A 144,179-nucleotide genomic window follows, 5' to 3' on the forward strand; every position below is an offset into this window, starting at 1 on the left:
ATGTTTAGTTTGCCCTTTAAAGAATTTTTTGTATGGGATCTTTTTTTTTTAAATACTTGCAAAGAAAGTAGTTTTTTCTTCACATTTGTAATCTCATATAGATATAATCATAAAATGTTGTAGATGTGCGATATGTCATACTTTTCAAATAAATTATTATGCATTTTTGTATTTGCATGTGATATATGTAATTAGTTGAAATTACAATATTCCAGCATGCTGTAGCTCATCTAATCGCCCCTCTGCGTCTAATTAGGCAGTTTATTGGCTCCACGACCCGGACGTTTACCAGCGTCCGAATCTTGGCGTTAAATAATGTAAGTCGCACTAAGCGTTTACACCACACCCAAACATCAATCAAGTTTGTACATTTTACACTCCCCCCTGTCCTCTCCGTACCCGATCTTTAGCGTAAAATCCGCTGACCGTGTCTTTAGCAAAATCTGCTTTAAGTGCTTCAGTCCTAGCGATAACAATTGTCCCTAGAGAAGAATCTCTAATATATTTCTGATGGATGGGAAAGATTTCTGTCATTCAGAAAATAAATTTTCATCCACTAGTGGTCGCCATAATGATTGTTTCCAACTATTTCCACTAAAGAAATCCGTATAAATTAATGTATTCGATTAAATTTAGGGAATTGCAAATTTTGATCAGGGTTAGACTGTGTTCAAACGTTGCGGTCAATTTGAGCTTTTTGCCGCAGAATCCTGGCAAAATTGAGCAGTTCTGTTGCATTTTTTTTTTTTTTAAATTGGAGCACAATGCATATTTTGACTGTGACGTGTGAACGCAGCCTTAGAGTTTGTATAGGGTCATGGAGAATGATATGCTTATATCACCCCCAATTTAGGCTTCATTCACATCTGCGTCGGGCTTCCATTCATGGGTTTTCGTCAGACCTTTCAGCCATTGGATTCCATGAACGGAAACCATAGCTTTCTGTTTGCATTAACATTGATTCCAATGGTAATGCTTCCATTGCAAATGGTTTCCGTTTGACTCTGTTCCATAAGGTTTCCATTTTTCTGGTGGAATCAAGTCGACTGCGCTATTGATTCCGTCAAAACAACTGTACCCTGTCACAACGTTGACAAACTGCAACCTTTAGCAACATTTCCGTCACCATTGAGATCAATGGTGATGCAAACGGAAGCTAAGGTTTCCGTTTGCCTTTCCGTTGAGGGGTTAATCCGACGGAAACCTCAGACAGAACCCCTCAACGTAAAGGCAGACCCTTAGTGGTATGTAAGAACTCTGTACATATTGAACTTTTATTTTTAGGATGTGTGGTGCATCTAATTTTCTGCTTGGGTCACAATTTTAAAATAAAATTAATTTGTATGCATTTTTTATGACACAAAATTGCATGACGGTGCAAGGTATCTACCGTATTTTTCGGACTATAAGGCGCAGGTTTTAACAAGAATAAATCTTGCTAAAAAGTCCCTGTGTCTTCGGCATCGCCGGGGCCCCTGACCGCTTCATTACTTAACCCCTTCCAACCCATGACGTGCCAGCACATCATGGAGCGGGGGTGGGGGAGTAATGCTGTATGGAGCGGGCTCACGCGTCCGCTCCATTCACTGCAGGTGTGTTTTACAATTTAGCAATTTCGCTGTTTCTGGCCGTTTTAAAGGGGCTGTGCCATAAAACATAACAGGATAGGGGATACATGTGTGATCGATAAGGAGAACCGGTACCGAAAGTTACCAAGAGCGCAGCATGAACAAGCTTTGACCTCCGCGTTCTGTGTCGGGCAGCTCCATAGAGATGAATGAGATTCTTCTGCGCATGCGTGAGCGGCACTCCATTGATCTCTATGGAGCTGCGGAACAGATAAGCCGGACACAGAACCCGGAAGTCCAAGCTTCTCATGTAGCGCTCTGGGTGTCCTTTGGTCCCCTGCTCTCCTTATCGCTGGGGGTCCCAGCGGTCGGACCCCCAGCGATCTCACATGTAGCCCCTATCCTGTGGATACGCGATACATGTGTTTTATGGCAAACCCCTTTAACTAGTTAAATGCCGCATCAATAGCGACCGCGGCATTTATAGGGGTTTTTCTATGAAGGACATTTATGACATGTCCACAGTATATGTCTTAAATGTTAGATAGATGCAGGTCCCACCTCTGGGACCTGCACCTATCTCCAGAACGGGGCCCCTAAACCCTATTCCAGCTTTCTGTGCTCTCCCGGACCCTTGATTACACGTGGAGTTACTGATTGATGGAAGCACTCTGGGGAAAACATATACACTGTTATTGTTAGTGCAGGGCCTGATTGGGTGGTGCATTGGTTTGGATGTATGATCTGCTGTATCATTGTAGTAGTAATGATAATATTGGTCGTATGATACAGATTTTCCATTAACATTATTATCGCAATCGGCTCATCCTCTTTCTAAACTATTTCACGTTTATGAAATGTTCTTATATATGTAAAGTCTTGTAGAAAAATATAAACTGCAAACATGAATTCTGTGAAAAATATAACTGTGCCCCTGTTTCGGAAAATGGACCAGTGAAAGACAGATGTGCATTCTATTAAATGCTATTAAAGCTGTTGTCCAGGATTAGAAAACACCAAACTTGTCCATGGGCAGGCTCTGGTATTGCAGCTTAGTCCCATTCACTTGAATAGGGATGAGCTGCAATACCAAACACAGCCTATGGAAAAAAAAGTGGCGCTGTTTTTGAAAAAAAACTAGTCCCTATTTTCTAATCCTGGACTAACTCATTAATTCTATTCCTACCATTGCAAAGCCGAAAATTAGTAGAAATAATAAATATGTTAAGAAAATACAAATTTATATATTGTTTGAGTGAAGTAGTTAGAGATTTGTTTCTTTTGCTAGTATTGCATTGTCTACAAGTAGCCCATTCTGTTAACCTTACCTTACATTATAAAAATATCAGGACATACTTTGCATGCATATAGCCAACTAGAGCGTGTTCATCTACATATATTTACATGTAATTAAATCCAACCAATATGCTATCTGACAGTTTCCCGTGCCAAGACTTAACAGGTATAAAAAAGGTGCTAAGTCAGTCTCACATCACTATAAAATAGAAAAGGATGGCATTGGAAGCTACCCAAAAACATTCTTATTGTGACATCCAATATCATTGTTTTAGACCAGACATAAATAAGATGTCACCTTAAGTCCATGTCCTCTGTTTAACACCATGTCACTCTTAAAGGCTATGTACACCTTTTGAAAGGGATTTTTTTTTTTTTATGAAAATGTCAATCAGTGTTTTGTGCAACTTTATAATTCGTTTTTATTAAAAATTATTTTTACTTTTTGAGATACAGCTGCTTTGTAGCCTGCATATAGAGCAGCTGTATCTTAAACAGAGACATGAATCCATCAGGTCAGCGGAACTGACGGGTTCAGTGTCATCGGGTCCTGCGTGTCTCTGACACACAGGATCCACCTGTAATCAATCACATCTATGAACTTAGATTTGTGATGGATAACAGGTGGATCCTGCGTGTCAGAGACCTGCAGGACCTGCTGACACTGACGGGTACAGGATTTAGCGAACTATACAGCTGCTCTGTATAGAGAATACAAAGCAGCTGTATCTCAAAAAGTAAAAAGAGTTTTTAATAAAAAGTCATCAGAAAGTTGCACAAAACACACTGACCTTTTTATTGAAAAAATAAATAAATACCTTTCAAAGGTTTACATAGCCTTTAAGTTTGGCATTCTGTGCTGGTTATTAGATCTTAATATCTTTTGGATATTTTTTTTAAAGCTCTAAATTCCCTGCAGAGTTATGTCGTTTAAGGAAACTTGTCAGCAGTTTTCCAGCCTCAAAACTGCTGACCGGGCAATATAGGGGAGGGGGAGGGCATTTTAAACGTACCTTTTTTTCTCGGTCATGCAACTTGCATGACTGAGAAACAGACGTTTGATTCCTCCTGCGTGGCCGTCGTAAGTGCCACACTCTGCTTTGAGTGACAGCTCTAATGGCCAATCAAGAAACCGCTAGATCCGTCACTCAGAGCAGAGGGACGGGGCTTGCAGCATGCAGTGCAGGAGCACTTTCACATCAAGTCCTACCTCGGTGGTACTTGCGATCGGAGCGTGACGCGAGACCTCAAAACTGATGACAGGTTAACTTTAAAGGGTAACTGAACTTTCAAAAAAACTTCTGACATGTCATAGTCAGAAGTTTTGATTGGTAGGGGTCTGAGCACTGAGACCCCCACCGATCGCTAAAACAAAGCGGCTGGAGCGCTGGGATGAGCCACTTCGTTTCTGATTGGCTTTTGCCGGAAAGCCGATCAATTGGTGTACTTGCTCAATAGGAAGTTTATTAGAGCATACATCAACTGTTCGGCTTTCCGAGAAAAGCCGATCAGAAACAAAGCGGCTCAGCACTCACCAGAGCTCTTCTGCCGCATCGTTTTAGCAAATGGTGGGGGTCTCAGTGCTCAGACCCCCACCGATCAAAACTTATGACTTGTCACTATGACATATCAGAAGTTTTTTAAAAGTTTGGTTACCCTTTAAATAGTAAAATGTTGTCTGTCTCCTTTTTTATTGAATTCAATGAGGCAGATTTACTAATACTGTGTAAGTTTTAGACTGTAAACGTAGACAAGGCAGTCAGAAAATGCGCCAAATTGGTCAAAGGTGCGCATGCTGTATGAAAAATTTGGCGCATGTTGCTAGACACTTTTCTCTTCCATATACCACCTATAACTTGGCTTAGTTCTTATTCATTTTTTGCACCAAAATTATGGCTTCTTTTTTGGTGCATCTTCAACCATGCCCACTTTCCATTAGACCATGCCCCTTCCGGCTAAGCCACACCTCCTTGTCGAGCATGTTGAAAAGAGTGTCTACAACAGTAAATGGATGTGGCACAGCATATACAATTTCAGCAGAAATTCTGTCATATTTTCAATAGTAAAACTTCCCAAGTGTATACATTTTCTGCAGTAACCTACTAAGTGCCTCCTAGTGATGGGTGCATACAATAGCGCAGTCGACTCTACTGTTGTTAACGCTAAAAAAAAGGAATTCATGTGAACGAGGCCTAATACTGAGCTCCAAGTCCCCTGCATAGGCATAGAGTTATACAATAAAATTCTGTCTGTCTGCAGCTGCTGCTAGGGAGAACTTACTTCACACATAAAACCGTATGCAGTCGTCTCCTAAGCTTCCCCTGGTGGCACCTCAAGGCAGCCAGACTTTCAGGATTTAAAGAGGACCTGTCACTTCTCCTGACATGCCTATTTTTATAAATACTTGTATTCCTTATGAAATAACAATTCTGGAACATATTTTTTTTAGAACTCTACGTTCCATTCCTCTGTTATTCTTCCTAGAAATGTATGAATAAATTGACAACTGGGTGTTACCATTACTGTGGTCAAATGGGTGTGTCCCTACACAGTCTCACTCTGTCAGCACTGATTGGACAATGTCAGTCTGTGTAGGGACACACCCCTAACTGGCAACACCCAGTTGTCAATTTACTCATAAATTTCTAGGAGGAATAACAGAGAAATGGCACAACGTAGAGATCTAAGGAAAGATGCTCCAGAATTGTTATTTTATGGGGAATATAGTTATATACTAAAACAGACACGTCAAGAGGGATGACTGGTCCTCTTTAACTGTTCATTCAGGGAATTTTAAACTTTGTACCTAAAAAAGCTTTGCACACTATACGGTGTTCATGGGTAGACTCATGTCATGTATTTATTACATCTTTATGGCGTATGAGAAAGCATTAGGAATTCCACTCTAAATATATGAAACCCACAATACCAACCCTCCAGATTAAACATGTAAGAGTTATAAAATGTATTTGCTCAGTGCCAACATCGGGTGGTGAGTTTGGTCACTGGAGGACTACACTAATTAACTTCCATGTGGGCGGTATTAAAAACTATAAGAGAATTTAACTTAACATGGATTTCAAGAATGCATTTCTTCAAATGTCTATATATCATAGTAATAGTAAGTACTTAATTAAGGTCATTACATGTGTTTATGGCTTCAGTCAAGGGTATTTACTATCCCATTGGTGGTAAGCTCACCCTTAAGTGTTGTAGTTACTGTAATATTATAACTCTCCGTCCATAAGATATCTGCATTTAATAACTATCATTATTATAACTTGTGCAGCAAAGCGTACCACGGTAGGCAATAATGCTTAAAAGCAATAATATTTTTTTTTTGCTATACACACTTTGTCTTGGAAAAAAATAGACAAAACAAATCGTGAAGGCAGCAGTTGGCATTTAACATACTGCTTAAAATAGTAAGAGAGACCTAGGAATTTGGAGGTCCCATGCACGATATCTACACAAAAGGTTCTGTATATTGATATGTTTACCAGTGTACATCTTGAGCGAACGCTCTCCAGTCTTGTGTTCATTTGCACTTAGTGACAAATCAGGGTGCCCAAGCTTCTCAATTTCTCCGTAGCTGATGCCACATAGACACAGGTTTTCTAAGTGTAGCTAACATTTGATTCCAGTGAGTCATGCCCATCCCACTAACTGATGGACCAATGATCACATGTCCAACATTCTCCGCTTTTCCATCATCACCACATTCTGCCACTGTAATCCTCAAAGATAGGTCCTAAAATAAAAACAAAGCATCAGGTCTTATCTTGAGCATGCGTATAGCAAGCTTAAAGGGTATGTACGCCTTTGCAGCCAATTATTAATTGCTTCAATGCATCTCCTATATACAACTCCTATGCAGACCTATGTGTCTCTATGGTTACAGACTACAAGCAAATATTGTGTTGTCTGATCCTGCAGCCATGTGTTACTCCCCTCCCTCTGTTCCATCTTCAGACCTACAGACAGTAGAAGTGGGATGGAGTAGCACAAGGCTACTAGACTACATGGGATTTGTTTGTAGTGTCTGTAACCGTGGAGAGACACAGATCTGAATAGGAGCTGTATAGACCAAACGGAAAGAATAGTTACAAATGTAATTAAAAATAACTACTGTGGTTCATGAATTTAGAATCTGATCATTATTGAAAAAAAAAGGCATTTAGCTGATGGAAAGAGAAAATTCACTATCAGTTTGTATCTATGCAATGACGCTTCTCAGAGCTGCTCATTGGCTGAGAGGGATCATATGATACTCAGAACCAGGAAGTGCTTCCTTTTCAGCCCCCACCGCTCTGGCTAATAGAGGCGGGGCCTGAACAAAGGACTTATAGAGGGGGAGTTCCAAGTTAGGTAGTGATAGAGGTAGTTGCGAGCAGTATACTCATAGAGAATTCAGAGCAGAGGACTCATAAGATGGGGGTTTCTGAATGGAAAGCCCCCTGGATTACATACAAATTCCAGAATTGGGTGTATTGTTCATCTGGGACAACCCTTTTAAGATTATTTTTGGCCACACACTCGTTCAGCTGATATGTGTACACATTTATTTCAGTAGGAAAGGGGAGGAAAGTGGCTGCCAGACACCTCTTGTACTTATCTGCTTATATATCGTGGGAAAAAATTAATCGGATGAGTTACAATCGAACCTATCTGATCCTGCAAACATTGGGGGTTCATCTAACAGGCACAAGGTATGTGAATATTTGCATGACGCATCAACTAATATCTAAAGTTTATGGATGGCCAGATTCAGGCTATGTAATGCCCTCTATAGTTGACAGGTCTGCTGGGCTATTTTACCAGACAACACAAAAATATGTTGTGTTTTTCGTAAAATAACCGCTAAGAAAGAATACAGTGGACTCCTAGTTATGAGCCACTGTTTTCAGCCTGGCACTCACCCCACCTCCTTTACTAATGATTGGCCGCTGCATCTGCCTGTACATGCCGTGACCCTCAACCATCAATGAGGGGGCCGGGACGGCATCCGGCTTAAAGACAGCAGGCTCATAACTGTATTCTTTCTTAGTGGCCATTAACAAAATGGTACAATATTGTGTCGTTTGGTATAATAACTCATCAAACCTTTCCCTATAATAGGCTGTATTCTCATAACAGATCAACGCTAAATTTAGAATTTATCTCAGGCTGTATCATCTTCATAGTTAGATGTCATAACTAAGGTGCGAAGAACAGATTTGAGGCAAAAAGAGAAAACATTCTGGAAAATAAAAGCTGTTTAGAAACTATCGGGAGAACTACCATAATTCTCAGACTTTTATGGAAAGAGCAGCGTGCATGCATAACCTATTTTATTTTTCTACTCGTTCCTTTCCCGGCGGCTGTTGGCCATTTTGCTTGACACAAAGGGGCCATGTTGACCTTGTACTCCCAATGAATGGGGTTCAAGGGGCGAGACCCCTTAACCAATCATAAATGTCCATGGATATATTCCAATATCCTCAATATTCAGGCATTAATGCAAAATCTGCATGCAATCACCCTCAGTCATAGGACTCATGCACACAGCCGAATACGGCGCCCATAGACTGAGGAACAATTGTGTTTTTTTGTTTTTTTATAACCGATTCTGTGAGGAAAAATTGGGTCAAGATGAAATGTATGCTGTATTACATTGCCTCTAAGATAGAATTTGGTGCCTAAGAGATTTAGAATACAGCGGCACATTAGAGTGCTTAGCTTGCCATGCGGGTCTATGGTAGCAGATAGGGATTCTGAATTACCAGTTTTCTTGGGCTCTAAACCATCATATACTAGAGAGTGCTGCATTAATTTGTCTTTTTTTGACTGGACTGTACCACTAAAATCTAAAGGGGAACTGCAGCTGACACTTATGGGGTCACTAACTCGCAGTTATGGGGATATTTATTGCCATTTGTGGGAAAGGTATCGGAAATTTATGGGAATCCAACTATCACATTTCATTCATCGTACTGGTCTCCTTATATAGGGCAGAAAGACCTTATGGGCCACCTCAGGCTCCATGGCCTGGGTGCGACCATAACGTCTGCATGCCTTATAGTTACACCCCTGCAAGCATGGTCGAACTATGTACATAATTAAATGGAGTCCAGGATTAGAAAAACATGGCTGCTTTCTTCCAAAAACGGTGCCACACGTGTCCATAGGTTGTGTGTGGTATTGCAGCTTAGCTCCATTCACTTCAATAGAGCTAAGCTGCAATACCAGACATAACCCATAGACAGGAGTGGCGCTGCTTCTGGAAGAAAGCAGCCATGTTTTTATAATTCTGCAAAACCCCTTTAACAAAGTTCTGTGTGATATTTGTATAGAAGAGAATGGGTTATCAGATAGAATTCTGCAGCCTTGTGCACAAGGTCATTTTTCAATGCTCTATAAATGTCTTTCTTCTACTAGTAACACTTAATCAGAAAACAATCTGTAGTCTGGCACCAGATGAAAGAAGGAATAAGAGAAATTTCTACCTAAAAATTTCAGCAGTTTCTTAGATATATCTGTCTCAGGGTAATCTGGATGACAATGGATATTGCCGCAATGAAAACTCCACAGGGTTTATCGCTCACCTTTCCAAGACTGTTGAATGGCAAATCTGCTCAGTTGTGCAATGATACATCCCCAATTGCCGAATAATTTCATAACTTGGCAGATTTGCCATTCAGGGGTTTGGAGCAGCGTGGTAGCCCATGGAGTACGTCATTGTGGCCGATTTCAAGTGTCACTTTTTGAAGACAGCCGGAGAAAATACATAAATAACTAAGAAACAGATCATAGAATCTTCAGCAACATGACAAAAGAAGAGCACTCGAGGGACTTACATACTTATTAAGCCTCACCCTATTTCTGCCCAAGAAAGCCCCAAAACATCCAAAAACATTCTTCTTAGCATAAAACCTGCCCCTTTTGCAGTCAATTTTGCCTCATATTTCCTAGTGAGTTTTTACATTTTATTAGCAGATGCCCTTTTACAAAATAAACTAGCGTTACCAACCTTTGTCCCTCTGCGAGACATAGTAAAATCGCAGTCAACCTTTTGTGATGGTTGCAAGGTTGACTAATACTGACGGATGTTTTGCATGAAGAAGTTATTTTAGACATAAAGTCATAAACCGAGGGGCAGATGGCAGTAGATCACACACCGGTCAGGATCACACACGCAGTTTTGATGCAGTTTTGATGCAGTTTTTAAAATAATTTTGGCTCCGTTTTTTGAGCCAGGCACGGGAGTCGAGACAAAAGAAAGGGAATGCATCAGTCTATTCTTTACAGCTTTCCTTCCTTTTGGATTCACTTCTGGCTTTGGTTTAAAAAAACTGCATCAAAACTGCGAGTGTAATCCTGGCCTAAACGATTATAGACAATTATATTTGTGGACAAAGTTTAATATCTGTTTGATTAAAAATTTAGATAGGAGCAGAATTTCCATCTGAAAATTCAGGAAATGTATTCGTAGCCACGTCTGTTATTACATGTCCCTGGCTTTTCACAGATTACATTCGACCTGAATCCATTTAGGCACAAATGCCATGACTCACCTGCAGGACTATGGCGGGTACGGAGAATATCATGGCTTCATTAAATACCGGATTTCTATCGTCTCGTTTGACGGCCGTCTTTTTCTTGCTGATTTTTCTGCCATCTTGTAGCAGGTAGACCTTTACAAATGGGTCTATGAAATCAATGACACAGGATAAGTGTAAACAATGGGCTTTCCTAATGTACCATTAGTAGTGTATAGTTAAATATGTGAAGCTACAAGAAACCGATACAATCATGACATGAATCAACAGTTACTGATTGAATTTTTGCATATGGACAAGTAAGACATTTGCTAGAATCTGTTTGTGGAAATATATCCTTCTTTAGAATTGTTGGTTATGTAAATCTATCATTTCAGTTTACCTTTTGCAAAGAACAAATGGTACTGAAAATGTGGTGACAGAAAAGACTTAAAGGGGTTGTCTCACAAAAACTGCTAGAAAAATAAAACTACAACCTTCTCTACCCCTCGGCTGTTATCGCCTGGGGAAGCCGCGTCTGTCTATACATTTTTTTCTACAGGAGCTGTTGCAGGGAAAATGTAGCAATACAGAGCGCTCATTGAAATGAATGGCCATCCATGTAATTGATTAAGGGCCTCTTTTACAGAGCGTCTTTCCATTCTGGTACATAAAGGGGGGGGGGGGTCCCGAGTGAGGGATTACCCTCTATGATGACCATATGTTCTATTAAGGCAGAATGACAGGAGTTGTTCTTCATTCATAACTAGTACACTAGAGTTTGGAAATTAGTACCCTAGCAAAAAGGGGAGCAGGAGGAGTGGTCTGACACAAAGAAGAATGAGGAGGCGGGGTCTGGTAGGAAGCAGAGGAAGGAGTAGTTTAGTACATAAAAGAGCTGGATAAAAGTGACCTTGCTCATTGAGGAACTGAGGAAGGAATCATCTGGGACATGAAAAAATGGGGAAGACATTGGATGGTGTAGTAAAACTGAGGAAGGCATTGAATGGAACATAAGATTGGGGAGTAAGGAGTGGTCTGACACATATGATTGTAGTAGAAGGAATGGACTGGCACATATGACTGTAGTAGAAGGAATGGACTGGCACATATGATTGTAGTAGAAGGAGTGGTCTGGCACATATAATTGTAGTAGAAGGAATGGACTGGCACATATGACTGTAGTAGAATAAATGGACTGTCACATATGACTGTAGTAGACGAGGTGGTCTGGCACATATGACTAGTAGAAGGAATATGACTGCAGTAGAAGGAATGGACTGGCACATATGACTGTAGTAGAAGGAATTGACTGGCACATATGATTGTAGTAGAATAAATGGACTGGCACATATGACTATAGTAGAAGGAATTTACTGGCACATATGATTGTAGTAGAATAAATGGACTGTCACATATGACTGTAGTAGAAGGAGTGGACTGGCACATACGACTGTAGTAGAAGGAATGGTCTGGCACATATGACTGCAGTAGAAGGATTGGTCCGGCACATATGACTGTAGTAGAAGGAGTGGACTGGCACATATGATTGTAGTAGAATAAATGGACTGTCACATGACTGTAGTAGACGGAGTGGTCTGGCATATATGACTGTAGTAGAAGGAATGGTCTGGTACACATTACTGTAGTAGAAGGAGTGTGCTGGCACATATGACTAGTAGAAGGAATGAACTGGCACAATGACTACAGCAGAGGGATTGGTCTAGAAGGATTAGGCTGGCACATACAACTGTAGTAAAAGGAATGGTCTGGCACATATGACTGTAGTAGAAGGATTATGCTGGCACATACGACTGTAGTAGAAGGAATGGTCTGGCACATATGACTGCAGTAGAAGGATTGGGCTGGCACATATGACTGCAGTAGAAGGATTGGGCTGGCACATATGACTGTGGTAGAAGGAGTGGATTGGCACGTATGACTAGTAGAAGGAGTGGACTGGCACATATGACTGTAGTAGAAGGAATGGACAGGCACATATGACTGCAGTAGAAGGATTGGTGTGGCACATATGACTGTAGTAGAAGGAATGGACTGGCACATATGACTGTAGTAGAAGCAATGGACTGGCACATATGACTGTAGTAGAAGGAGTGGACTGGCACATATGGCTAGTAGAAGGAATGGACTGGCACATATGACTAGTAGAAGGAATGAACTGGCACGTATGACTGCAGTAAAAGGATTGGACTGGCACACGAATGTAGTAGAAGGAATGGTCTGGCACATATGACTAGTAGAAGGAGTGGTCTGGCACATATGATTGTAGTAGAAGGAATGGTCTGGCACATGACTGTAGTAGAAGGAGTGGTCTGGCACATGACTGTAGTAGAAGGAGTGGTCTGGCACATGACTGTAGTAGAAGGAATGGTCTGGCACATGATTGTAGTAGAAGGAGTGGTCTGGCACATGACTGTAGTAGAAGGAGTGGTCTGGCACATATGATTGTAGTAGAAGGAGTGGTCTGGCACATATGACTGTAGTAAAAGGAATAGACTGGCACATATGATTGTAGTAGAAGGAATGGTCTGGCACATATGATTGTAGTACAAGAAATGGACTGGCACATATGACTGTAGTAGAAGGAGTGGTCTGGCACATATGATTGTAGTAGAAGGAGTGGTTTGGCACAAATGATTGTAGTAGAAGGAGAGGTTTGGCACATATGACTGTAGTAGAAGGAATGGTCTGGCACATATGATTGTAGTAGAAGGAGTGGTCTGGCACATAGGATTGTAGTAGAAGGAGTGGTCTGGCACATATGACTGTAGTAGAAGGAGTGGTCTGGTACATAAGACTGTAGTAGAAGGAATGGACTGGCACATGTGATTGTAGGAGAAGCAATGGTCAGGCACATATGACTAGTAGAAGGAGTGGTCTGGCACATATGATTGTAGTAGAAGGAGTGGACTGGCACACAGATGACTGTAGTAGAAGGAGGGATCTTTCATATATGACTGTAGTAGAAGGAGTGGTCTGGCATATATGACTGTAGGAGAAGGAGTGGTCTGGCACAAAAATGGCAGCAACTCAGCAATTCCTGAGTGGTTAACATGAAACATGTATTATGTAATGATAGGGTAGGGAAACAGACAAGTGAGCCCTAATCTACCCGCCACCCCGTTCCTTGCCTACTTGCAACGACCCGCCCTAGTCGACGGGGTACAACTTGGCGACGGTCTCTACACTCAATAAGTGCACGACAGACAAACAGACAAGGGAACACAGAACCTAAGGGAAACGAGGCAGTTGCCCACGGCAACACCGTGAACAACAAGAGTAGTAAACGAACCGAGTCAAAACAGGAGAGCATGAGGTACCAAACGCAGAGCAGGAGAGTAGTCAGCAAGCCAGGGTCAATACGAAGCAGGGACAAATAGTACAAGAAGCTGCAGCAGGGCCAGGAAACCAACAGAGGAACAGGAAAGGCAGGTATAAATAGACAGAGGGCGGGAGCTAGCTCCGTCTGGCCAGGCTGCGATAGGCTCTCCCACTCCTAAGCCTGCCATCCTGAGTGGTGGAAGATGGAGTCAGTCTCGCAGACCTAGAAGCAGGTGCAGATGATTACCTATGGGCGTTGATAAAGAAGCTGTGCCTGGCAGATCCTTTACAGTACCCCCCCCTTTTATGAGGGGCCACTGGACCCTTTCTAAGTGGACCTGGTTTATTGGGGAAACGAAGGTGGAATCTCCTGACCAATATCCCAGCGTGAACATCCCGGGCGGGTACCCACGTCCTCTCCTCAGGCCCGTATCCTCTCCAATGGACCAGGTACTGGAGGGAGCCTTGGACCATCCTGCTGTCCACAATCTTGGCCACCTCGAATTCTACCCCCTCAGGGGTGAGAACAGGGACTGGAGGTTTCCTCGAGGGAGCCAAGGACGGGGAGCAGCGTTTAAGGAGGGAGGCATGAAACACGTCGTGTACTCGAAAAGTTGGGGGCAACTCCAGTCGGAAGGAGACAGGATTGAGGACTTCAATGACCTTGTACGGCCCTATAAACCCGGGAGCAAACTTCTTGGACGGGACTTTCAGGCGCAAATTTTTTGACGATAGCCACACCAGATCCCCGACCATAAACAAGGGGTTAGCAGAACGTCTTCTATCTGCCTGAGTTTTTTGTATGCTCTGGGATGCCTCTAGGTTCTTCTGAACCTGGGCCCAGACTGTGCACAGTTCCCGATGAACGACTTCTACCTCGGGATTGTTGGAACTACCAGGTGAAACGGAGGAAAACCGCGGATTAAACCCAAAATTACAGAAAAAGGGGGAGACCCCTGACGAGTTACTGACCCGGTTATTAAGGGAAAATTCGGCGAGGGGAATGAATGAGACCCAATCATATTGACAGTCAGAGATAAAACACCTTAAATATTGTTCTAGAGACTGATTAGTCCTCTCAGTCTGGCCATTAGTTTCAGGATGGAAGGCAGAGGAGAAGGACAGATCAATCTCCAACTTTTTACAGAAGGCTCTCCAAAACAATGAAACAAATTGTACCCCTCTGTCAGAAACAATATTGACAGGGACCCCATGGAGACGCAGGATGTGTTTGACAAACAAGGTAGCTAACGTCTTAGCATTGGGTAGTTTCTTGAGGGGCACAAAGTGACACATCTTACTGAAGCGGTCTACTACAACCCACACCACCGACTTGCCTTGAGATGGAGGCAAATCGGTGATAAAATCCATGGAGATATGGGTCCAAGGTCTCTGGGGAATGGGCAAAGAACGTAGTAAGCCCGCTGGTCGGGACCTGGGAGTCTTGGACCTAGCACAAACTTCACAAGCGGCGACGTAGGCCTTAACGTCTTTAGGCAACCCAGGCCACCAATAGTTTCTGGCAATGAGGTGCTTGGTACCCAGGATGCCTGGATGACCAGATAGTGCGGAGTCATGATTTTCCCTAAGTACCCTTAGCCGGAATTGCAGGGGAACAAACAGCTTGTTCTCAGGAAGGTTCCCGGGAGCTGAACCTTGATCAGCCGCAATTTCAGAGACTAAATCAGAATCAATAGAGGAAATGATTATACCTGGAGGCAAAATACAAGCAGGATCTTCCTCCGAAGGAGGGCTGGCCATGAAGCTACGTGACAGTGCATCAGCCTTAATATTTTTAGACCCAGCCCTATAGGTAACCAAAAAGTTGAATCTGGTAAAAAATAACGCCCATCGAGTTTGTCTCGGGTTTAGCCTCTGGGCAGATTCTAGGAAAACCAGATTCTTGTGGTCGGTAAGGACCGTTACCTGGTGCCTAGCCCCCTCCAGGAAGTGGCGCCACTCTTCAAATGCCCATTTAATGGCTAAGAGTTCGCGGTTGCCAATATCATAGTTACTACTCAGTGGGCGAAAACTTCCTGGAGAAGTAGGCACAGGGACGGAGATGGGTGAGGGACCTGGTACCCTGGGACAAGACAGCCCCCACTCCCACCTCGGACGCGTCAACCTCCACGATAAACGGCTCCATTTGGTTGGGCTGAACCAGCACCGGGCCGAGATAAAGCACTTCTTAAGGACCTCAAAAGCCTGGACAGCCTCAGGAGGCCAGTGGAGGAGATCAGCACCTTTGCGAGTGAGATCCGTTAGAGGCTTAGCGATGACCGAGAAGTTAGCAATAAATCTCCTGTAATAATTAGCGAATCCCAGGAAGCACTGTAACGCCTTCAGGGAGGCAGGTTGGACCCATTCCGCCACAGCCTGGACCTTGGCGGGGTCCATGTTGAATTCATGAGGAGTGAGGATTTGACCCAAAAATGGTATCTCCTGCACCCCAAACACACATTTTTCGGTCTTCGCAAACAGTTTGTTTTCTCGAAGGACCTGGAGCACCTTCCTGACATTCTCAATGTGGGAGGACCAGTCCTTGGAAAACACAAGTATGTCATCAAGGTACACTACAAGAAATACCCCCAGGTAGTCTCTTAAAATCTCATTTATGAAATTCTGGAAGACCGCGGGAGCATTACACAACCCAAAGGGCATGACGAGGTATACGAAATGACCTTCGGGCGTGTTAAACGCAGTCTTCCACTCATCCCCCTCTTTGATGCGGATAAGGTTATAAGCCCCCTGTAGATCAAACTTAGAGAACCATTGGGCCCCCTGAACCTGATTAAAGAGATCAGGAATCAAAGGAAGGGGATACTGGTTCCTCACAGTGACCTTATTCAAGTTTCGGTAGTCAATGCATGGCCTAAGACCACCATCCTTCTTCCCAACGAAGAAGAAGCCAGCACCTACCGGAGAAGTAGAGGGGCGAATGTAACCCTTGGCCAGGCATTCCTGGATATACTCTCTCATGGCTTCACGTTCGGGACAAAAGAGATTAAATATCCTACCCTTAGGGAGCTTAGCTCCTGGTACCAAATCGATAGCGCAATCGTATTGTCTATGAGGGGGTAACACTTCGGAGGCCTCCTTAGAGAAAACATCAGCGAAGTCCTGAACAAACTCAGGTAGCGTGTTCACCTCCTCAGGGGGAGAAATAGAATTAACAGAAAAACATGACGTCAAGCATTCATTACCCCATTTGGTAAGATCCCCAGTATTCCAGTCAAACGTGGGATTATGCAACTGCAACCAGGGAAGGCCTAAAACCAAATCGGACGATAATCCCTGCATTAACAGTACAGAGCACTGCTCCAAATGCATGGAGCCAACAAGGAGTTCAAAAACGGGTATGCTGTGTAAAATAACCATTAGCAAGAGGAGTGGAGTCGATACCCACTACCGGGACAGGTTTAGGCAAATCAATCAAAGGCATAGCTAGAGACATAGCAAATTCCACAGACATGATATTAGCAGAAGACCCTGAATCCACGAAGGCACTGCCGGTAGCAGACTTACCACCAAAAGAGACCTGAAAGGGAAGCAAGATTTTATTACGTTTCATATTTACGGGAAATACCTGTGCGCCCAAGTGACCTCCCCTTGATAACTTAGGCGCGGAAGTTCCTCCGGCTGCTTATTCTTACGCCCAGGACAGTTGTTCACTTGATGCTTGTCATCCCCACAGTAGAAGCAGAGACCATTCTTCCTGCGGAACTCTACGTTGTTGGTGGGACACGGAGGCCCCGAGTTGCATAGGTACCTCCGAGTCTTCCGTGGAAGAACGAAGCAACGGAACCTCGGGAGGCATCATGGGGGAGTTAGAGGAGAAAACACCAAGACGTTCAAGTCGTCGTTCCCTGAGACGTCGGTCAAGTCGTACCGCTAAAGCCATAACCTGGTCTAGGGAGTCAGAAGAGGGGTAGCTAACTAGCAGATCTTTCAGGGCGTTCGACAGGCCCAACCTAAACTGGCACCTTAAGGCAGGGTCATTCCACCGAGAAGCTACGCACCACTTCCTAAAGTCAGAACAATACTCCTCAACAGGTCTCTTACCCTGACGACGTAAGGTCACCAGCTGACTCTCGGCAAAGGCAGTCTTGTCAGTCTCGTCATAAATGAGTCCGAGAGCAGAAAAGAAAAGATCAACGGAGGAAAATTCAGGGGCGTCAGGAGCCAAGGAGAAGGCCCATTCTTGGGGCCCCTCCAGGAGCCGGGACATAATTATACCCACCCGCTGGATCTCAGAACCTGAGGAGTGGGGCTTTAAGCGAAAATAGAGCCTACAACTCTCCCGAAAGGAGAGAAAAGTCTTCCGGTCCCCTGAGAACCGGTCAGGCAACTTGAGGTGGGGTTCAAGAGGTGAGGTGAGGGGCACTACCATGGTAGCATCAGGCTGGTTGACCCTCTGAGCCAGGGCCTGGACCTGTAGGGAGAGACCCTGCATTTGCTGAGCCAGGGTCTCAAGGGGGTCCATAGTAGTGTCAGGGACCAGGGTAGACTAGGTATATAGGCTTGTGAATATGTAATGATGGGGGTAGGGAAACAGACAAGTGAGTCCTAATCTACCCGCCACTCAGTCCCTGCCTACTTGCAACGACCGGCCCTAGTCGACGGGGTACAACTGGGCGACGGTCCCTACACTCAATAAGTGCACGACAGACAAACAGACAAGGGAACACAGAACCTAAGGGAAACGGGGCAGTTGCCCACGGCAACACCGTGAGCAACAAGAGTAGTAAACGAGCCGAGTCAAACCAGGAGAGTACGAGGTGCCAAACGCAGAGCAGGTCAGTAGTGAACAAGCCGAGTCAAACCAGGAGAGCACGAGGTACCAAACGCAGAGCAGGAGAGTAGTCAGCAAGCCAGGGTCAATACGAAGCAGGGACAAATAGTACAAGAAGCTGCAGCAGGACCAGGAAACCAACAGAGAAGATTCACAAGCAAAGGAGGAACAGGAAAGGCAGGTATAAATAGACAGAGGGCGGGAGCTAGCTCCGTCTGGCCAGGCTGCGATAGGCTCTCCCACTCCTAAGCCTGCCATCCTGAGTGGTGGAAGATGGAGTCAGTCTCACAGACCTAGAAGCAGGTGCAGACTGATTACCTATGGGCGTTGATAAAGAAGCTGTGCCTGGCAGATCCTTTACATATTATTTTATTGATAAGAAAATATCGGAGGTAGGAATGCGGTCTGTACACGGCATGGATCACAAAAGTAAAAGAATTATGATTGTGATTTTTTTTTTGCCTCACTGTGGATTTTTATGACTTATGTGCAGTTAGGTTGAAATTTTGTATTTCAATCTTAGTCCTTTGTGAGGGAACCTGGAACCAAGTGTTCAATCCCCCTGCAGCCCAAAGGGGGATATTGAGCATTACACAATTCCCATTGCAATCAATTGCCTTTCCTGACAAACACAGACTTGTTGGGTCCTCCAGAACTCTTTGGAACTGTTCTCTGGTCTGGCTTCTAAACAGATGACCACTCTCTTTCAACTTTGAATTCTCTAAAGGGTATTTCAAAAAGGGTTTTCTAAACCAGACAAACCCTTTAAGTATTTTAAACATGTATTTGCACTTTAGTTCAATTTACATTTTCAGTTAAAAGATTAGATTTAATTTTACATATTAACATTTACCCAATTTTTTTTAGATGCTGTTTATATTGTTATTATGCATTATTGTGTTTACGTTCATAATTTAACCCAGTGTTTCCCAACCAATGTTCCATTGACTGCATTCCTGGCTTAAACTAAGCATCCAACCTTAAAGATTTTTCCCTTTCATCCAAGTTAAAAGGGCTTTTCCAAGAACAGAAAACAGCGCGACTCTTGTCAATGGGCCGTGTATGGTATTGCACCTCAGCCCAACCCTATTTCTTATTTGTTTGTATCAAACTAATGTATTTGAAAATGTTAACCAATACATTATATATAAATAAATAGGAAACCTATTTGCTCTCTGTAAAATTGTACGGCAGGGGTATAAGGAACAAATATAGTTCTAGTAAAGCTGGCCATACACATCACATAACGGTCAGCCATTTTTATTTCAATGGGGGGATGGGATTAAGCTGCTGTCAGACCTCTCAAGCTGTGGCTTATCTCCCAATGAAACAAAGGATCAGGCATGATAAAATTCAACATGCCAGATCCCTCTTTTCCCCGACATCTAATGCTAAGGGGGAGTCCGAAGGCTCCTATACACATAATTATAAATAACACAATGAATATAGGTGGCTAATGTTTTGATGAATACATTTTTATAGTTTGCTAGAATCTCAAGGAACCATTTCTGACTTTAAACATTTTTGAAGTAAAGTGCAAATGCCCTGAGGTCGTATAACCCTAATATATTTGAAAGCTTTGTTTTCTCCTGTGGGTTCCTCAGAACAAAAATGTTAAGGTTTTTACTGGAATTTGGTGAATCGATATCAGGCTTACGCTTCCTTTTTTTTAGTCACCAGGACACTAAAGTGTATCACATATAACTAAGACACCCCTGCAGTCAGAAACCTAAAAGGCAAGATAAGAATACACTGCAAAGTCAGACAATACTGACAAAGGGAAATCTAAGGCAGCATTTACAAACACAAACCAGTGAATAGATTGGGCCATGTCTAGTGTTATGACCCCTAAATATATAGAAAATTGATCCACATCAAGTTGTAACTCTCTACACGATAGGGATGTAGCTAGAGAGGGGCTGGTGGAGCATGTGCCGCAGGGTGGCACCAATGAGCCACTCTGCCGTAGCCAGGATATTTAGATACATGACTAGGGCAATGAAGTCAATCTATTCCCCAGGTGAAGGAAAGCTCAGCTACGGCTCTGCGAATAGAAAAAGCAGTCCATCAATGCTATATTAATATTGTTATTATTAATAATCAATAATCTTATCACAAAGAACAAGGACGACCTCCAAAAATCCATGGTTGCCAAACTGATTTTCGACAACTTTTCCAATGGACAGCCAACATTGTTTACGGACAAATTAGTAAACCATAATAAATCATAAAGATAATCTGTAATACATGTCTAGAGCTTAGAATAGTTATATGATCACATGAGCAGAATTTATTGTGAACTGTAAAATTATAATAATCACAAACACATATCCTCCAGGTAAAAAAAATGTGAAAAAAAATATCATGGTAGCATGCTTTTTTTTTTCAGAAACTGGAAAAAATTCCCCTATATTTTACAGATTTTCCAGGAATTTATAGACGAGTGGTAACCCTGAACAGTGGCCCTAAATACATAATGGGTAAAAGTCATTACATATCGATGAACAGACACCACAATATAAGTAAAACAATCAGTCTTACTATGTATCTAAAATGTCAATCGCTAAAACTAATATAAGGTTATGGAATCTTCTCTACCCAACATGTTTTGCTACATTGCTTCATCGGAAACTGGACCCATTAGGCAAAGGAGGTTTTAAAACAGATTGTGAGCCAATAATAATATAAAAAACACCAGCCATGCTAAATGTTGGTGCATGCATCGGCACCAAAGCACCCAAACCCATGCCAAACCTCCTCGCTCAATGCAGAATCATGTGCGTCACAACATGTGACATCACTATCATGCTGGTCAAATGGATTTTAAGTATCTATATTTAGGTATGAGTCAAAAGCTGGATGGGAGGGGGGCGTTTAATGCTTGTAGGTTCAGCATACTGTCACGATCTGTGGGTATGTGAACCCACTGGGCTGTACCACCATAGCAGGATAGCAGCTGGCCAAACATTGTACCAAGTTAATGTCTACAGTCTGAGTAAGGGTAACTGTGGTAGCTCAGACAGTAGCGATGGTTAGGCTTGGATGGGACATTGGCAGCAGACATTAGGCGTGGTGTAACACAGCAGATGTGATCAGTGGCACAACACGACTACAACTCTCTAAGGCACAGGAACAAGGTAGCACGGGATACAGGTAGCAGGTACAGGAACACTGGGAACTGGAAAACACTAACGGACCATTTGCAAGGACTAACACTGGTAGACACAACAATGCACAGGCAATGAATGAAGGGGCAGGGCCTTCTTATAGTCCAGGGTGACTGTGGGCTAATTAATGATTCTCTACATGTGCGCGCGCTGGCCCTTCAAGGGACACAGCAGAACGAAGCGGAAGTGAGTGTTGGCGTCTCCTGAGGAGATGCGGACCAGCGCTCACGAATCCATGGCTGCAGCCATCGGGAGGGGGTGAGTAATCCCGATGGTCCGTGGCCATGGGCGTTACACATACTTCTGTGGCACTATATGTAGGCACTCTGCATATTGGACCTATTTTCAGAATGCACTTGTACAAGGAAAATCTGCGAGGTCTCGATGCTTACACATAGTTACAAAGAAGCACTTGGCACATAAATCCATTTAAAACTGGCATTTTTATATACTGAATCTTTGATTGTAATTTTTATTTATTGTATTCGGGGCTATGTACGGTGGTACTATGTGGGCTATGTCCGGCCATACTATATGGACTCTTGCGGTATAAATAATGGGGTTGCTCAGGTCACAATTCTGCTCTGGAGACCACAGGACTTCAGTGTCTTCAAATTGTCACCGAGACCAAGGAGTGAGCTGTAACTGGGCCAGCAGGAGGCCCAACTTTTCACCAAGGGTTTTGACTTAGAGCTACTCCGGGGAGCAGAGTCTAAGGGAACCCCTGGTCTTCACCCTTTTAACCACTGTACATAGATGTGGACTTCGCTGCAGGGGAACCCCAGGTTGCTACCCCCAGAGTAGTCTCGAATAGTCAAAAATAGGCTACGGTTCAGTACACAGGAATTCAAATACAAGACAGCAGGCATAATCTTGGAACACACGAGAATCAAATTGCTCTGGCAAGGAGTCCAGGGCAGGTGGAGCTTTTATACCGGGTTGTCTGGGAGAACTAGACTTTGGTGCTCCAACCTTATGAGAATATAAGGGTCAGCGCGTGCTAGGACCCAGTGGAGAATGTCGACGGCCACCAGAGGCAGGAGGAAGAGGGCGGCAGTGTTGACTAAGAAGCCGGGGACCGGTAAGTATATATTGTTGGGGAGCACAGGCTAATACACAAATATGATTGTCCTAAAGTGGAAAATAAGAAGGGCTTAGATGTAAATGAAAAAACATAAGATGTTCAAAGGACAAAGAAAATAAGAAGGAAATACTCTGATTTTGCAAGAATCTGCAGTAGATAGTGACGTCTGTAATGTAAGATAAAACACATTATGTCTTACAAGTCTAATCATAGTCTATTTCTCTTAGGATTTTAATGTCCATTATATCTCGGCTTTCATTCTGGGGTCCTAACATTTGTGAAAATGTTTGCTTTTTCTCTCCTTTACGTAAGATAAAGATAAATGACCGCCCTGACACGGCTGTAATTCTTATGAATACAAAGCTCGTTCCTGCTCATTGGTATTACAGAGGTGGCGTGTTAATATGCCAGGAGCAAAACTATGAAATATCTGCTGACCCAACGTCTTCTGCAAGGTGATGAATACCCAAGATTACCTTTCAATGAGGATTTTAGGCTAGCATTATTCTTCAATACTTTAACACAAGGAGATCATTATTTTTATGGCCACATAATATTTCAGAACAAGACACGACATCCACATACAAATATAACCCAAGTGATTTTACTGCCTGCCGGCTAGTTTGCTGGAGTTGTAAGTCTTTATCAAAAGTATTGTAGAATCATATATAAAAAGAGTTGCAGAGCTTTTCTTGTATGTACACCATATGTATACAAGCTTTGGCAACCACCTTTTCGTAAAATTTGGGTGTGGTCTAAAGTGCCGTGGATGTGAACAGCAAACCTAAAGTGATGATAGTTCTTTCTAGAAAGATAAACTGCGTGAGAACCAGGTGTTGGATCCAGTAGGTTCCACAGAATTGGCACTGGACAGCAGTGATGTGTTGTCTAATAGTCGTTTAATTTTTACCCAAATGAACCCCCCTTGTATTTATTGCGCTGGCTGACAGACGTGGTCATGAGACAAGCTGGCGGTCAGATAACAAATAAAGACAGTAGAATGCTGGAGCCTTGCCCTGGCACTGGAGAATTATTAGAAAGGCCTAAAATAGAGGCAGTGTAATGACGGGGTAGGGAGACAGACTGGTGAGCCCTAATCTACCCGCCACTCAGTCCATGCCTACTTGCACGACCCGTCCTAGGCGACGGCGTACAACTGGGCGACGGTCCCTACGCTTAATACGTGCACGACAGACAAGGGTACACAGAAGCTAAGGGAAATCGGGCAGTTGCCCATGGCAACACCGTGAGCAACAAGAGTAGTGAACGAGCCGAGTCAAACCAGGAGTGTACGAGATACCAAACGCAGAGTAGGAGCGTAGTCAGTAAAGCCAGGGTCAAAATGAAGCAGAGGCCAATAGTAATAGCTGCAACAGCAGAGCCAGGAAACAAGATAGAATCACAGGCAAAGACAAGAAGCAAATGAAGGTATACATAGACTGAGGGCGGGAGCTAGAACCGTCATAGTTACTCTCAGTGGGCGAGAACTTCCTGGAGAAGTAGGCACAGGGACGGAGATGGGTGAGGGACCTGGTACCCTGGCACAAGACAGCACCCACTCCCATCTCGGAGGCGTCAACCTCCACGATGAATGGCTCCATTTGGTTAGGCTGAATCAGCACTGGGGCAGAGATAAAGCACTTCTTAAGGATCTCAAATGCCTGGACCGCCTCCGTAGGCCAGTGGAGGAGATCAGCACCTTTGCGAGTAAGATCCGTAAGAGGCTTAGCGATGACCGAGAAGTTAGCAATAAATCTCCTGTAATAATTAGCAAACCCCAGGAAGCACTGTAACGCCTTCAGGGAGGCAGGTTGGACCCATTCAGCCGCAGCCTGAACCTTGGCAGGGTCCATGCGGAATTCATTAGGAGTGAGGATTTGACCCAAAAATTGTATCTCCTGCACCCCAAACACATATTTTTCGGGTTTAGCAAAGAGTTTGTTTTCCCGAAGGGCCCAGAGCACCTTCCTGACATGCTTAATGTGGGAGGACCAGTCCTTGGAAAACACAAGTATGTCATCAAGGTACACTACAAGAAATACCCCCAGGTAGTCTCTTAAAATCTCATTTATGAAATTCTGGAAGACCGCGGGAGCATTACACAACCCAAAGGGCATGACGAGGTATTCGAAATGACCTTCGGGCGTGTTAAACGCAGTCTTCCACTCATCCCCCTCTCTGATGCGGATAAGGTTATAATCCCCCCGAAGATCAAACTTAGAGAACCATTGGGCCCCCTGAACCTGATTGAAGAGATCAGGAATCAAAGGAAGGGGATACTGGTTCCTTACAGTGACCTTATTCAAGTTTCGGTAATCGATGCACGGCCTAAGACCACCATCCTTCTTCCCTACGAAGAAGAAGCCAGCACCTACCGGAGAAGTAGAGGGGCGAATGTAACCCTTGGCCAGGCTTTCCTGGATATATTCTCTCATGGCCTCACGTTCGGGATAAGAGAGATTAAATATTCTTCCCTTAGGGAGCTTAGCTCCTGGTACCAAATCGATAGCGCAATCGTATTCTCTATGAGGAGGTAACACTTTGGAGGACTTTTTAGAAAAAACATCAGCGAAGTCCTGAATAAACTCAGGTAGAGTGTTCACCTCCTCAGGGAGAGAAATAAAATTAACAGAAAAACAGGACGTCATGCATTCATTATCCCATTTAGTAAGATCCCCAGTACTCCAGTTAAACGTGGGATTATGCATCTGCAACCAGGGAAGGCCTAAAACCAAATCGGACGATAATCCCTGCATCACCAGTACAGAACACTGCTCCAAATGAATGGAGCCAACAAGGAGTTCAAAAACAGGGGTATGCTGCGTAAAATAACCATTAGCAAGTGGGGTGGAGTCGATACCCACTACCGGGACAGGTTTAGGCAAATTAATCAATGGCATAGCTAGAGACATAGCAAATTCCACAGACATAATATTAGCAGAAGTCCCTGAATCCACAAAGGCACTGCCGGTGGCAGACCTACCCTCAAAAGAGAAGCAAGATCTTATTAGGTTTCATATTTACGGGAAATACCTGTGCGCCCAAGCGACCTCCCCGATAGTAACTTAGGCGCAGAAGTTTTCCGGCTCGAGTATTCTTACACCTAGGACAGTCGTTCACTTGATGCTTGTCATCCCCACAGTAGAAGCAGAGACCATTCTTCCTGCAGAGCTCTCTACGTTGTTGGGGAGACACGGAGGCCCCGAGTTGCATTGGTTCATCCGAGTTTTCCGTGGAAGAACGAAGTAACGGAACCTCGGGAGCCATCATGGGGGAGCCAGAGGAAAAGGCACAAAAACGTTCAAGTCGTCGTTCCCTGAGACGTCGGTCAAGACGTACCGCTAAAGCCATAACCTGATCTAGAGAGTCAGAAGATGGATAGCTAACTAACAGGTTTTTCAGGGCGTTCGACAGACCCAATCTAAACTGGCGCCTTAAGGCAGGGTCATTCCAGCGAGAAGCTACACACCACTTCCTAAAGTCAGAACAGTACTCTTCAACGGGTCTATTACCCTGACGTAAGGTCACCAGCTGACTCTCGGCAATGGCAGTCTTGTCAGTCTCGTCATAGATGAGCCCGAGATTGGAAAAAAAAAGGTCAACAGAGGAAAGTTCAGGGGTGCCAGGAGCCAAGGAGAAGGCCCATTCTTGGGGGCCGTCCTGGAGCCGGGAGACAATAATACCCACTCGCTGGCTCTCAGAACCTGAGGAGTGGGGCCTTAGACGGAAATAGAGTCTACAACTCTCCCGAAAGGAGAAAAAAGTATTTTGGTCCCCTAAAAACCGGTCAGGCAACTTGAGATGGGGTTCAAGAGGTGAGGTGGAGGGCACTAGCTGGTTAGCATCACGCTGGTCGCACCTCTGAGCCAGGGCTTGGACCTGTAGGGAGAGACCCTGCATTTGCTGAGCCAGGGTCTCAAGGGGGTCCATAGTAGTAGGAACCAGGGTAGAAAAGGTATATGGGCCTGTGATTATGTAATGACGGGGTAGGGAGACAGACAGGTGAGCCCTAATCTACCCGCCACTCAGTCCCTGTCTACTTGCACGACCCGTCCTATGCGACGGCGTACAACTGGGCGACGGTCCCTATGCTTAATACATGCACGACAGACAAAGGTACACAGAAGCTAAGGGAAATGGGGCAGTTGCCCACGGCAACACCGTGAGCAACAAGAGTAGTGAACGAGCCAAGTCAAACCAGGAGTGTATGAGGTACCAAACGCAGAGCAGGAGCGTAGTCAGTAAAGCCAGGGTCAAAATGAAGCAGATGCCAATAGTAATAGCTGGAACAGCAGAGCCAGGAAACAAGATAGAATCACAGGCAAAGACAAGAAGCAAATGAAGGTATACATAGACTGAGGGCGGGAGCTAGAACCGTCTGGCCAGGCTGTGATAGGTTCTCCCACTTCTCAGCCTACCAGCCTGAGTGGTAGCAGATCGAGTCACTCTAGCAGACCTAGGAGCAGATGCAGACTGATTAACCACGGGCGTCGACATAGAAGCTGTGTCTGGCAGATCCTTTACAGGCAGTGACGTCATCATGTCCCACCATGTTCAGTGATCTGAAGCTTCAGCGAATAGCTGCAGGGGCACTAACTGATGTTAGATCGAGGTACTGGCATCTGGGCAATTTACCTTGAAAAACAAGCTTATGGTGGAAAACCTAAAACCATGGTTGGCCCTGGTATGTTGAGTACCCAAAGTGGGTACAATTTTTGTAAAAAAAAAAATTAGCATTGTAATATACAATAATAAAAAACACATGTAAAGGTGCAGGAAAGTACACACAAACTAGTTGGTGTCATATGAAAAAAACATATTAGTGGGGACACAATTTTAAAAATGTTGCTCAAAGTGTCACTTTACAAAAGCCCAAATGGTGGTGACTACCCAGTTTGAAAAAGTCGAAATGGAGTGCAAAATTTCAGAGGCAGCTATCGCAGGGGGGGCTGCTCCCTCTGACCCCCTTCTCTTGCTAACCTACAGTCAGTAGGTCAAGGACAAGTAGAAGGGAGTAACAAATTACAACCGGCTCAGACTACACAGGGTTTGTTTGTATTCATCCAGTATCAATGACCTTAATATTCTTTGAACTCAAATCCCTGGAGGATGTCGATATTCATCACCAATAAACACCTATTAGGCTTCATTCACATCTGCGCCAGGGCTCCGTTCCGTCAGAGCTTTCCGTCGGAACGGAGCACTGACTGACACAAACTGAAACCAAAGGTTTCCGTTTCCATCACCATTGATTTCAATGGTGACGGATCTGATGCCAATGGTTTCAGTTTGTCTCCGTTGTGCAAGGATTCCATCATTTTGACTGGATGAATACTGTACGGAACCCTTGCACAACGGAGACAAACTGAAAACATTGGCACCAGATCCGTCACCATTGAAATCAATGGTGATGGAAACGGGAACCTTTGGTTTCAGTTTGTGTTAGTCAGGGCTCCTGGCATATTAATGGTGATGGAAACGGAAACCTATGGTTTCAGTTTGTGTCAGTCAGGGCTCCGTTCCGACGGAAAGCTCAGACGGAACGTCGGAACGGAGCCTTGACGCAGATGTGAACGAAGCCTTAGAAACATGGAGCTTATCCAATTACAAATTATTTAATTAATAGTTTGATCTATTAAAATCTCTAATGAAGAAATGTACAACACAATAACAGATGCCCTTGAGTAGTAGATGTACTAGGCAGTAATTTGTCAAGGAATAAATACAGTATATAAAAAGGTGAATAATAAAATGTATCGGTGAAAAAATATAAAGTCATAAATACAGTCAATCCCCAGATAATAAATAGTTTAAACAGCATTTCGTGGCACGGTGCAGAATTCAAATCATTGCCAGACCTGGACGCTGTTACGGGGACCCCAACGTATGTTTCACGACTTGCTTTCTCAAGGGGTATATTATAATTAGACTAATATCCCTCCCCCTCTCTCCCTATTGGAAAGCCCTAATTTCGATTCCCAGTGGGAACAACAAAATAACTGGGTCGTATATAGTATTTTCTATGTGCTTACCTGCTGTGGTCTTTCCTTCCGTCCACAGTAAGTTCTTTCCTTTAACTACCACCACCGTAAGGCGTTCAGCAGTAGGAAGGTAGCTAAGCGACAGTAGAACTTCTCCTACAGCATCTGCAGCCTAAAAGACGACATTGTGGTTTATATAATCAATTTTCACATCATTTTCGGTTTGGCAATATAAATCAGATGCAAAACCAGCTTTAGGAAAAGGGCCAATTTCTATGTTCTTACTTTAGATTAAGTAATCTCAAAGATCTTGCATAGCAAAAGAAGAAATACTGTGAAGCCCATGTAGATACCAGGAGTAACTATAGGGGTCGGGGTAGTAATCGCCCATGGGCCTTGCTGCCCGAGGAGGCTTATAGGTCCCTTTGCCACATAAGAAGACACCCGTATTATAGGGCACATGGTAAGTGGGGTCCTGTTACAGTTTTTGCATTTCAATCAACATCGCCTTGACTTTACTAGAGGAAATCTTTGGTTTCTGATATTTGGGAAGATGGTAGACAAATCTACAAATGCACTAGCCCTGATGACCGCCTGAAATTCATAGTCTTGTCAACATATTCATTGACTTGTCCGTTACCAAATTTTCATTGAAAACACAGCTGTATACGCAATTTCCCCCTCCCCCATCCCCTTGCACCATTTTGATGGATCGCCTTTGAAAGTACCTTGAAAGTCTCCCAACAAATGATCACGTAAAACCTCTCTGTGACTTTTTTAGGTCAAAATGACTGCATTTAATTGCTTAATTTACATTGCTAAAGCTAAATAGTAAAGCCTTAGAAAATCCCCAAAATTAACTCACCTTATTGACGTCTTGGAGGTATATCCATGTATTGAAAGGTCGCACAATCAAATCCAGGTCTGATAACTTCAGCTCTGCTACTCCTGTGCTGACATTCCTTTCATCACCATCTATCGCTAAAATAGAAAACCTCAGGCTGTTTTCTTCCAGTGCCAGCGGATCGAGAGGAATGGAAAACTTTTCATCAAATAAGACTGAATATGCATTTCTCTGTATCTGCCAAAAGAAATATTTTATGCACATGTTAAAAAGAGACGCTTAATGGCAATTCTGCTGGAAGAAATACGGAGTTCTCCCCTGGAATATTCAAAATATCCTGCATTGTTTTGAAACACAAAGTAAGTGACAAATTATAATGCTTTGTTTTTTTTTTCTCTATCAGACTAAAGTAGTGAGGCTGGTGAAAAGGAAAGGCACTTCTCAAGGTGCAAATTAGTATGCTTTCACAAGGACACTGAACCAGCAGGGACTCCCGGGAGATGTTAGCTCAGAAGTCTTCAGAAGAAGCTGTGGATGAGTACAGACTTACATACAAAAAGCAATGGGTCAGATTTACTAATGCTGTCCAACTTTACGACAGCGTAAACTTAGACCAGGCAGTACGAAGATGTGCCAAATTTAGTGGTGCACGCTGTATGATAAATTTGGCACATCCTGGTGTTGCTAGACTCTTTTCTTTTCCTTACATCACCACTTGGTTGGCTTAGTTTATGTCACTTCTTTGTGACACAATTTTAGGGCACTTTTATTTTAAGCCACGCCCCTTTTCTAGAAGCGTTTCATAAGTGTCTTGTGAGGCGCAAACACTTGTTTTTTCTTTTACCCAATATTCAAATTTTCTGAGACTAAATTTGGGGTTTTCATTAACTGTTTGACATAATCATCAGCATTAAAATAAAAAAAAGCTGGAAATAGATAACTCTGTGTGTAATGAATCTATAGAATATATGAGTTTACTGTAGACCGTAATAAAAAGAGTGGCACTGCTGAGCGGCTGCTGTATTCCAGGTCCAGTGGCTGCTTACAGGCTCTTATCAAACGATGTCTGAGAAATGATGCCGATGCAACTTCACCCCCACGGACCAAACAGTGAAGTAACCAATGCTGGGCTGAAGCGCAGACTCTTCCCTTCTGGATGCACTGCTTCCTTTTTGCCACTTAATTGCTGCTCGATTGTATGGAGGCAGCAAACTTCATTCCACTTCTTCCCCTCGGCATCTCCCTGAGTATTAGCGGCCGCTTATACATGAGTTTGATCAGACACCCAGTCCGCAGCTATAATTAATTGGGTTTTTCCAAAATAATCAATTATCACCTATCCACAGGATAATTTTCCACCACTGGGACCCCCACCCATAGTGAGAACGAGGGTTCTGAATCCCCCAGATCCTACTCACTGCACCCCCACAATGAGGAGCTTGAATGGAGCTGCAGTCGAGCACCCGCCACTCTATTTACTGACTATGATAATGACGGAAAGAGCCGAGCGCTGTACTCGTCATTCCCATGGACATTGAATGGCCGGCAGTGCGCAAGATTGACCACCGCTCCATTCAATGTCCTGCGGTGGAGCAATGAGGAGGATCTGGAAATTCAGGACCCTCATTCTCACGATCGGTGGGGGTCCCAGCGGTGGGGCCCTTAGCGATAAGAAGATTGGTGATAATTTATGATCTTTTTGAAAACCCCCTTAAAAGAAACTGTTGGTGGCAGTCAAACAGCCCACTGTACACCAGCTCATCTGGCATTTGCCAGAAATGCCAGATGGCCAGTCCGGCCCTGCTAAGATATATGGCTGTGAGAGTTCAGTATTTCTCGCCAATCAGCCTTTGTATTCTGCGCTGTAAGTCTCTTTTATTTTTAAGGGCATGACCACACATGGCGGAATTCCTCCGCAACTGTCCGCATCGATGCCGCACAGAATCTGCGTTGCAGATTCTGCAGCGGATCTGCACAAAATGTGCAGTACATTGATGCGGACTAGCTGCTGCAGACTGCGGGAAAAGTGCTTCCCTTCTCCCTATCAGTGCAGGATAGAGAGAAGGGACAGCACTTTCCCTAGTGAAAGTAAACGATTTTCATACTTACCGGCCGTTGTCTTGGTGACGCGTCCCTCTTTCGGCATCCAGCCCGACCTCCCTGGATGACGCGCCAGTCCATGTGACCGCTGCAGCCTGTGCTTGGCCTGTGATTGGCTGCAGCCGTCACTTACACTGAAACGTCATCCTGGGAGGCCGGACTGGAGACAGACGAAGGGAGTTCTCGGTAAGTATGAACTTATATGTTTTTTTACAGATACATGTATATTGGGATCGGTAGTCACTGTCCCGGGTGCAGAAACAGTTACTGCCGATCGCTTAACTCTTTCAGCACCCTGGACAGTGACTATTTACAGACGTCTCCTAGCAACGCTCCCGTCATTACGGGAGCCCCATTGACTTCCTCAGTCTGGCTGTAGACCTAGAAATACCTAGGTCCAGCCAGAATGAAGAAATGTCAAGTTAAAAAAGCAAGACGCATCCGCAGCACACATGACATGTGCATGACAGCTGCGGACTTCATTGCGGAACTTAGAATCTCCATTGAAGTCAATGGAGAAATTCCGCCATGAGTCCGCCACTGCTCCGCAACAGACAGAGCATGCTGCGGACACCAAATTCCGCTCCGCAGCCTATGCTCCGCAGCGGAATTGTACGCATCGTGTAAACGAACACTGCTAAATTAAAGTGAAAGTCAATGGAGAAACGGCTCCGCTGCGGATTAACGCTGCGGAGTGTCCGCAGCGGAATTTAAGTGGAATTCCGCCATGTGTGAACCCGCCCTTAGAGATCAGCATCTGATGCAGCAAACTCAGTCAAGCAATGAATATTTCCAAAAGGAACAAATTGATGCAACTGGGATTTCCTGCAGAGATGGGGGATTATCTGTCATATGTTGCCGGGTTTTAACTATCTTGCTGCCCGCTGTTTAAATCTCTGCGGCTCCTGCATACTTTAAAAGACAAAAGGATGTTGTAGTAGAGGGAATACAGAAGAGGAATGAGGTTATATATAATAAGTGCAAACCTCTGTAAATGGAACAACCTCTGTAGACTAAAAGCTCCTTTCACAGTGTAAATGCTAATGATGGTGAATTAACGTTATCTAAAAGGACATAGAATTAATAAATTATGTATATTTACATGGATTTCCAATGAAAATCACGATATCTGGAACGGTGATCAATGGACATAACTCAACAACTTCCAAGAGCGCCCCCAGTTAGAGAGCTATTCCTGTTGGCGGTCTTGATTGCAGACACATATGCAGCATTTTTTATGGACGATAAGTAAATCTGTCAATACTTATGAAGGCAGGACCTATAAAACTGTTCATCCTGATCTACCGGTTCATGAATAGCATGTCAGAACTATGGTGAAAACTGAAACATAGGTAGACCAGTAGGTGACATGAAGTATAATACAGTTATGGGCCTATGACAACCTCTTTGGGCACTGTAATATCTTCCATATGTGGTTGTCACTTAACATCTCTTACCTGTGTAAGTGGTCAAGATAAGGCAAGTCAGAAATGGTTGAAAAGAGTAGAAAATTACAGTTTTGCATCAGCATTTTTGGTGCATGTGTCATCTGCTTCCCCCCAAACAGTGATTGGATCCAAGAGACAGGTACAAAAGCTTTCTTCTAAACTTTTCTCCGATTTAATCTAAATTATACTGTCTTATCTAAATAAGTTAAAAATTTGGTGATGATTAAGGCTATGTCAACCTTTGCATTTTTAAATAAAAAAGGTCAGTGTGATTGGTGCAAGTTTATGAATAGTTTTTATTAAACATTATTTTTACTTTTTGAGATACAGCTGCTCTATATTCTCTATACAGAGCAGCTGTATCGTCGCTAAATCCTGCTCTCGTCAGGTCCACGGGACTGACGAGTTCCCTCACACACAGGATTTACCTGTAATCTATCATATCTAAGATCAGAACTTAGATCTGCGGGACTGATGGATTCAGGTCATAGTGAATGATACAGCGGCTCCGTATACAGGATACAAAGCGCTGGATCTCAAAAAGTTACAAATATTTTTAATAAAAACTATTTATAAAGTTGAACCAAACACACTAATTTACCTTTTTATTTTAAAAAAATGCCATTCGAAGGTTTACATAGCCTTTAATTTCTTAATGTATCTTTATATTGGTTGAAGTTCTGTTTTTCTAATACAAAGCTCAAAATCCCCTGCATAGACATAAACTTAAAGTCTATGTCCAGTTTTAGCAAATTAATGTTATTTTTTTGTATAAAGTTATACAATTTTCCCATTTTTTTTTCTATATCAATTCCTAACGGTTTTCAAGATCTCTGCTTGTTGTTATTCAGTAGGAACATTCATTGTTTACTTCTAGTGGATAGATTCCGTCCATGGTCATGTGATGGACACACAGCTGCATGGCTCGTTACAGTTACAGTATGTGTATGAGAGCTGTGTCTACTAATGATTCCAGCACCTGTGTGTCCATCACATGACCATGGACAGAATTTCATCCACTGGAAGTAAACAATAAAGGTTCTTACTGAATAACAACAAGCAGAGATCTTGAAAATAATGAGGAATTAATATAGAAAGTGTATTGGAAAACTGTATAACTTTTAATTACAAAAAATAAACATTAATTTGCTAAAACAGGACAAACCTTTTAAGTGATTTTGGTGGCTGCCAACAACCACCACTAGGTGGAGCTTACTGCATACAGCTTATACATTGAACTCAATAACAGTATGCAGTAAGGTCCTAAGCTCCCCCTAGTGGTGGCTCCATGCAGACAAAATCTATGTCAATGCAGGTGCTTTGGTGATATTTATCCATAGCTTCAGTCGCTATAAATTTATTAAGATATATTAAGAAATAAGTCCACACAGAATTTTGGAATTGCACAAAAAGAAGACGAGGAGACCCAAGAAATGCCACCAGTACATTACAAAATCAGTTAGGTTGAGGGTATGTTCACACGAGGGCGTCCGTAACGGCTGAAATTACGGGGATGTTTCAGGCTGAAAACATACCCGTAATTTCAGCCGTAACGGCATGTGCAGGCGCTTGAACGCCGCGTCCATTACGGACGTAATTGGCGCTGCTATTCATTGGAGTCAATGAATAACGGCTCCAATTACGGCCAAAGAAGTGACAGGTCACTTCTTTGACGCAGGCGTCTATTTACGCGCCGTCATTTGACAGCGGCGCATAAATTACGCCTCGTGTGAACAGACAAACGTCTGCCCATTGCTTTCAATGGGCAGATGTTTGTCAGCGCTATTGAGGCGCTATTTTTGGACGTAATTCGGGGCAAAAACGCCCGAATTACGTCCGTAAATAGGCCGTGTGAACATACCCTTACACAACCCAACAGCCTATAGGTACAGATAATGTGGGAGTTCTGCCATTTAATATTCTCGGTGTTTCCCTTTAAGCATGAGTAGTACATTAATCTCTCTAATTGCTTCGGTTTGCAGTATACAAGGTCAGTTTAATTAAATCCCCCTTAAGATGCAACCGTTTTCTGCAACCATGCTATATCAGCCCGCCTGTCCATTTACTGTATTGATTGGGCTAAGCTTGTAATGAAGCAATGATTACTGACTCCTACTGTGGTAATCCCAGCTAAAGGTACAAGCTAAATAGCAGAATGACACTGTTTGTGTATAAACAAGAGGGATACATATTGTACAGTGTCTGGATATGGATCAGGATTAGATTATCCAATGCGCCATAAAAGTAGAAATGGATGAGTCAAAACAGATTGTCACGGTAAAACAAAGCCCCAGGATGGTGACTACCAACACAGAGATAATTCCAAGGATATTATCAACACAAGAGATAACGTTATCACAAAGTATTCCACTAAACATCCATATTGTCTAGTAGTGTAGTCATGCGGTATTGGCTCAGGTTACATGTAGAGTAGATATTGGTCGCTCATCAGGGTCGGGGTACAGCATGGGCCTATAGCAGCAACACATTGAAGCGGAGCTTTATCATCAGAGGCATAATTTGAAGCTAACTATGCAAAATCGGTAACAGGGCCCAGATGTCATCTATAGCACTGATTTCTTCTTATATGGCATTGGGCAATGCTGCTTCCGTAACTGCAATTCACTTCTATGGTAGTTACGGAAACAGCATAGCTCAGCTTCATTTTCAACTGTATCCACGTTTTCAGGATGTGGCATACAGTTAATTACTATGATGGAGCAGGGAGCCATCAGCTGCCTTCTCCGCCGTTTGCTTTCATCGGCCACAGGCCACTTCAGACCTGCTGGAAAAGGTCTGTAGCCTGAGCAGCTCCGTTCATCGTGGGAGTGGGGTTAGCCGAGTATTCATTGAATTAAAGGAAGATAAAGCATGGATCCATGCGCTGAAACTGATGTGTCGGTTAAAATAGGAAACTTCTTCCAAGTTTTATTCCAGAATAATATTTTAAAATCAGCAGAGAGTGTTCCAGAATACAACGGGTAGTTGAAAATATAGGCGGTGCCTACGCGTTTCAGATGCGAACTGCGTCTTTACTCATGGCTTGTTGTAGGGCACTTTTACTAAGTTGGGAAACTAAGGGGGCAGCATTACAAATTGGATGGAACTAAGGGGGCAGTATTACTTTGTGTAGGGGCATTAAGGGGACACTTTTACTAAGTAGGGGTACAAAGGGGGCACTATTACTGTGTATGAATAGTAAGGGGGCATTATTAATGTGTAGGAACAGCAAGGGGACACTATTATTGTGTAGTGGCAATAAGAAAGCTTAATTTACTCTGAAGGGGCACTAAGGATGCTCTTTACTAAGTAGGGAGCACTAAGGAGGCACTTTTACTACGTTGCACTGCTACTGTAAAGGGGCAGTAATGGAGCATTATTACTGTGAAGAGACAATAAGGGGGCATTTTTATTGTGTTGGCACAAAGATGGGCATATTACTGTGTAGGGAACTATTAGGCCAAATGCACACGATGCATATTACGTGCGGATTTGCCGCGCAGATTTTCGTTTTGCAAATCCGCACCATAATATAGTAACAGCAAAGTAAATGAGATTTCAAGAAATCTCATCCAGACTTTGTGGATTTTTTCTACACCTAAATGGATCTGCGCTGCGTATTTTAAAATCTGCAGAATGTCAATTTATCTTGCGATTCCGCTTGCGAATTGTATGTGACTTAGTTTTAAAAAAATGCACCAGATTTTTTATATTTTTTTTTGCATTACTGTGGAGTCCAGAAATGATTCAATAACTTCCCATAATCTATATTTGCATAACCACACCCTTTAATTTCTTGATCACACCCAGAAAAATATTGCAAAAAACAGACAGCTCCGCTGCTTATTACCTCTTCATACGTTATAGCCCTGGCACTTTATTCTTCTAGGAGGACATCCCTGGGTCAGAAGTAATTGTGGGCAATGGACTGGATGTCAGTCTGGCATTAGCCCTGCAGATTTGTTTGGTTGCACTGGTTCTTGGCATGGCAGGGGTCCATTGTGTATCTACCCTTTTGACAGGCTTAGAGCAAAGGAAGTGGAGTCGTAGATAATTTGGAAAAAATGGATCACTGACGATGCCTAGATTTCTCCATCATTAAAGATAGAATAATGGATTGGAAACAGTTGAGTAATGGATGGAAATGTCACCCCATCCATTAGTAAATAGAAAATATGAGCTGTGAACTGTAACAATAGGATTACACTGCTTTCTCACTGTATAAGGTCAATGGAGAGAACAGAACAGAAGTACAGACTGCAATGATCAGTATTCTTCACATCCTTGAAACAGCCGTCACTTCAAGGTCTCTTTGGATTCACACTACACAGATGATAGGATAATGTTCAATTTTAATATAAATGATCTGACACTTTTAAAATATATTGAACAATTTCTGCGGCACTCGTGGGCTTATTCTCAATTAATTTAAATACATATTTCAGGTGACTTCCACCTGCTATGAAGAACCTGTCGCTTCACTGAAAAATAGAAGAACCTGCTTTTACAGATGAAAAGATCAGTTCCACTTAGAAGCTTTGTCATAAGAAGCCACAAAGAAACATAAGAATCAACAGCTAGAAAGTTACAAACCAACTTCATGACAAACTAGTATATTTTCCCCCAAAATTTCTTAGGTCCAATAAAACTTCAGGAAATGGAACTTCTAGGGTCACAACCATTTCAGAAGCATCAGGCCCTGCAAAAGAGTGACCCTCAGGGAAAAATCCGCAAATGCCGCTTTTTTCCAAAGAGAACATGCCTATTCCTCCTCCGAAGTTACACTTACCCTGTTTCCCACCATTCTGGAGAGCCATGAGGTCTTCTTCACTGTGGCTGATTGTTCAGGTCCCGAGCAACGGTTGGCATATGCTGCCAGGGAACCTGTGCAAGTAATAACTCTCTGAGGGGGCATGCATGCCTAAACCTACATACCATAAGTCTAACAATCAAGGTAGAAGGCATTGCAGCAAGTATAGAGCCCAGTAACTCAGGGGCCCTACCTTTACTCAGAAGTGAGGTACAGTTGGGGGCATGGCTAGCAGCAGATCGAGAAGGATGCATTCCTAGTGAGCTCCCAGGAAGCAGACTGTATCCAGAGCAATCCTCCCTTCTACAATTCTGTATTGAGGGTTTTGTGGTAACAGTCGGCAAGAGCATCACCTGCCGCACAATTTAAGCCCAAAATTGGCTTAATCGGAAAAAGAAATCTGTGATTTGAAGACAGACAGGCTGTTCACTCAGAGAAGACTCACAGAAAGCTGGGTACACGAGGAGTGTTTTAACAGACGCAATAGGAGAGGTCTATTACCAACAGCATACCAACTTGCTTTAACCTAGTTGGGAGATAATACTGTGGACTGAACTAGATCTCATTAGACGCAGATCCAGAAAATCCATAAAAGATAAACTCAAAATTCAAAAACAAGGAGGTATTATCCAGGATATCGCCCCTGACTCCTCAGATTAGGTTCTAACGCAACCAACAGCAGAACCCTTCTCACTGAAGGCCTTTCTAAAAAATAAAAAAAACTATAAAAAACGATCTCACTATACATACAATGCTGGACCTAAAAATAAAAGCTGAATATTTCTCCCAACAAGTTACACTAGGAAACACATCATTATGGGTAAACCTTCAAAGAAATACAACATAGACCAGACCAGGAACAGTAAATCTCCCAAAAAGAACACGGAGATCCAAAGGGGTAGCAATAATTATAAACAAGAACACACCTTTTATCTTTAAAGATGTCATCTCAGACCCAGAAGGAAAAATTGTTTTCCTTAAGGGAATAGTGTACGGTAAACTTCTCACACTTGCGCCCTATATATCACAGGATACATTTTTTAACAAAATATCTCTACAATTAGATAAATTTAAGGAAGGAGAATTGATACTAGAAGGGGATTTTAACACACCCCTGGAAACCCCATTAGATACATCATTCAATTCCTCCACCATTTCATATAAAAAGCTTAAATTGATCAAGCAAATACTGTCAAAAGCCCAACTGGTAGATGTATGGAGAACCCTCCACCCATTTGGCAAAGACTACTCCTTCTTCTCTGCGGTTAATAAGAAATGCTCGAGAATAGATTACATATTCATCTCACACTCTTTAATTGGCTCCATAAAACAAGCCACATATGGTTCATTCACAATCTCTGATCATGCGCCACTTGTTCATAAACTTGCCATGTCTGAAAACCAAAGCAAACGCCAATTTAACTGGAAACTAAATGGTAGTTTATTAATAAATAAGCAAGACAAACATCATATACTTACACACATTCAACATTACTTTCAAGACAATTGCCCTGACAATAATTGTAACTCGAACACTTGGGAAGCTCATAAAGCTGTAATAAGAGGTCACCTAATTGAATTGGGCTCTAGGAAAAAGAAACAAAAATATAAAAGAATTGTGGATCTGTTACTGCAAATTAAAAAAAATAGAACTTCAACACAAAAAATCCTTGTGTACTAGACTAGAAAAATATTTATTTAACTTAAGACTAGAACTTAAAAATCTGCTTAAGGCTGGGTTCACACAGTTTTTTGCAGGAGGAAAATCGGTCTCAAAATTCCATCGGAAATTTTGAGGCAGATTTTCCTCTGCCTGCTCGCCGTTTTTCGCAGCATTTTTTGCCCACGGCCATTGTGCGCCGCAGGCATAAAACGCAGCGAAATACGCTTTCTCTGCCTCCCATTGATGTCAATGGGAGGTCAGAGACGTAAACACCCAAAGATAGGGCATGTCCCTTCTTTTTCCCGCGAGCCGTTTTTTTCGCTCTTGGAAAAAAAAAAACTCTGCCTCCCATTGAAATCAATGGGAGGCATTTTCGGCTGTTTTTTGGCGCGTTTTGTGGGAAAAGATTAGCCTCTCTCATTAAAAAAAGAAACTCTCCCACATACATACCCAAAATCAAGGACAAGAACGGTCTATGAAAAAAAAAAAATATATATATATATAGCGGAGGTCTTCTGTACTCACTATTCAGAACTATATCATTTAAAAAAATTCAATAAGCGAAAAGGAGCAAAAGGTAAAGGAGATCCTGGATAAAATAAGTTTGCCCCAGGTTACTTGTGAGCAATATGATTCATTACTCTCCCAATTCACAACCAAGGAAATCTATAATGCTATTAAATCTAGCCCAAAAGCGAAAAGCCCTGGCCCAGATGGCTTCTCCATGTCATACTTTAAATCTTTCTCTGACTTTTTATCACCACATATGACATATTACTTTAATAGTATTAATTCGTCACATAATCTGTCACCACATTATAAATGCCCTATCTTGTACATAATGTGATCGGCGCTGTAATGTAGATCACAGCAATGTTTTTTATTTCGAAAAACGATCATTTTTGATGGAGTTATGACCTATATTAGATTTATGCTAATGACTTTCTTAATAGACCAATCAGCGTCATACACTTCTCTCCATTCATTTACTCTGCACATAGTGATCTTACTAGATCACTATGTGCAGCCACATACACACACGTTACTGAAGCGTCCTGAGAGTAAATAAACATCACCTCCAGCCAGGACGTGATGTCTATTCACAATCCCGACACTTCGGTAACGTTTGTGTGGGATTCCCAGCACAGTAAGCGTAATCTCGCGAGATTACGCTGTAAATTACAGTTTACAGCGAGATTACACTTGCTGTGCTGTAAATCACACAAATGTTACCGAAGTATCGGGATTGTGAATAGACATCCCGTCCTGGCTGGAGGTGATGTCTATTCACTGTCAGGACACTTCAGTAACATTAATGTGTGAGTATGTGACTGCACATAGTGATCTAGTAAGATCACTATGTGCAGAGTAAATGAATGGAGAGAAGTGTATGACGTAGATTGGTCAACTGATTGGTCAGCGTCATACACTTCTCTCCACAACGCCCACTTGGTCAAAAAGTAAAACACACCCAGTTGTCTATTAAGAAAGTCATTAGCATAAATCTAAAATAGGTCATAACTCAGTCAAAAATGATTGTTTTTCTAAATAAAAAACACTGCTGTAATCTACATTACAGCGCCGATCACATTATGTAGAAGATAGGACACTTATAATGTGGTGACAGAGCCTCTTTAAATAAAAGCTTCCCTAGAGAAATAGTCAACAACATTCTTAAAAATTCCCATTCTTCCTCTTGTTCAACGAGAATTCAAGAACTTAATTACAAGATTATTTCACGATGGTACAAGACCCCTGAACTGTTAAATAGAATTGATTCTAACTATTCTTCTACTCGCTGGTGATGTAACAAAGAAGTAGGCAACTTAACTCATATTTGGTTTAATTGTGCTCAAGTCCAACCTTTCTGGGATAAAATCCAGACTATCATGAGTAAATGATTAAATCTTAAAATCACTCTCATCATAGAACTTGTGCTTCTTAATATGGACACATCATACAAAATACTAAATAGAAACTGTAGCGCTCCCTTTCTATTGAATGCTGCAAAAACTCTCAGTGCTAGGAATTGGAGGGAAACATTTATTAGAATGGACAAAATAAGTTAATTTAATTCAATCACTTGCAAAAACAAAATGGTCAATAGATCAAAACATAGACACACATAACAAAATTTGGGAAAACTGGTCAAAATTTACAGAATTTCAGTATTTGAATTAATTATTCTAAACACTAGATATTATCAGTCGCCTCACACGGACTCACCATCTAGCAGCGATTAAACTTGTTGATGATTCTTGATTTAATCCTACCGTATCAGATGCATTAATCTTGAATGCTTCGTCAGAGACAAATGTTTTATGTTCTCCCCTTACTTTTGTTGTTTGTAAGATGTTTTTTTTGTTAAGTTTTTTTTCAACCCCTTTTGCTTTGTATCCCCTCCCTTCCCTCCCTTTTATATTCAAAACTAAGTAAAGAATTAAAAAACAAAAAAGTGAGGTGATGTCAATGAGACATTGTAGTAACAGTAAGGGTACTATTACACGGCCCAATGTGAAAACGAGCGCCGATCAATGAGACAGCTCGTTGATCAGCACTTGTTTGCTTCTTTCACAAGGAGCAATGCTTAGTTACGTATGGGGACGAGCGATCGTTACTACAAACGTTCATCCCCATATATTTCCATCAGCACATCTCCCTTTTTACACATTTTATTGACCACATAAACAAGCCGATCAGTGTTTGTTCGTTCATCGGCTGATGATTGCCCTGTTTACACAGGGCAGTGATTGGGAACTGGCGTTCATATGAACGCTCGTTTGACCGATAATTGTCCCGTGTAATTGGGCCTTTAGACGGTATGTGTTGTTAGGGTATGTACACACACACTAAATACGTCCGTAATTGACGGACGTATTTCGGCCAGAAGACCCGGACCGAACACACTGCAGGGGGCCGGGCTCCTAGCATCATAGTTATGTACGATGCTAGGAGTCCCTGCCTCGCTGCAGGACAACTGTCCCGTACTGTAATCATGTTTTCAGTACGGGACAGTTGTCCTGCAGAGAGGCAGGGACTCCTAGCATCGTACATAAGTATGATGCAATGAGCCCGGCTCCCTGCAGTGTGTTCGGTCCGGTACTTGCGGCCGAAATACGTACGTCAAATACAGACGTAATTAGTGTGTGTGCACATACCCTTACTCTCAAAGGCTATGTACACCTTCGAAATAATTTTTTATTTTTACAAAAATGTTTATCCGTTTGTTTGGTGCAACTTTCTAAATACTTTTTATTAAAAATTATTTTTACTTTTTGGGATACAGCAGCTTTGTATCTTGTATACAGAGCAGCTGTATCTAGCGCTTAGACCTAAATCCTTCAGGTCAGCGGCACTGACCGGTTCAGTTATGAACGTAGATGTGAACGGTAACAGTTCGATCCTTCGTGTCAGAGACATGCAAGTCCCGCGCTGTCACTGAACCCGTCAGTCCCGCGGACCCGACGGATACAGGTTTCAGAAACTAGATATGGCTGCTCTGTAGACAGAAAACAAAGCTACTGTATCTCAAAAAGTAAAAATAATTTTGAATAAATATTTAGAAAGTTACACCAAACAAACTGATAGACGTTTTTATTGAAAAAAAAAAAAACAAAAAACGATTTCAAAAGGTGTACATAGCCTTTAACTTCATCACAAATCCACAGTATAAATAATCCAGGACTTCCAAGGTAACACAAGATTTTGTGTATGCTAGTGATATAAAAAAGTATTTGTCCACACCTTGGACTTCTTGGATATCACGTCAATGAGACTCGTCATAATCCATGGTGGTTTGGCAGCTGATTGTCCCACCAATGTTGAGTATGAGGAGGTCCCATTTTCTGTTTTAGAAGAGAGGTGACCAGTAATTCCCAGAGTTTCATTACATGACATTAATTTCAATAGATAGTGAATATGCATGTGTGGCCACTTCTCCAGTGAAAACAGGGAATGTGATACCAGATGGGTGGAGGTCCCAGTTGCTGGACCACCATTCATCTTTTATGACATCTCATTGGCATGACTGAGACGTCATTAGTCAGAAAACCACTTTACAGAGCAAAGAGGATTCTTCAGTCATATGCGTTTTTAATTAAACCTTCATTTCAATTATGTTTTATTACATACTACATATCTATATCCAAGACTAACTCTTCTCGGAGAACTCCGTAAATCAATTTACACCTCATAGGAGAAAAGTGTGTCATTCCTTGAGGGATTTTCATTTTATAAGTCATAAAAATTTTAAGCTTCTTTACGTTCTCTGCTGTTGCAAACTGATCCTGATAGGTTTAAATAAATACCCCCCTCTCACTACCATGCACTTTATTGCACTTATTGTCCAGATTATTTTAGAATAGGGAATAGAATATTGTTTTGCTCTTCATGAATTCACTTTTGCCTAAAATCATTACAACAAAATAGATAGCGAGTGCATAGACCAGCAAAAGTAACAAACTTCAATGGAGAGGAGGGTATTGACTGTATTGACAGATGACCGATAGAAGTCCAGAAATGGCTAATACAGGTAAATGCTACTTACGCTCCGATGCACCTACTGTATGGTCAATGAGACATCTCTTGATTCTTACACCATCCTTACTACAAAGTAGGTTTAATCCCCTTTTCTATCGGAGAATCTCCTTGTGTGATATCGATAGCTGGCCATATGTTCATTAAAATGTAATTCTTCATCATGTATGGCCAATTTGACAAGTATTTATAATGTTTATCTACAGTTTGATGGCTCTCCAGAGCACTGTAGCCCTGCATATTATTATGGGATTATTCCCAGGAGAGCAATTCTCATAATGATATTGTATAGGGGTTATAATCTAAGGTCAAGAAGAACTCCTCCTGCTGAGTAAATTGTGGGTGTAACTAGGGGAGAGCTGGAGTGGCATGCCCCCCATGTGCTGAGTGCCAGGGGGCTCCAACAACCCATTCTGCATTTATCTGGGTATTTAGATATAGGGCTAAAGGACTCTTTGCCCCAGATTATGGAAAGCCTAGCTATTGGTGCTCTATTTTTCAGTATTGAATATTAATTGTTTGATTCTGGTTGCAATGTTACTCTCAATAGTTTGGTGGCTCTAGTTGGTGCATTCTGTATTCACTTGTTATTTAGACTCTAGACTCAGATCAATAGAAAAGTATAGCAAGGGAATATGGAAAGTGCCACCTAAGGATACAGCAGGCACCGGTATTTTGAGAATTACGTTGCACCCGGGACCAGACCATCAGTGCTCTGTACAGAACACATGGAGCATCAATGCCTAATGCAGTATAATGCAGACATACCCAGCAGGATACATATGTTCTTCTTGGTTTTAGACTGGGATTTATCAATTCCCTAAAATGTTCCTGAAGCCGCAATTTAACATTTTCTAAATATTGTCGAATATATGCAATAAAAAGGTATTCCTTCCGAAGACTTTTTGGGAATATCCACTAGTCGTAGCACTAATAAATTAGTCGGTAGTTGATATGCTATAAAAGTAAATAAGAGAATATTAGAATATTTCAGACTCAAAAATGTTTTAGGCCTCATGCACACTTGTACGGCCGCTAATGACGGATCGGTGAAATACGGACCGCACACGGATGGCTTCCGTGTGCAGTCCGTTGTTTCACGGACCAAATCAATGAAAATACAGAGACTGTTCCGTCAAAAACGGGCAGGAGTAGGACCTGTCCTATTTTTGACGGAACGACCACATGGTTCAGTTAAAACAACGGAAGTGAGCATGGCCCCTTTGAAATGAATGTGTCAGGGTGCTATCAGTTAAAAAATGGAAAGCACCCTGAGGAAAATAACTGAAGTGGGCATGAGGCCTTAGAGTGTTCTCTTTTCATCTTAGCAATAAGAGGTTAAAAAACTGCTTGTTATTAGTACGTCGCCTGCGAGACTTGTTTTGTAGTCGCTTGTACTGCTTTATTTATCATAATGAAAAGGACCGTCGTGGAAAAAATCCTGCGGTATAGAAATAGAGCTTGACAGGATTTTCTACTGTCATATTTTAATGAGTATCTACCATATTAAAGTTGTAGCACATACACCCACGCAGCACACTGGGATGCTGGAAGCCTGGCAAGCAGTATTCCCCAAGGACGATCTGACTGTTTCTCCTCTGCTTGTCTATACGATTCAGTAGCTTTCTATATTTCTCTACTGCAATGTCTTTCAACATGGAAGCAGGTGGGAGTTTTAAGAGGGCGATGTAATGAATGTAGGGCTCAACACTCAGGGACATGTAACTGAATGGTCCTAAGTAAATGCAAAGAGGATAAATAAGTCATGCAAATCATCCACTTCTCTATTCCGGACCTGGAAGCCATTGTATGTAAATAGTACTGAATGCAAAATAAAAAAATCTATGGAAATGACAATTGTGGTTGGATCCAGATTAACTGCAAAAATAACTCCAGACACAAGCTGAAAATTTGGCTACTGACCAGAGTGTAGGTGCCCACCCAAGTCCCACTTACGTGGTGACCACCAATCAGGAGATCCCTGGGTGCCGGGGCAGCCTGCTTGTATACTCAGGTCCCGGGCAGCTGCTTTCATGACTGTCCAGGAACCTGTACAGGAAACTTCTTATCCACTGCTATAAAGGTACGCTCTTTATCACTTCCTGGGGACTAAGGGTAAGGCTACACGTTCTGGCTGGTGTTAGCCCAAAGTGCAACCACGATGTGGCTGAAAACCGCGCTGGCATTTTTACCCCAAATCACAACAGTTTACCTGCAAAATCCATGCAGACAAAAACAATCCTTTGAAAACCACAACCATTTTCAGTAAAACTGCATGCCTGCACGATTTTTGCCGCATTGGTGGCTGCTATGTGTGGCATTACCCGAAAAGTCTATTACATGTCTCCCCCACCAACTGTAAAAATGAGGGGGCTGAGGTGCTGTGCCCCTTTCACCAAGTAGCTCGGTAAACTCACTTATTCAGTGCAGAAATCATGGGGTAATATGTGAAATATGAAGAATTCAATTTATAAGGTGCAAGGTGCCAACTCCATATATTTTCCAGACTATGTCACTCAGTCGAATCTCTTATATTTCAAACTATGTATTTATAAGTCAGATTATATGTAAGATTTTGCTTCTCCTCATCATATGTTTTAGGAATGTTCCCTAGCTTCACCTTAGTTGATGTAGTCTGTTATTTCTAGGTGAAGAATTAGTTGAACTACCTTCATCGCAAGTTTTTGGTCTTCATAAAATCTGCATTGTGCACTGGTGGCTTCTTGAACGTTTTATGGTTTGTCCAGCCTCTACTCATCTTGGCCTATATTCTTAACGTTATGATAGTCTTCTACTAGTTTTGTCCTAAAAGTCCAGTCTGTCTATGTCAGGGTACCCCAACCAGTGTCTACGAAGTCACATGAGCTCATGGATCTTCTACATGTGGCTCTCTAGCTGTTGGCAGCCCTAGTGGCACCAGTGATGTTATAATATTATTGAAACTTGGCACTAGTGTCAAAATCATATATGTTAGTTAATACTAGGGTACGAGCAATGTAACTCCTTCATATCTTTAATTGAAAATACAGTTTGGCTTTGCCATATTTGAAAGTGGCTCGCGAAGTAGTAAAGGTTTGGTCATACCATAGTGCTTAGGAGAAAGCCTGAGAGAAAACCCAAAGCGGTGATGAGACTTCGGTAGGCATATGTATATGCAGTCACCAGAAAATAATAGTCTTTATGAATTTTTGAGTGTTGGTTGCACCCTGGGTTCAGCATTATCTTTGGTGTGTCCTGTAGGATCTCTCTATCTATCATCTCCTAAAAAAAGCTCCAAAGAATATTAAATCACTTCTAAGTGAGTGACCATAGCTCCAAAAGCCCTGGATCTTGATATATGGTCAAACAGAAGTGCATCTGTTGCTTCGACCAAGTTGAAGGATTGCACCATGTATAGCCAGGTCAATGATAAACCTTTGCGTACCCACGGGTTGTAATGCCTTAATAGTTTACAATACAGTACAAGCTATATTCTGTGTATCACAAATTCTACATTGAAAAAGAGATTAAAAAAATTAGAGACATACTACCACATATATATGTTTGGCGTATACTTACTCTGGAAATGCCGACAATTTGTTCGTCTGGGAGGAGGCTAATATGCACAAAGCAAGACTCAAAGTTGCCATCTTCCTTTTTCTCCAGTAGATCTTTTCCTTGTATTAAAGAGACATGTAAAGTGTTGGAATTCACATCATAGTCCATAGTGACTTCAATCTGTCCCACAGTAAAGTCTGAGCCAAAGTTATTTCCAATGGAAGAGATGGAGCTGAGGGAGTCAGTAGAGATGGATTTCCTTAACATCCCATAGGGAGTCATTTCCACATCCCTGTTGATCAATTCCATTGGGCCAAATTCATTAATACTTTCATAGGTGTCATTGAGATTTGCCACCGCTGTATTTCCCTGGACGGCTCTCTAGAGGAATAAAACACCATCATGTTTAAATCTAAGAAAGAGATGAAATTGTACAACAAGTGAACTGTAACATTGTGATACAGATTAAAATACATTACGTTTAATGTGAAAAATACATTTCCTAAAAAAATAAATAATATTTTTTTGAAGTCTTTACATTCATTCTTACTCAGCAGAGAGGGACAATAGCTACACAGTGACTATACCCTGACGTGATTTGCAGAAGTCAGGCAGTTCTCTGATGAAGAGGCACATTATGCCACCCATAATTGTATATACCACCCAAATTTCATGCAAACCCAGGGGCCTCTAACCCAGGCAACCAGGTGACGGGCAATGAAAATTGGGTGTCTCCCTAGAATACCAGGAGGCATTTTTAATTAATAAGTGCAAATAGTCTTTCATGAAATCATAGGGGTCATTGGTGGAGGTCCAGGAACGGGTGACTATAACATACGTGCTGCAGTTCTCTTCATAGTGCCATGCCCTGTTTGTTTTCCGGATCGGTGCCACTTGAAAATTCGGATGTGACTGCAGTTAACTCCAATATCACATCTCCCCCCACATCTCACACTCATATGGGTTCATATGGGCAGCTATTTGGCAGAGCCCTACACTGGAGAGCTGATGGTCACTAGTAGTCATCATTGACTTTCTTATTTTATCTAGCAAAATAGTGTCTCTTAAGGGTTAAAGGCTACATGTACACCTTTGAAACGTTTTGGTTTTTTTAAATAAAGTTTTAGGTGATTTAAGCAACTTTTAAATTGTTTTTGTTATTACAATTTTTTTTCACTTTTTGAGATACAGCTTCTATGTATCCTGTATTCATATATAAGCAGTATCTTGCCATCAAAGCCGATTCTGTCAGGTCAGTTGGACTGACGGCTCGGCTGAAAGTTGGTCCTGTGTCTCTCCAGCTAATAACGATCACAGACACGCAGGACCAGCTTTCAGCCGATCCATCAGTCCAGCTGACCTGACAGAATCCGCATTTACGGCAAGACACAGCATCTATGTATGCAAAATACATAGAAGCTGTATCTCAAAAAGTAAAATATTTTTTTAATAAAAAAACGATTTAAAAGTTGTTTAAAATCACTTTAATCATTGTTTTATATATTAAATTTATTTTTTTAAAGGTGTACATAGCCTTTATGGAGTCAAATAATGTTTGTTTTTTTTGTTACTCTGGGAAAGAAAAACACCAATGAACCATGTTGACCACCAAACTTCTAATATGGGGATCTTGCAAAACAACTCCCCATATCTCATCATTCTTGAGGTCTCTAAGGTTGACTTGGTGGTGGGATAATTGCGTTTACTGCAGTCACACAAGAATTTTCAGGTTTTGAGTGGAGATTGTGAAAGAGGTTTTTCTGGCCTTTTGGATAACCCCTGTATAAGTTTCTTATGGCCAAAAAATTTAAAATAGGCACACATTCACCTTTTAAATTCACCATCACCACGTCTGTATTTGACTGTGACAGTACTGTGAGTATGGGTGGCACTTCACTGCTGTGGCCAGTGCTTTCCATTCTGGCTCATAGAAGGGGGTCCTGAACAGGGGTCCTACTGACATCCATATGCCCTAATATAAAATATGGACAAGGGTTGTTGTGGCGAGACAATGCCTTTAAATTCCAGCTATATTATTCTACACACCTTGGGATTTTTGGCTCTATAATTCAGTGCAAACGTATAACTAAATAGGCTATAATAAAAGAAATCCAGGATCTGTTTTACACTACAGCTTCCTCACTTGATAAATAAAACATAGCAAGGACATTTCCGAGAAAGAAAAATATAATGAACTGTATAAAAGATAAAGTAGCTTTCTAAATGACCTAGTCCTGGTTACCTGTAAATATATAGAGGTAAATCTAACAGTGTCTTACAAAAAGAAGCGCTCTAAGGTGATAGTGAAGACTGAATAGCAATAAGGCTAATACTGAGTAAGAATGTAAAGAGTCTTCTGTCAAAATAAAGAGACAAATATTGACTGGCAACCGGGACAGGGCATTACTATAATGAACCAATAAAGAATGCATGATGTTCTATTAGTGGAAGCTGAAGTCCTCTAATATATGCTTAGATGGCCACAATACATGCTGTGCACAGATAAAAAGACTTCTACCTTTGATCTTTATAAACCGTTTAACCATAACATTTAGCGTGTATTCACTAGGGCAGGTTTTGTGACTTTTTTTTGCCATGAATATCACTGTGGTTACGAAAAATCGTGGCAAAAATGCACCAATATTCTGAAACTGCGCCGTTTTTGCTCCAAAACCAAACTGCGTTTACATCTGACAGCTGAAGTAAATAACATTAATTATCTCGTTGCAATGTTGCCTGTCAATTGGAGGAGGATATATTACGCAGCAAGTGAACCGTCAGTTCTTGAAGTTGATGTGTTGGAATCAAGAAAAATGGGCAAAAGTGAAGATCTGAGCAACTTGACAAAGTGTGTTAACTAGATGACTGCGTCAGGGCATCTCCAAAACGGAAGGTCCCACCTACTACAAATTCTCCAAGGAAGGAGAACTGGTGACTGGTGACAGGGTCATACTCGCTGAAGGCTCATTGATGCACGTGGAGAGCAAAGGCTAGTCCGTCTGACCCCTGTTTACCGGTCAAAGAGCTTACAATAAGCACGTGAGCATCAGAACTAGACCAAGGAACAATGGAAGAAGTTGGCCTGGTATGATCAATCCCATTTTCTTTTACATTATGTGGCCGCCCGGGTGCATCGCTTACCTGAGGAAGAGATGGCACCAGGATGCACTATGGGAAGAAGACAAGCCAGTGGAGGCAGTGTGATGCTCTGGGCAATGTTCTACTGGGAAATCTTGAGTCCTGGCATTCATGTGGATGTTACTTTGACATGTACAGATGTAGCCATCTGTATCTTGACTTTTAACGCATTAAATACACAGTGTCAAGAAACTTTAACTTGACTTTTTAAATGGCTTTTTAATGGCTATTGTGTGATATCACGCTGCAACAAGTTATCAGTCAACTTAAACTTGGCTACATCTGTACCTCCTACCTAAACATTGTTGCATACATAGTACACCCCTCCATGGCAATGATATTCCTTAATGGCACGGTCCTCTCTCAGCAGGATTATACGCCCTCCCACACTACAAAATTTGGTTATGAATGGTGTGAGGAACATAACAAAGAGTTCAAGGTGTTGACTTGGCCTCCAAATGCCCCAGATCTCAATCCAATTGAGCATCTGTGAGATGTGCTGGAAAAACAAGTCTGGTCCCCACAATTTACAAGACTTAAAGGGTCTGCTGCTAACGTCTTGGGGACCACAGGACAGGTCAGATATCAAAGGTCTTGTGAAGTCCATGCCTTGACAGTCAAAGCTGTTCTTGCACAAGGGGGACCTACACAATATTAGGCAGGTGATTTTAATGTTATGGCTGAATGCTGTATATATATAGCAGAGCTGAGTTATAGGGGTTGTCTCATCAGAGTCATTGGTGGCTTATAAAAAGGCCACCAAAGCCCGACTGGCAGTGTCTGACTGCCGTGATCCCACTGATTGCCAAAATAAAGTGCCTATTTGCCAGAAAAGCTCCTGTCGGGCCCACTAGGCCTCTTCTGTGTGGCCACCGTGGTATTGTCAGTAGACAAAGTGGCACTGAATTTCTCTAGTGTTCACAGCGTCAGACCCCCTCAATTGGCCATTGGGGGCATATCCTAGCTACACTCCACCAATGTCTCTGATGAGACAACCACTTTAAACATCTAGCCAACAGCACAATTGTGTTTGGATCCAGCCACGTGGAGTGATGGCCTTACCTTCTTCTTTACCTCTGAGTATGATGTCCCATATTTTTGCTTGAGATATCGATAATCGTAGTTGGGGAATGGAGAAGGAGATGGAAAGTTGCCTGATTTGTACAGTCTCCATAAATAGAGACCAACTACTCCCAGCAAAGTCAGCGCACCAGCAATGTATATTCCTATTTCCCATCTGGGCGGGCTTGTGATGACTGTAATACAAGTCCATAAAATAACCATGAAGAATTTTATGTAGAAACATAAAGGACAAATAAAATTCTGTTGGCAGCAGCCAATATGTAAAGCTTTCTAAAAGGGATATAAAACCGCGCTCAGCAGCAATATAATACATGTATATTTTTTAATATTCCATATTGCATTTAATGTTCTTAAGGACTTGAAATACTTCACAGATCAGGACATACTTCTATCGGTTTCAATCTCAAGACGAGTTTCTACCCTGTGGTTAAGGCATGCATCAAAGAAAGTATGAGCTCTGTCTAATACCCAAAATGTTAGACATTTGAAAATTGAAGCCTGTTTTTGATATATACAGTGTGTCTAAAAGAAGGCCAACTAGAAAGTAAACTCAAAGTCTCTGGATTATACCACCTACTTCTAAAGTGCAACACTGTAATATTCGTCACAGGTCCCCCCCATGAGTTTATGACTGGGGGTCCTGCTCCTGGGACTACCCGCAATCCTCCGCTGTAATTATTGGGGGAGGCAGCAGACCGATCCTCATTTTCCTGCAGGGCACATGCAGCATTGCAAGAGGCACATTGAAATAAAAAAAGTGAATTTAGACAATGATCAGGAACGATACTTTCATCTGTTTAACTCAAATTATCTAGTTTGATGTTTAAAATATGTTCATAGAATGACACTAATAAGCCATTCTGCTGCTGAAGGATGTAATATAAGGGTTAATAGCTAAAAGTGAATCTCCCTATCTCCACATGTGCGCTACAACAACCACATCTCTTGTGAGCATTATGACAATGTCTCCAGCTTTCCTCCCTGGTTAATGCTACTTATCTTGTCAAATAATAATTATCAATGAGTGGTTGTCAGACCAGTTCTTCCACAGATGAGTACTGTACCAGAGCATTCCTTCCCCAGCTCCTCTCTATGCCAGGCTATTCCTTCCCCAGATCTTCTCTATGCCAGACCATTCCATCCACGACTCTTTTCTATGCCAGACTATTTCTTCCCTAGATCTTCTCAATTCAAGACTAATCCTTCCCCAGCTTTTCTTTATGCCAGGCCATTTTTTCCCCAGCTCCTCGCTATTCCAGAAAAGTCCTTGCCCAGATCATCTCAATTTATGACTATTCCTTCCCCAGCTTTTCTTTATGCCAGGCCATTCCTTCTCCAGCTCTTCTCTATGTCAGACCATTCCTTCTCCAGCTCTTTATGTCAGACCATTCCTTCTCCAGCTCTTTATGTCAGACAATTCCTTCTCCAGCTCTTCTGTCAGACCATTCCTTCTCCAGCTCTTCTCTGTCAGACCATTCCTTCTCCAGCTCTTCTCTATGTCAGACCATTCCTTCTCCAGCTCTTCTCTATGTCAGACCATTCCATCTCCAGCTCTTCTCTATGTCAGACCATTCCTTCTCCAGCTCTTCTCTATGTCAGACCATTCCTTCTCCAGCTCTTCTCTATGTCAGGCCATTCCTTCTCCAGCTCCTCTCTATGTCAGACCATTCCTTCTCCAGCTCCTCTCTATGTCAGACCATTCCTTCTCCAGCTCTTCTCTGTCAGACCATTCCATCTCCAGCTCTTCTCTATGTCAGACCATTCCATCTCCAGCTCATCTCTATGTCAGACCATTCCTTCTCCAGCTCTTCTATATGTCAGACCATTCCTTCTCCAGCTCTTCTCTATGTCAGACCATTCCTTCTCCAGCTCTTCTCTATGTCAGGCCATTCCTTCTCCAGCTCCTCTCTATGTCAGACCATTCCTTCTCCAGCTCTTCTCTATGTCAGACCATTCCATCTCCAGCTCTTCTCTATGTCAGACCATTCCTTCTCCAGCTCTTCTCTATGTCAGACCATTCCTTCTCCAGCTCTTCCCTATGTCAGACCATTCCTTCTCCAGCTCTTCTCTATGTCAGACCATTCCTTCTCCAGCTCTTCTCTATGTCAGACCATTCCATCTCCAGCTCTTCTCTATGTCAGACCATTCCTTCTCCAGCTCTTCTCTATGTCAGACCATTCCTTCTCCAGCTCTTCTCTATGTCAGAACATTCCTTCTCCAGCTCTTCTCTATGTCAGACCATTCCTTCTCCAGCTCTTCTCTATGTCAGACCATTCCTTCTCCAGCTCTTCTCTATGTCAGACCATTCCTTCTCCAGCTCTTCTCTATGTCAGACCATTCCTTCTCCAGCTCTTCTCTATGTCAGACCATTCCTTCTCCAGCTCTTCTCTATGTCAGACCATTCCTTCTCCAGCTCTTCTCTATGTCAGGCCATTCCTTCTCCAGCTCCTCTCTATGTCAGACCATTCCTTCTCCAGCTCTTCTCTATGTCAGACCATTCCTTCTCTAGCTCTTCTCTATGTCAGACCATTCCATCTCCAGCTCTTCTCTATGTCAGACCATTCCTTCTCCAGCTCTTCTCTATGTCAGACCATTCCATCTCCAGCTCTTCTCTATGTCAGACCATTCCTTCTCCAGCTCTTCTCTATGTCAGACCATTCCTTCTCCAGCTCTTCTCTATGTCAGAACATTCCTTCTCCAGCTCTTCTCTATGTCAGAACATTCCTTCTCCAGCTCTTCTCTATGTCAGACCATTCCTTCTCCAGCTCTTCTCTATGTCAGACCATTCCTTCTCCAGCTCTTCTCTATGTCAGACCATTCCTTCTCCAGCTCTTCTCTATGTCAGACCATTCCTTCTCCAGCTCTTCTCTATGTCAGACCATTCCTTCTCCAGCTCCTCTCTATGTCAGGCCATTCCTTCTCCAGCTCCTCTCTATGTTAGACCATTCCTTCTCCAGCTCTTCTCTATGTCAGACCATTCCATCTCCAGCTCTTCTCTATGTCAGACCATTCCTTCTCCAGCTCTTCTCTATGTCAGACCATTCCTTCTCCAGCTCTTCTCTATGTCAGACCATTCCTTCTCCAGCTCTTCTCTATGTCAGACCATTCCTTCTCCAGCTCTTCTCTATGTCAGACCATTCCATCTCCAGCTCTTCTCTATGTCAGACCATTCCTTCTCCAGCTCTTCTCTATGTCAGACCATTCCTTCTCCAGCTCTTCTCTATGTCAGAACATTTCTTCTCCAGCTCTTCTCTATGTCAGACCATTCCTTCTCCAGCTCTTCTCTATGTCTGACCATTCCATCTCCAGCTCTTCTCTATGTCAGACCATTCCTTCTCCAGCTCTTCTCTATGTCAGACCATTCCTTCTCCAGCTCTTCTCTATGTCAGACCATTCCTTCTCCAGCTCTTCTCTATGTCAGAACATTTCTTCTCCAGCTCTTCTCTATGTCAGACCATTCCTTTTCCAGCTCTTCTCTATGTCAGACCATTCCATCTCCAGCTCTTCTCTATGTCAGACCATTCCTTCTCCAGCTCTTCTCTATGTCAGACCATTCCTTCTCCAGCTCTTCTCTATGTCAGACCATTCCTTCTCCAGCTCTTCTCAATGCAAGACTATTTCTTCCCCAGATAATTTTTTTGCCAGACCATTCTCTCCCCAGCTATTCTAAATGCAAGATTATTCCAACCTCAGCTTTTCTCTATGCCAGCCCATTCGTTTCCCAGATCCTCTTTATTCCAGAGCATTACTTCCACAGCTCTTCTCAATTCCAGATCAATACTAACCAGCTTATCTCTATGCCAGACCATCCCTGTCCCAGCTCTTTCCAATGCCGAACTATTGCTTTAGCTTTTTACAGATATTCTTGTTCCGAGAATATCTGTGTCTGTTACTTATGGGGACATCTATTTCTGATACATTTTTTATGGGGCATCTGTGGCTTGCTTTCTTATGATTTTAGGAACCATGAGATCACTTATAAAGTGGCATATAAAAAATGTGCCAGTCCACTAAACCACATAAATCAGTGGTTTATGTCCTGCCACAATTACCATAGCGGGTGGGGGGGGGGGGGTTGTATCTATTTTTTGTTTACATATTGGAGGTCATCCTCTAGGCAACTCCACCGATTTTCCTTCTTTTCGAAAGTCTAACCAATTATTGTGTATAGTGTACAGCTTTTTTGTTACTTTTTATAGTATTACCCCAATTTTGTCTTTTAGGTCAAAAGTTAATTCCAATGTAAACCATCCCCAGTAGTTTACACATGTATGTTGTAAATCCCCTATGACAGCATTAAACATTACTTACCACTAATATGATAGTCAATCATTTTATTCTCCATGGCATCTATTTATTTTATACCTATTTGGAAGAGAGAGAAACAATATTGTTACAGCAAGAAAAAAACTATTCCACGTTTAAAGCCTTTAATACAGAGCGATTGTCAATAAGCGATTATCAAATATTGTTCCAGTGTTAAAAAAATATGTGTTTACAAGTAATGAGCGGAATGATAATCTATGCATGAATTGGAGATTGTTCAGATTTTTATGATGAATGATAGTTTATGCTTGACCGCTGCTCCATTCAATGTCCTCCTCAATGCGGTCGAGCGGTGAGGACGAACGGGGGTTTGGGACCTACCTTCTCGTGATCAGTGGGAGTTCCAGCCGTGTGGCCCCCAGCGATCATGAAATTACCACATATCATGTGTATAGGTGATAATTGTCGATTCTGGTACAACCATTTTAAGGGTGTGCAACATGTGCGGTAGCTTAGGGCATCTCACGGAAGGTTGGTAGGGAGTCCCAAGGGTATGGCAGGTGCGCTCCTAATAGTGTGTGTGTGTGTGTGTGTGTGTGTGTGTGTGTGTGTGTGTGTGTGTGTGTGAAAGAAAAGATGTGTGTGTATGTGTGTCCATGTGTGTGTCTGTGTCAGTCAGGGGCGGCACAGACAGTAGATGGTCGCTGTGCAAGAACAGTATGGGCTTGCCCACATGTAACTGAATTGCTGCAGAATATTTCTGCAGCATTTCTGTTACAGCTAGCAGACATTCCGCTGCGGAGGAAGCCGCACCATTTCCTGCATTTTTTACTGCAGAAAATGGTGCGTATTCTGAGTTTTTCACAATGTTTGGAGAAGGTCACATTTCCTCTGAAAAATGCAGCAATTCAGTCCACTTTCCGCAGCAGGAATTGACATGCTGTAGTACTAAAAATTTGCACTGCAGGTTAATGTCTGCTCAGAAATTTTACGCAGCGTGTGGATGAGATTTGTTAACTTGCACCCACTTTCCTGCCACTTTATTCTGCTGCGTATTTTCCGACCGCAATTCCGGACAGAAAATATGCAGCAATTCTGAAACATGTGGACAAGCCCCAAATGTGCCCCTTGCTCTCCAATAACTCATCATTGAGCAAATCCTTACATCTCCCTAACAATTAACCTGTAATGAAATCTTATAGACAACTTGTTTTTAATACTCTACTAGCCCCCTGTGCAATTGCCAGGTTACACGTACGGTATGTCCGTCCCTGGTGCGGTTCATGTGTGTTTGTGTCTGTATATATGTCATGTTCTTACACTCCTTTGAATGCATTTGCTATAACCTTTTACAGAGAAACTGAAATGACACGTCTAGTGGTACAGAAGTAAAATGAATTGCTACTAAAATCAGTGACTGAAATAACTTCGTAATTAAAAACTAATCTTTAGAATCTGAACTTTGATACATTTGGCAAGTTATTACAATCATTTCCAATCTTTATGGCCACCATTTTATTTTAATTGGCAAGCTTAATTATTCTGGTACATTCCCTAACATGTAATATGACAAAACGTGTTCTTTCATTTTTATATTCCCTTGTGCCCAGGAATTTTATATCAGCCGAAGCTAAAAGTAACTTACAATGAGAGCTTTCCAATTTCCTGCAGTGCAGAGCAGTTTATATTTTCCAGACAGGAAAAAAAAAATCCTAAGGCCCCATGCACACAACCGTAAATTTCATCCGTAATTACGGATGAAATTACGGACCCTTTCATTTCTAATAGCCACAGGCATCTTGCCGTATATTTATGGATGTGTGTCCGGGCCGTAGAAATGATCCGCAAATGATAGAACATGTCCTATTCTTGTCCACAATTGCGTCGCGGACTCGTCTGTAGAAATTTATGGGCTGTGCGCTTCCGCAAATTGCGGTCAGCTACGGATGTGTATCCATAGCCATCTGATCCGTATTTGCAGACAGTAAAATCCCTTACGATTGTGTGCATGAGGCCTAAGAGATTGGGAACTTTATATTCACTCTCGTTAAAATGTCTCTATATTATGGCTGACTCTGGAAGTAAACTGCTGAATACGTCACTAAATACGTCCTATACACTAAGCATTAATATATCCGTCCTGCACAGGTGTGTCATCTATATCTGCATAGGAAACATGACAGCAATGTGGAAGCACTTACATCTCTGCCATATCTGTAAAAAATATAAAAATAGGACATGTCCTATTTTTTACGGAAGCTTTCCACGGCTCGGACACCTTCCCGTAAATATATGGTAAAGTGTCTGGCGGCCATAGAAATGAATGTGTCCGTAATTACGGTCAGAATCTACGGTCGTGCGCATGGGGCCTAGACCTCATGTTGACAGGTGTATTACAGCTCCATTGTGGTATGCTCCATGGCTGCTGTCCCATAGAAGAATTGCTTCTAGACGAGAATATCTCCTTCATACCGCGCAGTACGGAGCACCGTATTTTCTCCTTACATATGAATCAGGAGATCACAATAGACGTTTCTTCGATGCACCTCAGTGCTGTACAGTAAAAGATCTAGGAACTGAATCTATCATTGTGCATGTTATCCAGGCAAACCTCAACTTCCCTTTTGAAGCAAGTTAAAATAATTGTTTTAACATCAACAGACGCTCCATCACATTAAAACGGATACAAATATTGACATGACAGATTGCCCCTTGCTTGCCTCTAAAAGATCACACAATATACAATCTTTCAAGCTAAGCCAAATCCTGCTGATGAATAGATGACTAAACACATTCTGCCACGAGATAGAACGCATTGTAACCGCCTATCCCAGCATGCACCAGGTGTCCATGCACAAAAAAATATCATTGCAGCTTTCCAATAATAAGTACCCCTGACATGGGAGGACAGAGGGCAGGATAATGCCATTTCCTGTCATCAGGGCAATTTTAATTTTCTACCAAATTATTGTAATTTATTTGCTAAAAGGGCATAATCCAATATACGGCGCCACTGTAGTGACCACAATATGGCTTAATATTTCAATAGACTGTATGAAGTGAGGGTGCATTGGAAATATTTTCTTAAAGTGGTTGTCCAGGATTAGAAACATAGTGATGAAGAGGAGTTGCAATACCAGACAAAACTTATGGACAAGAGAGGCGATGTTCCAGGAAAGAAGAACAAGAACTTTTTTATACTCCTGCATAACCACCTTCAAAATATCAATAAGACCTCATCTCTCTAATGGTATTGTCAGCTTCAGTCAATTTCTTTGGTAATGGTATGGGAGTAGTCTCAAAACTGCACGTAGGAAAGTCAAGTTCTTATGTGTTCTTATGGACTCACATACCTCCCAACATTTATATCTTCATTTGGTGATTTTAAGCCGCGATCTGCCCAGGAAAGCCCACAAGAACTCACAGAAATGCCCACTCTGGAGCACATTTGCATAAGCTTGCCCCCTTTCAGGTCGAATCCCGTGAAAAATAAGACGGTGGGAGCTATGGACTTATTTATATCTGGATTCAATTATCTATTATTATAATTGGAAGATGGTTACTGACAGAAAAGTTATAGCATCCACTGTGGAGTCTTGTTTTGTGCATGTATAGATAAAAATTTATGAAGTAATGACCCAATTTAAAACAAGGAAAGTAGAAAAATATGTAGACCACTGAATGTTGACAGTGGCTGGTGGCATACGTAGTCGTAGATTGATGACTGCTTTGATGGTGTCTGATGAAGAAAGTATTGACCAGAGAATAGATGCTATGCTTGATGCTAGCTATATCCTAATGCATTAAAGCGTTCCTCCTGCCAAAATTAAAACTTGACTTGTACTTATCAATTCAGTTTTTGTCAGACAGCTACTTATTGTACTTTCAGCCATTTTAACCGTTACAGGTCTAATTTCTCAGTCACCTGGTCATCCACTGGGTCACTCCCTTTATCATCTCTCAAGGCTTCCTGGGAGTCACTATGAGAGAACCTGCTCCTCACTTAATTTATAGCCTATAAGTTTTGATTTTTTTTATTTTGCTTTATTTTTTACAATAAATTGAAACCTACAGAATGCACTCAAAGTGGTCTGGTCCATGAGCAATAAAGACCATTGACCACCCACCCTGGTCATAATAAACTGGAGTAATGATAAGTTGTTTGGTTTTTGCAAGCCTCGTATTTGCAGGGGGGCTGGGTAGTACTCAGTGTGTACATGGAAATCATAGGGACTCATAGCAAAGGTTAGAATGGGCCCCATCGCCAAAATGGGAAAAAAGAAGAATAAAACATGCTATAACACCTAAAACTGGATATTCTGAGGCAGATTAACTTCTGTGTCTGGGTCTACAAAGTGTAGAAAAATTCCATAAATTGGTGTGAATTTGGCGTAATTTTGATGTTTGCACCTCACTTGCAATTTATAAAAAATGTTCTGAAAAGGGGGGGGGGGAGGATTAGCGGGAAAGGGGCGCAATTTACTGGAAAGTGTGAGTAGCTTAAAATGTCCCAATGAGCACCAAAAATGTGCAAAAAAACTGTGACGAAATTCTGGCACAAAATAAGCCAAATCAAAAAAGGTATAAGGAAGAGAAAGTGTCTAAAAGGTCATGTAATATGCGCAAAAATTATCTTGCAGCGTGCCCCACTGTGATAAATTTGGCGCAATTTGTGATTTCTGATTTGCCTGGTCTTAGTTTATACTGTCTAACTATTAGGCCTCATGCACACGACCGTAGCCATGTGCATGGCCGTGATTTTCGGGTCGTGCAAATCGCGGGCCGTGCACATGGCCGCGTCCATTATTTCTTATGAGCCTGGACCGCAGGACACGGCAGTAATATGACATGTCCGTTCTCTCTGCGGTCCAGGCTCCTGGGCCATGCACAGACAGTGGAAACCACGGTCGTGTGCATGGGCCCATAGAAATGAATGGGGCGGCAATTCTCCCGTAGATTTTCGGGGGAATTGCGGCCGCAAAAGCACATTCGTCTGCATGGGGCCTTAGACAGCATGGGTCATTGTGTTTGAGAGGACTTTCTCATGGTACGACAGATCAAAGGTCCCAAAAATACAGAGTTATAACTCATTGGGAGCTGTATACATCTGTATGCAGAGTGCTCCCCCTAGTGGCATATACAGATGTGTGAAGGGAAGCAATTGGAGCAGTTCAGTGCCAGGCTCCCTATTACCACAGGTTCCTCAGTGGTCTGGTTTTATGGTTGGTATTCCACTGGCAGATCTCAAGCCAAGGCTCTTGTCATAATCAAATTCTTCCATTTCTTTCTTTTTTTTATAAACATCATATCTCAGCAACCAAGCAAATTAGACATTTGCTAATAAATGTCTGAAAGAGATATATTTATAAGCTAATTTCTTAATATATTTTCTAGTGGAATGAATAAGCATTGAAGTTTCCGTCTAAATGTTTCCCGAGGATCTTTGTTTGCATTTTCTTTTAAAATCCTATTAAACTCAAGCTCACAATCACATTTACTAATAAAACTGCCAATGGAGTCTGCAGTGGTTCGGTTGTGTTTGGAAAAGCACCATCTCAAAATGTCAGCGCAGATTCAATTACATTCAACGCAATTAAAAAAATAGATTTTAGCTGAGCAATTTGTTTCAATAGTGCGTGGGTTTGTATAACATTCCCTACTGCCCAATGTAGTAGAGGAAGTTTTAAGGAAAACACCATAAAAACTGTAAGACAAAATTCTATGGAAAACTAATATTACATATGGATGGGTATAATCATATTAATTATAACCTTGCCATTCAGAAACCTAAAGACGCAGACAGAAGACAAGACATTTTTGGAGAAATTCTAGTCATACGGTGGACAGGAGCTTAAGGGCATGTTCAGACGTGGCAGAATTTTTCCGCTGCAAATGTTGCTGCAAATTTGCGGCAATTACGCAATGAATCTGCAGCAACATTTGCGCATTTGACAGGTAATTCAGTTGTTGTGGATTTCACTATCACTGCGGACTTGCCGCATATTTCAGTTTTTGTATTGCAAAGGCTGAAATCTGCAGTGAAAATCCGCTGCTTCTCCGCTGGTGGCCATGCATGCGGCGGAATGACAATTCTGCACCGCAGCCTAAATTCTGCACTGTTATTTTCCGCAGCCTCTGAACTGTTACCTAAAAAGGTATAGAAAACAATGGGAAAAATGGCTGCTGCAGATTTACACTGCGGACTGCCGCAGTGGAATTCAACAGCAATTCTGCCATGTCAGAACATGCCCTAACTCAACGACACTGTAGTAATAATAATACTTATAATAATAATAACGATGATAATACTGATACATGTAAATGAGAGTAGTATTAAAGGGGTATTCCCACCTTTAACATTTATGGCATATTCACGGGATATGTCAAAAATATCTCATAGATGCGGGTCTCAGATTGCGGGCTTGGCTCGGGTGACCCTGTTCTGGAGATAGGTGCGTGTCCCAAAGCTGGAACCTACATTTATGGCATATTCTGTGGATACGGCATAAATATCTAAGCTACAAATAACCCTCTAAAGGGGTTGTCTCAGCATAGACATTGGTAGCATGTTGTTAGGATATGCCACCAATGTCTGATCGGAGAGGGTTCTGACCACTCGAACCCTCATTAATTGCTAGAACAAAGTGTCAGAATGGTTGGCCATTGACTATGATGGGTCTACCTCCAAAGAAGACCGAGCAGAATTGACAGGAGATGAAGTGGCGCCGACTGCCATTTTAGTAATAGGCAAAGGTCCCAGCCACCAATGCCCAAGCTACTGTAAACAATGCAATCCAGCCACTTAGTTGTATTTTACTAGACTTTTATAATGTGAAAGGGGTTGTCAGGTATAGAAAAATCCATTTTCAAAAACTCCATGAAGAAATTCTGAGTTAATTGAAGATGGTCCCATGTTCAAGACCCTCATCTATGATACAGAGGGTGAGCATTTGCCCTGGGGTGCAGAAAAATGTTAAATTGATGATGGGTTATCCCACAGCTTACACCTGATCACCAGAGGTTGCAGCAGTGTGACTTCATGTCATCAGCTCATTGAGGGTGGGCCCTTCTAACAAAAAGGGATTGTCCATAGCGGACAATACCTTTCATAACCATAGTCAAGTGTGAATTTCTTTCGTCATGCAACATGGACGAGATCTACGGTTAAGCAAAATCATATCTCATTGTATATTGCGAACTGTAAGCCACCTCGTTCCATCAAATGTGCTTCAATCATTTTTAAGTGCTATGGAAAGCTTGGCAATGGTCAACAGGATTTCACACTCAAGCCTACTATTACCTCGGTGGCTAATTGGATTCTCTTAATGCTTTTAGCTCCATATCATACGGTATTTCTCACTCTGGTTGTAGTGTTTGATTTGTAAAGTGTGAAATAAATGCGGCTCGTATACATTTGCCCCTTATTTCAATTCCATTAAAAATAGACATTTATTGCAGGGCAGTAAAAGTGACATTTTTTCTTAGAGCCATACAAGAAAATCTTATTATCCAGCAGCTGAAGCAGCAAAGACTCACAAAAATCTGTAGTCTCTAAAGGAATAGATATGTAGCTTTATGCCCAGTTCACAAGTACAGATTTATGCAATTGAAGCTCCAGCCAACAGCCGTGTGTGAACGCCTTCAGCTTGGTTTTCATTCTGTACAGTAAAGTAGTCATAAAACTGACACTTAAAAGCAAGCAAGCAAAGAAAGGGATCCTAGATACAAAGACTATAGAAATTGTGACACCTTATTTAGCTAGAATACGAAATTCTAAATCGACCATATGCATTGAAAGGGAAATTTTAGGGAACACATTGATAGCCTATCCTAAGGATAGTCCATCAATGTGGATCCCCAGAAAACCCCGATAAATGGGTTGCACATTATAGTCAGTGATGGTATGTGGCTAGAATATTTTATCACTTCCTCATTCCTGATATTCCAACTGCAGAGACCCCAACGCACCTCATAATAAAGGGGCTTTTATCTTCCAATATGTCTTTTTTAGTTAATACGTGTATTCCTCATGAAATAACAATGCTGCATCTTTTCTTAGAACTTTGAATTATGGTTCCTCTGTTGTTCCTCCTGGAAATGTAAGAATAAATTGAAAGATACAGGGTGTTACTAATCTCCTTGTCAATAGGGTGAGTCTATACACAGTCTGAGGCCTGATTCAGACGAACGTGATGTTTTTGCGCGCGCAAAAAAAGCGGTGTTTTGGGTGCGCAAAAGGCACTTAACAGCTCCGTGTGTCATCAGCGTGTGATGCGCGACTGCGTGATTTTCGCGCAGCCGCCATCATTATGACACTCCGTTTGGATGTTTGTAAACAGAAAAGCACGTGGTGCTTTTCTGTTTACATTCAGAGTTTGACAGCTGTTCCGCGAATCATGCTGTTCGCACGGAAGTGCTTCCGTGTGACATGCGTGGTTTTCACGCACCCATTGACTTCAATGGGTGCGTAATGCGCGAAAAACTTGTCACGACTTTTACGCAGCGGACTAACGCTGCGCAAAAAACACGGACTGTCTGCACTGCCCCATATACTTGTATATATATACTGCACTGCCCCATATACTTGTAACACGGGCTGCACGGACGCAAATCACGTTCGTGTGAATCCGCCCTGACACTGTCAGCTCTGATTGGACAGTATTAGAGTGTGTAGGGACACACCCATTTGACAAGGGGAATGGCAACATTTCCAGGAGCAATAATAGTGGCACAACACAGAGTTCTAATAAAAGATGTTCCATTATTATTGTTACATGTACAGATGTAGCCATCTTTAGCTTGACTTTTAACGCATTGAATACAGTGTCAACTTCAAGAAACTTTAATTTGGCCTTTTCAATGTCTTTTGTTGTGTGATATCACGCTGCAGCAAGTTATCACAGTTATCACAGTCAATATAAACTTGGCTACATCTGTATTTACATATAAGTTAAGAGAACTGACATATCTTAGGTTATTTTCACACAAACAGAAAATCTGCAGCAAAATCTCTAGAAAAACGTTGGTATAACTGTCACAGAAATCCGCACCAAATAGTGCGATTTTACTGCTCATATTGCTGCAGAAACACCGCAATTCTAGACGCCCTAACTGTCCCTTAGACCCAATTAGTCATTAGACCCAATACACTGAAGAAGAAACATGTCGGGGGGGGGGGGTTTGGGAGCTCTTCTAATTTTTTAGATCGATGCAACTCCTGATAGTTAGGGCAAACAGAGAGATACTTTCATTAGTTAAGCATTTTATGCACTATCGCTACTGAATAGTAGCCATTTCCCGGTCTATGCTCTTCCTACAGCTGCTACCACACCGATATTTAGCTATAGTACTGAGTGCCCTTGCTGCTTGACTGCATTGTAGTTTAACCCCCATATGTGGTTTGTTTTTTTGGTCAATTTAATAAAGATTAGTGTTATTTGGGAAAAAAAACCTGTCTTTTTTCTAAATATTTTTTCCTAAATAAATTTTACTTCTGGCATCTTTTGTAAATAAAATTAGATTGTTTTCCCGCCAACTAATTGGGTCTTTCAGTGTGCTAGCGCTTAAGGGTATGTGCACACGGTGAGAGGCTTTTACGGCTGAAAAGACAGACTGTTTTCAGGAGAAAACAGCTGCCTCGTTTCAGCCGTAATTCCTCCTCCTCGCATTTTGCGAGGCTTCTCTGACAGCCGTAAATTTTGAGCTGTGCTTCATTGAGTTCAATGAAGTTCGGCTCAAATTACGTCTGAAAGAAGTGTCCTGCACTTCTTTTGACGAGGCTGTATTTTTACGCGTCGTCGTTTGACAGTTGTCAAACGACGACGCGTAAATGACAGGTCGTCTGCACAGTACGTCGGCAAACCCATTCAAATGAATGGGCAGATGTTTGCCGACTTATTTTAGCCCTATTTTCAGACGTAAAACGAGGCATAATACGCCTCGTTTACGTCTGAAAATAGGTCGTGTGAACCCAGCCTCACAGTACGAGCAGTGACAGTAATGAAGGGAAAGCAGTGCTCGTACGCGTGCCGCGGCCCCTTCAAAACAGTGGATCGGCGGGGTTCCGGGAGTCGGACCTCCACCGATCAGATCTTGTTGGCCTATCCGGAGGATAGGCCATCAATTACTAATGACTGGACAACCCTTTTAAGTATAGAGACAATTGTAAGCAGCCATTGTTCCTGTTTATTTCCCACTTAAAGTTACCAGGGCTGATATTGTGCAGTCTTCATAATCACTTATATAATCACAATATAATTGATTGCACTTTATTCGAGTTGGATGATGAGGGGTTAAGGTTAAGTCTCATTATCTCCTCATAGCAAACCATTGATTGTCACCAATTAATTTGCCAATTACTTTGGATGACAGATTATTATTATTATTTTGTGTAAGACTCTAATTTCCTATTAATTATACTTGAAGACATTATAATATTCAATTTTCAGACAACAGTGGAATAATTAAGTTTAATTCAAATTTAATGAAAAACTAAACAGTGGAGCTGATTCATAAGCATAATTTAGTTCCTAAATAGAATAATTAAAAAAAAAGATTTCACTTTAGTTAAAGCAGACATGACATATAGTTAGTGTCTCAGTCTTAGAGAATATTTTTTTTATATACAGGACATTTCTAAACTAAATTTATTTCTGCAAACATACAATTAACATCCATATATAAACACTGCAATAGTGGTGAGCTAAAGAAAGAAAAATGATTTGGTATTTCCAGTAATTTCCCCACCCTCCTGGAAACTCAAAATATGATACCCCCATTTCTGAAATGTTCATGTTCTGGTCTACCTCTTAGCTCCTTGGGGGCTGTCCTCTTGTCAACTGCAAATAACAAATTACTTGATAAATTATACAATTCTGGCTGCATGAAGTCACCACTAGGGGGAGCTAACTGCATATTAAGTTATACAGCTTGTATAGACTTCAATGGGAGCTATAAAAATCTGGTTGCAAGTAGTCGCCATGACATGTGGGGGAAGCAGTTTAGTGTCAGGCTCTCTCTTACCGTGATGCCTGTAGCGTTTGTATAGCCTGCCTCTTTGGTTGCATGTCACTTCTATGTTGCATGGTCCAACAAGGTGTGTAGGACTCCACTGCTCCCTGCAACATAGGTTGTCATTTGTCAGCATGCAGGGACTGAGAGCGGAGCTGAGGTCAAACTATTTTGTCACCACAGACACTGGTATTTGATGAGATAACTGTCCTTCATTGGAACTTCTAAATAATGAACACCATAAAAGAAAAGGGATCCATCACTGGAACATAATTCAAACCAACACCATTATCGCTGCCTTCATGGCCTGTCCAAGACATTGGGACATAAAACCTAGCCAGACAACCCGAGGCACAAACTGTAGTAGGCTACTGCTACAATGCTGTTATTGCATTACCGCTTTACTATGCAAAGTAGTTGAAAGAGCCTTCGACATAATTATCGATGACAACTGAGCCGACGTGTAGAATTTAAAATGGACTAATAAATTGCATTAAGCTCCGTGCTCAGCATGTCTAATAAGGGATATCCCAGACCTTCCCTCCCAACTCCCCCAGAATCCTCTTGGGTATTTCAAAATGACATTTTGAGGAATGAAGCAATCCATACAATGTCTGAGCAGATTAGCTGACAAGACATTACTGCGGCAGACATCAATACCATTCGTACAGAAGTCAACTCTGGATAGGTCAAAATTACATTAATTTGGGGTTCGTATTGAACCACTAACCCATGTATATTAAGGAGATTGTGCAGTGAAGTCAATGCACATAATAACTGATTGATGAAGAATGCAGAAGAGATGATGAATAATGTTCTAAAAATGCTTCATGTAAGTGTTTTTGCCTCAATTTATAGGTATTTGTTTCCGTGTCTCCACAATAAGCTATGGGGTCTAATTGCATGAGGTAGCCATATTACCGCAGGCCCATGTGGTGGCCAGAAGTTATGATGCAGCACCAGTCTTCACCTGTGTCTGCAATTGGCAACTGTGGCTGTGGCATAGTTGTACTGTAGCCTGCTCCCTGATCGATCAAATTAGCCTTGTATAGGAGATTGCACACAGAGAAAAGGCTATGTGCACTTCTGTAACCATTTTGCAAATAATTTTGATTAAAAATCTCCTACCGTTTTGTGTCAACAGTTCCTTTGTAGACCGATGTGTCACCATGGTTACAGACTACAAACAGAACCTGTGTGTAGTCTGATTTTGCAGTTGTATGTTAATCTTTTCCATCTTCCCCTTCTTCTTGCTAACCTATTTCTAGTAGGAGAGGGGGTAGATGGAAGTGAATAAACAAGGTGTTTTGGCGTTCCTCGTGTCAGGCCGGGTTCCCACGAGTCGGATATGCTGCGTAAAAACTTTGTAGCATATCTGACCTGAAACCCGCATCACATACTGTCCGAAATTGCCGGGCGGAATTTCAGCTGCAGAAAGCAAAAAAAAAAGTTCATACTTACCCTGCCCATTGTCGTGGTGACGTCCGGTCCGGCCTCTCTGGATGACGCTGCAGCCCATGTGACTGCTGCAGCCTGTGATTGGCTGCAACGGTCTCATGGGATGAAACGTCTCCCCAGGAGGCCGGACTGGATGAAGTAGAAAAGAGTTCCGCCGCAAAAGTCGCAACTTTTGGCTGTTTGTTGCAGGTTTTGCATTCCCATTGAATTCAACAGAAAAGCAACGAAAAGCATAAATTGTAAATTTATGCTGCGCATTTGCGCACTGCAAGTCAATTTATTAACTTTTTCACTGCGTTTTTTTTCCACAGCGTGGGCATGAGATTTTCAAAATCTCATCCACTTTGCTGCTACTGTAGATAACGCTTTACAGCCCCCCTGTAGATAATGTCATACAGCCCCCCCTGTAGATAACGCCATACAGACCCCCTCTGTACCGAAAGTCCCCCGAAGTTCTCCATGACAAACCTCGGACTTCCGGCGTCTGTGCAGTTCAATATAAATTAAAGGAGCGCTGGTCACGCATGCGCATAAGCGCGACCGGTGCGCAAGTAATTTCTATGGTGCTGCAGACAGGCCCCGGAAGTCCGAGGTTTGTCATTGAGAACTTCGGGGGACTTTCGGTCCCCCGTTCTCCTTATCGCTGGGCGTCCCAGAGATCACAGATGTATCCCCTATCCTGTGGATAGGGGATGCATGTCTTTTGTAGGAAAACCCCTTCAGTGGCGTCGCGCTGTAGCAGCCATAGCAGCTGCTAGTGGAGCCTCCGGCCATGGGAAGGGGGGCCCGTGCTACGGCTGCTATAGCGGTAGTTACGCCACTGGTGAAGTGCCAGCATTTGTCACTGAAAAGGCAAAGCCTATGTGTCCTGCTGGGTGGTTTCCAGCATCTTGATCCTAACAAGACTGCTTATGTCTGCAGGACGGAGTGCTCTATGACCGTAAAGAAACCCTGTGTTATATCCTGCCAGTGGTTGCAGACCACTTCCAGCATGAACCCTATACTGAGGGAGGTAAAGGCCTTATCTTCCCTGCCGCAAGTGTGATCGAGGACCAGAGACTGCACCCGTCAAGCTAAGGCTGTAACCACCAAGCTGTGTGCCAACCTTGTAGCCGCTACGTTAAGTATTACTATTCTAACCGTTACGCTCTGTGCCCCAGGCGGAGTAAAAGTCTTGTTTCTTTGCACTGTACTGTGTCTGCCTTCATTACTGCGCCATGCTCGGGTGGGGTCCTGTGTTAGGGTCTAGGGCCACACTCCCCAAAAAACTGACCATTTTCCTAGCTTGCCTCTCCTCTGATCCCTCCTAAATAAAGCTCGCAAAAACTTCCTGCTACCCATAATTCCAGCAAATTTTCACTGCTGTTTATTGGTCCAGAGAACTCTCTGGGAAGAATTAAAGGGTTTTTCTGATAATCATTATTTATCCCCTATCTATAGGATAGGCAAAAAAATATCTGATCGGTGGGGGTCCAACCACTGGGACCCCCACCGATCACGAGAACGGGCTTACCTTGCCGTTCTTGGGAGCCGCATAGGAATGGAGTGGTAGTGCACATGCGCGGCCACCGCTCCATTTGTCATAGAAATTAATGGAGCGATGGCCGACCATGCACACTACCTCTCCAGGGATGGCAAGGGGAGCCCGTTCTCATGATTGGTGGGGGTCCCAGCAATCAAACCCCCACGATTCTGTGGGTAGGTGATAAATAATAATTATGGGAAAATCCCTTTAATCTTCAAAATATACTTATAATATTAGCATATGCTTCATCGTCTATTTTGGACATCTTTTTTTGCACATTAGGGAGTTGTAGTTAGGATTTTTCAGCCCTTTGTTCCCCTGGTTAAAACATCTGGGTTAACATTTCAAAATTTTTAGCTCTCTGCTAAGTGCCTTGGGTCAATGAAGTGTCCAGAATTTACCGTAAGACGCAGCTACGCATCTTAAATGGTTCCTTCTGTTTCTTAGCAATGACCTAATTAGATCAAATATACATGTTGCAGAGGAAGGAGAATAAATGAGAAGCATAAAGTCAAGACTTCCTGAATTCAAGCATTGGAGGTAATGTAATAAAAGGTAAAGGGAAGCTTCCAAGTGCGAGAACCTTGTTATGAGACATCCCTCGGCAATTCTAAGAAACACACAATATTATTTTTCCTTTATAGGACAATTAGCTCCTGGGATACTAGTTAGGAAGCGGTGTATTGATTGTAAAGGACTAACATAATGTCCAATTAAGTGAATTGAAATATTGGAACTAATGTAAAATTTATAGCTTTACTGTTTTAAGACAAAGAATTATTGTAATCCTTCATTTGCTTTATATTCAAAATATTAACCACTTTTCTGATGGATAAACCCAGTGACACGCATGTAAACCACCACCCAACTGTTAACGGGATATCCACAGCATTGCTAATTGGGTGGGAGATGTCGGTGTGTCTACAATAATACTTGAGAGAATATGGAGCCCAATTAATTTAACTGCATGTCATCCCTCGCTGCACCATATTAATTGAGATATAGAATTTGGGTAAATGCCCAAACAATGTTGGCAATCCACTTCTGCAAGACAAGCAGTTAGTCTTTCATCGGGTTTCAAAACAAATTGCTTATAATACACCCGATATACAGCACCTGAGAGAACACATATTATATAGGAAAATTACTAATTTTATTCAGTACCTAAACGCTTCGAGCCCTAGTTACTAACAGCAGGCAACATTATCTTTAAAGGGGTTGTCTGGTTTAGAAACCCCATTTTTAAATACCCTATTGGGACATTCTGAGATAACTCATTCAGAAGCTTCATCAACTAGCTAGAGCTGTCCATCCTGTCCATGTATTACGCTAACAGTCTAATAATTTAAATGGGCACCATGTAATGCTTCATTTCACCTGTGGTGTCACTGCAGAGAAACAGAACACTTGCTTCCAGGTTCCTCTTGGATTACTGCCAATCACTGGGGGTCATGGCAGTGGGACTCACTGCAATCAGATTATTGTCAGTATATGTAAATTTCCCAGAAAAAATACTAATAAAAACACATTATTGAAGTATAGTTCCAAACAATGACTAAAAAAAATCTATTTTTATACCTAGTTAGCTGTCTATAACATTCCCTAAGTCTAAGGTTCCCATTACACGGCCTGACGTGTGCCATGTAAACAAGCGACGAGACAGCTCATTGATCGGCGCTCGTTTGCTCTTTTCACAAGGAGCTATGTATGGGGACGAGTGCTCGTTACTATGATCGCTCTTCCCATTACATTTATATCACGTCGGCAGCAGGTCTCCCTGTCTACACTGGGAGATGTGCTGCCAATAACGATAATATTTTAGGCTGCAGAAACAATACGATCAGCCGATGAATGACCATTTGATCGTTCAACGGCTGATCGTTGCCCTGTTTACACTGTGCAATGATTGGGAACGAGCGTTCTGTGTATGCTCGTTTGCCTGATCATTAGCCTGTGTAATAGGGCCTTTATTTACCTGGGTTCCTCCCCTGTTGGGATATTCGGGTACTATCAATGCTGCCTACAGGGCATGACTACCGAGAAGAATTGCCATAAACCACCAGGGCATCCGCATAAGAACTCTGCTCACCATGTGTTACCAGTAGAGGGAGTACCTCCTATGCCTGAGCTTCTAAAGACAATGATGCTTGGTAGATATAGATAGGATCTAACAGGGAGAATGATATCTGGAGATCTCTGAATGTTACATTCTACTCTTACCAGGGGTCCCACATTCTTTGTGCAATAACATACTATGGTCTTTTTATTATGCACAGACAGTGCGGTTATGACACCCAGATTTGGGCGACCTGCTCACTTAATCAGACCTGAGCTATACCAGTCTCAAAGAACCTCTCGGACACAGGGGATCTTGCGTCAGGTTGTTTTGTGTGAAAGGTCAAATTTCCAACCATCGTAATAACAGAAATAATTACAGTAAGATTCCTTTAATTCAGCATGAACGGGATATGCTAGGTGCCGGATTATCAGATTTTCTAGATGATCAAATAGTCACAGAAAGGTATTTTAGGGGAAGATAACTTTTAGGAAGACAGAACAAAACAAATCTACAGCTCTAACTTTGTGTTTTTAATAAAAGGATTTCTATACCTGTTGTCTCTGCTCAGTGTTCTGCATCTGATCTTGTGAAATTCCACCTTATATTGCAATTCTGTGCTGGAAATCAGACTCAAATCGGGACTATTGTTTGCCGGATTAAAGGAATTTCACTGTATTTTCATTTTTCTTCCAAATGTAATGGACATTTAATCCATTAGTGTAATGTAGACAAGAACCAATGCACTTAAGTCTTTGTTCCCGTTCAGTGTTGATCCCGGTTCCTTCTGCCGTTTCCATTTCTTCTGGTAGACAGCCAATGAATTGTAAGCAATCTCATCTTCAGTACTGAAATGATTAACTGTCCCAGTAGGGATTTCTTGAGCAAACACGAATCGCTATACCATGTATATAATTCCTTTTTATTGGGCTGTTGTGCAACACCTCACATCTGACTACCGTTCTTTCCAGTAGTCACTCGTGTGTCGTGCTTAAGAGGGTGACCTACATTTCTAATGCCTGTAACGTAACATATATAGAGGGTGTTGCATTTCACAGCCTCACATAGTAATACTCCACCTGCTTTCCTACAGTCTTGAGTGGCAAATCTTCCTTCAATATTGAATTGGGAATGTATCGTTGATTAACTACTGTGACTTTAAAAAAATCTGAGCGATGGCCCCTGTAGAATCTGCAATGGCAGACATAGGAGTTGTCACCCAGCTTTCCCGGAAACACCAAACTCTACAAGAACCCAATTATCCTCTATGGGGTGCAGCTATCAGATGGGAACATGCGACAATCCAGATGGATAAACACAGTGATTTACATTCACAATAGCAAGCTCAGCTTCTCCGACTTCTTGCCGTGTGCATGTATTTTAATGGATTTACTGACCTCAATGAGCAAAGTTTGAACTCAGCAACTGCAGCAGTGAACAGTCTGTGTGCTTATATAACAGGCAGCATCAGTGTATCACACTGTGTTATTGCAGGATGAGATAGATTGTTTCACTGAATTGGAGTCCTGTGTAGTGCTGCCTATTCGTTTGGAAATATATATGTGGGACTGGAGTCTGTCCTAAGGCTTGTGCACACACAACTACGCTTATTTTGCATTTATATGTGCTGCTCTTCCTTTTTCTACTAGATAGATAGATAGATAGATAGATAGATAGATAGATAGATAGATAGATAGATAGATAGAGTAAAGAAATGGTAATAGAGGGAAATCCCATACTCTGGACCCTACATCAAGCACAGTTCTCAGCTCAGCCCAACCAAAATGTGCAACTGGACACCCCTGGAGGAGCCTGTTGTTGGGGGACTCACAACGGGAAAACGGGTAGTACAAAGCAGATAAGCCTTTAATCAAAAAAGACAATCAGACTATCACCCTTAATATTTTTTTGGCATAAATATGGCACAACACCTAGAAAGTTCCCAAAATGATCACATTAGCTCTGTGCATATGTGTGTGTGTGTATGTATATATATATATTATATATATATATATATATATTCACGCACACAGTATATAATGTGCACTTGTAATATATGTGTGTATGTATGTATAAATAATGTACAATGAAATATATATTTATTCATATTAATATGCACAGAGTACTAGCTCTGTCATTATATATTTTTTAATTATTTGTTAGTACCAACCATACAAAAATGTACACATATACAATGTACATTATGCATATGGATGGCACAGGCAGACACAGCATATACTCAGCCTATGTGTTTATGTATTAAATACATATTATCTAAATAAATACATTACACTGCACCAAATACACATAACTACATAAAGTCATGTTTCAAGCTGAGTATTGACACTTATTATATAACAATCTATATACACTGATACACAAGTCTAACAATGCTACAAGTTCCTACAAAGACCAAGGAAGAGCAGATAAAGAGTGGACAGGGAAGGGTTACCTGGTTTGGAGTTTGCTGCAGGAATAATTAAGTGCAGAGATGATCTTAGCTTCTTACATGTAATTTCTGTCCATATGACAAGCTGCTCTCCTGTAAACACCCATGTTGGAGCAGATAGTAGAGATGTCCTGATCAGTCCTGGGGACTTTGCTCACATATGTGCATCCTGGAGACTGAGGCTGAATTGTAGGGCACATCTACAGGGCTGCTTGGTATTTTGGGAGACTATGATGATGATGCTTCACACTGCATTCATTCAAGCCCTCCTACTGACTGCAGAAGTCCCACCCCTGAAATCACTAATATAGGGAAGCTCAGGAGAGGAGCATCCTCAGGAAAACACTGGTATAGGGGCATTCCCATTACAATGCTGCACAATATGGGAACCACACTGAGATCACTAACTTGCTGCAGTGCACTGCAGGCTGCAGCAACCAAATGTAATGCAGATCCTCTGATTGTATCATTACATCTATCAGATGCCCTGCAGACTGCTTTTCTAATTACCCACACTGCAGATTTTCTGTATATTCTCTGCAATTCTGCATCTAGTTAAAGCACAACTAAAGCATTCTAAGATAGCGACATGAGCCTCAACCCCTACCCATTCCTAAATTAAAGTAATTGATTCTAAGGGATACAGACCAAAGAAGAAAGATCAGCCCACCCCATTTCATGAAGAGAACAGTAGTCAAGGGAAGCTTTAATGAGTGCTCATAAATGTATCCAGCCTGCTCTTCGTTATTAATCATATCATTACTGCAGCTCAGCCCCATTCTCGTAATAGAGATGACCTGCAATACCTGACACAACCCATGGACAAGAGTGGCGCTGTTTTTGTTAATAAAGGTGGACCCTTTTCTTTAATTCCCAGACAACCTTTTTAAGATTGGATGGGGAGGGGGACATATTTTTCAGTTTAGGTATATAATGGTTTTCCCATAATTTGAAGAGATATCATGTTGCTAGGATATGCCATCAATCCGTGATCGGCGGAGGTCCAACTGCCAGGACCCTCACTGATCCATAGAATGAAGGGGCCGTAGTGCTAGTTAGCTGTAGTGACTCTTTCACAGTTTTTTCACTGGCGCTTCCGGTATTTTCGTTATTCTGCTTCTCTAACGTAACAGAACAATGAAAACTCAGATGCAGGTGTGAACCCAGCCTTAGGACAGATTCACACGAACGAGTGCAAACTCGGACGTGAAAGACGGCCGTTTTTTACTTCCGAGTTGCACCTGTGCGGGTCTCGTTTTCACGGATCCCCATAGACTTGAGTCTATGGAAAGATCCGTAAAAATGGAAGAAAATAGGACATGTTCTATTTTTCAACGGACCCTTTACACGGTCTATTGAAACAATGGCTGTGTGAACGGCCCCATTTAAATACATTCATCCTGTGACGATCGTTGTTTTAACGGTCGTCACATGGACGTATACTACAGTCGTCTGAATTCGGCCTACTAAAACAAAGCCTTATTCACTTGAATGGAGCAGAGCATGTGGCCAGGTGCACCAATGTGCAGGTACAAAGCTGAAGGGAATCCTTATGCATGACTAATCTGCTCTATAATTGAACATCAGCGGCTGGTCTGAGGGATATGACCAAGAAGTTTCTAGTGCCGTACTTCAGCACTTTTTTGTGGAGGTCCTAAATGAAAACCAAGCGGCACATTAGATTAGTCCTCAGTTCAGCCAGCTGAAATCTAGTGATGCAGAGAATCCACAAAATTCGCTACAATTGTAAATCATGGAGACCTCGACATATAAAGACTATTGTATCCATACCAGTAGCCATTATACCTTTGTATTACCAACATGGTAATAGATAGGAACATTCCAGACAAAACTATCATAATTTGCACCAAAAAAATTGGCACACCCGTCAGTTATCTTAAAAAGAAGGCGTCGCTTAGTGAAAAGGGGACAATGGTTAAAATGCTTAATATTGGTCTAAAGTAAATCAGCAAAGAGGTGAAATAAGGAAGAAAAAGTGTCTAACATCTCTAACAAGAGGCGACAAATTTATTATACATCAGTAAATTTGGCGCATCTTCTGCCTGCCGGGTTTACTTTTCTGTTGTCTACGTTTAGGACTGTAATTATAAATCTGCCCCGTTGTGTTATGTCTAAGAGGACAGGGTAGGACTCAGTGGTGTAACTACTGCTGTAGCAGCCATAGCGGCCGCTACGGGGCCCACGACATGAGGGGGCTCGTGGCCCCCCCCCCATGCTCGGAGGCTGCGCTAGCTGCTGCTGTGGCTGCTACAGCGGTAGCGATGCCACATTCAATAGTGTCTGCGTCCTTTCGGACGCAGATGCTATTGAACACTATGATAGAGCAGGGAAGTATTTCCTTGCTCTGCCATAGGCTACTGTAACAGTGGCGTAGCTCTAGGGGTCGCAATGGTCGCAATTGAGATGACGACTCTTTGCTCCAGCATTCACTCTGTAGTGACGTCATCGCGCCTGTCTGCGCCGAGTCACTCACAGCACAGACCGGAGGAGAAGGATCCTCCACCCGTCGTGGGAATGGGGATAGGTAAGTAATTATGTTATTATTTTCCTATTAGGTACTATGGGCCATTATACTGGGTAGGGAAGGGGGGCTGATATGGTGGCTGCTATAGGAGCATTTTACTATATGGGGGCATTATACTGTATGGGCAGCATTATACTGTAGGGACAGCTATGGGGGGCAATATACTGTATGGGGGGCATTATACTGTGGGGACAGCTATGGTTGGCATTATACTGTGGGGACAGCTATGGTTGGCATTATACTGTGGGGGCATTATAGTGCCCTCAAGTCCCCTAGTGGGACAAAGTAATAAAGTTAAAAAAAAGTTAAAAAAAGATGTGTAAAAATAAGAAAATAAAAGTAATAAAAGTAAAAATCCCCCTTTTTCCCTTATTAGTCCTTTATTATTAATAAAAATATGTAAACAAACAAATAAACGATACATAATTGGTATCGCCGCGTCCGTAACGGCCTGAACTACAAAATTATTTCGTTATTTATCCCGTGCAATGAACGCCGTAAAAGAAAATAATAATAAACCGTACCACAATCACAATTCTTTGGTCACTTCACCTCCCAAAAAATGGAATTAAAAGAGATCAAAAAGTCGCATGTACCGAAAAATGGTCCTGATCGAAACTACAGTTCGTTACACAAAAAATAACTCCTCGCACGGCTTTATTGATGGAAAAATAAAAAAGTTCTGGCTCTTAGAATAAGGTAACAAAATGTAAATGATTTTTTACAAAACGTATTTTATTGTGCAAACACCATAAGACATAAAAAAAACTATAAACATCTGGTATCGCCGTAATCGTATCGCCACGCAGAATAAAGTGAATATGTAATTTATAGCACACACTGTAAAAAAATAAAATAAAAAAACAATAGTAGAATTGCTGTTTTTTAGTCACCACACCACTTTTGGGGGTTTTCCACTGTTTTGGCACCACAAGATCTCTTCAAACCGGACATGGTGCCTAATAAAAAGGAGGCCTCAAAATCCACTAGGTGCTCCTTTGCTTCGGAGGCCGGGGCTTCAGTCCATTACCGCACTAGCGCCACATGTGGGATATTTATCAAAACTGCAGAATCTGGGCAATAAATATTGAGTTGCGTTTCTCTGGTAAAACCTTTTGTGTTATAGAAAAAAAATGGTATAAAAAGGATTTTCTGACAAAAAAAAAAAAAAAGATGTACATTTCACCTCTACTTTGCTCTAAATTCCTGTGAAACACCTAAAGGGTTCATAAACTTTCTAAATGCTGTTGTGAATACTTTGAGGGGTCTAGTTTCTAAAATGGGGTGTTTGATAGGGGTTTCTAATATATGGGCCCCTCAAAGCAACTTCAGAACTGAAATGGAACCTAAAAAAAATAAATGAGGCAATACTTCGCTTCTTACATTATACTGATAATGAGCCGTGCCCACCCAGAGATGACCCCAGTTTTGACCGTTTGTATAAACAGAGACCCCTATTAGACCGTTTCAGTGCCCGGTTTTCCCAAGCATACACCCCCGAGAAGTGTATTTCTATTGATGAGTCCTTGGTACATTTTAAAGGGAGGCTTCAATTCTGCCAGTACCTGCCGGGTAGGTGGGCAAGGTATGGTGTGAAGATGTATGAGCTGTGCGAGAGGGTATCAGGCTATACCTACAAATTTAAGATATATGAAGGGAAGGACAGCAGTATTCAGCCCCCAGAATGCCACCCCTTACTGGGAGTTAATGCAAAAATTGTGTGGGATTTGGTGCACCCACTGCAGGACCAGGGTCACCACCTCTACCTGGATAATTTTTATACCAGCGTCCCACTCTTCAAGTGCCTCGCTTCCAGAAGTCCTGCGGCATGCGGCACTGCTAGAAGAAATCTGAGAGGCCTCCCTAAGACTCTGCAGGGCAAACACTCAGAAGGGGTGAGAGCAGGGCACAATCCAGCAACAACATATTGTGTGTCAACTACAAGGACAAGAGAGATGTCACACCAGTACCCATGTACCTGTACGAGGTACCAGTACAGAGACCCCCAAATCAGACTGCATCCTGGACTACAATAGGTACATGGGAGGGGTGGACTTGTCATATCAAGTCCTGAAGCCCTACAGTGCCATGCGGTGTGGTATAAGAAGCTGGCCGTGCACATTATTATCAAGAACCTAATCTTTAGGGACCAAGAAGGGGGCACGCAGTACTTCTGGAAGCGAGGCCACAGGCATCGTACCAGGGCAACACTTTCCAGAAGAAGTTCCCCAAACTGGCAAGAATGGAAAAAGTCAAAAGAGGTGCAAAGTCTGCTATAAGAGGGGGATAAAGGAGGACACAATATCTCAATGTGACACGTGTCCCGAAAAACCAGGGTTCTGTATGAAAGTGTTTTAAAATTTACCATACATCCCTTAGATTTTTCATCTACCCTGACGCACTCCGCACAGCTTATCCCCCTCATCTTTCCCTTCTGAGCCCTGCTGTGTGCCCAGGCAGCTGATAACAGCCACATGTAGGGTATTGCCGTACCCGGGAGAACCCACATTACAGTTTATGGGGTGTATATCTCCGGTGGCACATGCTGAGCACAATATATTGGACACTGAAATGGCATAGATATATAGAAAATTGCAAATCTCACACTGCATCATCTGCTGCGCATTACCTTTTACACAATACCTGTGGGGTCAAAATGCTCACTACACCTCTAAATGAATGTCTTAAGGGGTGTCGTTTTTAAAATGAGGTCACTTCTCGGGGGTTTCAACTGTACTGGTACCTCGGGGGCTTCTGCATACATGACTTAGCACCAGAAAAGCTCCAGTAGGCCAAATGGTGCTCCTTTCCTTCTGAGCCCTCGCATGGGCGCAAACTGCAGTTTATCACCACAAATGGGGTATTGCCGCACTAAGGACAAATTGGGCAACAAAATTGGTTATTGTGTTCTTTGTGAAAATAAGAAATTTTGATCAAAAATGACATCTTATTGGAAAAAATTCAATTTTTTTTATTTCACAGCCCAATTCAAATACGGGCTGTGAAAAAACTGTGCAGTCAAAATGGTCACAGCAACCATAAATAAATTCCTTGAGGGGTGTAGTTTCCAAAATGGGGTCACTTCTGGTGGGTTTCCATTGCTTTGATACCTCTGGGGCTCTGCAAATGCGACATGGCACACGAAAACCAATCCAGCAAAATCTGGACTCCAACAAACACATAGCGCTCCTTTGCCGTTTGGGTCCATGGGAGGGCTCAGAAGGAGTTTATCACCACAAATGGGGTATTGCTGCACTCAGGACATATTGGGGAACAAAATGGGGTATTTTATTTCTTGTGAAAATAAGAAATTTTATCAAAAATGACATCTTATTGGAAAAAAAATTATATTTTACATTTCACAGCCCAATTCAAACTGTGTGGTCAAAATGGTAACAACAACCATACATGAATTCCTTGAGGGGTGTAGTTTCCAAAATGGGGTCACTTTTGGGGGATTCCTACTGTTTTGGCACCTCAACACCTCTTCAAACTCGGCATGCTGCGTAAAATATATTGTAATAAAAAAAGAGGCCCCAAAATGCACTAGGTGCTTCTTTGCTTCTGGGGCTTGTGTTTTAGTCCACGAGTGCACTAGAGCCACATGTGGGACATTTCTATCTTGACAATGCGTGTTTAGTAGTGTTTCTCTGGTAAAACCTTCTGTGTTACAGAAAGAAAAATTTAATAAAATTGAAATTCAGCAAGAAAAATGAAATTTGCAAATTTCACCTCCACTTTGCTTTAATTCCTATGAAATTCCTAAAGGGTTAAAAAAAACTTTATAAATGCTGTTTTGAATACTTTGAGGGGTCTAGTTTTTAAAATGGGGTGTTTTATAGGGGTTTATAATACATAGGCCCCTCATAGCCACTTCAGAACGAAACAGGTACCTTAAAAAAAAGGCTTTTGAAATTTTCTTAAAAATATGAGAAATTGCTGTTTAGGTTCTAAGCCTTGTAACGTCCAAGAAAAATAAAAAAATGTTTAAAAAATTATGCCAATCTAAAGTAGACATATGGGAAATGTGAACTAGTAACTATTTTGGGGGGTATAACCGTTTTACAAGCAGATGCATTTAAATTCAGAAAAATTCTATTTTTTCAACATTTTCTCTAAAGTTTGCAATTTTTCACAAATAAACACTGAATATATCGACCAAATTTTACCACTAACATGAAGCCCAATGTCTCACGAGAAAACAGTCTCAGAATCGCTTGGATAGGTTTAAGCATTCCGACGTTATTACCACATAAGGTGAAATATGTCAGATTTTAAAAATGGGCTCTGAGCCTTAAGGCCAATACAAGGCTGCGTGCTTAAGGGGTTAAGTAGGTATTAGCCAATGCTTGTTACATAACTTAGTATTTCGGAACAGGTAACAAAAGAGTTAAGTTTACACCTGTTTTATAGCATTTGCTGCCCTAACAACTGATGTGATGAGGGGCATAACAAAAATAGATGAAAATGGCAAATAATGTCCCCTACAACTAATGTTGATGTCCATTCTGATGCACACTGCAGTTATGTGACTTTATTAGAACTGAAGAGATTTAAGATTTTATTTTCTTGAATTGTAAGATGAAAATAACATTTATGCCAAGGCTGTAAAAAACATTTCTCCACCGCGCCGCTGCCAGGCTGTCACTACTGATTAAACATGGAGGCATCACTTGGCTCCTGAGGAAAAGCTGAACGGTAGAAACACTGAGTTCAACTAAGTACTGGCAAGTTTATGACCCAAATATTTCCGCTATTTACAAGGGCTTCTGATGATTGATTATTTATGAAGTGACGTGTTCCCTGCTGTTATTGGGATGTCACTTTACGGGAAAGTATATCTGGAATACAATTCAAGCTTTACCTTCCATTTAAAAAAATTCTTAGTAGGCACAGTTTGGGGGAAAGGGGCAGCAGAAGAACGTTCATTTACTGTTTTGTTCTCTTTTGTTTTCTTTATGCAACTTTTGTTAGGCTACATTCACACGACAGTGAAAAACGGTCGTGTGATGGACAATTTTTGAACAGCCGTCACACGGCCGTTTTCAGAACAACAGCTTTCTCCGGAGAGGTGTGCGTGGCATCATCTACAGGGGGGGCTGCGTGCCATGATCTACAGGGGGTCTGTGTGCCATCATCTACAGGGGATTTGTGTGGCATCATATACATTGTGTCTGTGTGGCATCATATACAGGGGGTCTGTGAAACAATCATGACAATGACCTTCCGGTTTGGGACAAAAAAAGCCTGACAAATGAAATTCATCAGTTTGTTTTTTAACGGCCATGAAAAACGAATGCAAACCGGATGTCAATTGGTTATTAAAAACGGACAGACGGACTAGAAATGGATGAAATTTTGGAGACACACTGATGCAAAATGACCTGAAAAACTGACAGTCGATTTGTTTTTAATGGCAATTTTTTTTCACTGTCGTGTGAATGTAGCCCTTTGGGGTGGTGGCGATACATAGATGACATATTCCTCATTTGGATCGATACGCAGAACTCATTAGACACATTTTTTGTTGACCTGAATGGAATGGACCCGGATATTAAATTTACCATGGTCAGTTCCACTGAGTCCATACTATTCTTATACACTACTGTACTTATTAGGGACGACCGTCCAGTGACGGATCTCTTTGTAAAAAATACGGACCGTAATAGTCTATTAAGGTATGAGAGCCAGCATCCTAGAAGGATGGTCAGATCCCTCCCCTTCAGTCAAATGTTGAGGATCAAGAGGATTGTGGAGGATGAGTCCACTATGATCGATCGATTGAGTGAGATGGGGGAGAAATTTCGTTTACGCGGTTATCCTAATAAATTGATTAGATCTCATATGGCTAGAGTCAAGAACGGTGAGGGTCAAGAGGAGATTATTCCCACTCCTAGAAAGGAAACACGTATTCCCTGTGTTGCTACTTATGATATGCACAGTACACGTGTTATGCAGGATATACGTAAACATTGGCCCATGTTGGGAAATTTTTATGATATCCCTTCGTTTAAATATCCCCCTCTGTTTTCTTATAGGAGGTCATTTAATTTGAAGGACAAGTTGGTGAAGACTGACATAGGCCCTAAGGGTAGTGGTAGGTCCAGTAGGCAGAGTTTGGTTACTCGTATTGGATGTTACCCGTGTTTGGGTTGTGCCAATTGTGGTCTGATGTGTAAGGGTGATTCCTTTACGCATCCTATTACAGGCAAGATCTATAAAATCAGACATTACCTGACCTGTAGGTCGGATTTTGCCATCTACGTTCTCATGTGCCTGTGTAAATTACTATACGTTGGGAAAACGACCAATGAATGTAGGATTAGGCTCAATACACATAAGTCCACTATTTATACGAACAAGACTGAATTACCAATTCCCAGACATTTTTGTGAGGCCCAGCATAAGGTTAATCAAATCCGGTTTTGGATCCTTGACCATGTACCCCCAATCAAGAGGGGTGGTGATAGGGAGAGACTTCTTAAGAGAAGAGAGGTAGAATGGATCGATAAACTTAACACGTTACAACCAAATGGACTTAATCTTGAGTACAATTTGAAGGCGTTTCAATAGGATGTATATTCTGAGGGATAGGAGATGTGGTCGTTTTCCCTAGGTCACCATCCAAGTGATCTTATTCTATATAATCCCCTTAAGTAGTAAGATGTATAATATTTTTTATTGTTTTATCAGGGGTCTTATGAATATTGTTCTCACTTGATTTCTTTGTTCTTCGTATTATCATCGTCCTTCACCTATATGATATTCCTACAATACCATGCAACTTTTTTTGATTATACCTGTTCTCTATTTTTATAGGTTTGCTTACGGTCTTTGAATTGGACCCCCTCACTGAACGCTGACCCAGGCTGCGGGATACATTTGCGCTACGTTCTTTATGAGTATATATATGTCTGTTTTTTGGTATTTTACCTCTGCTTATATCTGGATTGATAGAGCCCTATATAATGTAGCATCTTGTGGCGCGATGTTTCGTTGCCCAATCTTGCTGATACATTAGACTCCTTGCTCCGTATGAGCATTTTGGAGTTGGGCCAAAGCATTGTTATTAATAGCTAGACTCAGACATACCTTTGTTTTTTCGTATCCCTTGTGATGCTTCTGTTAGCACGCGCTGTCCGCGGTGACCATGGTTACCAGCTGTCTTGTTTGACGCTGAGACTCATAGATTTGACAGCCGATCATGTGATTTGTATGTCACGTGATGTCCTTTGTGCATGCGCCGTTGTACTCCATGGATACCGGAAGTAGAACACTGTGATGCACTGAACCTACCTGCGTTGTATCCCCGTGCTTTTGCGTGAGTGCCAATGATTAACCATATGTATGTACTATTTTCTATGTACCTGCGAACCCACAGCTGTTCCACATAAGTTTATGATTACGTTTTGGAGAATAGTGATGGTATTCTTATGGATGTTTCATTGTTTCACTGATATTTTCAGATATATTCCTATATGCACATGTTGTTACACTATCTTGACACGATGTACCGGTATGATCAGTTGATTATGCTTTTATAAAATTTGAAGCTTTTTACCATATGCTAATTTATGATGTCGAGTCCTCCCAATGTGGGTTATATAAATGCACTGAAATGTTTGTTGTCTTATTGCTTGACAAAGGCTGCATGGAGCAGCTGAAACGTTGCTATCTTTTTGCACTAATGGGTGAATAAATACCTTTTCCATTTTTGATACGAACTTTGGAATGCTGCCTCTTCTTTCTATTTCGTTGAATGTAGCCTAAGGCATCGTTCACATCTGCGTTGTGGTCCCGTTCTGACGTTCCGTCTGAGCTTTCCGTCAAAACGGGACCCTGAACAGACACAAACTGACACAAACGGAAACCAGAGGTTTCCGTTTCCATCACCATTGATTTCAATGGTGACAGATCCAGCGCCCATGGTTTCCGTTTGTCTCTGTTGTGCACCAGACCCGTTGTTTTGCCGGAAGCAATAGCGTAGTCAGAACGGGACCCCAACGCAGATGTGAACGAAGCCTTAGTCGGATTTACTAACCAACAGATTTTTTTAACATAAATTTAATGACAAGGGTTGATGATGGCTTACAAGCAAATTGGGTCAACAATTTGGTATTTCTGGGAGAAATCATGTGTTGCTTAATGTGACACCTTAAGCACCAGTTTGATTATGTTCTTAATCTACATAGGACTATAACTCTGAGTTGATTATCTTTATCTAATCTTTATTATTTTTATACAGTCCTGGTCAAAAGTTTTGAGACTGACACAAATTTTGGTTTTCACAAATTATGCGTCTTCAGTGTTTTTAGATCTTTTAGTCAGATGTTTCTATTGAAGTACAATTATAATCATTTCATACGTTTTTAAACTTTTATTGACAAATACATCAAGTTTATGCAAAGACTCAATATTTACAGTGTTGACCCTTCTTTTTCAAGACTTCTGCAATCCGCCCTGGCATGCTGGATATCAGCTTCTGAGCCAAATCCTGACTGATGGCAACAAATTCGTGCCTAATCAGTGCTTTGATGCAAAGCAATGATGATCCTTGGAGGTGACCATGGTTAACAGAAGAAGACAATGATTTCAAGCACCATTACCCTTTTAAAGCAACCAGTCTGCTCTTATAATTCAATTAGCATGACAGTGATATCAGTTGCCTTGTCCTCGTTAACACTTTCTCCTGAGCTAACGAGAAGATCACTGAGATGTTAGGTCATTTTGTGGCAGGGCTGAAATGCAGTGGAAATGGGGTTTTTGTGATTAAGTTAATCTTCATGGCAAGGAATGACTGCAATTAATTGCAATTCATCTGATCACTCTTCATAGCACTCTAGAGTTAGTGCAAATTGCCACTATATAAACTGAAGCAGCAAACATTGTGAAAACCAAAATTTCTGTCAGTCGCAAAACTTTTGGCCAGAGCTGTATCTATATAATAGAGGTTGAAGCTACCTTTTTTCTAATATGGTTTCTGGTCCTAGAGAAGCCCCTGATTTCACTGTCTATACAGTACATGGTCAGTGATGTCAGGAGCTTCCCCAAGGCTAGTCTGTGGGCAGAGCACTTCTGATGCTCTGTCTTGGGACACCGGCATTGGGAAGCGCCTGACATCACTATCCATATATGGACAGTGATGTCAGCAGTTTTCTGACTTATACATTTATCATATACCTGTGATGTACATATGTCAATGGAAATTGTATTTGCTTGCACTCTTGTTCTGTGTTCTTTAAATATTTGATGCTGTAGAGATTAACGTGGCAAAAGTATTTGTGAGTCTGCAGAATTTTTCTGCATTTTCCATAAAAAAAAAAAAGATTTTTAGAAATTCTGCAGAGAACACTGGTTTAATTTCTTGCTGATCAGTTCCTTTTTTTGTCTGGTGAATGACTGAGGGATGGGGTTTAGCAAAGGTGGTGGGTTTAACAATTTGTGTGTCCTACTGCAGACCGGGCAGAGAGCAAAGGAAAAGAGGAGATTAATCAAGGAATTGCTTGGATAGATGTTTATTTTTTTTATGCATTTTGTGTTCCTTTAATAAGGTGTCTTGTGTTACTGTAAATTTAAGGCGTGCACTTTCACTATAACCTTACTTCAGGCAAACAAGAGATGGAAATTCATTAGTTGGGGGATCGCTTAATCAATCTTTGTGGAAAGTCCCTCTCATTAATAACATGGGAGAGCTATGGGATCAATAAATCATGTTACATTATAGGAGCAACTCGTCTTTCATATACTTAATAACCTGACCCACGAGGCTCAATTCAGTATATCTGGACCCAAAAGACTTAATTATAATTTATCAGACTTGTTCAGAGTTATTTTTATGACATCACGGAAAGTCGCCTGAATAAAATCTTAAAAGTGGTTACACAATATTAGTAAACATAGCTGCTTTTTTTCCAGAAACAGCACCACACTTGTCCAAGGGCTGATTTTGCTGCTCAACTCCATTCAAGGGAATAAGGCAAAGCTGCAAAACTAGACACAACCCACAGACAAGAGTAGCGCTGTTTCTAGAAAAAAAAGCTGATTTTTTTTCCCTAATTTCGTACAATCTTATTTAGCACAACTTTTCCCCAGAACCCATTGAGGTTGAAGTATATAGCAGCAGTTTAAATGGGTTATCCAAGAGAACAAATAGAGATGGCAGCCCAAAAATTTAGAAAATAATGGAAAAAATATGATTTACTTGTTAAATCCCTCACTGCTCCAGCTCTGATGCTCCAGTGGTTCACCGCCGGTCTTTGTTTACTTTCCAGCAGTGATGACGTGCCGAATTTAGTGGCATTTAGTGATTGGCTGCAGCGGTCACATTCCAGTACGGCACATCATCGCTGGTGGAATGGCGGGACATCGCCAGAGCATTGCCAGATTTAACAGGTGATGATGTTTTTTTGTTTGTTTTTTATAATTTTTTAATTTCATTATATTTTTTGCTGCCAAATGTTTTTTTTTGGACTCATGGAACACCCCTTTACATCTGAAACCAATCATTGAGTAATGGACAACTGCATGCTGCTCTATGGGGTGGTGCCACGACATTTCTTCAATTTTTTTTTAAATTTCTTTATTTAATATTTTTGGTTTACAATCTATAATTGAACATATAAATCATCTAAAGCTTACAATAGAAATGTCCATGCCCACCCAAACCCACCCCCACCATCCGAGGGGGAGTGGAAGAAAAAAAAAACAGAACGATATTTCTTTATGTAGACATATAACCACAATGTCCAAATTTTATTCGGCACCGGATTTAGTGTCTCTATGTACCATAATTCTGACCGAGCATATAAATTCATTGGATTAATCCATCCTCCAGTCGGGAGTGCCTATGGTCAATCCAATGTGTTAAATCTGTAAAAAAAAAAAAAGAGCCTCTAAATTTGGCAAAGCCAACCACACTGGTAGTACGTTCGATCTGATATAGTCCCCGAATTCTCAAGATTTCTCCAGATATTTGAACTTTTTAACTATCTTTAATTGCGGTATTAGACCATCCACCACATCCTCCTTTCCTGATTTTTGCCAATTTATTTATACCAGAATATTTACCATATTTACCAATCAACGCCATTACCTTACACGCTTCATTCTTAGTTTTATGTGATCCTCAACTTAAGAAATGTAGGCTGGGGGGAATTCGCTTCTTCTTTCTCTTTTAACAATTTAGCAGCATGTGTTTAAATCCCCTACAGCACCTCTGCAGGGGAAATAAAGAATTACATTCTCCTCATTCAAATCAAAGGGCTGCCTGTGTAATTCATGCATATGTTGGGTCCTCCAGAATGAGAGGTGCTCTTGGTAGTCACTGTCTGGCATATTGACAAAGATCCTGAACATGGGACCCTCTCTATTAACTCAGAATTCTCTACTGGGGTATTTAAAAATTAGTTTTCTAAATGAGACAACCCCTATAAGTATTAACACACAACGGCCTACATTTATTAATAATGGCGTATTTTGCCCCAGCGAAATTGGTAGTTGGCAAGTATTGTGCCTAATTTATTTATTTATTTATTTATTTATTTATTTATTTATTTGCACCACTAATTTAAGCCTTTTTTTATCTTTGATGAATGAGTTAAAATTTAGGTCAATTTAAAATGTGGTTTTTTTCACCTATGCAATTACTTCCAAAATCAGGCATAAAAACGGAATAATAAACATGGGCCAATAAGTGTGAAACCAATCGATTTGGATATAACAATTATATTTATTGATCATTAGTTATAAGATACAGGTTAGGGTAAGGCCTCATAGAGTGGCACTGACCCAGCCGCGAATCGGCAAACAACTGTACAGGCACCATGTTTGGCGCAGCTGTCAAATAGCCGGTAAATGGCCACGTGTTGTTGTGGGTAAAATGGCCCTTTAGCTGCAAAATCGTGCGACCATTAATTAATACACCTTTTATGAACGCACGATTTTGCAGATAAAGGACAGTTTCACCAGCAACAATGCGCGACCATTAACAGGCTATTTGACAGCCAAGGTTACTATTAGAGGAGAAAGTCTATTAGGCCAGGATCACACACACAGTTTTGATGCAGTTTTTGGCTAATTTTTTATGCCAGAACCAGAAGTGGATCCAAAAGGAAGGAAGGGTATAAAGAAAAGACTGATGCCTCTCCTGTTTTTGTGTCCACTCCTCTGTTTGGCTAAAAACAACTGCACCCAAAACTGCTCCAAATCCGTGTGTGATCCTGGCCTTGGAGTACTAAGTGGCATGCTCTGATCACATGGAATGTGGTGGAATAGCACCATCTAGTGGTAGATTTAAAATACTACTCACCTTAGAAAGTTAGTTTTGCTTTTTACCAATTCTGACATCAGATCAGTGAGGATTTTCCAAAACAGAAAACCTCTTCTCTAACGCCTCATGCAGACGACCGTGTGTGCCGGCCCGTCAGTGATCCGAGGATAGATAGGACATGTCCTATCTTTCCTCGGTTCGGAGAATTGGACCATTTTTCACAGACCCGATTCACCCGCTAAAGTGAATGGGTCCGTGAAGACTATCGGGTGCCACTCGGATGCCGTCAAAAATGGCCCGAGTGGCACAACGGTAGTGTGCATGAGACATAAGTAGATCTCAAGACCAAGCTCATTTTGTACTTCAGGACCAGCCCCATTTTTTCAAATCTGTCATGTGTCACTTTGTGTGGTAATAACTTTGGAACCTATCTTACCTATCCAAGCGATTCAGAGATTGTTTTCTCATGACATATTGGACTTTGTTAGTGGAAAAATGTGGTCGATAAATTCATAGCTTATTTGTGGAAAAACACCAAAGTTTAGAGAAAATTTGCAAACATTATGATTTTTCTCAATTTAAATGTATCTGTTTGTAAAACAGATAGTATTATAACCCAAAATAGTTACTAATTAACATTTCCCAGCTTTGTTCTGGTACTGTATATATGAACTTAGCTTGGTTTTAGTGCTGTATATATGTACTAAGATTGGTTTTAGTGCTGTATATATGTACTAAGCTTGGTTTTAGTGCTGTATATATGTACTAAGCTTGGTTTTAGTGCTGTATATATGTACTAAGCTTGGTTTTAGTGCTGTATATATGTACTAAGCTTGGTTCTGGTGCATTTATGTATGAGTTTTTCTGGAGCTGTATATATATGTACTGAGCTTTGTTCTGGTACTGTATATATGTACTAAGCTTGGTTTTAGTGCTGTATATATGTACTAAGCTTGGTTTTAGTGCTGTATATATGTACTAAGCTTGGTTTTAGTGCTGTATATATGTACTAAGCTTGGTTTTAGTGCTGTATATATGTACTAAGCTTGGTTCTGGTGTATTTATGTATGAGTTTTTCTGGAGCTGTATATATATGTACTGAGCTTTGTTCTGGTACTGTATATATGTACTAAGCTTGGTTTTAGTGCTGTATATATGTACTAAGCTTGGTTTTAGTGCTGTATATATGTACTAAGCTTGGTTCTGGTGTATTTATGTATGAGTTTTTCTGGAGCTGTATATATATGTACCGAGCTTGGTTCTGGTGCTGTATATACTTACCTTATCTTAAGGTAAATGTAGATTTAAACAACAGAGACAGGTTATTTAAGGTTACATTCACGCAAAGCAGAACACCGAAAACCACAAATAATTTAAAGCTCCTGACCTCTTTAGGGTCTAAGGGCATGACCAGACGTGGCGTATTTCTTCCGCCACTGTCCGCATCAATGCCGCACAGAATCTGCGTTGCAGATTCTGTTGCGGCTTTGCCTAAAATGGGCATTAAATTGATGCGGACTAGCCGTTGCGTATTCAGGTGAAAGTACTTTCCCTTCTCTCTATCAGTGCAGGATAGAGAGAAGGGACAGCCCTTTCCCTAGTAAAAGTAACAGAAATTCATACTTACCCGGCCGTTGTCTTGGTGACGCGTCCCTCTTTCAACATCCAGCCCGACCTCCCTGGATGACGCGGCAGTCCATGTGACCGCTGCAGCCTGTGTTTGGCCTGTGATTGGCTGCAGCCGTCACTTGGACTGAAACGTCATCCCGGGAGGCCGGACTGGAGGAAGAAGCAGGGAGTTCTCGGTAAGTATGAACTTCTATTTTTTTGACAGATTGCTGTATATTGTGATCGGTAGTCACTGTCCCGGGTGCAGAAACAGTTACTGCCGATCGCTTAACTCTTTCAGCAACCTGGACAGTGACTATTTACTGATGTCGCCTAGCAACGCTCCCGTAATTATTATAGTTTTTCATTTTTTTTCTCTCCCAATGGGCTCTGTTGGCAGTGGAGGGGTTGGTGGGTTGCAACTGGGAAGTGTGGGGTGTTTTAGTTATATGTAACACTTCGGTGTTGTATTTTGAAAATACAAAAAATAAAAAGATGGTATCCTGCTGCTGGAACCCTCAGTGATCAGCTCTGACCTGTGGGGGTCCACAGCAGCAGATGTTCAAATCCCCCGCAGCGCCACCAGAGGTGAAATGAAGCATTACATGTTGCCATTTACATGAAGAGACTTTCTGAGTAATCCTTGGATGTGCTGGGTCATCAAGAGAGAGAAATGCGCCAATTACGGCCCTGATGGAACCAATCTACACGGCTGAGACACATCTCCCTACTTACATCCCTCCATTGCTATCCATGTGCCAATATGGCGCTTATATAATTTATATAATTACAACACAGCTGCAAAATATCCCCTATTGGCAGCAATAAATATTTAAAGGGGTTTTCTGGTCATGGGGCAGTTTTTTATACTGATGAATTCAATGGGGAGATAAAACTCACAACAAAAGACAAATGTTGCATTTTTTGCAGCGGAAAAAAATCGCAACTCAGAAAAAATACTTTTTTTTGTTTACAATTAGTAAAAAGGTTAATAATTACCCTGTCCTTCATTGTCATAGCAACGGGTTCATCTGTTCTCCATTCAAACATGCCTCCTGGAATAAAGTTTCATCCCATGTGACTGCTGCAGCCAATTAGCGTCATCCCAGGAGGCCAGCCTGGACAAGAACAGAAGGAAGCGCCGCTATGACAACGGAGAACGGGGTAAGTATAAACTTTTTTTTTTCAACCACTGTTTTTTGCAGTGGAAATTTTGGCCGAAAAACTGCACCACCATTTGGCAAAGGATTCACAAGCACAGGCAGCTTTTCATTTTTAAATGTTATTTTTTTTTCGCTGGAGGTACACTTTAGTTTAAAATGTCTGATTTTCGAAAAGTGGCCATACAAATCAGATGATAGTAGGCCAAACCCGTGATTTCAGGAGGATCAGTGACCTATCTGACTACTCGACTATCTAATGTGTATGGGGGTGTTCTGACTTTCCTCTGACGTCAGGAAATAAGGATCGGACATTTTGGATTTTAACTTCCCACAAGAGATAAGCCTCCAGCAATGGTGTCTTGCAGCGGCTGATTCCCCACTCGCAATTGAATACACATGCATTCTCGGCTAAACCGAGCTTTTGGCAGCATTGGCAAATTTTAAGGCACACAACCGATACCATGCCAGAACCTGACGAACCCCATTGTAAGTCAAGGGGAAGCTGGAAGGCATATGTTGATATAGCCTTATTGACTTTTTTTTAATTCCACAGATATCTTCAGTTTGTGCTAATTATAGTCCATGGAAAATGTATCAGATAGGATTCCAACTCCAACCTGGACACCATCTGCTCAGTGATGTATCGTGTTCTCCTCCAGGTGCCTCTGTTTCCTTCCACATTCCAATGACGTCTGAACCTGGCTGTAGATAACATTTGCTAGGGAAATGCGATAGTAAATAGAAATATGCCATATATATGTGTCATAATAGTAGTAAAGCTTTTCATGTCCTTTTAAATGGCTTTTTGGCTTAGAAAATCTATTTTCAAATATTTTATTAGGGAATTTAGAGTTAATAAAGTAGAGTCCCCCATACAGGACCTTCATCTATAAGCCAGAGCAGAGCAGGGGCGTAACTATAGGTGGTGCAGAGGTTGCAGTCTCCCCGGGCCCTGGACCGTGAAGGGACCCAAAAAGTTCCTGTCACGGCTGTGGGGTATGTGGACCCACTAGACTGCTCTGTCGTAGCGGAGCAGCAGCTGGCCAAACAAAAGTCAATAACTGTTTTCAGAACTGGAATACTTGAAGGGAAGTTCTGACACACACGTTGCGTAGCAGACGCTATGGCGTAGCAAACTACTCGGCACAGATGACACTAGGCATGACAGAAGGCACATGACGTGGCAGATTACACTCGGCGTGGCAGATGACACATATGATAAAGTCGACTCTAATACTAGACTTCGCTCAGGAACAAACACAATTACTGGATACGAGATTCAGGAAACAGGATACGGGAACACTGGGAATAGGATAAAACGAAGGGACTATTTGGTAACGAACATGGGTAGACACAACAATGCTCAGGCAAGGCGGAACAGGGCAGGGTCCTTTTTATATAGGGCGGTGAGTAGGGATTGGATAGGGAGCTTAATTCTAGTCCAGAATTAAGCTCCCAATCCAATCCCTACCCTATGCACAGCAGCCGAGGACAGTCTTGTGTACCCGAGTCTCAGAGGAGGGGGACGCCGGCACAAACCCCTTTAAATCCACTAGTATATTACATGCATTACCTAATGTTCCCAGGTTTCACATGGCACATACAAATCGTAGTAATTTTGTGGTAGCCAGCTTTACATAATAGTTTTTTTTAGTGCGAATCAGGAAATTAGAAATTCTAATTAGACCTTTGTAATTATTAATCTGGTACAAAGAAGTAAGTAGAGTAACCAGGAATATCTTCGTATTCTGTCAGCACAGTCTATTACTTTGTTGATGTCTATTGTGTTATATGTTGGATTTTTTACCTTAAAGGTTATGTACACTTTTTAAATATTTTTTTTCTTTTTCATATATATATATATAAATGTCTATCAGTGTGTTTTGTGCAACTTTTTAAATACTTTTTATTAAAAATTATTTTTATTTTCGAGATACAGCTGCTTTGTTTACAGAGAAGCTGTATCTAGCGCTGAAACCTGAATTCTTCAGGTCAGCAGCACTGACCGGTTCAGTGACAGCGGGTCCTGCGTGTCTCTTAAACGCAGGATCGAGCTGTTGGTGATCTCATCTAATTTCATAACTTATGTAGATGTGATCGATAACAGGTGTATCCTGCTTGTCAGATTCACGCAGGACCCGATGACAATGAACCTGTCAGTGCCGCTGACTTGACGGATAAAGGTTTCAGCACTAGATACAGCTGCTCTATATACAGGATACAAAGCAGCTGTATCTCAAAAAGTTAAAATGATTTAAAAAAAAAAAGAATTTAGAAAGTTGCACAAAACACACTGATACACATTTAAAAAAAAAAAAAGTGTACATAGCCTTTAAGAAATCCTGTAAAATGATCCTTAGCCTGACTTAGTTCCTATAATTTACATAGCACCAACATATTACAAAGTGCTGCCATAGAATGCAGAATTTGACACACAGACATGTTGGTTTCTTGCTTTTCCAGCATCCTCCTCACCTATACCTCAACTTCTAAACAATCTCGTAATCCACAGTGCCCCAGACGGTAATGATCCCTTAGTGCTCGACACAATAAAAGTTTCCCCTCAGTAACCGTACCCCCACACAATAGTATTTCCCCCTTTGTGCCCCCTGTAGATAGTGCCACACCCCCTGTAGATAGTGCCACACACAGCCCCCCTGTAGATAGTGCCACACACAGCCCCTGTAGATAGTGCCACACACATCCCCCTCTTGTAGATAGTGCCACACACAGCCCCTTCCCCCCGCTTGTTGATAGTGCCACACACAGCTTGCCCGCTTGTAGATAGTGCCACACACAGCCCCCTCTTGTAGATAGTCACACAAACTCCCTTGTAGATAGTGCCACACAGCCACCCCTTGTAGATAGTGCCACACATCCCCCTCTTGTAGATAGTGCCACACAAAGCCCCCTCGCCTCTTTTACATAGTGCCACAAAAATATTATTATTTTTTTTACTTACCTAGCACGTTTCCGCAACGGACAGAGCTGCTTCACAGGGGTTGTGTCCCAGCACCTGTAGCTTATATTATTCAATTGTATCTGTGTCCTGAGGACGCAGAAACAATTGAATGTGGCAGTCGATAGCACCGGGGCCCCTCTAATGCTAGCGATGCCACCAGACATGAGGGGGCACGTGCCGTCCGGCTCATTCCGCGAGCCCCATAGTAGCCGCTGCTGTAGTCGGCAGGGGCCCTGAGAGAATGGCAATTGCCCAGGTCTCATAACTCCAAGGGTACACCCAGGAGTATTCTGAAAAGACCATTGACCCTACACCAGGGAATGTAAAATTAACATTGTCACTGTCGTAGACCAACAAGAAATCAAGTGTGCTTTTTTCTTCTATAACAAAAGGTCAATGGCGAACTTATCAAACCATAGGGATTTACATTTAAATACGTTTGCACGATATAAGTTTAGATCCATCTAAAAAGCAAAAAAAAGTCCTAAAAACCTTGACTTTAAAGAACCATCAAACGGATGCCAACTGTATGCAAATTGTCTGAAAAGGGGCACAAACACGGTGCAAATTTACCCTAAGTTGTACGGGGCAGAAGCGGACACCTCAGGCAATGTTTGAAGAAAAACCGTACAACAGTGTATCTAAGAGAATTATTACAGGCTTAAAGGCAAATGTTGAATTGTTTTGTTTGCTAGTCTTTATAACTTTTCTAATGCCATTTGTCACTAGATCAAGCATTTGTTGTTAGTGTATCTATGCCCTAACAAATGCAAATCTGTATGTATACCTGCATGCTAAAGAGCCCAGATTACGGCCATTTAGATGCACCGAGAAGGTCAATGCTGCGATAATTTCAGAAATGAATGAGTCCATGCCTAGTATGTTTGCACAACACTGTATGTATATAAATATATATATATATATATATATATACATACGCACACACATACCGTATTTTCATATATATATGCAAATTGAAAACAAAAATTCTAGTTTTTGAATGGGATGTCCTGATCCACCTGTTGATAACAAATAATATGCAAATGTTTTTGTAAGTTTATGTCAATGTTTTTTGTTCTATATTTCTTATAATATTCCTCTTGTTGCGCACGTTATAAGAATGAAACGCAGATCACCCCTGCTTGATAACCTCTGCGGGACTTGAATACTTGTAGAAGTCATTATTGGCATTTAAGTAAAGGGATATGGTGCCATCTAGTGATTTCTGAAAGTGTTGCTCCACTTTGGAGTTAATACACAGTCGCCATGTGCAGCACGGACAGCAGCTAGACGGGCTGGGAGTGACTGAATAAGGTGCTGGTCGGTTGTCTCAGGTATCTGGAGACATTTCTAGCCGTGTGACATGTCGCATTATCTTACTGGAGGATTTCATCTGCCCCAGGGAAGACAATCAGCATGTATGGGTGGACGTAACAATGGATTGATACCCAAATCGGTTCAGAGCCTTCCACATGGATGTCTGGGCCCAGAGAATGCCATGAAAAAATTCCCCAGACCATAACGCTGCCGCCACCGGCTTATGTTCTTCCAGCAATGGTTGCAGTGTGTTAGTTCTCTGATGTTTCTCACCTGACATGCCAACTTCCATCTGTTCGATGAAGCAGAAAACGTGACTTTTTGGAGAAGGCAACCCTTTGCCAATCATCGGTGGTCCAATTCCGATACTTCCGTGCAAATGAGATTTGAACGAATCTCATCAACATGCTGCGTAAAAAATCTGCTAAAAAAAGTTCAAACCTAAAAGCGTATAGGGCACAAATAACACAAGTAGATAGGAAAAATAGAACAATTTTTATTGAAAAAATACAACATTAAAAGATGGGTCATACTGAGCAAAAGCACAGAGACGTCTGACACTTGCAGAGAACGTACAAACACAAGGGGATACCTGACAATGTCAAGAATATATATCCTTGATCTGGGTGCAAATGGCCTGATCACATTGATAATTTTGTTATGCGTTATATGTGGATGGGGTGTAAATGTAACCAGCACATTGGTTATCAACAAAGAATGAACAACTGTGGTCCAGAAATGACACTGATGTGCTAGCAATGCAGGATACAGGCAAGTTAGGTGGAACAAAACCAAAGCAAGGAAACATGTAACGTACCCATTGTGGTCCTCTGCTTGGAGAGAACGTCAGTCCCGACGCGCGTTTCGGCGAAATGCCTTCGTCCGGGGGTGTCGTCTCTCCAGCAGGAAGCTCCTCATTTAAAGTGTATGGCCAACCAATCATAAGCGTATCTGACATCACATGGGACCGTAGGTGTGTGTACAGTGGCGTCAAGTGCCGGGGGCGGGGACGCCCGTCATTCACCTCCGAACGCGCGTCATCAAGGGGGCGTGACCCAGCGGCGACTAACGCCGAAGAGACACGCCCACCCCAATAGAGACGCGCAGGACTGGGGGAAGCGGGGGCTCCTTCCCGACTCAAGCGCACAGGTAGACACTACTGAAATTGAGGTATCCCATGAGATGTTGTAAACACAGGACCGGGTGGCAAGGAGGAGAAAGAGAGTGTAACAGAGGATTTAGCATAAATCAATAAATCCTCATATGTTGAATTGAATGTGGTGGACATAGATATGTTTAACAGGTAAAAAATGTATGTTGCTATATAGCTCCGAAGGTAATATTTAGACAGCAAGTTATAATGATGTATACCATATACCGATCTTTGCCGTATAATACATAAATAGGTGTATCGTACTGATGACCAATTGTGGGTCTCGTATATGTATATATCGATCATGGCCGTATAATAACATGTACAAGGTCATAACGAACCAGGCACGCATATATCCAAAAACACTATATGTAGATTAAAAATGTATATATATAACTTGTTGTAAAAATATGTAAAGACATAGGAGTAATAAATATAAGTATAAATACTATGTGAAAAGAGTTATTCTTTTTATTGTATTAACTCTTTTTTTGCCTCTTCTCATGTCTATACAGTATACACATAAAATTGAAGATTAAAAAGTGAGGGGCAAAAAAGGTGAAAATGTATATTATATCGATATGATGTTGAGTTTTGACATGAATAAAGTGCAAAGAATGTGTATATATATATAGGGAAGTGCATGTGCAAACATATAATGTATATGTTATGATTATAAAACATTTATCATAATGATTGTGAAGCGTATGTATGTGAAGTGTGTAGATAAACAGTGATAATGTAAGATATGTGTGTAAGTAGTGAAACAAGATACATGTGAATGATTTATTGCAAAACATACTGCATTGTATATGAATAACAAAACACCCAAAATGGTGGTTGAAAACATATATGTGAAAATACATAAAATAGAGTGAATTATACAACAGAGTAATATGTGAACATATAGATATTAATAGACAATGTGAATACAATAAAATTTAAAAATATATATACAATTAGTACAAATGAATATGGTAACATTACTGATAAGTAATGAAGATATATAGTATATAAATATAGGTGATTAAACATATGCATGCTGTAAATATACATGTCTATAAGAACATTAAACCACATATACAAGCCATTAACCAAAAAGGTAAATCATATTCATTGTCGAACATAAACATATGTCCACCGCACTGCATGCATGGCCTCTCGTCCTCCTACTGTATGTCAAAGAGATGTTCTATGATAAAGAGGAAGGTAATTAGACATTTAAAAAGCTAAAAACATGTTTAAAATAACCCACTGGAGGTTAGCGATCAAAGGAAGGGAGCAAAATTAAGAGTTTCATTGAGCCCATGAGGAGACATAGTCCCTAGAGTCCAGATCCATTTGGATTCACACCTTGCCAAATTTTTAGAGATGTCGCCTCTTCTAATGTGTTTTTCTATACAGTCAATTCCTCTAACTTTAAGTTTGGTTGGGTCACATGAGTGGTGTGACTTAAAGTGTCGAGCGATGGGTTTCAGGATTTCTAAGGTCTCGATCGTTTTGGCTAACGTAATGTCGCGAACATGTTCCCTAACTCGAGTTTTAAATTCGCGAGTGGTAAGTCCCACGTATATTTTGGGACAAGGGCAGGTAGCGTAATAGACAACCGCCCTGGTTGAACAGGTGATATTGTGTGTGATGGTAAATGTGCGTTTGCCCGTTGCGTCGACAAAAGTCGTCGCTTTTTCTATGTTGGGACACGCTACACAATGGCCACAGGTCTTGCAGCCCCATTTAGGGCCCTTAGTACCAAACGGAAACTTTTTATTGTTTAGTTGATAATGACTGCGTACAAGATGGTCTTTGAGGTTTTTCGAGCGTCGTGCCGAAATTGCTGGATATCTGGAGATGAATTTCTCGATTGTGGGATCAGTAAGTAAAATGGGCCAGAACTGCTTCAATATATCCTTCATTTGGGGCCACCTTGAATGGTATTCTGTGGTAAATCTTACCTGTGTCTCTGTTTTATTCCTTAGTTTAGGGAATAGGAGTTCGTCTCTCGATGTATTTTTCGCACGATGATATGCTTTTTTTATGGAACGTTTGCTATATCCCCGTGCAAGAAAACGGTTGGTAAGATAGATCATAGGCCTGTTTCTCGAATACGTCAACGGAGGAACAAATCCTTCGGATCCTGAGGAATTGACCTATTGGAACTGCTTTAATCGTCTGTGTAGGATGAGAAGAGGAAGCGTGAAGGAAAGAGTTAACCGCCGTGGTTTTCCGAAACACATCGGATTGGAGAAAACCATTTTTATCTTTACATAGTTTGATGTCCAAAAATTCCGCCCGATATTTATCATAATGATAAGTTAATTTGATGTTTAAATCATTAGAATTTACATTGTTGATAAAGGTTTCAAAAGTCTCTGGCGTACCCTTCCAGATGAGCAAAATGTCATCAATGTACCGGGCCCAAAAGATGACCCGGTCCATCGGGACACCATGCCCACCATGGAAAAGGTCGCGTTCCCACAGCCCCAGAAACAAATTTGCATATGAGGGCGCGCATGCTGCCCCCATTGCTGTTCCTTGGAGCTGGAGATAAAATTGTTCGTTGAAAATAAAAAAATTATGTTTAAGTGCAAATTCCAGAAGTGTCAAGATGAATTTGGAGAAATTGGACTCCATATTTTCCATGTTTAGAAATGTAGAGACGGCTCTTAGACCGTCGATATGGCGAATACTGGTATAGAGTGACTCAACGTCACACGTAACCAGTAACATGTCATCCTCCACGCTGATTCCGTCTATTTTCTGCAGAAGATCGGCGGTATCACGTACATAGGACGGTAGACATTCAACAACACCTTTAAGGTGATGGTCAATAAATTTGCAGATTTTCTCAGTGAGGTTACCCCTACCTGAAATAATCGGTCTTCCCGGAGGGACCTTTGCATCTTTGTGAACCTTTGGTAGCAAATATAGAGTTGATATAGTTGGTTCAGTGGGAATGAGTGCATCATATAATTCTTTAGAGATGGTATTCTCAGTTTGGGCCTTTGTTAGAATCTTCTCCAGATCTAATTGGAAAGTATGTAAAGGATTATATGTAAGTCTTTTATAACAGTTTTTGTCGTTTAATTGTCTATAAGCCTCGGATTCATACATCACACAAGGCCAAACCACAATGTTTCCGCCTTTGTCGGCTGCTTTAAACACGACATTGTCAATTTTACTTAATTTTTTAAGGCTTTGGCGTTGTGCTACTGATAGATTATCATTTTTAATCCTATTAGGCATTTTTGCAAATTCCTGACTAACAGATTTAACAAAAGAGTCTACTGCTGAGCACATTGTCATTGGAGGAAACCGTTTTGATTTTACCCTGAGTGATGGGGGAACTTTACCTGTCGAGTCGTATTCTTGTTCTCTCAATAGTTCCTCTAGGTCAGATATAGTCTGTTGTTCTACAACGGTAGGAAAAATCTCATGAACATCAGACCTGTGGAAATATTTTTTATAGATAAGTGATCGACCGAAAATGTGTAGATCTTTGATAGCAGAAAATGCATCAAAACGGGCACATGGAGCAAAAGTAAGTCCTCGCTCTAAAACCTCCAAATCAGAGGTAGAAAAAACATGATTGGATAAATTAATTACCTTAAGTGGATTCTGAGATCCATCAACATCAAGTTTTCTTTTATTAGAAGTTTGTCTGTATGATACTTTTCTTTTTTGTCTCGTGCTATAGGCGTGATATGGCCTCTGTCGTGATCCACCATCAGATTCACTCTGAGATGAGATTGATGTAGAGGACATATGGCGGTTGATCTGTGTAGATTGGGTACTTTTCCTCCATTTGTATACTTTGTGCTGAGCATAGTCATTGGTATCTCTTGAGAATTTTTTAGATTTCATATCTTTAATTTCTTTTTCCCATTCGGTAAATTGTTGTTCCAATGTAAGGTTAAATCTGACCAAACCATCAGCGCTCATTTTTTCTTTAAGATCAGATTGTATGGCTTCGATATTTATATCAAGCTGATCTAATGTGGTTTGGTTCAAATTGGTTAACAACTCCATAAATTTGAAAGAACTCTGATTGCAAACTTCTTCCCAATTGGTGATAAATGTAGGGTCTTCAATTGGAAAGGAGGGGAAGATCTGGACTCTAAGGCCTCTAGGGATCAATTTTCTTTGTAAATAATTTTCCAGAAAAATCTTATTCCACCATATTTTCATGCGGCGGTGTAATAGATTTTTGTATTTGTTTTGTAATTCACTCACATTCCCTTGACCGCTAAAAACAGGCTGAGTAGACCCATCGTTAAAAACCTGATCCATTTGAGAACGCCAGATGCGTTCTCTAGCTTTATGATCCATGGACCCTGATGTACTTGAATCTGTGAGGAACACAGTAAAGAATTAGCCAACATAAACCTATAGGTACATGCAGGAAAAAGGTCTAAATGATATACATATTGATATATGCTATATTGCAGCCTATATATAAAGGCTAGACCTCGATGAAACCAAGTGACTCTTGGTGTGTTGCCCTAAATAACTAGTATAAACCTAAAAGCGTATAGGGCACAAATAACACAAGTAGATAGGAAAAATAGAACAATTTTTATTGAAAAAATACAACATTAAAAGATGGGTCATACTGAGCAAAAGCACAGAGACGTCTGACACTTGCAGAGAACGTACAAACACAAGGGGATACCTGACAATGTCAAGAATATATATCCTTGATCTGGGTGCAAATGGCCTGATCACATTGATAATTTTGTTATGCGTTATATGTGGATGGGGTGTAAATGTAACCAGCACATTGGTTATCAACAAAGAATGAACAACTGTGGTCCAGAAATGACACTGATGTGCTAGCAATGCAGGATACAGGCAAGTTAGGTGGAACAAAACCAAAGCAAGGAAACATGTAACGTACCCATTGTGGTCCTCTGCTTGGAGAGAACGTCAGTCCCGACGCGCGTTTCGGCGAAATGCCTTCGTCCGGGGGTGTCGTCTCTCCAGCAGGAAGCTCCTCATTTAAAGTGTATGGCCAACCAATCATAAGCGTATCTGACATCACATGGGACCGTAGGTGTGTGTACAGTGGCGTCAAGTGCCGGGGGCGGGGACGCCCGTCATTCACCTCCGAACGCGCGTCATCAAGGGGGCGTGACCCAGCGGCGACTAACGCCGAAGAGACACGCCCACCCCAATAGAGACGCGCAGGACTGGGGGAAGCGGGGGCTCCTTCCCGACTCAAGCGCACAGGTAGACACTACTGAAATTGAGGTATCCCATGAGATGTTGTAAACACAGGACCGGGTGGCAAGGAGGAGAAAGAGAGTGTAACAGAGGATATAGCATAAATCAATAAATCCTCATATGTTGAATTGAATGTGGTGGACATAGATATGTTTAACAGGTAAAAAATGTATGTTGCTATATAGCTCCGAAGGTAATATTTAGACAGCAAGTTATAATGATGTATACCATATACCGATCTTTGCCGTATAATACATAAATAGGTGTATCGTACTGATGACCAATTGTGGGTCTCGTATATGTATATATCGATCATGGCCGTATAATAACATGTACAAGGTCATAACGAACCAGGCACGCATATATCCAAAAACACTATATGTAGATTAAAAATGTATATATATAACTTGTTGTAAAAATATGTAAAGACATAGGAGTAATAAATATAAGTATAAATACTATGTGAAAAGAGTTATTCTTTTTATTGTATTAACTCTTTTTTTGCCTCTTCTCATGTCTATACAGTATACACATAAAATTGAAGATTAAAAAGTGAGGGGCAAAAAAGGTGAAAATGTATATTATATCGATATGATGTTGAGTTTTGACATGAATAAAGTGCAAAGAATGTGTATATATATATAGGGAAGTGCATGTGCAAACATATAATGTATATGTTATGATTATAAAACATTTATCATAATGATTGTGAAGCGTATGTATGTGAAGTGTGTAGATAAACAGTGATAATGTAAGATATGTGTGTAAGTAGTGAAACAAGATACATGTGAATGATTTATTGCAAAACATACTGCATTGTATATGAATAACAAAACACCCAAAATGGTGGTTGAAAACATATATGTGAAAATACATAAAATAGAGTGAATTATACAACAGAGTAATATGTGAACATATAGATATTAATAGACAATGTGAATACAATAAAATTTAAAAATATATATACAATTAGTACAAATGAATATGGTAACATTACTGATAAGTAATGAAGATATATAGTATATAAATATAGGTGATTAAACATATGCATGCTGTAAATATACATGTCTATAAGAACATTAAACCACATATACAAGCCATTAACCAAAAAGGTAAATCATATTCATTGTCGAACATAAACATATGTCCACCGCACTGCATGCATGGCCTCTCGTCCTCCTACTGTATGTCAAAGAGATGTTCTATGATAAAGAGGAAGGTAATTAGACATTTAAAAAGCTAAAAACATGTTTAAAATAACCCACTGGAGGTTAGCGATCAAAGGAAGGGAGCAAAATTAAGAGTTTCATTGAGCCCATGAGGAGACATAGTCCCTAGAGTCCAGATCCATTTGGATTCACACCTTGCCAAATTTTTAGAGATGTCGCCTCTTCTAATGTGTTTTTCTATACAGTCAATTCCTCTAACTTTAAGTTTGGTTGGGTCACATGAGTGGTGTGACTTAAAGTGTCGAGCGATGGGTTTCAGGATTTCTAAGGTCTCGATCGTTTTGGCTAACGTAATGTCGCGAACATGTTCCCTAACTCGAGTTTTAAATTCGCGAGTGGTAAGTCCCACGTATATTTTGGGACAAGGGCAGGTAGCGTAATAGACAACCGCCCTGGTTGAACAGGTGATATTGTGTGTGATGGTAAATGTGCGTTTGCCCGTTGCGTCGACAAAAGTCGTCGCTTTTTCTATGTTGGGACACGCTACACAATGGCCACAGGTCTTGCAGCCCCATTTAGGGCCCTTAGTACCAAACGGAAACTTTTTATTGTTTAGTTGATAATGACTGCGTACAAGATGGTCTTTGAGGTTTTTCGAGCGTCGTGCCGAAATTGCTGGATATCTGGAGATGAATTTCTCGATTGTGGGATCAGTAAGTAAAATGGGCCAGAACTGCTTCAATATATCCTTCATTTGGGGCCACCTTGAATGGTATTCTGTGGTAAATCTTACCTGTGTCTCTGTTTTATTCCTTAGTTTAGGGAATAGGAGTTCGTCTCTCGATGTATTTTTCGCACGATGATATGCTTTTTTTATGGAACGTTTGCTATATCCCCGTGCAAGAAAACGGTTGGTAAGATCATAGGCCTGTTTCTCGAATACGTCAACGGAGGAACAAATCCTTCGGATCCTGAGGAATTGACCTATTGGAACTGCTTTAATCGTCTGTGTAGGATGAGAAGAGGAAGCGTGAAGGAAAGAGTTAACCGCCGTGGTTTTCCGAAACACATCGGATTGGAGAAAACCATTTTTATCTTTACATAGTTTGATGTCCAAAAATTCCGCCCGATATTTATCATAATGATAAGTTAATTTGATGTTTAAATCATTAGAATTTACATTGTTGATAAAGGTTTCAAAAGTCTCTGGCGTACCCTTCCAGATGAGCAAAATGTCATCAATGTACCGGGCCCAAAAGATGACCCGGTCCATCGGGACACCATGCCCACCATGGAAAAGGTCGCGTTCCCACAGCCCCAGAAACAAATTTGCATATGAGGGCGCGCATGCTGCCCCCATTGCTGTTCCTTGGAGCTGGAGATAAAATTGTTCGTTGAAAATAAAAAAATTATGTTTAAGTGCAAATTCCAGAAGTGTCAAGATGAATTTGGAGAAATTGGACTCCATATTTTCCATGTTTAGAAATGTAGAGACGGCTCTTAGACCGTCGATATGGCGAATACTGGTATAGAGTGACTCAACGTCACACGTAACCAGTAACATGTCATCCTCCACGCTGATTCCGTCTATTTTCTGCAGAAGATCGGCGGTATCACGTACATAGGACGGTAGACATTCAACAACACCTTTAAGGTGATGGTCAATAAATTTGCAGATTTTCTCAGTGAGGTTACCCCTACCTGAAATAATCGGTCTTCCCGGAGGGACCTTTGCATCTTTGTGAACCTTTGGTAGCAAATATAGAGTTGATATAGTTGGTTCAGTGGGAATGAGTGCATCATATAATTCTTTAGAGATGGTATTCTCAGTTTGGGCCTTTGTTAGAATCTTCTCCAGATCTAATTGGAAAGTATGTAAAGGATTATATGTAAGTCTTTTATAACAGTTTTTGTCGTTTAATTGTCTATAAGCCTCGGATTCATACATCACACAAGGCCAAACCACAATGTTTCCGCCTTTGTCGGCTGCTTTAAACACGACATTGTCAATTTTACTTAATTTTTTAAGGCTTTGGCGTTGTGCTACTGATAGATTATCATTTTTAATCCTATTAGGCATTTTTGCAAATTCCTGACTAACAGATTTAACAAAAGAGTCTACTGCTGAGCACATTGTCATTGGAGGAAACCGTTTTGATTTTACCCTGAGTGATGGGGGAACTTTACCTGTCGAGTCGTATTCTTGTTCTCTCAATAGTTCCTCTAGGTCAGATATAGTCTGTTGTTCTACAACGGTAGGAAAAATCTCATGAACATCAGACCTGTGGAAATATTTTTTATAGATAAGTGATCGACCGAAAATGTGTAGATCTTTGATAGCAGAAAATGCATCAAAACGGGCACATGGAGCAAAAGTAAGTCCTCGCTCTAAAACCTCCAAATCAGAGGTAGAAAAAACATGATTGGATAAATTAATTACCTTAAGTGGATTCTGAGATCCATCAACATCAAGTTTTCTTTTATTAGAAGTTTGTCTGTATGATACTTTTCTTTTTTGTCTCGTGCTATAGGCGTGATATGGCCTCTGTCGTGATCCACCATCAGATTCACTCTGAGATGAGATTGATGTAGAGGACATATGGCGGTTGATCTGTGTAGATTGGGTACTTTTCCTCCATTTGTATACTTTGTGCTGAGCATAGTCATTGGTATCTCTTGAGAATTTTTTAGATTTCATATCTTTAATTTCTTTTTCCCATTCGGTAAATTGTTGTTCCAATGTAAGGTTAAATCTGACCAAACCATCAGCGCTCATTTTTTCTTTAAGATCAGATTGTATGGCTTCGATATTTATATCAAGCTGATCTAATGTGGTTTGGTTCAAATTGGTTAACAACTCCATAAATTTGAAAGAACTCTGATTGCAAACTTCTTCCCAATTGGTGATAAATGTAGGGTCTTCAATTGGAAAGGAGGGGAAGATCTGGACTCTAAGGCCTCTAGGGATCAATTTTCTTTGTAAATAATTTTCCAGAAAAATCTTATTCCACCATATTTTCATGCGGCGGTGTAATAGATTTTTGTATTTGTTTTGTAATTCACTCACATTCCCTTGACCGCTAAAAACAGGCTGAGTAGACCCATCGTTAAAAACCTGATCCATTTGAGAACGCCAGATGCGTTCTCTAGCTTTATGATCCATGGACCCTGATGTACTTGAATCTGTGAGGAACACAGTAAAGAATTAGCCAACATAAACCTATAGGTACATGCAGGAAAAAGGTCTAAATGATATACATATTGATATATGCTATATTGCAGCCTATATATAAAGGCTAGACCTCGATGAAACCAAGTGACTCTTGGTGTGTTGCCCTAAATAACTAGTATAAACCTAAAAGCGTATAGGGCACAAATAACACAAGTAGATAGGAAAAATAGAACAATTTTTATTGAAAAAATACAACATTAAAAGATGGGTCATACTGAGCAAAAGCACAGAGACGTCTGACACTTGCAGAGAACGTACAAACACAAGGGGATACCTGACAATGTCAAGAATATATATCCTTGATCTGGGTGCAAATGGCCTGATCACATTGATAATTTTGTTATGCGTTATATGTGGATGGGGTGTAAATGTAACCAGCACATTGGTTATCAACAAAGAATGAACAACTGTGGTCCAGAAATGACACTGATGTGCTAGCAATGCAGGATACAGGCAAGTTAGGTGGAACAAAACCAAAGCAAGGAAACATGTAACGTACCCATTGTGGTCCTCTGCTTGGAGAGAACGTCAGTCCCGACGCGCGTTTCGGCGAAATGCCTTCGTCCGGGGGTGTCGTCTCTCCAGCAGGAAGCTCCTCATTTAAAGTGTATGGCCAACCAATCATAAGCGTATCTGACATCACATGGGACCGTAGGTGTGTGTACAGTGGCGTCAAGTGCCGGGGGCGGGGACGCCCGTCATTCACCTCCGAACGCGCGTCATCAAGGGGGCGTGACCCAGCGGCGACTAACGCCGAAGAGACACGCCCACCCCAATAGAGACGCGCAGGACTGGGGGAAGCGGGGGCTCCTTCCCGACTCAAGCGCACAGGTAGACACTACTGAAATTGAGGTATCCCATGAGATGTTGTAAACACAGGACCGGGTGGCAAGGAGGAGAAAGAGAGTGTAACAGAGGATTTAGCATAAATCAATAAATCCTCATATGTTGAATTGAATGTGGTGGACATAGATATGTTTAACAGGTAAAAAATGTATGTTGCTATATAGCTCCGAAGGTAATATTTAGACAGCAAGTTATAATGATGTATACCATATACCGATCTTTGCCGTATAATACATAAATAGGTGTATCGTACTGATGACCAATTGTGGGTCTCGTATATGTATATATCGATCATGGCCGTATAATAACATGTACAAGGTCATAACGAACCAGGCACGCATATATCCAAAAACACTATATGTAGATTAAAAATGTATATATATAACTTGTTGTAAAAATATGTAAAGACATAGGAGTAATAAATATAAGTATAAATACTATGTGAAAAGAGTTATTCTTTTTATTGTATTAACTCTTTTTTTGCCTCTTCTCATGTCTATACAGTATACACATAAAATTGAAGATTAAAAAGTGAGGGGCAAAAAAGGTGAAAATGTATATTATATCGATATGATGTTGAGTTTTGACATGAATAAAGTGCAAAGAATGTGTATATATATATAGGGAAGTGCATGTGCAAACATATAATGTATATGTTATGATTATAAAACATTTATCATAATGATTGTGAAGCGTATGTATGTGAAGTGTGTAGATAAACAGTGATAATGTAAGATATGTGTGTAAGTAGTGAAACAAGATACATGTGAATGATTTATTGCAAAACATACTGCATTGTATATGAATAACAAAACACCCAAAATGGTGGTTGAAAACATATATGTGAAAATACATAAAATAGAGTGAATTATACAACAGAGTAATATGTGAACATATAGATATTAATAGACAATGTGAATACAATAAAATTTAAAAATATATATACAATTAGTACAAATGAATATGGTAACATTACTGATAAGTAATGAAGATATATAGTATATAAATATAGGTGATTAAACATATGCATGCTGTAAATATACATGTCTATAAGAACATTAAACCACATATACAAGCCATTAACCAAAAAGGTAAATCATATTCATTGTCGAACATAAACATATGTCCACCGCACTGCATGCATGGCCTCTCGTCCTCCTACTGTATGTCAAAGAGATGTTCTATGATAAAGAGGAAGGTAATTAGACATTTAAAAAGCTAAAAACATGTTTAAAATAACCCACTGGAGGTTAGCGATCAAAGGAAGGGAGCAAAATTAAGAGTTTCATTGAGCCCATGAGGAGACATAGTCCCTAGAGTCCAGATCCATTTGGATTCACACCTTGCCAAATTTTTAGAGATGTCGCCTCTTCTAATGTGTTTTTCTATACAGTCAATTCCTCTAACTTTAAGTTTGGTTGGGTCACATGAGTGGTGTGACTTAAAGTGTCGAGCGATGGGTTTCAGGATTTCTAAGGTCTCGATCGTTTTGGCTAACGTAATGTCGCGAACATGTTCCCTAACTCGAGTTTTAAATTCGCGAGTGGTAAGTCCCACGTATATTTTGGGACAAGGGCAGGTAGCGTAATAGACAACCGCCCTGGTTGAACAGGTGATATTGTGTGTGATGGTAAATGTGCGTTTGCCCGTTGCGTCGACAAAAGTCGTCGCTTTTTCTATGTTGGGACACGCTACACAATGGCCACAGGTCTTGCAGCCCCATTTAGGGCCCTTAGTACCAAACGGAAACTTTTTATTGTTTAGTTGATAATGACTGCGTACAAGATGGTCTTTGAGGTTTTTCGAGCGTCGTGCCGAAATTGCTGGATATCTGGAGATGAATTTCTCGATTGTGGGATCAGTAAGTAAAATGGGCCAGAACTGCTTCAATATATCCTTCATTTGGGGCCACCTTGAATGGTATTCTGTGGTAAATCTTACCTGTGTCTCTGTTTTATTCCTTAGTTTAGGGAATAGGAGTTCGTCTCTCGATGTATTTTTCGCACGATGATATGCTTTTTTTATGGAACGTTTGCTATATCCCCGTGCAAGAAAACGGTTGGTAAGATCATAGGCCTGTTTCTCGAATACGTCAACGGAGGAACAAATCCTTCGGATCCTGAGGAATTGACCTATTGGAACTGCTTTAATCGTCTGTGTAGGATGAGAAGAGGAAGCGTGAAGGAAAGAGTTAACCGCCGTGGTTTTCCGAAACACATCGGATTGGAGAAAACCATTTTTATCTTTACATAGTTTGATGTCCAAAAATTCCGCCCGATATTTATCATAATGATAAGTTAATTTGATGTTTAAATCATTAGAATTTACATTGTTGATAAAGGTTTCAAAAGTCTCTGGCGTACCCTTCCAGATGAGCAAAATGTCATCAATGTACCGGGCCCAAAAGATGACCCGGTCCATCGGGACACCATGCCCACCATGGAAAAGGTCGCGTTCCCACAGCCCCAGAAACAAATTTGCATATGAGGGCGCGCATGCTGCCCCCATTGCTGTTCCTTGGAGCTGGAGATAAAATTGTTCGTTGAAAATAAAAAAATTATGTTTAAGTGCAAATTCCAGAAGTGTCAAGATGAATTTGGAGAAATTGGACTCCATATTTTCCATGTTTAGAAATGTAGAGACGGCTCTTAGACCGTCGATATGGCGAATACTGGTATAGAGTGACTCAACGTCACACGTAAACAGTAACATGTCATCCTCCACGCTGATTCCGTCTATTTTCTGCAGAAGATCGGCGGTATCACGTACATAGGACGGTAGACATTCAACAACACCTTTAAGGTGATGGTCAATAAATTTGCAGATTTTCTCAGTGAGGTTGCCCCTACCTGAAATAATCGGTCTTCCCGGAGGGACCTTTGCATCTTTGTGAACCCATATCACGCCTATAGCACGAGACAAAAAAGAAAAGTATCATACAGACAAACTTCTAATAAAAGAAAACTTGATGTTGATGGATCTCAGAATCCACTTAAGGTAATTAATTTATCCAATCATGTTTTTTCTACCTCTGATTTGGAGGTTTTAGAGCGAGGACTTACTTTTGCTCCATGTGCCCGTTTTGATGCATTTTCTGCTATCAAAGATCTACACATTTTCGGTCGATCACTTATCTATAAAAAATATTTCCACAGGTCTGATGTTCATGAGATTTTTCCTACCGTTGTAGAACAACAGACTATATCTGACCTAGAGGAACTATTGAGAGAACAAGAATACGACTCGACAGGTAAAGTTCCCCCATCACTCAGGGTAAAATCAAAACGGTTTCCTCCAATGACAATGTGCTCAGCAGTAGACTCTTTTGTTAAATCTGTTAGTCAGGAATTTGCAAAAATGCCTAATAGGATTAAAAATGATAATCTATCAGTAGCACAACGCCAAAGCCTTAAAAAATTAAGTAAAATTGACAATGTCGTGTTTAAAGCAGCCGACAAAGGCGGAAACATTGTGGTTTGGCCTTGTGTGATGTATGAATCCGAGGCTTATAGACAATTAAACGACAAAAACTGTTATAAAAGACTTACATATAATCCTTTACATACTTTCCAATTAGATCTGGAGAAGATTCTAACAAAGGCCCAAACTGAGAATACCATCTCTAAAGAATTATATGATGCACTCATTCCCACTGAACCAACTATATCAACTCTATATTTGCTACCAAAGGTTCACAAAGATGCAAAGGTCCCTCCGGGAAGACCGATTATTTCAGGTAGGGGCAACCTCACTGAGAAAATCTGCAAATTTATTGACCATCACCTTAAAGGTGTTGTTGAATGTCTACCGTCCTATGTACGTGATACCGCCGATCTTCTGCAGAAAATAGACGGAATCAGCGTGGAGGATGACATGTTACTGGTTACGTGTGACGTTGAGTCACTCTATACCAGTATTCGCCATATCGACGGTCTAAGAGCCGTCTCTACATTTCTAAACATGGAAAATATGGAGTCCAATTTCTCCAAATTCATCTTGACACTTCTGGAATTTGCACTTAAACATAATTTTTTTATTTTCAACGAACAATTTTATCTCCAGCTCCAAGGAACAGCAATGGGGGCAGCATGCGCGCCCTCATATGCAAATTTGTTTCTGGGGCTGTGGGAACGCGACCTTTTCCATGGTGGGCATGGTGTCCCGATGGACCGGGTCATCTTTTGGGCCCGGTACATTGATGACATTTTGCTCATCTGGAAGGGTACGCCAGAGACTTTTGAAACCTTTATCAACAATGTAAATTCTAATGATTTAAACATCAAATTAACTTATCATTATGATAAATATCGGGCGGAATTTTTGGACATCAAACTATGTAAAGATAAAAATGGTTTTCTCCAATCCGATGTGTTTCGGAAAACCACGGCGGTTAACTCTTTCCTTCACGCTTCCTCTTCTCATCCTACACAGACGATTAAAGCAGTTCCAATAGGTCAATTCCTCAGGATCCGAAGGATTTGTTCCTCCGTTGACGTATTCGAGAAACAGGCCTATGATCTTACCAACCGTTTTCTTGCACGGGGATATAGCAAACGTTCCATAAAAAAAGCATATCATCGTGCGAAAAATACATCGAGAGACGAACTCCTATTCCCTAAACTAAGGAATAAAACAGAGACACAGGTAAGATTTACCACAGAATACCATTCAAGGTGGCCCCAAATGAAGGATATATTGAAGCAGTTCTGGCCCATTTTACTTACTGATCCCACAATCGAGAAATTCATCTCCAGATATCCAGCAATTTCGGCACGACGCTCGAAAAACCTCAAAGACCATCTTGTACGCAGTCATTATCAACTAAACAATAAAAAGTTTCCGTTTGGTACTAAGGGCCCTAAATGGGGCTGCAAGACCTGTGGCCATTGTGTAGCGTGTCCCAACATAGAAAAAGCGACGACTTTTGTCGACGCAACGGGCAAACGCACATTTACCATCACACACAATATCACCTGTTCAACCAGGGCGGTTGTCTATTACGCTACCTGCCCTTGTCCCAAAATATACGTGGGACTTACCACTCGCGAATTTAAAACTCGAGTTAGGGAACATGTTCGCGACATTACGTTAGCCAAAACGATCGAGACCTTAGAAATCCTGAAACCCATCGCTCGACACTTTAAGTCACACCACTCATGTGACCCAACCAAACTTAAAGTTAGAGGAATTGACTGTATAGAAAAACACATTAGAAGAGGCGACATCTCTAAAAATTTGGCAAGGTGTGAATCCAAATGGATCTGGACTCTAGGGACTATGTCTCCTCATGGGCTCAATGAAACTCTTAATTTTGCTCCCTTCCTTTGATCGCTAACCTCCAGTGGGTTATTTTAAACATGTTTTTAGCTTTTTAAATGTCTAATTACCTTCCTCTTTATCATAGAACATCTCTTTGACATACAGTAGGAGGACGAGAGGCCATGCATGCAGTGCGGTGGACATATGTTTATGTTCGACAATGAATATGATTTACCTTTTTGGTTAATGGCTTGTATATGTGGTTTAATGTTCTTATAGACATGTATATTTACAGCATGCATATGTTTAATCACCTATATTTATATACTATATATCTTCATTACTTATCAGTAATGTTACCATATTCATTTGTACTAATTGTATATATATTTTTAAATTTTATTGTATTCACATTGTCTATTAATATCTATATGTTCACATATTACTCTGTTGTATAATTCACTCTATTTTATGTATTTTCACATATATGTTTTCAACCACCATTTTGGGTGTTTTGTTATTCATATACAATGCAGTATGTTTTGCAATAAATCATTCACATGTATCTTGTTTCACTACTTACACACATATCTTACATTATCACTGTTTATCTACACACTTCACATACATACGCTTCACAATCATTATGATAAATGTTTTATAATCATAACATATACATTATATGTTTGCACATGCACTTCCCTATATATATATACACATTCTTTGCACTTTATTCATGTCAAAACTCAACATCATATCGATATAATATACATTTTCACCTTTTTTGCCCCTCACTTTTTAATCTTCAATTTTATGTGTATACTGTATAGACATGAGAAGAGGCAAAAAAAGAGTTAATACAATAAAAAGAATAACTCTTTTCACATAGTATTTATACTTATATTTATTACTCCTATGTCTTTACATATTTTTACAACAAGTTATATATATACATTTTTAATCTACATATAGTGTTTTTGGATATATGCGTGCCTGGTTCGTTATGACCTTGTACATGTTATTATACGGCCATGATCGATATATACATATACGAGACCCACAATTGGTCATCAGTACGATACACCTATTTATGTATTATACGGCAAAGATATATAAAGTATATGGTATACATCATTATAACTTGCTGTCTAAATATTACCTTCGGAGCTATATAGCAACATACATTTTTTACCTGTTAAACATATCTATGTCCACCACATTCAATTCAACATATGAGGATTTATTGATTTATGCTAAATCCTCTGTTACACTCTCTTTCTCCTCCTTGCCACCCGGTCCTGTGTTTACAACATCTCATGGGATACCTCAATTTCAGTAGTGTCTACCTGTGCGCTTGAGTCGGGAAGGAGCCCCCGCTTCCCCCAGTCCTGCGCGTCTCTATTGGGGTGGGCGTGTCTCTTCGGCGTTAGTCGCCGCTGGGTCACGCCCCCTTGATGACGCGCGTTCGGAGGTGAATGACGGGCGTCCCCGCCCCCGGCACTTGACGCCACTGTACACACACCTACGGTCCCATGTGATGTCAGATACGCTTATGATTGGTTGGCCATACACTTTAAATGAGGAGCTTCCTGCTGGAGAGACGACACCCCCGGACGAAGGCATTTCGCCGAAACGCGCGTCGGGACTGACGTTCTCTCCAAGCAGAGGACCACAATGGGTACGTTACATGTTTCCTTGCTTTGGTTTTGTTCCACCTAACTTGCCTGTATCCTGCATTGCTAGCACATCAGTGTCATTTCTGGACCACAGTTGTTCATTCTTTGTTGATAACCAATGTGCTGGTTACATTTACACCCCATCCACATATAACGCATAACAAAATTATCAATGTGATCAGGCCATTTGCACCCAGATCAAGGATATATATTCTTGACATTGTCAGGTATCCCCTTGTGTTTGTACGTTCTCTGCAAGTGTCAGACGTCTCTGTGCTTTTGCTCAGTATGACCCATCTTTTAATGTTGTATTTTTTCAATAAAAATTGTTCTATTTTTCCTATCTACTTGTGTTATTTGTGCCCTATACGCTTTTAGGTTTATACTAGTTATTTAGGGCAACACACCAAGAGTCACTTGGTTTCATCGAGGTCTAGCCTTTATATATAGGCTGCAATATAGCATATATCAATATGTATATCATTTAGACCTTTTTCCTGCATGTACCTATAGGTTTATGTAAAAAAAGTTCATAAATTGACCTGTGGTGCGTTTTTTAATCCGCAGCATGTCAATTTATGCTTCGGAATTGCTGCTTTTCCGTTGCGTGTTTTCACCATTGAATTAAATCGGGAGATAAACCATACAACAAATAGCAGATATTGTGATTTTTGCGGAGAAAAAGCTGTGATTCCGCTGCAAAAATTGCAACTCAGTAAGAAAAGCTTATACTTACCCGTTCTCTATACTTCTACATCCAGGCCGGCCTACTGGGATGACGCTTTAGCCTATGTGACTGCTGCAGCCAATCACAGGCTGCAGCGGTCATATGGGTTGCAACATCATCCCAGAAGACTGTACTGCACGGTCCGGGGTAAGTATAAGGTTTTTTTTACTGCTGTTTTCTGCAGCGAACATTCCGCCCGAAAAACTGCACCACAGTTTGGTGCAGTTTTTCGGCCGTAATTCCCTGCAGGTTCCAGGGCAGATACGCTGTATACTTTTACGCAACGTATCTGCCCTGTGTGAACATGGCCTTAATGTGTGTTTTTTGGGGTATAGACACTGCGATGGCAGCCAGTAGATCCTGGGATATGTAAGGACATTTTGCCTGAGTGCAGCGATAGTGGAGGGTACCCTTTACTATACAGTAGAATGATTGCACCCCTGTTTTCAGGATCGCTAGTTTTCTCAATGGTTAGCCTCCCACCAATCAGATTTTTGTGGAAATGGATCTTCTGTAAATATAATTTGTCCAGAGTGGCCTGATACTGTACATGTAAGTGTATTATTGGATCTAAAGTCTAAGGGTATGTTCACACGCAAACTCAAAAACGTCTGAAAATACGGAGCCGTTTTCAAGCGAAAACAGCTCCTGATTTTCAGACGTTTTTGTTGCAACTCGCGTTTTTCGCTGTGTATTTTACGGCCGTTATTGGAGCTGTTTTTCAATGGAATCAATGAAAAACGGCTCCAACAAAGTTCCAAGAAATGATCTGTACCTCTTTTGACGTGGCGTCTTTTTATGCGCCGTATTTTAAAAACGATGTGTAAAATTACGCCTCGTGGGAACAGAACATCGTAAATCCCATTGCAAGCAATGGGCAGATGTTTGGAGGCGTAATGGTGACATTTTCTAGGCGTAATTCGAGGCGTAAACCACCCGAATTACGTCTGAAACCACTGAGTGTGAACATACAAAAATGATCTAATGAAGGAAATATAAGTGAATGGCTTCAAGCAATTCTGGGGTGTTGCTGGATTTTTATTATATTGGAATTACTTGGTTTTGGATGGTTTTTCATGACACCACTCCTTGAAAGCTCATGGTCCCAATCTCATTGTCCTGAAGATGCAGGCAGCTAACCCCCAAGATATCCATATACTTGAATAGGTATGGATTTGAGAGAAGGACCATTACCAAGGCAAATGATGAATTACACATTAGTTCCCCCAAGTGTTTATATTTGAGAGGTACAGTAGACAGTCTAACTGGTCTGCACCTCTTAAATCAAGGACTACCTCTTTCACTACGTTCTTTAATTCATCCAATCATCTGAACTTCAGCCAACAACTTGCCACACAACATAATGTGAGGAAGAAAATAATAAAATACTCTTCCAATTCTGTTAAATGGACTAAAGTTATAGGGTCACATTGGCTGTTATTATTATGGGGCTCTATATACTATAGCTGGTATTTGGAGGGGCAATGTGGGTAAACTATGGCTGGCACTTATGGTGCTAATGTATAAAACTAATGAGGGCTCAGGCTGGCATGTATGATAATTTTTGGGGTGGGATACTGTGACTGGCACAATAGAGGTGTCACGATCTCTGGGTATGTGGACCCACTGGGCCGTACCGCCGTAGCGGGATAGCAGCTGACCCAGCAGTGTACCATGTCAATGTCTATATAGTCCAAGCACAAGGGTACCTGTAGCAGTTCAGACAGTAGTAACGGCAATGCTCAGATGGGACCTCGGAAGCAGACACCAGGCGTGGTGTAACACAACAGGTGGGACCGATGGCACAACACGACTCCAACTTTCTAAGGCACAGGAACAACGGTAGCACGGAGTACAGGATACAGGTAGCAGGTACTGGGAACAGGATAACACTAACGGACCATTTGCAAGACTTACACGGGTAAACACAACAACGCTCAGGCAATGAGTGAAAGGACAGAGGCCTTTTTATAGTCCAGGGTGATCATGGGTTAATAGAGGATTATTTTCATGTGCGCGCGCTGGCCCTTTAAGGTCGGGCACGAGCGTGCGTGTGCACCCTACGGGACACAGCAGAACAGAGCGGAAGTGAGTGCTGGCGTCTCCTGGGGAGGAGATGTCGGCCATCGCACACAGATCTATGGCTGCGGCCATCGGGGGGGGTGAGTAATCCCGACAGTCCGCGGCCGTGGACGCTACAAGAGGCACTGCCTGTCTCTTATAGGGCACGTTGTGTGTCACTATTTTGCCAGCACTACAGCTCCAAAAAGGCACAACATGCATGTATGTATTGTGAGGGGAGTTGTACCTGCTTTTGATCTCGGTATGTTGGAGGGTATGTAGACTATTCCAAAAATCATATGTTTTTTTACTTATTTTTTATTTAGTCAGTTTTTATAGTATATGCCTCGAAGAGATATCTATACAATTACTGATGACATACTGCTATGGTGATTCCCTTGAAGAGCTGGCCTATTTTTTGCAGTATGAATAGGCAGACACTGCTCCATGGGTAGGACTAGTTCTGCTTATCATCCAGTGAGTACTGCATCTGTAGAAGCCAAAATGAAGCAGAAATTCTTATCGGCTGCCGTCCTGGATGTGTTCCAGCCTCTGACTTTACAAGTCCTGATATACAAACGTTCACTCACGTGTGACAGATAAAGAGAAAATGGAACTTCTGTACTGTTAACAGGACAGCTCCAGTTCATACGGCTCATTTTATCTCAATGTCAAATCCTAGTTGCAAGAAACAGGCTCAGTGTGGACTGGAATTATTAAACCATTAAGTGCTATGAACAATGACAGATGGTTTTATAATACGTTTTCTCGGACAGGCACATTTATCTTTCCTTCTAATCATGAGCTGGAGACATAGGGAAAATATACCAATCACACAAATTCTACTTTATACCGATGAGGCAGGATATCCAGCTACTTTGGGGATAGTAGTCACCTCTGACTAGTAGATCCAGATGATAGAGAGGACATAAAGGCAACCACCCAGGGGCGTTCACCACTTGGCGGCTTCCAAAACCCAGTTCCCTCCAGTTCTTCCAGTCCTTATATATTACTGTGAGACAGAGAGTCAGTCTCTTCTCAGTACTGTTGACTAGAGGAAATCTGGTGGTTGAACATGTATGTTTATTGCCATATGATACGGATAAGCAGCTGCAATATACATCTAGAAACGCTTATCTCCTGGTTGCAAAAAGGATTACATTAAACATGCCTAACCCTGCTTCCCTCTATATCTGGCACCAAAGAAGAGTAGAACTGCTCTCATATACATTCGATTTTCATCAGGTCCTGTGGTCATCAGCAGAATCTGTTAACAAATATCTAATGTGTAAGCATAAGTTAGCCACATATTTGATGACATTACTACTGGGGAACAAGCCGAATAAATCTTTTGTCAGGGGCCTTCAGTAACTTTGATCAGCCCCTGCTACCAAGTAGGAGCACATTATGTCATACCCCTCATATTATCACCCAACTGTGTTCCAGCCAATTATATGTAAGAAAGTGTCATATGACCAATGATATGTCTGTGTCACGGAGCGGGTTAGTGGAACCACTAGGCCTACCGCCGCAGCGGGAGGCAGCTGGCCAAACAACAGGACACCCCAGAAATACAATGTCCCGCACAAGGGTACCTGAATAGTCCAGATGGTGGCCGCCACTCTGGCACAGATGAGATGGGTGCGGCAGATGGCGCAAAACGTGGCGGATTCCTCCAGACGTGGCAGATGACACAGGACGTGGCAGATGACACAGGACGAGGCGGATTCCGCCGGACGTGGCAGATGACACAGGACGTGGCGGATTCCTCCGGATGTGGCAGATGACACAGGACATGGCGGATTCCTCCGGACGTGGCAGATGACACAGGACGTGGCACGACTCAATACTAAGGCACAGCACAGGAAACAGGAACGGGTAACAAGTCACGGGTAACAATTGGAACGGGAAACACTAAGGGACCATTTGCAAGACAGACTGGGAAAACTAACAACGCTCAGGCAAGGATTAGAAGGCCAGGGGCCTTCTTATAGACCAGGAAATCGTGGCAGTTGATGATGATGACGATTTCCTATTTGCGCGCGCTGGCCCTTTAAGGCCGGGCGCGAGCGTGCGCGCGCACCCTACGGGACACAGCCGAACGGAGCGGAAGTGAGCGCTGGCGTCTCCTAGGAGGGAGACGGGGACCAGCGCTCACGGATCCATGGCTGCGGGCGTCGGGAGGTGAGTGAACCCGACGGCCCGCGGCCATGGACGCTACAGTCTGATTATCAAATCAGGACAAAACAGCTGTTAAATGTCAGCCTCTCCATTATAATCTATCTGCACCAATTTCTGATACAGAGGGAGTAGGAAAGAAAGTGACCACAGGAGCCATAGGACTGGAGCACAATATTACCTGATTCTCCCAGGGCTGAGATACCCAACTGGCAACTGGAAATGGCACACCTGAGTATTTTGAAGCTAGGCAATATTTCTGATAGATTGTATGAGAATATTGGGCTTTCGGCACCGTGCACTCCAGCAGCAAACCAAATATTAGTTGAGCAATATGATATGAAATAATACAAAAATCCAACCTGAAGAACTTCCTATTGAAGATCATACGGTGGCCATGAGATAGTTGTTGACCAAACATGCCGTCGGCCGACAGCTAATTTACTCACAAGGAGTTTTTGCTAAAGCTGCGTAGCTAGTAGTAGAAGAGATGTGATCATTTGTGGATTGCTGTATATCCATGCTTTACAGATGCAAACTCAGAAGTTCAGGGGATACGCAGACTTGTAGTGCACATAACTAGCTCTTACCGTCAGTGCTGCTTCAAAGGGGTTTTCATGGATGATTTTTTTTGGCAGCAATATAGATAAAATGCTTATCAATGTATCCACCATTGAGATTCTGCTTTCAGTTTTGGGGTTTATGTGAGCACAGCTGCACTGGAGCTCTGTAATAGAGCTCTGCGCAGCTGTTCCTCACTACCACATATACTGTATATAGCTCAGGAACCTGACATCACATTTAATAGATTAGTACAGTCTAAAAATCTAATTTTCCCAACATTTTTTAAGGCATAAATAGATTTACTGGCACTAATAATCTCATTATGACATTGTAATGAACCCTTAAGCATTGCATTGACTCAAACACTTGCCTTATTGTCTGAACGTTCAATAAATATTTGTTTCAGCCTCTATCCAGCTGAGACCTCATTACCTACAGTACCTCTCGAGGTTGACACAATTCTGTATGTGTCACATATCCCTTAGGCAATCAGGAGCCTTGAGGTTTTCATACAACTCTTCTAAATGGTTATTGTCGCAGACTATTTCACTTGTTTACTTTATATGAAAGGAAGCTTAAGGCAAGTGGCTTTGTAGAGATGGTGGAAGAATATTGCTTCTGTATTTATCAAGTCTTCTTGTCACTTTGTACTTATATTCCCTTATTCAGCAGTTCATAAAAGCTGCTAGAATCGTGAACTTACTCATATTCACCTTTTTTCTGACTATTTACTTGATTTATGCTGTTGTTTTGTGCTTTTGTATTTCTCTGTAATACATAATCAGTACAAGTGTCACAGATAAAAAAAAATGTGGCACACTCCATTGGACACTGTATTACGGTGGTATTCCCACCTAGAAACATTGTTTATTGAGGAGAATAACGGCATAATATGGAGCAGAAAGGAGCACCGTACCGCGGCACATGGAGTACCTATGGCTCTGTAGTCCATACAGTCTACTGCACATGGTACTGATGGAGGCATGAGGCCTTACAAATGTTAGAAAATACTGCAGTTAAAAATAGCATCAATGCCTTGAAAACCTCACAAATTGACACAAAATCCCATTTACAATATTTTTTTAGCAGTACCGCCCCCGTATGAATAATACTCTCATATAGGGGTTTAAACCGGATTCCAGAAATTTTGGCAATCGGCTGATACCTACCGGGTAACCTTTCCTTCAGAAGCATATCTCTCCTGTAGCCACAGCTGCACACTATGGTTAACAGAGGGTGGGCACGAGCGGAAGACCACCCACACGCCTATGTCCTAATAGAAAATATGGACATGAGGTTTTATACATAAGACAACCTCTTTAAAGGGAAATTCATTATCCCAAGGGGTGTATGGACTGATTCATCCTTAATACAATGTGTCACCAAGACAGACCTTCTTTTAAGGGAATGTATCCCCTATATTTGTTTTCCTAATTAAAACCAGACAGTGAAACATACTTTTTTTTTCTAATCCGGTTTTTATCTTTTGATTGGAGATTTTTTAATTTTATATTCTGTATATGATTATGGGGCAGCCATCTTGCCTGAGCTGCTGTTAACAGCATTTAGAGATAAGCGTTACAACAGTCACATGCAAAATAGAAACCTGTGATCAGGAGGGACCATTGACTTTTATTGGAGAGTGTTGTGGGCATGCTCTGTGACCTGTGCAGAGGTCATTGTACAGGAAGGGATAGCTGGGGAGCTAGGTTCATCACCTATTGTCAATGGTTGTAAAAGGGTTATTATTTGGTGGGGTTCACTGGGCTAGTGTCCCCACTGTTTCGACCTCCTTTTATTAGGGTCACTAGGGTTATGCCTAGCTCCCCTACCTTTTGCCTTGCATTACGCTTTCTATCTGTTTTATTAGCCAAGTGTTTGTGCTCGGTTAATCCCGACATAAGTGTATAATAAAGCAAGGTTTATTACTAACTCAAAATCACACTCAGCTATAAAACACAGTTTTCACAAAATATATATATTCACAATATAGTATCAGTATACGTCAATATATATGATAACTATCAATATGTAATGAGTTGAAAGGGTTACCTTGGTTTTGCTGCTGATCAGTGAAAGGGTTAAAGTAGGGAGGTTGATGTATAGTGCGGGGTTAATGTGTAGGTTAGGGGAGGCAAGGGTTTGTCCCGGGGAAGTAGGGGTTAATGCTCGTTGTCCAGGGGAAAGTTTAAATGTAAGGGGAGAAAGGTTTGATGCTTAGGGTATGTTCACACGCAAACTCAAAAACGTCTGAAAATACGGAGCTGTTTTCCCCTGATTTTCAGAAGTTTTTTAAGCCACTCGCGATTTTCATGGCCAAATGGCGCTCCCTTTTTCTGGACCCTACAGCGTGCCCAAACAGCAGTTTATGTCCACATATATGGCATCGCCATACCCGGGAGAACCCGCTTAACAGTTTGAGGTATTTGTCTGCTTTGGCACAAACCTAGCTTAGCATATTGTGCACTAAAATAGCATATCAGTGGAAAATTGCAATTTTCACTTTGCACCATCAACTGAGCATTCATTTCTAAGGGTAAGTTCACACGCTGTTTTCAAGGGAAAACCGCTCCTGATTTTCAGATGTTTTTGAAGCCACTCGCGATTTTCACTGCGTTTTTCTCTGCGTTTTTTACAGCTGTTTTTGGAGCTGTTTTCCATAGAGTCAATGAAAAACGGCTATATATGCTGTGCCTCACTATCCAAACACTATGCCTCCATGTTTTACACACTACACTCACGTTTTTGTATCACTCACAGCCCTGACTTGTACACACTACACTTAGTAATGTCCCCTATACCTCACATGTGCACTATACACAGTACTTTATTATTTATTCCATTACACATTTACTTTCATGCCCAACACACCACTCCCCTCAAGGTTAGTGAGAGTGGCTATCATTATTTAAACACACCTGGGCACTTCCCTTCTTCAGCATTCTCTGACCTGGTTGCGTCCTGTTTGGAACGGGTTTTTACCCTCCTCCTAATCTGTGAGTATGGCCTTTTCTGTGGTTTTAATTACATTCTATGTCCCAATTTTTTGCATATAAAGAAGATGGCGCAGGCTCAGAAACTGAGCATGCGCCATCATCTGCGGGTGTCAGCTGTATATTACAGCTGACATCCCGCTGTAATGGCCAGGACCGGAGCTAGCCTCTGATCCGGACGATTAACCCCTTAGATGCAGCGGTCAAAAGTGATCGCTGCATCTAGGTGGTTAGATTGCACCCGATGGTTGCTATGGCAACGATCGGCACTGGCGGAGTTGCCGATGGTTGCTATGGCAACTGGAGCCCTAACAATGACCTCCTGGTCTGCCTAGTACGGAAACCTATTAGGCCTCGCCCACAGGCTTGCTGCCAGTGAATAACTGACAGCTCTAATACACTGCACTATGTAGGTAATGCAGTGTATTAGAATAGCGATCAGGGCTTCAAGCCTTCAAGTCTCTTGGTGGGACAAAAAAAATAAAGTTAAAAGAAAGTTAATAAAAATGTAAAAACGTAAAAAAGTTTCACGTTAAAAAAAACAATAACTGCTCTTTATTCCCATAATAAGTATTTTATAGGAAAAAAATTGAATTTTTTTAAAAAAAAGTACGCATATTTAGTATCACCGCGTCCTTAACGACCCAAACTATAAAGATATCATGTTCTTTTTTCCTGCACGGTGAACAAACAATATAACATTAAAAAAAAATCCAGAATCACTGTTGTTTGTTCACCACCCCTCCCAAAACATGGAATAAAAAGTGATCAAAATGTTGCATGGTCCCAAAATTGTACCAATAAAAGTTACAGCCTGTCCTGCAAAAAAAACAAAACGCTCCCACAGCTTTCTTAACGGAAAAATAAAAAATATATGGCTCTCAGAGTACGGTGATACAAAAATAAATTTTTTTTTTTTTAAAAAGTGGTTTTATTGTGCAAACACTGTAAAATATAAAAAAAAACTATATACGTATGGTATTGTCACAATCATATCGACCCGCAGAATAAAGTAAATATGTAATTTATAGCGCACGGTGAATGCCGTAAATAAAAATAATAAAAAACATTGTCAGAATTGCTTGTTTTTGCTCACCTTGCTTGCCACATAATGGAATATAAAGTGATAAAAAAATTAATAAATTGCGTGTACCCAAAATGGTACCAATTAAAAACTACAGATTGTCCTGCAACAAATAAGCTCTCACACAGCTCCGGTGAAGAAAAAACAAAAAAGTTCTGGCTCTCAGAATATGGCGACGCAGAATGTGCAGAGTGCCCAAAAGGGGGATAAGATCGGGCACCATTTATCAGTGCAACACCGGCCACACATCTGCGGATAACTATTTATTTACGGCATTATTATACCCTGATGTACTCCACACAGATTACATATGCCCCCACATTATAAACTGAAATACCAGCAATACCCCAAACAGAACAACTACCAAGTAAAATCCGCACTCCAAGAGCCAAATGGCGCTCCCTTTTTGCTGGACTCTACAGTTTAACCTGTTTAACATAACATATTGTGCACTAAAATGGCATATCAGTGCAAATTTTCACTTTGCACCATCCGCTGAGCATTTCTAAGGCTATGTTCACACGCTGAGTCAAAAACGTCTGAAAATACGGAGCTGTTTTCAAAGGGAAAACAGCTCCTGATTTTCAGACGTTTTTGAAGCCACTCGAGATTTTCGCTGCGTTTTTCTCTGCGTTTTTTACGGCCGTTTTTGGAGCTATTTTCCATAGAGTCAACGAAAAATGGCTCCAAAAACGTCCCAAGAAGTGACCTGCACTTCTTATTCGCGGCCGTTTTTTTACGCAGTCGTTTTCAAAATAGGCCGTGTGAACATACCCTAATAAATAAAAACCCTGTGGGGTCAAAATGTGGCGTATTATGCCTCGATCTACGCCTGAAAATACGACTCCAATATGTCGGCAAACATCTGCCCATTCATTTGAATGGGTTTGCCGACGTACTGTGCCGATGACCTGTCATTTACGCGTCGTCGTTCGACAGCTGTCAAACGACGACGCGTAAAATGACTGCCTCGTCAAAGAAGTGCAGGACACTTCTTTGAAACGTAATTTGAGCCGTTTTTCATTGAATTCAATGCAGAACAGCTCAAGATTACGGCCGTCAATGACGCCTCGCAAAATGCGAAGGAGGAGCATTTACGTCTGAAACGACGGAGCTGTTTTCTCCTGAAAACAGTCTGTCATTTCAGACGTAAAAGGCAGCTATTGTGTGCACATACCCTTTGACTTCAGAGCCTTGCAATTTGGTGGTCAATGCTGTGAAAATCACCAAAATAGACCTCAAATGCGCATGGTGGTCTTCAATTCTGAGCCCTGTCATATGTCCAGGGAAATGATAAATGCCTTGAGGGGTGTAGTTTCCAAAATGGGGTCACTTCTCATTGGTTTCTACTGTACTCTGGTACCTCGAGGCTCTGCAAATGTGACATGGCGCTCGTACACCAATCCAGCAAAATCTGCGCTCTAAAAGCCAAATGGTGCTTTTTCCATTTTGAGCTCTGCCATGTGCCCAAACAACAGTTTAGGGCCACACATGGGGTATTGGCACAATCGGGAGAAATTGAGTAACAAATTGTGTGGTGATTTTTCTCTTATTGCGCCTCATGAAAATAAACAATTGGGAGCTAAAACTACATATTTTTGGAAAAGAAAATTTTTTCATTTTCACTGCATAATTCTAATAAAATCTATGAAACACATGTGGGTCAAAATGCTCAGTACACCCCTAGACAAATTCCTTGAGGGGTGTCATTTCCAAAATGGGGTCACTTTTGTGAGGTTTCCACTATTTTGGTCCCTCCAGTGCGTTGCAAACGCGTCATGACACCGAAAACCATTCTCGGAAAATCTGCACTCCAAAATCCATATGGTCCTTCCGTGATTTTAAACAGCAGTTTTTGACCACATATGGAGTATTGCTGTAATCGGGAGAAATTGCTTTACAAATGTTGGGGGGCTTTTTCTCCTTTATTCCTTGTAAAAATTAGAACATTAACAATAATTATTTTCATTTTTACAGACTAATTCAAACAAATTTAGCAAAGAAACTGTGGGGTCAAATCGCTAACTATAGACTAAGATACATTCCTTGAGGAGTGTCGTTTCCAAAATGGGGTCACTTTGGGGGGTTTCCACTGTTTTGGCAGCACAAGAAATCTTCAAACCTGACATGGTGGCTAAAATATATTCTAAAAAAAAAAAGTGTCTCCAAAATCCTCTAGGTGCTCCATTTTTTTCTGAGGCCTGTATTTCAGTCCAGCAGCACACTAGGGCCACATGTGGGATATTTCTGAAAACTACAGAATCTGGGCAATAAATATTGAGTTGCGTTTCTCTGGTAAAACTTTCTGTGTTACAGAAAAAAATGTATTACAAATGAATTTTGCCCCAAAAAATGAAATTTGTAAAATTCACCTCAACATTGCTTAAATTCCTGTGAAACGTCTGAAGGGTTAAGAAACTTTCTAAATACTGTTTTAAATACTTTGAGGGGTGCAGTTTTTAAAATGGGGTGTTTTATAAGGGTTTCAAATACATGGGCCCCTCAAAGCCACTTCAGATCTGAACTGGTCCCTGACAAAATAACCTTTTGAAATTTCCTTGAAAGTGTGAGAAATTTCTGCTAAAGTTCTAAGCCTTGTAACATCCTAGAAAAATAAAAGGACTTCCAAAAACGATGCCAACATAAAGTAGACATATGGGAAATGTTAATTAGTAAGTATTTTGTGTGGTATTACCATCTGTTTTACAAGCAGATACATTTCAATTTAGAAAAAATCATAGTTTTTCAAAATGTTCTCTAAATTTTGGTGTTTTTCACAAATAAGTAATGAATTTATCGATCACATTTTTGCCACTAACATAAAGTCCAATATGTCACGAGAAAACAATCTCAGAATAGCTTGAATAGGTAAAAGCATTCCAGAGTTATTACCACATAAAGTGACACATGTCAGATTTGATAAAATGGGGCTGGTCCTGAAGGCCAAAATGAGCATGGTCCTGAAGGGGTTAATTATGGCATTCATTAGATGCAGTAGCATTCACTGAATGGCTCCCCAAAGATGGTAAGCGAGGGAACAATTTTGGGAAAAAGAAGCATGTGCTTTATGTAAAGCAGTATATCCCTTTTCGCCGATGGGATCAAAAGAGACCATCAAACAGACCTTGAGGAACCATTCTGTGGATGCTTTTGCACAACGCCATCAATGTTAATAACATGAAAAAAGCCCTGGAAAGAGTTTTTCCCCTAAACTAACAAATGTAAATATGTTGCCCTCTTGTTATATTCTATTCAGCAGTTTATTAGTTAAATGTAGAACTGGGAAAACCTGGATGACAAGAATTACATACGGATTCTGGATTTCATACGGAGGCATGTAGAGATTTTTTTATACTGTACGCCTCCTTATGAAATCAGAGTTGACGGAGGTACATTAGATGTCTATGGCTGCCATATCACAGCTTCATAAAGCTCAGAGGTTGTACAAAGTCGTAATATAGCACTTCGGGTAGCTGTAGGGGCTCCCGCATTGGTTGTCACTCAATTTTGGACCAACAGATGTAACTAAGAAGCATCTAATATATATTTTCGAAAGTTTGTCTGAAGCCCGATTTTTCATTGGTTTAAAAGCAGTCCATGTGACCGCTGCAGCCTGTGATTGGCCTGTGATTGGCTGCAGCGGTCACATGGGATGAAACGTCATCCCGGGAGGCCGGACTGGAGGAAGAAACAGGAGTTCTGGGTAAGTTAACTTTTAATACTTTTAACTCCAGCGGTAGTCACTGTCCCGGGTGCTGAAAGAGTTACTGCCGATCAGTTAACTCTTTCAGCGCCCTGGACAGTGACTATCCCCTGACGTCACCTAGCAACGCTCCCGTAATTACTGGTGCACACACGTAGCCATCCGTAATTACGGGAGCCCCATAGACTTATATGGGCCTGCCTGTGCCGTAATTACGGCCTGAAATAGGACATGTTCTATATTTTTCAACTGCCCGGGCACCTTCCCGTAAGCATACGGGGAGGTACCCGTGGCCAATAGAACTCTATGGGCCCGTGATTACGGCCTTTTTTACGTTCGTGTGCATGAGGCCTAAATCTGTAATGAGTATATTGCTTAATTTCATTTCTTTTATGCTTCCAATAACATTATTTACACTCTATAGCAATTAAATTCATACTGAGGTATTTAAATAGTGAGCTTTTACTCTATCCATACCGTAAGTCAACCTCCCGAGCAACGCCGGGTATAAAAGCTAGTATGAATATAAAATATAAAAATACGTCTTTTATTTAATATATTTAGGGCTAAATGCTTTTAAATTGGCATGAAGAATGTACCATTTCTCTTTATTATGTTATTCTAAGGTCACCTATTTAGGACTCACTTTGGAGAATGCACTTTACATGCCGGTAATGTACTGTACATCAGATGTAAATGAATATATACATCAGTAATAATATGTCTCCATTATTACTCTTTCAGTTCAAAGCTTAGTGATTTTACCTCAGAAAACCTTGTCATATGAATTACGTGGTGTTCAGCTGACTGACTCCCACGCCGAGACCTGTCTGCATATCATCCTGAAAGAGAACACGTTATTCCTGAAATCTTCCGTCAATTGCTACAAAGCATCTCTCAGGAAAAAAAAAAATCATCATTTCTGGATTTGGATGTTATGTGGAGCTGATCTCTGTTTATTTCTTACATTCTGCTTTAATATGCTTTACCTCTTACAGGGTTTGGCAAGTATTTCCACTAGGACTGCTTCTACCGAACACTGCATTGTGACACCACATTCAAGTCAATGGGGGAAAATACCACACATATAAAAAAGCAGCAATCTCTAAAAATTGCACAGCTCTATGCTCTGTAGTGTGTTTTTTTTAGGCACACATTTAAAAGTACTAAAGGTCCTATTACATGGCCCGAAATGGGCCGTGAAAAGCAGCGCAGATCAACGGGACAGCTCGTTGATCTTCGCTCGTTTGCTCCTTTCACAAGGCGCAATGCTTGGTTATGTATGGGGACGAGCGATTGATACTACGATTGTTTATCCGACAACAATATTTTGTGCAGCATAAACGTGCAGATCAACCGATGAACGAACGTTTGCTCAATCATCGGCTGATCGTTGCCCTGTTTACACAAGGCAATGATCAGGAACAAGCCTTCATATGAACGCTCGTTTGAGCGATCATTGGCCCGTGTAAAAGGACCTTAAAGACAATCTTTCACCTGCCCATAGATGTGCAGCTGAGTGCAGCATGTAATGGGCAGTGCTTCACAAGCCCTGTCTCACTTGAAATTATTTACATTAAGTTATTTACATATCGGTGCCGTTATATTTGCCGCCTGATATGTAAATAAACCCCCTGAACTGTCAATGGGGCGTGTAAATGACAAGGGGGCGTGTTACTATCGCTATTACACTGTCCAATCAGCTACGGACAGTGTCACAGCTGCTTGTGCTGTGTGATCTCTCTCGCGACATCTCACAGTCTTTACTTCACTGTCTGACAAGAGATGGAGAGGAGAGCATGTGCGCGTGCGCGCACGCACTGCTCTGCCGCCACGGTACAGAAGAGGAGAAGAAGAATGTCAATTCTTCTTCTGTTCCGTGGCGGCGGCGGCGGAGCTGTGCGTGCATGCGTTCGGGGCGCGCACATGCTCTCCCTCTTCAGCTCTCGGCAGAGAAGGGCGACAAGACTGTGTGATCTCTTGCGAGATTACACAGACTTGTCGTCCTTGTCTGCCGAGAGCTGAAGAGTGAGAGCGTGCACGTACCTGCACGCAAGTGCGCACAGCTCCAATGCCACTGGCCAGTGTCACAGTGATAGTAAAATGCCCCCTTGTCATTTACACGCCCCATTGACAGTTCAGGGGGTTATTTACATATTGGGTGCCAAATATAACGGCATCGATATGCAAATAACGGAGGAAGTTGGAAACATAATTTCAAGTGCCCCTGGGTTTGTGAAGCACTGCCTATTACATTCTGCACTCAGCTGCACATGTATGGGCAGGTGGAAGGTTCTCTTTAAGGGTATGTGCACACACACTAATTACGTCCGTAATTGACGGACGTATTTCGGCCGCAAGTAGTGGACCGAACACAGTGCAGGGAGCCGGGCTCTTAGCATCATAGTTATATACGATGCTAGGAGTCCCTGCCTCTCTGCAGGACAACTGTCCCGTACTGTAATCATGTTTTCAGTACGGGACAGTAGTTCCACGGAGAGGCAGGGACTCCTATCATCGTACATAACTATGATGCTAGGAGCCCGGCTCCCTGCACTGTGTTCGGTCCACTACTTGCGGCCGAAATACGTCCGTCAATTACGGACGTAATTAGTGTGTGTGCACATACCCTAAGTGTTACTAGTACATGGATTTTTTTTTCAATTCAGTAATTTTGTATTCATTTATTTTGGATAAATTATGTATTTATTTTTTGGCAACATTCCTTAACCAAAGAAAAAGAAACAAAATATTATTGAACAAAACCAGTACACTTTGGGTAAGATATTAGTAACAAAATACAAAATATTTAATTATTACAATTATTGACATTGGTCAATAAAATCAGGGACTATAAGAAACACATGTCCATGTTATAATAAACACAATATTCTGATATCTCGAACGATATAAATGCATGCATCCAAGCAGTCTTTATCCTTTCCAGGACATAGAAAAATATTGGGCTGGTAGATAAGTCATCCACACGTAGGTGAAAATAACCGGATTGTGTAGATATGTGTCAAGGTGAAAAGGCAGATCAATCCCTTTAAGAGATTAATACCATCAGGTTCACTTCATGTATTTGCGGGACAGATGTGTGAGACGCTCCCCAGGTGAAACCAGCAAGCAGTGACTCCAGCCTCGTGGCTGAGTATTCATCCACCAATACCTTGAAATTGGAAGTGTAACGCAGGTCCCACAAACGTCCTTCAGGACAGGGTCCAATTAGGACAAACTCCGGACAATCCTCAGTCCACCGTAAAATTCATCATAGCCTTTGCGGCTTGGTCTGAATCTGTCTGCCTTTACACATCCTCGCGTTCAGGCATGGTGCAGGTTGGAGTGAGCTTATCCCAGCCTAGAGTCAGATCCAGAACAGGTACATGGTGTGTGACGTCAGATACACACGTGTCAAAGTAGAATTCAATTGGCTAACGCGTTTCATCCCTTCCGCGACTTCCTCAGAGCCGTTATAGCCCTCCAGGTATGTACAGTTTATATAGGGTTGATTCCCATTTTGAATTAATACTCCAATCAATTTTCAAAGTGGAAGAAGATATTTCTCAGGGTTGTAATATGCTACATATATATCTATACATCTCGGGTCATCACCTTAAACTAGTACTTTTGGATTAGACAATTTAGTATAATATAACATTCGGTTTTTTAACATTAATTTTTAACCAATATATAAATTTATAAAGGCTATATTATAAATTATCCAAATATCTCCATTTATGAAACATTACATTGCAAATTCTTACAATCCCTGAGTACAATGCTGGGTAGAAAATTCATAAATAAAATCTCTATATTTGCTTGTGGACTGATGTTTCTCAGAATAATAAAGTAAATAAAGAAAAGAAAAAGTCAGATTATAAACCAAAAAAGGAAGAAAAAAGGGGGGAAAAGAAGAAGACAGAGAAAAATGAAAGATGACACATGGCCAAAATGTAGAACTTGTATGTATGTTGTTTATTCACACCCAGGTAGAAAGTCTAATATACTAGCAAGGTTGCGTAATAACCGAACAACACAATTGGAATGGAGATAGGCAGAAAAAGGCCCCAAAATCCCGTGAGGTGACAGGGAGCCAGTCAAGGATAAGCATATGCCGTCCCAGACCGGGTCCCGATCAACCCACGGGGAAGAGGGGATGCAGGGATCGGCCCGCAATGGGGAGACTGGAAATAGAGCACAGATTACAAAGAAGAGATATTCCTTAACCCCTTAAGGACACGGACAATTTTGGCCTTGAGGACAGAATAATTTTTTTATATTTCTCTCTTTGCATCCCGACGCTCATAACTCTTTTATTTTTTGTACGACGTAGTTGTATGAGACTTTGTTTTTTGCGGGACGAGTTGTACTTTATGTAGGTACCATTTTTTGGTACAAATACATTATCGTTTAATTTCTATAAATTTTTATTTTGGCGAAAATGCAGAAAAAAGCAGTTCTGCTGCCGTTTTAATATTTTATTTTTTTACACCATACACCGATCATCATAAATAATGTTATGCATTTGTTGTACAGGTTGTTACGGTCGTGGTGATACCAAATATGTCTATATTATTTCATGTTTTGGGACTTATATTTTAAAAAGTTTATTTATTATTAAAAAAAATGGGTGTTTCTGTGTATTATTTTTACATTTATTTATTTATCATAATTAATTGTTTTTTACATTCATTTAACTTTTTTTTTTAATCCCATAAAGAGATTTATCATTTTGTAACTGTAATGTACTGGCATAGATCTATACGCCAGTACATTAGCCTGTGTACTGATTGTACACAGGCAGATGTTAGGGCAGACCTCAGTATGCCCTAACAACAGGAAATATGTTCAGACAGACCTGGGGTCCTTCACTGGACCCTGGGCTGGCTGGCCATACAAGTTATAGGCTTTGATCGCGTCACAGTTATTTTCTGTGACGCGATCAAAGTGCAGTCCCCTCTCCTTGAACGCCGCGATCAGCTGTCATCGCGACATTCAAAGGGTTAACAGCGGAGAGAAGATGTTTCTCTCCTCTCCGCTGTCAGAGCGGGGCCGTTGCTGTGTATTACAGCCGTTATCCCGCTCTCGATCGCGCGTACAGACGGCTGTCACACAGGACGAGCATTCTCGTCCTGTGTCGGCAACCAGTTAAACGGGTTTTCCCCTATTATTGATGAGGTCACAGTTAATTATTTTTTAGAAAAAAAAAACACTTCTTCAGTGGCTCCCTTCCCGACTGGAGCAAATTACACCCTGCCGGATACATCAGTATATTGTCCTACTTTTTAAAGTAGGCCAATTAACTGAGGTAACCTGGAACCATGTGATGTAAACTAACCAATGACAGCTTAGAGCTTAGAATGGTTGACGAGGATTGTGTGCGGGGGTTTAATTTCAATAAAATATTTTTTATGTGTTCGTGTTATTTTTTACTTTATTACTACTGCCTTAGTGGCTGTATGATACACAGCGTCCAAAACTAAGGCGGGGCTTAGTGTTAGCTGGTGAAGAGGCTAACACTAACCCACCATTATTACCCCGGTACCCAAAGCCACCACGGGTGCCAGGAAGAGCCGGGTACAATCCATCTGAAGTGATCATCCCAGGAGTGTCCGCTGGTCGGTCAGGTCACAAGTTAACTTTTCAATAAAGAAAAAAAAACATCCTGCAAAAGCCCCCTCCCCCTGCTGGACGCCCCCTGGGCACTGCACCCCCAGTACCTAGTGGCAAATACGGCCCTGCAAACATTTACAACCGTGCATTACTAGAGGCAGCTGGGAGAAGATACAAAAAATCCCCATTTTTTTTCCTCAGGTTATGACAACTAACGACTTAAAAACTCCGGCAAGACGGATCAACATTTTTTGTAGTTTACACGAAAGAACAACGACAATAAAAAATCAATTAGAAGAAGAAACAAAGTAAAATACAGGCATTTTGGACAATTTATATCTCACGTGTGCAGAACTTCTTCACTTCCCATACCCGTGCCCCTCATTCTGCTCTCTGTCAGCCGTCAGCACACTTCCTTTTGTTTCTTATCCTAGGTTATACAATAGACCTGTCATTGTGACATAAATCCTCTGCCTATTAGCTATAATGAGGCAATAACATTCAATTTCTCTGTAAGAGCAGAGCCTGTTTATCCACGAGATGTCAACAATACTCAAAACAGCAATATTTCATATTTTACATGAATAGACCTGTCAAAATAAAAGAATAAGCACTGTCAAAAATAGAAAAAAAATTGCTAAAGAAATTATATATATATATAGAGATAGATAGATAGATAGATAGATAGATAGATAGATAGATAGATAGATAGATAGATAGATAGATAGATAGATAGATAGATAGATAGATAGATAGATAGATAGATAGATAGATAGATAGATAGATAGATAGATAGATAGATAGATAGAGATAGATATGAGATAGATAGATAGATAGATAGATAGATAGATAGATAGATAGATAGATAGATAGATAGATAGATAGATAGATAGATAGATAGATAGATAGATAGATATGAGATAGATAGATAGATAGATAGATAGATAGATATGAGATAGATAGATAGATAGATAGATAGATAGATAGATAGATAGATAGATAGATAGATAGATAGATAGATAGATAGATAGATAGATAGATAGATAGATATGAGATAGATAGATAGATAGATAGATAGATAGATAGATAGATAGATAGATAGATAGATAGATAGATATGATGTAAAGGCAGGGGGTAGGGAGACGGACAAGTGAGCCCTAATCTACCCGCCACTCTGTCCCTGCCTACTTGCAACGACCCGCCCTAGGCGACGGGGTACAACTGGGTGGCGGTCCCTGCGCTCAGTAAGTGCACGACAAACACGACAAACATACAAGGAACACAAGCAAGGAAAAGGGGCCGTTGCCCACGGCAACACCGTGAGCAACCAGAGTGGTGAACGAGCCGAGTCAAGCCAGGAGTGTGCGAGGTACAAAACGAAAAGCAGAAGAGTAGTCGGTAAGCCAGGGTCGGTATGGAGCAGGATCAAAAATAGCAGGAGCTGTAGCTGGGCCAGGAACCACAAGGAAAGAAACAAAAGCAATAACAAGCACCGAGGGACAGGAAGTGCAGGCTTAAATAGACCGAGGGCGGGAGCTAGTTGAGTCTGGCCAGGTTACGATAGGCTCTCCCACTCCTAAGCCTGCCAGCCTGAATGGTGGAAGCAGGAGTCAGTCTCAGGGATGTATTCTCAGGTGCTGACTGATTAGTTCTGGGAGTTAACCCCGCTGTGCCTGGCAGATCCTTTACAGTACCCCCCCTTTTATGAGGGGCCACCGGACCCTTTCTAAGTGGACCTGGCTTACTGGGGAAACGCAGGTGGAACCTCCTGACCAATACCCCAGCGTGAACATCCCAGGCGGGTACCCAAGTCCTCTCCTCGGGCCCGTATCCTCTCCAATGGACCAGGTACTGGAGGGAGCCTTGGACCATCTTGCTGTCCACAATCCTGGCCACCTCGAATTCCACCCCCTCCGGGGTGAGGATGGGAACAGGAGGTCTCCTCGAGGGAGCCAAGGACGGGGAGCAGCGTTTGAGGAGGGAGGCATGAAACACGTCGTGTATCCGAAAAGACGGGGGTAACTCCAGCCGGAAGGAGACAGGATTGAGGACCTCAATGACCTTATACGGCCCAATAAACCGGGGAGCAAACTTCTTGGACGGAACCTTGAGACGCAAGTTCCTAGACGACAACCACACCAGATCCCCGACCATAAACAGGGGGTTAGCAGAACGTTTTTTATCAGCCTGAGTTTTTTGTACGCTCTGGGACACCTCTAGGTTTTTCTGAACCTGGGCCCAGACTGTGCACAGTTCCCGATGAACGACCTCTACCTCAGGATTGTTGGAACTACCAGGTGAAACGGAGGAGAACCGTGGATTAAACCCAAAATTACAAAAAAAAGGAGAGACCCCTGACGAGTTACTGACCCGGTTATTAAGGGAAAATTCGGCGAGGGGAATGAAAGAGACCCAATCAAATTGACAGTCAGAGACAAAACACCTTAAGTATTGTTCTAGAGACTGATTAGTCCTCTCCGTTTGGCCATTGGTTTCAGGATGGAAGGCAGAGGAGAAGGACAGATCAATCCCCAACTTCATACAGAAGGCTCTCCAAAACAATGAAACAAATTGTACCCCTCTGTCCGAAACAATATTGACAGGGACCCCATGGAGACGCAGGATGTGTTTGACAAACAAGGTAGCCAACGTTTTGGCGTTGGGTAGTTTCTTGAGGGGCACAAAGTGGCACATCTTACTGAAGCGGTCCACCACCACCCACACCACCGACTTGCCTTGGGATGGAGGCAAATCGGTGATAAAATCCATGGAGATATGTGTCCAAGGTCTCTGGGGAATGGGCAACGAACGCAGTAAGCCCGCTGGTCGGGACCTGGGAGTCTTGGACCTAGCACAAACCTCACAAGCGGCGACGTAGGCCTTAACGTCTTTAGGCAACCCAGGCCACCAATAATTTCTGGTAATGAGGTGTTTGGTACCCAGGATGCCTGGATGGCCAGATAGTGCGGAGTCATGATTTTCCCTAAGTACCCTTAGCCGGAATTGCAGGGGAACAAACAGCTTGTTCTCAGGAAGGTTCCCGGGAGCTGCACCTTGATCAGCAGCAATTTCAGAGACTAAATCAGAATCGATCGAGGAAATGATTATACCTGGAGGCAAAATACAAGCAGGATCTTCCTCCGAAGGAGGGCTGGCCATGAAGCTACGCGACAGTGCATCAGCCTTAATATTTTTAGACCCAGCCCTATAGGTAACCAAAAAATTGAATCTGGTAAAAAATAACGCCCATCGAGCTTGTCTCGGGTTTAGCCTCCGGGCAGATTCTAGGAAAACCAGATTCTTGTGGTCGGTAAGGACCGTTACCTGGTGCCTAGCCCCCTCCAGGAAGTGGCGCCACTCTTCAAATGCCCATTTAATGGCTAAGAGTTCGCGGTTGCCAATATCATAGTTACTTTCAGTTGGCGAAAACTTCCTGGAGAAGTAGGCACAGGGGCGGAGATGGGTGAGGGACCTGGTACCCTGGGACAAGACAGCCCCCACTCCCACCTCAGATGCGTCAACTTCCACGATAAATGGCTCCATTTGGTTGGGCTGAACCAGCACCGGGGCCGAGATAAAGCACTTCTTTAGGACCTCAAAAACCTGGACAGCCTCAGGAGGCCAGTGGAGGAGATCAGCACCTTTGCGAGTGAGGTCCGTAAGGGGCTTAGCGATGACCGAGAAGTTAGCAATAAATCTCCTGTAATAATTAGCAAACCCCAAAAAACACTGTAACGCCTTCAGGGTGGCAGGTTGGACCCATTCAGCCACAGCCTGAACCTTGGCGGGGTCCATGCGGAATTCATGAGGAGTGAGGATTTGACCCAAAAATGGAATCTCCTGTACCCCAAACACACATTTTTCGGTTTTGGCAAACAGTTTATTTTCCCGAAGGACCTGGAGCACCTTCCTGACATGCTCCACGTGGGAGGACCAGTCCTTGGAAAACACCAGTATGTCATCAAGGTACACTACCAGAAAAATCCCCAGGTAATTTCTCAAAATCTCATTTATGAAATTCTGGAAGACCGCAGGGGCATTACACAACCCAAAGGGCATGACGAGGTATTCGAAATGGCCTTCGGGCGTGTTAAACGCAGTCTTCCACTCATCCCCCTCTTTGATGCGAATAAGGTTATACGCCCCCCGTAGATCCAATTTAGAAAACCATTGGGCCCCCTGAACCTGATTAAAGAGATCAGGAATCAAAGGAAGGGGATACTGGTTCCTTACCGTGACCTTATTCAGGCTACGGTAGTCAATGCATGGTCTAAGACCACCATCCTTCTTCCCCACGAAGAAGAAGCCAGCACCTACCGGAGAAGAAGAGGGACGAATGTAACCCTTGGCCAGGGATTCCTGGATATACACTCTCATAGCTTCACGTTCGGGACAAGAAAGATTAAATATCCTACCCTTAGGAAGCTTAGCTCCTGGTACCAATTCGATAGCGCAATCGTATTCTCTATGAGGAGGTAACACTTCGGAGGCCTCCCTAGAGAAAACATCAGCGAAGTCCTGAACAAACTCGGGTAGCGTATTCGCCTCCTTAGGGGGAGAAATAGAATTAACAGAAAAACATGACGTACAACATTCATTACCCCATTTGGTTAGCTCCCCAGTATTCCAGTCAAACGTAGGATTATGCAACTGCAACCAGGGAAGACCTAGAACCAAATCGTACGATAATCCCTGCATCAACAGTACAGAGCATTGCTCCAAATGCATGGAGCCAACAAGGAGTTCAAAAACAGGGGTATGCTGTGTAAAATAACCATTAGCAAGAGGAGTGGCGTCGATACCCACTACCGGGACAGGTTTAGGCAAATCAATAAGAGGCATAGCAAGGGACATAGCAAATTCCACAGACATGATATTAGTAGAGGACCCTGAATCCACGAAAGCACTGCCGGTAGCAGACCTACCACCAAAAGAGACCTGAAAGGGAAGCAAGATCTTAGTACGTTTCATATTTACGGGAAATACCTGTGCGCCCAAGTGACCTCCCCGATGATCACTTAGACGCGGAAGTTCTCTGGCTGCAACCTTACGCTTAGGACAGTTGTTCACTTGATGCTTGTCGTCCCCACAGTAGAAGCAGAGACCATTCTTCCTGCGGAATTCTCTACGTTGTTGGGGGGACACGGAGGCCCCGAGTTGCATAGGTATCTCTGAATCTTTCGGGGAGGAACGAAGCAACGGAGCTTCGGGAGGCATCATGGGGGAGTCGGAGGAGAAAACACATAAACGTTCACGTTGTCGTTCCCTGAGACGTCGGTCAAGTCGTATCGCTAAAGCCATAACCTGGTCTAGGGAGTCAGAAGAGGGATAGCTAACTAGCAGGTCTTTCAGGGCATTCGACAGACCCAACCTAAACTGGCACCTTAAGGCAGGGTCATTCCACCGAGAAGCTACGCACCACTTCCGAAAGTCAGAGCAATACTCCTCAACAGGTCTCTTACCCTGACTTAAGGTCACCAGCTGACTCTCGGCATAGGCAGTCCTGTCAGTCTCGTCATAAATAAGTCCGAGAGCAGAAAAGAAACAATCAACGGAGGAAAGTTCAGGGGCGTCAGGAGCCAAGGAGAAGGCCCACTCTTGGGGCCCTTCCTGGAGCCGGGACATAATTATACCCACCCGCTGGCTCTCAGAACCTGAGGAATGAGGCTTTAAACGAAAGTAAAGCCTACAACTCTCCCGAAAGGAGAGAAAAGTCCTCCGGTCCCCTGAGAACCGGTCGGGCAACTTGAGGTGGGGTTCAAGAGGTGCGGTGCGGGGAACTACCAGGGTAGCATCAGGCTGGTTGACCCTCTGAGCCAGGGCCTGGACCTGTAGGGAGAGACCCTGCATTTGCTGAGCCAGGGTCTCACGGGGATCCATAGTGGTGTCAGGGACCAGGGGTAGACTAGGTATGGGCTTGTTATTATGTAAAGGCAGGGGGTAGGGAGACGGACAAGTGAGCCCTAATCTACCCGCCACTCTGTCCCTGCCTACTTGCAACGACCCGCCCTAGGCGACGGGGTACAACTGGGTGGCGGTCCCTGCGCTCAGTAAGTGCACGACAAACACGACAAACATACAAGGAACACAAGCAAGGAAAAGGGGCCGTTGCCCACGGCAACACCGTGAGCAACCAGAGTGGTGAACGAGCCGAGTCAAGCCAGGAGTGTGCGAGGTACAAAACGAAAAGCAGAAGAGTAGTCGGTAAGCCAGGGTCGGTATGGAGCAGGATCAAAAATAGCAGGAGCTGTAGCTGGGCCAGGAACCACAAGGAAAGAAACAAAAGCAATAACAAGCACCGAGGGACAGGAAGTGCAGGCTTAAATAGACCGAGGGCGGGAGCTAGTTGAGTCTGGCCAGGTTACGATAGGCTCTCCCACTCCTAAGCCTGCCAGCCTGAATGGTGGAAGCAGGAGTCAGTCTCAGGGATGTATTCTCAGGTGCTGACTGATTAGTTCTGGGAGTTAACCCCGCTGTGCCTGGCAGATCCTTTACATATGAGATAGATAGATAGATAGATATGAGATAGATAGATAGATAGATATGAGATAGATAGATAGATAGATAGATAGATAGATAGATAGATAGATAGATAGATAGATAGATAGATAGATAGATAGATAGATAGATAGATAGATAGATAGATAGATAGATATGAGATAGATAGATAGATAGATAGATAGATAGAGAGATAGATAGATAGATAGATAGATAGATAGATAGATAGATAGATAGATAGATAGATAGATAGATAGATAGATAGATATGAGATAGATAGATAGATAGATAGATAGATAGATAGATAGATAGATAGATAGATAGATAGATAGATAGATAGATAGATAGATAGATAGATAGATAGATAGATAGATCTATATATGTATATATATTCCCTGGTAAAATTCCATTTAAATAAAAACAGTATGACATCTTCTCACTGTGGTAATGAAAGGAAACGGTAGCCTGGCAATAAATGAATACAGGCATGGAATGAATGGAGAGGTGGGCAGGGAAGTGGGCTGCTCTTTCCATTCTCTTCTATGGTAGTGGGAAACAGGGGTTACCGGGCTGCATGCAGATCAGATGCTCCCGCTGCAGCCACTGGCTCCTCTCTTCCCCTGTACAGTACGCAGCTCCATACAGGCACTCTGATGTCCTACTTACAGTTTATTGAATGGGAGTCTGACTACTGGGCCTACCATCGAACCTGAAACGTCCTTCGCCCCTCATTTACAGCAAAGAGGTGGTCGCACATGCATGTAGAACCCGGCCATTATACTTAATAGGATATACTTGAAGGATATGTACACATTTGGAGCAATTTTTGTTTTTTCAATAAATCAATGTTTTAAGTGATTTGCAACATCTTATAAATTTACTTTTATTAAAATAATTTTTTACTTTTTAAGTATTCTGTATACATAGAAGCCGAATCATTCGGTCAAAGCCGATTCCATCAGGTTAGCTGAACTGCTTCGTTTTAGCGACCGGTGCGGGTCTCAGTGCTTCTTGGACCCCCACCGATCAAAACTTCTGACATGTCACTATGACGTGTCAAAAGTTTTTGGAAAGTTTAGTTACACTTTAAAAGGAAAAAAAAATTTGGGGGAAAAAAAAGTTAATTCAAAAATTATTGCAAATGACCTAAAACAATGATTGAAAGGTGTATACAGCCTTAAAACAACTCAGCGTGTTTACATTGGAGTCTCCCTATCCTTCATAGATTATCGTGTAGCGTAATCATGCATGTACGGCCCCCTTTCTGTTGCATAAAGGGGAACACAGTACATTTCATATAATGTGTGGCCCTTGATGGAGTCAAGGTCCAAATGGGAGGCCCCTATAATATTGTTGGTTGACCATTACTGATCTGGTAGTTGTTAACATACTATATAAAGGGCTATAAAAAAAATCACATAAAAAGTAAAGCAACACAGAGTAAATGTGGTACACCCAAATGATCCAAATAAGGGTGAGAATAGGATAACTCTACCTCTGCACCAGGGGCGTAGCTAAAGGCTAATGGGCCCAGGTGCAAGAATTTAGCTTGGCCCACCTACCCCTCCCCAACACCACCATCATCAGACCCCTGCGCGCAGCTATGCCCAGACACCTTGCCCAACAGCCCCCATAGTATAATGCCCCCACACAGTATAATGCTCCCATAGCTGCCCCCACACAAAATAATGCCCCATAACGTATAATGCCCCCCCATAACAGCCCCATACCGTATAATGTTCCCCATATCAGCCCCCACAGTATAATGCCCCACATAGCTGCCCCCATACAGTATAGTGCCCCCACATATCAGCCCCCATACAGTATAATGCCCACCATATCAGCTCCCTATACAGTATAATGCCCCCATATCAGCTGCACATGCAGTAAAATGCCCCCATATCAGCCCCCATACAGTATAATGCCCTCCATATCAGCCCCCATACAGTATAATGCCTCCATATCATCCCCCATACAGTATAATGCCCCCATATCAGCTCCCCATACAGTATAATGCCCCCCATACAGTATAATGCCCCCCCCATACAGTATAATTCCCCCATATCAGCCCCCATGCAGTATAATGCCCCCATACAGTATAATTCCCCCATATTAGCAACATGCAGTATAATACCCCCCCATACAGTATAATTCCCCCATATCAGCCCTCATGCAGTATGATGCCCCCCATCTTATCAGCCCCCATACAGTATAATGCCCCCCCAATACCAGCCCCCATACAGTATAATGCCCCCCATACAGTATAATTCCCCCATATCAGCCCCATGCAGTATAATGCCCCCCATACAGTATAATTCCCCCATATCAGCCCCATGCAGTATAATGCCCCACCCCCATATCAGCTCCCCATACAGTATAATGGCCCATATGTGTATAATAGAAAAATAGCATAATTACTTACCTATCCCCGTTCCCACGTCGGGTGGAGGATCCTTCGCCTCCTCCGGTGTGTGCTATGAGTGACTTGACGCAGACAGGCGCGATGATGACGCTACATCCCACCAGCCTGCGTCGAGCCGCTAAGGGCACAGGGAATGCTGGATCAAGGAGACGTCAGCTCCTTACTCCAGCACGGAATGGAACCGGGACCTCAGTGAGTGACTCGCGACCCCCCGGAGGTCTTTACACGAACCCCCAGGGGGACGCGACCCACAGTGTGTAATGTATTGTGTTGTATTGTGCAGTTTGCGGTGGAGAGAAGAGGGGGGGCTGTAATTTAACGGCCCCCCCTCCACCGCAAACAGCACAATACAACACAATACATTACAAGAAAACACAATACATTACAACACAATACATTACATTACAACACAACACAACAAATTACAATACAATACAGTACAGCTCACCTGGAGTCCTCGGCACCGGCTCTTCCACTGCACTGACTGGAAGACGTGTCACGTGACAACATGGTCACATGACCGTAGCCAGGATGTGCCGGCTTCACGGCACAGAAAATTAATTGAACAAGCCTGCTGTATGGCAACGGGGGCCCGTGGGCCCCCAGGTTTAGGGGCCCGGTCGCAACTGCGACCGCTGTGACCCCTATAGCTACGCGCTACGCCACTGCTCTGCACCTTTTTGCCTTTTGCCTATTTGCAATAATATAAGTCAGGGGCGTAGCTAAAGGCTCATGGGCCCGGGTGCAAGAATTCAGCTTGGGCCCCCCTACCCCTCCCCAACACCACCATCATCATCAGACCCCTGCGCGCGCCTATGCCCAGACGCCTTGCCCAACAGCCCCCATAGTATAATGCCCCCACACAGTATAATGCTCCCATAGCTGCCCCCACACAGTATAATGCCCCATAACGTATAATGCCCCCCATAACAGCCCCATACCGTATAATGCTCCCCATATCAGCCCCCCATACAGTATAATCCCCCCCCCCAAATATCAGCTCCCTATACAGTATAATGCCCCCATATGTGCATAATATAAAAATAGCATAATTACTTACCTATCCCCGTTCTCACGTCGGGTGGAGGATCCTTCGCCTCCTCCGGTCTGTGCTATGAGTGACTCAGCGCAGGCAGGCGCGATGATGTCGCTACATCCCGCCAGCCTGGGTCGAGCCGCTCAGGGCACAGTGAATGCTGGATCAAGGAGATGTCAGCTCCTTGCTCCAGCATTGATTGGAACCGG

The 144,179-nt window shown here is 41.8% G+C and overlaps 1 protein-coding gene across 2 annotated transcripts; it reads right to left on the reverse strand.

Annotated features, from left to right (window-relative positions):
- Window positions 1–5,157: 5,157 nt before the first annotated feature.
- On the reverse strand, window positions 5,158–75,023 carry SYT12 (synaptotagmin 12). 2 transcript variants are annotated; one of them, XM_075836989.1, is made up of 8 exons: window positions 74,674–75,023; window positions 56,218–56,271; window positions 51,886–52,079; window positions 47,707–48,066; window positions 29,613–29,828; window positions 28,799–28,919; window positions 10,418–10,551; window positions 5,158–6,615 (listed from the first exon to the last, which is right to left on the reverse strand). In XM_075836989.1, the coding sequence occupies exons 2-8, from the start codon at window positions 56,249–56,251 to the stop codon at window positions 6,442–6,444; spliced, it is 1,233 nt and encodes a 410-aa protein (XP_075693104.1). In that variant the 5' UTR covers window positions 56,252–56,271; window positions 74,674–75,023; the 3' UTR covers window positions 5,158–6,441. The 2 variants fall into 2 exon arrangements, with proteins under 2 accessions (XP_075693104.1, XP_075693105.1); XM_075836990.1 differs by lacking the exon at window positions 74,674–75,023 and adding an exon at window positions 72,776–73,152.
- Window positions 75,024–144,179: the final 69,156 nt, after the last annotated feature.

Source organism: Rhinoderma darwinii, chromosome 9 (assembly GCF_050947455.1).
Source record: "Rhinoderma darwinii isolate aRhiDar2 chromosome 9, aRhiDar2.hap1, whole genome shotgun sequence".
Classification (NCBI taxonomy): Eukaryota; Metazoa; Chordata; class Amphibia; order Anura; family Rhinodermatidae; genus Rhinoderma; species Rhinoderma darwinii.

What these genes read in the sequence shown, in the direction of transcription:
- SYT12 (XM_075836989.1), bottom strand. Translation starts at nt 56,251, where the DNA reads ATGGAGAATAAAATGATTGACTATCATATTAGTG. An exon ending in AAATTGTCGGCATTTCCAGA is followed by an intron (nt 29,829 to 47,706) that starts GTAAGTATACGC and finishes TTCTTTTGGCAG; the next exon opens with ATACAGAGAAATGCATATTC. An exon ending in TACCCGCCATAGTCCTGCAG is followed by an intron (nt 6,616 to 10,417) that starts GTGAGTCATGGC and finishes TTTTTATTTTAG; the next exon opens with GACCTATCTTTGAGGATTAC.